The sequence below is a fragment of the Trichomycterus rosablanca genome, chromosome 12 (genome assembly GCF_030014385.1).
Source record: "Trichomycterus rosablanca isolate fTriRos1 chromosome 12, fTriRos1.hap1, whole genome shotgun sequence".
NCBI lineage: Eukaryota > Metazoa > Chordata > Actinopteri > Siluriformes > Trichomycteridae > Trichomycterus > Trichomycterus rosablanca.
In genome coordinates this window covers 36,688,810-36,809,023 of record NC_085999.1, presented here as the reverse complement: position 1 = coordinate 36,809,023, position 120,214 = coordinate 36,688,810, and the positions used below count along the sequence as shown (strand labels likewise).

General features: G+C 39.9%; 8 protein-coding genes and 1 pseudogene across 10 annotated transcripts; 6 read left to right on the top strand and 3 right to left on the bottom strand.

Moving 5' to 3' along the window:
- Positions 1 to 4,546: 4,546 nt before the first annotated feature.
- Positions 4,547 to 52,106, top strand: itgav (integrin, alpha V). The gene is made up of 30 exons (XM_063006250.1): positions 4,547 to 4,867; positions 7,206 to 7,336; positions 9,095 to 9,183; positions 10,318 to 10,432; positions 12,681 to 12,742; positions 15,314 to 15,359; positions 19,305 to 19,427; positions 19,566 to 19,610; positions 20,502 to 20,545; positions 20,970 to 21,026; positions 22,028 to 22,080; positions 23,860 to 24,065; positions 24,253 to 24,444; positions 31,005 to 31,050; positions 32,549 to 32,656; positions 32,911 to 32,966; positions 34,484 to 34,638; positions 34,858 to 34,995; positions 35,351 to 35,418; positions 38,777 to 38,924; positions 39,755 to 39,844; positions 40,823 to 40,902; positions 41,657 to 41,737; positions 42,455 to 42,560; positions 43,003 to 43,161; positions 43,655 to 43,780; positions 48,067 to 48,180; positions 48,820 to 48,927; positions 49,458 to 49,580; positions 49,754 to 52,106. The coding sequence occupies exons 1-30, from the start codon at positions 4,635 to 4,637 to the stop codon at positions 49,847 to 49,849; spliced, it is 3,198 nt and encodes a 1,065-aa protein (XP_062862320.1). The 5' UTR covers positions 4,547 to 4,634; the 3' UTR covers positions 49,850 to 52,106.
- LOC134324761 (U7 small nuclear RNA) lies at positions 7,463 to 7,522 on the top strand (annotated as a pseudogene).
- Positions 52,107 to 53,311: 1,205 nt separating the features above from the next.
- Positions 53,312 to 58,252, bottom strand: si:dkey-69o16.5 (Alpha-aspartyl dipeptidase-like). Its single transcript, XM_063006186.1, has 9 exons — positions 58,189 to 58,252; positions 57,022 to 57,247; positions 56,128 to 56,216; positions 55,960 to 56,034; positions 55,793 to 55,872; positions 55,525 to 55,698; positions 54,640 to 54,699; positions 54,483 to 54,565; positions 53,312 to 53,408 (listed from the first exon to the last, which is right to left on the bottom strand). Exons 2-9 carry the CDS (start codon positions 57,114 to 57,116, stop codon positions 53,342 to 53,344), a joined length of 723 nt encoding a protein of 240 aa, XP_062862256.1. The 5' UTR covers positions 57,117 to 57,247; positions 58,189 to 58,252; the 3' UTR covers positions 53,312 to 53,341.
- Positions 58,253 to 58,973: 721 nt separating this feature from the next.
- On the top strand, positions 58,974 to 60,902 carry LOC134324556 (uncharacterized). Its single transcript, XM_063006438.1, has 2 exons — positions 58,974 to 59,789; positions 60,442 to 60,902. The coding sequence occupies exons 1-2, from the start codon at positions 59,238 to 59,240 to the stop codon at positions 60,763 to 60,765; spliced, it is 876 nt and encodes a 291-aa protein (XP_062862508.1). The 5' UTR covers positions 58,974 to 59,237; the 3' UTR covers positions 60,766 to 60,902.
- A 6,460-nt stretch (positions 60,903 to 67,362) lies between these two features.
- On the bottom strand, positions 67,363 to 69,292 carry LOC134324561 (uncharacterized). Its single transcript, XM_063006444.1, has 2 exons — positions 68,477 to 69,292; positions 67,363 to 67,824 (listed from the first exon to the last, which is right to left on the bottom strand). The coding sequence occupies exons 1-2, from the start codon at positions 69,026 to 69,028 to the stop codon at positions 67,501 to 67,503; spliced, it is 876 nt and encodes a 291-aa protein (XP_062862514.1). The 5' UTR covers positions 69,029 to 69,292; the 3' UTR covers positions 67,363 to 67,500.
- Positions 69,293 to 72,074: 2,782 nt separating this feature from the next.
- umps (uridine monophosphate synthetase) lies at positions 72,075 to 78,825 on the top strand. 3 transcript variants are annotated; one of them, XM_063005871.1, is made up of 7 exons: positions 72,179 to 72,254; positions 73,486 to 73,639; positions 74,766 to 74,922; positions 75,492 to 76,154; positions 77,320 to 77,495; positions 78,299 to 78,413; positions 78,621 to 78,825. In XM_063005871.1, the coding sequence occupies exons 2-7, from the start codon at positions 73,517 to 73,519 to the stop codon at positions 78,794 to 78,796; spliced, it is 1,410 nt and encodes a 469-aa protein (XP_062861941.1). In that variant the 5' UTR covers positions 72,179 to 72,254; positions 73,486 to 73,516; the 3' UTR covers positions 78,797 to 78,825. The 3 variants fall into 3 exon arrangements, with proteins under 3 accessions (XP_062861939.1, XP_062861940.1, XP_062861941.1); XM_063005869.1 differs by lacking the exon at positions 73,486 to 73,639 and having other exon boundaries at positions 72,075 to 72,254; XM_063005870.1 differs by lacking the exon at positions 74,766 to 74,922 and having other exon boundaries at positions 72,075 to 72,254.
- Positions 78,826 to 95,005: 16,180 nt separating this feature from the next.
- On the top strand, positions 95,006 to 99,761 carry cryba2b (crystallin, beta A2b). The gene is made up of 4 exons (XM_063005809.1): positions 95,006 to 95,172; positions 96,862 to 97,003; positions 98,578 to 98,720; positions 99,570 to 99,761. Exons 1-4 carry the CDS (start codon positions 95,006 to 95,008, stop codon positions 99,715 to 99,717), a joined length of 600 nt encoding a protein of 199 aa, XP_062861879.1. The 3' UTR covers positions 99,718 to 99,761.
- Positions 99,762 to 106,092: 6,331 nt separating this feature from the next.
- On the top strand, positions 106,093 to 110,020 carry fev (FEV transcription factor, ETS family member). Its single transcript, XM_063006392.1, has 3 exons — positions 106,093 to 106,141; positions 107,279 to 107,350; positions 109,461 to 110,020. The coding sequence occupies exons 1-3, from the start codon at positions 106,093 to 106,095 to the stop codon at positions 110,018 to 110,020; spliced, it is 681 nt and encodes a 226-aa protein (XP_062862462.1).
- Positions 110,021 to 114,604: 4,584 nt separating this feature from the next.
- cdk5r2b (cyclin dependent kinase 5, regulatory subunit 2b (p39)) lies at positions 114,605 to 115,429 on the bottom strand. The gene has a single exon (XM_063005711.1). The coding sequence runs from the start codon at positions 115,427 to 115,429 to the stop codon at positions 114,605 to 114,607; it is 825 nt and encodes a 274-aa protein (XP_062861781.1).
- Positions 115,430 to 120,214: the final 4,785 nt, after the last annotated feature.

Below are 120,214 nucleotides of genomic sequence, written 5' to 3'. Positions count from 1 at the left end.
TACTGACCGATAAGCTTAGAATCGAAAGTCCTGTCAGAATCCAACATGTTAAATTAGTTTGGTTGTTTGTGCAGCGCATCATTAAACATTGTTAAAATGGAACACGCTATCAAATCCAACCAAGATTCTTCTGGCAGGTTTGCTATCTTCTATTACAGTAAAAAACTGCTATTCACTAGAATTGTACTAGTATAGTTTTTACACTGCAGTGTTTTTCATTGTGGTTATTAATCAGAATCAGAATCCAGCAAATATTCCGTTCCAAACTGCCAAACTACAGCTCTGTTACCATTAGCACTAGTGATACTAAATGATAATTAAGGCTCATTACAACAGAATCAATCGATTGTTCAAAGTACAGATAAATCATTAGAAATTGGCATCTGAGTTTTTCTGTACGATACTGAATTGCCACAAGGGCCTCTGGTTTAATACATTTGGAATGGTTATAATGAATGCGCTGTTTGAATCTGGCTGATAGTTTTTAAATATATACAATATTTATAATTAAAGATATTGCAGTAAAACTTTGGTTTATTTAATTTGAGCTGATTGAATTCAGGCTTGTTTTTACTGAAATAAAAAGCATGATCAGATCGCTGTATGATGATGGTTAGATGAGATGGGGTCAGTCTGATCAGTTCGACCTGAAAATGTGAACTCTAAAGCTCTGTAGATGAAGGCGTGAGGTCCAGCACGGGTGATACGGATACAGTGGTGAGTGTGACGTGTCTGATTGTTCTAATCTCACCAACATGCCAAAATTCACCTGTAAATAAAAGCATATCAGACTAAACATGAAACGTGTCTGTGCGTCTGACCATTTTATCAAATTATGAACAGAATGTTTGTTTTATGGATCATTTACCACATGGCCAAAGGTATGTGGACACATGTAAATAAAGGAATATCAAACTAAACCTGAACATGTTTGTGTGTCTGACCATTTTATCAAAGTCTTTTATGATTCATTCAACATATAAGCAAAATGTAAGCTGGTTGGACTTCCCATTCCAAATCCATGCATTTAAACCAGTCCCCACTACTGTAGGGGCTGCTTCCTGCAAGATTTTGGAGTGTGTTTGTGGAAATTTGCTTGCTTATTGTTGGTCAGGCACTCACAGTTGACCTCCCAGTTAATCCCAAGATTTTCAGACGGTTGAGGTCATGGCTCTGTGTAGCCCACTGGAGTTTCTCCACAACAAACTCCGAAGTTGGAAGCATATAATTGTATTTCATTCCATTCCATTCAAGACCTCAATAATAAAGAGAGGTGTCCACAGACTTTAGGTCATGGAGTATACACTGATCAGCCATAACATTAAAACCACCTTGTTTCTACACTGTCCATTTTATCAGCTCCACTTACCACAAGAAGCACTTTGTAGTTCTACAATTACTGACTGTAGTCTATCTGTTTCTCTGCATACTTTGTTACCCCCTTTCATGCTGTTCTTTAATGCACAGGACCACCACAGAGCACTGCAGTGACACTGACATGGTGGTGGTGGTATGAGTGGATCAGACACAGCAGCGCTGCTGGAGTTTTTAAACACCTCACTGTCACTGCTGGGCTGAGAATAGTCCACCAACCAAAAATATCCAGCCAACAGCGCCCCGTGGGCAGCGTCCTGTGACCACTGATGAAGATCTAGAAGATGACCGACTCAAACAGCAGCAATAGATAAGCGATCGTCTCTGACTTTACATCTACAAGGTGGACCAACTAGGTAGGAGTGTCTGATAGAGTGGACAGCGAGTGGACACGGTATTTAAAAACTCCAGCAGCGCTGCTGTGTCTGATCCACTCATAACAGCACAACACACACTAACACACCACCACCATGTCAGTGTCACTGCAGTGCTGAGAATGATCCACCACCTAAATAATACCTGCTCTGTGGGGGTCCTGACCATTGAAGAACAGCATGAAAAGGGGGCCAACAAAGCATGTAGAGAAACAGATGGACTACAGTCAGTAATTGTAGAACTACAAAGTGCTTCTGTATGGCAAGTGGAGCTGATAAAATGGACAGTGAGTGTAGAAACCAGGAGGTGGTTTTAATGTTATGCCTGATCGGTGTATATAGGGTTCTTATTTATTAAAAATTTCAAAAATAAATGACATCACTTTTACCATCCGATGCATTTTCCCAGCGTTGTACCAACTTTTTAATGCCGTCAGCAGCAAATGTTTTTGGTTGAGCACGTAGCTGCTAATGCACCGCTGCTTTCACATCATCACCACATGCAAATCTTCTTCCCCTTGAAGCTTCTTTGAGCATCCAAAAAAGGTGGAAATCAGATGGAGCTCAATCCTGACTAAGTCTTCTCAACCGATTACTCCTCCTCCCACCCTCATCGTTTCCAACCAAAATATAAAAGTGCAGAAACTTTTTGAAGATCCCTCCTATATAGACACACAACAAAGGAGGACACAGCAGTACAATCCATAGATTAGTGACATATGGTAGTGTATAGATCAGGTATTTTGACTGTTTGTAGTTCCGTTATTATGCACAAAAACAGTGCAAAATGTGATGCAATAATATAAAAATAAGGATATGAGTGAGCCAACTAAGTCTGTGGGTGGACAGGTAGGTAGATGGATAAGTAGATAAAGCTGTATTAGTGAAAGTGTAGCATCCCTACTATTAGGTATGTTAGGCAGGCTCAGAATCAGTGCAGTTTGCCCTCATACCAGGCTGTGCTAGGTACACATTCCTGCTCCTCTGGTTCAGTTTAGCTTTTTGGCAGTGAGCTGTGTTTCTGAGCCAAATTCAGCATGCAGCTCATATAGTACTCGCTCTCAAAACATGATTCACTCACCATGCCCAAATAAGTACAAACAATGTTCTCAGAGGGCATTACTGATGATGTCATGCAGTCTGGACCAGAGGATCAGTGAGGGTTTAGCAGATCAGCCACCATTATTACCTCAGAGCTGCTCCTCACCCTGTACAGAGCTTTTCCTCTGTTTACTGTCGGATGGCACAATCAGGAAATGATTAATGTTACAGTTTTCATCCTGATGTTGGTACATTCATGATCTTCAGGATGTTCTGAACCCTGGTAGAATGTATTTGTGAAGAACACAGATTTACAACAAAGTGTTCCAGTTTCATCCACCTTTTCCTTCCCAGTTTTTCATAGTTAGTTCTTGTCTTCAACAGCATTGATCAGATTATGTTCTCCTTCGTTATCCTTGCAGTTAAGCATTTAGACCTTTTCCAGAGTGACCAGATGTGCTGTGTCCACCTCAATAAACATTTCCTCCTTACTTCAGTACAAATAAGCAACAGTCTAGGAACACACATTGGCTGATGTTATTAGAAACTATAAAAGTAATATTAAATGCTAACTTTTTAATAAGAATCTAATAATAATATGACAATTTAAGGCAGATAAAATGCCTTTATTTGCCATACATACGTATATACTAATCAGCCATAACATTAAAACCACCTCACTCACTGTCCATTTTATCAGCTCCACTTACCATATAGAAGCACTTTGTAGTTCTACAATTACTGACTGTAGTCCATCTGTTTCTCTACATACTTTTTTAGCCCCCTTTCACCCTGTTCTTTAATGGTCAGCACCCCCACAGGACCACCACAGAGCAGGTATTATTTGGGTGGTGGATCATTCTCAGCACTGCAGTGACACTGACATGGTGGTGGTGTGTTAGTGTGTGTTGTGCTGGTATGAGTGGATCAGACACAGCAGCGCTGCTGGAGTTTTTAAACACCGTGTCCACTCACTGTCCACTCTATTAGACACTCCTACCTAGTTGGTCCACCTTGTAGATGTAAAGTCAGAGACGATCGTTCATCTGTTGCTGCTGTTTGAGTCGGTCATCTTCTAGACCTTCATCAGTGGTCACAGGACGCTGCCCACGGGGCGCTGTTGGCTGGATATTTTTGGTTGGTGGACTATTCTCAGTCCAGCAGTGACAGTGAGGTGTTTAAAAACTCCATCAGCGCTGCTGTGTCTGATCCACTCATACCAGCACAACACACACTAACACACTACCACCATGTCAGTGTCACTGCAGTGCTCTGTGGTGGTCCTGTGGGGGTCCTGACCATTGAAGAACAGCATGAAAGGGGGCTAACAAAGTATGCAGAGAAACAGATGGACTACAGTCAGTAATTGTAGAACTACAAAGTGCTTCTATATGGTAAGTGAAGCTGGTGTTAATGTTATGGCTGATCGGTGTATATGTGTACAAACAGGATTATTTAAATACAGCTTCAGAGTATTTAGACTCAAATGGTTGGGCAGATCATGAAATGGGTTAAGAACAAAATTAATAAAAAGGGTGAATACTTGTTTCCCTTCACTTTATGAGTGTTTTATTTGTGTTTTATTGTTGTAATTCGGATCGTTGTTGATGTTCTGCCCTCTTGCGGTTGCTCTGCTGTGTGGAGGCTGCGTGTTGTGACGTCACTTCCTGCTGGGATGTTCCCGGTCGGCAGTAATGTAGAGTTTAGTTGTGAGCAGGAGCTTCAGTTCTGCTCTGCTGTTTAAAGCTTTATTTTATAGACTTTTATTATCTATTAAACACGGAACTGAGTGTGAACAGGGTGTAATAGTTCTAAATGTACTGAATCTGAGCTCTGGGATGATTTATGAACGCTGTTTTGAGTGAAACTAGTGATTTGTTTATAAGTACTCTACCATCACCAGGAGCTCAGTGTAGAGTAATAATGGAGTGGAAGAATCATCTGCACTTGATTGTTATTTTGCTCTGTTTTCATCATGTCACCTCGTTTAATCTGGACATGGACAAACCTGCAGTTTTCTCTGGACCTTCTGGAAGTTATTTCGGCTTTTCTGTGGATTTCTTCAGTCCTGATAAACAGTGAGTAAACGTGACGTTATTACAAACTAGTTTTCACCTCGTTTATAATGAAGGTTGTGGATTATACAGATATCACATTTTTAATCTGTTAACTTAGTGACATGTCCATATAAATATGGCTAGTTTATATGCACTTATTATTAAGAACCTTTGTCCAATGCACCATGAAGAAAACCCAAACTTCTCTTAAGGCTGGGAAGAAATTAACCCTTGGAGTTGGGGATGCGATCCAAAAACCACCTATAACAGATCTGCCATGAAGTAGAAGCTGATGGAAGTTGGCTTATATTCCCATAGACAGCTTTAACTTTAGGTTTTCCTTTTGACTGTGGTAAAAACGACCACTGTTCCATGTTCTCCTTATTCCCCTTATTCCCCATTAACTATTAGAATAGGTAATGTACTGGATTCAGAAGGTTGCTGGCTCAAGCCCAATTATGGCAAGCTTGCCACTGTTGGACCCCTGAGCAAGACCCATTACATAAAATTGCTTGGCTTGTACAGTCAAACCTGTAAGTCACTTTGGATAAATGATGTCATTGATAAACTGTAGTGACTTAAGGTTGTCTTTTTGACCGTGGTAAAAAAGACAACTGTTCCATGTGCTCTTAATTCCCGATTAGGGTAGGTAAGGTAGGTAGCTGGCTCAAGACCCATCACTGCCAGGTTGCCACTGTTGGACCTCTGAGCAAGACCCATTGCATAAAATTGTTTGGCTTGTATACTGTCAAACCTGTGAGTCACTTTGGATAAATAATGTCATTGATGGACTGTTGTGACTTCTCTGTGACTGAAGTTGGTTTCTATTCCCATAGACAGCTTTTTAACTTGGAACACACTTTTTTGTAACACACAATTTTATGTAACAAGTATGAGTCAAAACTTAAGGTTGTCTTTTTGACCGTGGTAAAAAAGACAACTGTTCCATGTGCTCTTAATTCCCGATTAGGATAGGTAAGGTAGGTAGCTGGCTGCCAGGTTGCCACTGTTGGACCCTTGAGCAAGACTCATGACATACAATTGCTTGGATTGTAAACTGTCAGAACTGTGAGTCACTTTGGCTACACTCAGCGTCTTGCGCTACTGTCACTGGGAAACATTTTTTCCTGATGGGTAGATGCAATCCAAAGACCATTTAAAACACATTGTCTACAGTCAAGTGAGCTTTGCTTTGACTTAGAGATGGCCGCTCCAGAATCAGCCGCTTCTAACTCTACTGAAGCTGGTTTCTATTCCCATAGACAGCTTTAACATGGAATACATCCGACTACCTGGAAGCCCTTTTTTAGTATAACTCAAAACTTTAGGTTTTCTTTTTGATCATGGAAAAAAAAAGACGACTGTTCCATGTCCTCCTAATTCCTCATGAACTATTAGTATAGGTAAGGTACTGGATTCAGAAGGTTGCTGGCTCAAGACCCGTCACTGTCAGGTTGCCACTGTTGGACCCTTGAGCAAGACCGATTACAGAAAGTTGCTTAGATGTGATTCAGTGTGTGTCGCCTCACAGCAAGAAGGCCCTGAGTTTGATTCAGGTCCTTCTGTGTCCTTCTGTGCGGATTTTGCATGTTCTCCCCGTGTCTGTGTGGGACCATTTAGAACACATTGTCTACAGTCAAGTGAGCTTTACTTTGACTTAGAGGTGGCTGCTCCAGAATCAGCAGCTTACAGCTCAACTGAAGTTGGTTTCTAGTTCCATCGACAACTTCATTCATGAAATGCATCCGACTATCCAGACAGGTTGGGTTTTCTTCTTGACCTTGGCGATGAGCCCACTATTCCATGGTCTTTCTAATAGGTGCAGTCAAACTAGCATTTGTATAGACACCGAGAAGCCATAAGCTTGATCAGCAATGAGGAATTTGGTTGCCATGCCTCAAAGTTAAACAATGATGAAGAAGTTTGTTCTCCACCGTGTGAATCATCTAAGTTAGTGATAAATGCATTTTAATAACGTATGTATATTATGTAATACATATGGCTACAAGTATATGGATATGGACCATTAGTTAGTGGGACATTGTTGGCAGCTATAACAGTCTCCAATCCTCTGAGAAGACTTTCTACAAAAAGTGTGTCACTGGGATTTTTGCCCAACTGATTCATGGACTAACATTAAAGACTGGCTTTATTAAAATGCTGATTAAATGCATGTATATTTCTAAGCATTGACAATATTGCAGATAGAAGCTTTAATGGTTAATCTGTAATAAAAAAGAGTGCAGTTAGACATCATAGTCATAGTCCTTGTAGGAACATCAAACCGTCTCGCTTGGACCTGTACCATCTTGCTGAATGTGTTTAAGGCATCGGGTTTTCTGTAACTATCTCTCGACAGGTTGAACATCCTGGTGGGCGCTCCCAAAGCCAACACCACTGATTCTACGTCTGTAACAGAGCGCGGTGCCGTCTACAGCTGCCCATGGCAATCAGATGGCAAATGCACGCAGATACTGTTCGATAACACTGGTAAGCCCGTCACATGACGATTTTAAAGGACATAAGAGCCAGAGCCTGGATAGCTCAGTCGGTGGTGCGTCAGACTTTTAATCTGTGGGTCCAGTGTTCAAGTCCCTGTTCGGGAGAGTTGTTTCTAGGAAATTTGTCTCTTTTAGTATTTGTCTAGAAGGGTCCTGAAGTTATTAGGACACCACCATTGTGAATTTCCCCACTGTGGGACTAATAAAGGTTTATCTTATCTTATAAAGAATTAATCAGATTGATATAAAGATGTCGTTATTGTTTATTGTTTTCTCGAAGCTTTCAAGTGATGTGTGTATATGAACCTGGGGGGAGGGGGGAGGGGCAGGTTGAGAAAGGGTATGAGTGTATTTTGGGAATTTCCCAGTCCTGCCGGAGAGACAGTGGGCAGCAGATTCTTCATCTACCAGGTCAAGGTCACAGTGCTGATAGATGCTTCTACACAGAAACTGCTAGTGTGCAATAGAAACAGAAACAGAAAGATAAAGATCTTTATAGGTCTCAGCCTGATGTCACAGCTATTGAGGTGTGTACGAACCTGCGGTTGTAGGGAGTGTGTGTGTGTGTGTGTGTGTGTGTGTGTGTGTGTGTGTGTGTGTTAGCATTGGCATGGTCTGTACATGTTTCTACATGCAGACTGATGTTATTCTGGTGTTCCATGCAGACCATGTGATTCATATTCAGATGCAGAGTCCAAAATAACAAAATTCCACTCAGACATCATTCTGATATCTGGAACTAGAACTAGATTTAGAAACAGGAAGGCGGTTATTGTTTTTAGCCACTTTTATTAGCCATTAGCAAGCTGTTGGTAAAACTGGTAGTTCAATGAATATTGTTGATTTTCTTAAACAGATTTGGCTTCTGTTTGCTCAGGTTTTTTGGTAGGGTTGAGGTCAGCGCTGCATTCCAAGAGCTTAACTTTATCCTGATTTATTCCTACCAAAAAAACAGTTCTGTTGTTTGCTTTGGATCATTGTCCTGCCTCCAATCCACTGGTCCTATTGGCAGCAATGCTGCACCAAAGTAAAATGTGCGGTTACTTACATTTACATTTACATTTACATTTTCAGCATTTAGCAGACGCTCTTATCCAGAGCGACTTACAGAAGTGCTTCCATAGTGAACATTTCATTCCTTAAGTTTAGATAGACAACAGTCGAAAAACACAACTCCAAAGTGCCTTTTTGAAATGGAAAAGATTGGAATAAAGTGTTAGTAAATAAGTACAAATCAGCCTAAGTGTTTAGTAAAAAGTTGTTACTTGTTGTTAGATGAGGCGTAGATATTTTTTGAATGCTTTTGAACTCCTGGTGCTTGTTTTTTTCAGACAGAGTTTTGGACATGACCCATCTGGGGTAGCCCATCTGCAAGGCCACAAGGTCACAAAACCAAGCCTGGGGTGCCAGGTCTTTCAGACCAGAAGGCTTTAAGTGATGAGAGGTGGTCAGCATTGTGATGCTTGACTTAACCATTGATGCTTTACCCAGAAATGTTCTGCGATGCCATTTTTTCTACATTACCTGGTGGTTGTTTACCCAAAGCCATGTACTTTAGAGGTACTTTACCCATTTTTAGATACAGTATATGACCATTGCTTTTGGGAGGAACTCACAAGATGTTGACTATTGGAACTGGTCGAGGTGGGCCAATGGCCGTCAGATACTGAATGTTCATTCAACATCTACTGTAGGACTTCTACTGTTCAGGACACATTAAATAGATCTTATTCTGTCTCTGTCTCAGATAACCGGGTGGAGAACGGTGAGCAGATGGAGTTCAAGTCCAGTCAGTGGTTTGGAGCTACAGTCCGATCGGATGGAGAATACATCCTGGTGAATTCTCAGTTCCTTTACTCCTTTACGTTTTCAGTATTGATCCAGATACAGTTTCTAGAAGGCTAGAGGAGATTTCTTTGAGTTCTTTTTGTAGTATGTAGTATGTAGACACACCTTTACATTAGTAAGTTTGGTGTTTTAGACATACCCACTTCTTATGTGTAATTATATATACACCGATCAGCCATAACATTAAAACCACCTCCTTGTTTCTACACACACTGTCCATTTTATCAGCTCCACTCACCATATAGAAGCACTTTGTAGTTCTACAATTACTGACTGTAGTCCATCTGTTTCTCTGCATGCTTTGTTAGCCCCCTTTCACCCTGTTCTTAAATGGTCAGGACCACCACAGAGCAGGTATTATTTAGGTGGTGGATCATTCTCAGCACTGCAGTGACACTGACATGGTGGTGGTGTGTTAGTGTGTGTTGTGCTGGTATGAGTGGATCAGACACAGCAGTGCTGCTGGAGTTTTAAAATACCTTGTAGATGTAAAGTCAGAGACGATCGCTCATCTATTGCTGCTGTTTGAGTCGGTCATCTTCTAGACCTTCCATCAGTGGTCACAGGACGCTGCCCAGCAGCGCTGCTGTGTCTGATCCACTCGTACCAGCACAACACACACTAACACACCACCACCATGTCAGTGTCACTGCAGTGCTGAGAATGATCCACCACCTAAATAATACCTGCTCTGTGGTGGTCCTGTGGGGGTCCTGACCATTGAAGAACAGGGTGAAAGCAGGCTAAAAAGGTATGTAGAGAAACAGATGGACTACAGTCAGTAATTGTAGAACTACAAAGTGCTTCTATATGGTAAGTGGAGCTGATAAAATGGACAGTGAGTGTAGAAACAAGGAGTACAAGTTACAAGGTAACACAGTAAATGAAGTGACATGCAAAACCTGAGTGAGTGGGTATTAGTGGGTTGTGCCAGTCTGCCGCCATAACCATCATACAGCCTTTAGTCTAAACTCCAGCACACAGTAGGACAGGAAGTTCATCTCTTTATCTCACACATGTTCTCACACATGTTCTTCCTGTTCCTGAGAGACTGTGGTTCTGTGGGTTTGTGTGAATACTACATATGATGCATGTTTTGTGTGTGTGTGTGTGTGTGTGTAGGCGTGCGCACCGCTCTACCAGTGGAGTACGTATGGATTTAAGGAGCGTGAACCTGTCGGGACGTGTTTCCTGAAGAAAGGACCTACAGTGGTGGAGTATTCACCCTGTCGCTCAGGTAACGCCGACGCCGCTCTTTTTACCACCTGATTCAGTTCCTGATGTGAACCTGGAGTTTGAGGATCTGTGACCTGTAGGCTGTGGAATGAAGGTTCCTAAACCCTGTGTAGCTCCTCATAGGGAGATGTTTGGCTTTCAGCTCTCGACTCTCTGTGCAAGTTTATACATGAGTTGGGAATCTTCTACATCAGACGTGACCAAACTGTTCACCACTGTACATAGTTCCTCTTTCTCAGCACCCTAACATGCTCACAGTCATTCGATTCTTCTGAGCTTGATAGTCGTATGCAAAAGTTTGTGCACCCCTGCTCATGGCGCATCTTTTGTTGTTGTTGTTGTTGTTTTTCAATGAAAGTAAATAAATACATCTTGCACAGGAAATGAACTTAAAATGTGTAGCACAATCTGCATGTGTATTAATTAGACAGTAATTATACTTTAAAATGAGCAGAATTTAAGCAAATTTGCAACGTTACAGCAGCTTTCAAGAACATAGAGATATAAAGAGTGTCTATACGTATATTAAAAAATAGAATGGCGCCCAGGTGGCGCAGTGGGATATTCCGCTAGCACACCAGCGCCGAGATTCTGAACTCCTCGGTTGCCACTGGTCAGCTGGGCACCATCTAGTGGGCCTAATTGGCAGTGCCTGCAGACGGGATGACCGGACTATGTGAGTGGGGTCTTCAAATTTGTGGGTGCGGTCTTCAAACGTGCAACAGACACGTTTCTGCTAGGGCGGGATGACCGGACTATGTGGGTGGGGCCTTCACACGTGTGGGTGGGGTCTTCAAACGTGCAGCAGACATGTTTCTGCTAGGGCGGGATGACCGGACTATGTGGGTGGGGTCTTCACAGGTGTGGGTGGGGTCTTCAAACGTGCAGCAGACATGTTTCTGCTAGGGCGGGATGACCGGACTATGTGGGTGGGGCCTTCACACGTGTGGGTGGGGTCTTCAAACGTGCAGCAGACACGTATCTGCTAGGGCGAGATGACCGGACTATGTGGGTGGGGCCTTCACACGTGTGGGTGGGGTCTTCAAACGTGCAGCAGACATGTTTCTGCTAGGGCGGGATGACCGGACTATGTGGGTGGGGTCTTCACACGTGTGGGTGTGGTCTTCAAACGTGCAGCAGACATGTATCTGCTAGGGCGAGATGACCGGACCATGTGAGTGGGGCCTTCAAACGTGTGGGTGGGGTCTTCAAACGTGCAGCAGACATGTATCTGCTAGGGCGAGATGACCGGACTATGTGGGTGGGGCCTTCAAACGTGCAACAGACACGTTTCTGCTAGGGTGAGATGACCGGACTACGTGGGTGGGGTCTTCACACGTGTGGGTGGGGTCTTCAAACGTGCAGCAGACATGTATCTGCTAGGGCGAGATGACCGGACTATGTGAGTGGGGTCTTCAAACGCTGTGTAAGGACCCCGATTAGCAGATAGAGAGTCGCCTGTGCTAAGTGCATAGGTGAAAAGGGTTCTGCTTAGGGCTGTGTGCTGGTCGCAGGAGGCGTGAGCAGCAATATACCCACCTCAACTGCAATCAGGGATCCCTCAGCAGCGGAGGGCAAATTGACTAAAATAAATTGGTAGAAAGTGCACAAATAAAATAAAATAAAAATGTGTAGAATATATAAAAAATAAAAACAATTAAAAAAAAGTCTGCAAAGAAGTATAACAAATGTTGCGCTGTTTTTAAATAGGTTTTGTTCCCTGTAGCAAATGTAGACCTTGTAGACCTCACCAGCATTTAAAGCACAAAATTAAAATATGGCTTCCTCTTTGCACAATACAGTGTTAGGTTGGATTTCTTAATGCGGCGGTTGCCTGTGTTAAGTAACAATAATTTTCTTATTATTTAGTCCTGAGTCCATTGCGCTCTGTCCATCAAGGTAGCATGATGATTTCACAAATAATACTGCCTCAGGGTTTGACAGTCATTCACATTCAGTAGCGGTTTCCGTCCTTGGCCTTAATGACTCTGTGAATCTTTTCATTACTTTATGGACAGTAGATGGTGAAAGCACTAAATTCTTTGCAATCTAGTGCTGTCCATTGTTTTTGAACTGACAAAGTCCCCTGAGTGTGTGTTGCGATGTGCATTAGTAATACTGGGTGTAATGACTCAGTCATTCTGTCTGACCTATGTCTGGCTGTTCATTGTGTTTAAATGCTGTGTGTGTGTGTGTGTGTGTGTGTGTGTGTGTGTGTGGGTGTGTGTGTGTGTGTGTGTGTGTTTCAGGTGGGGCAACACCTGAGCATCAGGGTTTTTGCCAGGCTGGCTTCAGTGCAGATATTGTGAAGGTACAGAAGCCTGAACACAAACAACCTCAATTACTCAGCAACAGACACACACACACAATATGTGGTCAAAAGTATGTGGACACCGCTCTTAATTATTGTTTTCAGGTGTTTCAGGCCTTCTCTTCCAAGACGGTGCCTGACTAGTAAACACTCGTTTGACCAAACGGGCAAGAAATCAGGCAGACACACTCCAAAATCTTAACATTTAGGGTTGTTCTAGACGGGATTGAAGTGGGTGTCCACATACGTTTTGTCATAGTGTGCACGCATATTTACACATACTTACACGTGTTTACTGGCCACTTCATTAGGAACACATGTATACTGGTCCTGCTTCAAGCTGCTGGATTGATGCAGCATCCTGAATCACACAGTAACCACATCACACATCTCTAATAGGCTGTAAAACATCCAGTAAGTGGCAGTTCTGATGGCAGAAACGCCTTGTTGAGAGACTGGTTCATGCTGACAGGAAGCCACTGTAACGGAGCTGTACTCCGGTAGCAGTAGATTACTCCCTAAGGCTACAGTGGGCACAGGTTTACCAAAACCAGACACTTTATGTCCGTTGAGTCTCATTCTGATGCAGCCTGCATAGCTTAGGGCAGAGCCGTAGATAGAGAGAGTTGCGACACTCCTTGATCTCGCCGCTACGCGGTCACGTGGTTCATGTAACCCTCAATAGTTCCAAACAAACCCGGCGCTGTCATGTTCTCAAATGGGACAGGCAGCAGTAAATGAAATATTAAACGGCAAATAATAAACATTTGTACAATTTCTGGGTATTTTCAACTGCGTTTACATTTACTGCATCTGCTTTAATGTCAATTTGGTATATAAAGTGGAAGATTGATGTTTATAATGACTTGTTAATAGGTCGTTCTTGTTAACACACAGTACATTATATTAGCATACATTACATAATGCGATATCCTTAAGTAGTAGAGACAATATACAGTATAGACATTAAAGTTTTTTATGTTTTGTTTTTTGCATAAACTAATCTCCCTTCACTTTCCTGAGGATTCATAATAATAATCATTTTTGCTAAACACTAAGTCATGTGCTGGATTCATAAGGTTTACCTGCACTGAATGAACAGATTGATAAACACATTACCGTACCAAAAACATTATAGTGCAGGTACATGAAAAAGCATTCATTCATCTCTTATTTCATGAGTGATTAATAATTGATTCCTACATGTAATACATTAATGAATTCATTATGAATATGCACTAGTTCATTTTGTCTAATGTAAGTGGTGGACAAGGTAGACAAACCATGTAGTTGAGTTAAAGTAGAGATATCCAAGGTAACATATTACTCCAGTAAAAGTAGTAGTAAAAGTAAAAATACTCTTTACCTCCACTAAAGTACTAAACTAAATTTACCTTCAAATGTACTTAAGTATGAAAGTAAAAGTATAATGATTTATTGTGGTTCTAATGTTTTATGATCATTTCTGTAACAAGACTCTTGATTAATCAACTCATTTTAGGTGAAAAGACTCGTGTGTCATTAATTAAGCTTAACTGACTAAGCTAAATTGGGTTATACCTATTAATTAAGATAAACATGTAACATTTAGTGCTGAGCAAATGCTAAACAATAACAGTATTAAGTATATTAATGACATTAAATTCATAATTTTTTTAAAACAAAGCAACATACAGCTAAAAATGTTTGATAAGTAGTGGAAATGAATGGGGCTCTATGGGTTGTTTGGAACTATACAGAGCTCCACAACCCGGAAGCTGGGCAGAAAAAATGTCCCGCCCCCTTTCCAACGGTTCCCTATGGGAGTGTCGCCACTCTGTTCTCTCTACCGCTCTGGCTTAGGGTAAGAATTTAATGTAAACAGTGTGTGTCAGTGTACCCAACCTGCCATGTGTCAGCAGTTTAAGCCAATCAGGATGATTTAATGGTGTGGACTTTTTTTAAATTCACCTTAAGCTGAGCAACCAAGTCTAAGGAATAAGGTTTTTTTTAATAGTAGTGATTTTATTCTTATTGGTTGCTGTATCATGATAGTGGACAGTATTGTGATAGAAATTTGAGATGGTTGGTGCCCAGGTGGCGCAGCGGGCTATTATGCTAGCATACCAGTGCCGAGATTCTGAACTCCTCTGTTCGAAACTCAGCGTTGCCACCGGTCGGCTGGGCGCCATCTAGCGGGCGTAATTGGCAGTGCGTGCAGCAGACACGTCTCTGCTATGACCAGACTATGTGTATGGACCCTGTTTAGCAGACCGAGATGCAGAAGTGGAGAAGTCTCATGTGCGAATCCACTGAGGCACTGGTAAAAAAGAAGGGGCTGAGGGACTGTGTATGCGTTGGGTGGGCGTGGAGCAGACTAATATACCCTCCTCAAACGCATTGGGGATTCCCAGCAGCAGAAGAAAATAAATAGAAACATTCACATTGAGCTCAGCAACCAAGTAATTTTGTTATTTTTGGTTGCTGTATCATGATAGTTAACAGTATTGTGATAGAAATTTAAGACAGTATCATTAAGCCCTGTAGTCGGTGGCATCACATTCATTCAGATTTTTTTCTCTATATTTTTAGAACAAGCGCCTGGTTATCGGAGGCCCGGGCAGCTTCTATTGGCAAGGTAAGTCACGTCATTGTGTTGTTGTCTAGTTGCTTTATCCACACACAGTTCTAACAGGTGAATGAAACCCAATTATTCTGTTAAACACACTATATGATTAGAACTTTGTGCGCAACAGTTTGGTGTTTGCATACTTTTAGACAATGAATACAGTTACACTACAGTTAGTGTGAGTTCAGAGTTCTGTATCTGCTTCCAACGCTTTCATGCACACTACAATTTTAATTTCATGCAAAGTTGAGGCTTCAACCACATCTATTTACATCTGTACTAACCAATCACAGTAACGATGGACCGACATGTGAGGTGATTCTGCTTTTCAAATTGACTGATCTGAACTGAAAAACAGTAATCCTGAATCAGGAAAAGACCAAAAAGTTAAAAGCATAGTACTTATTTTGTATTCTTGATTTGAAACACATTAGCAGTGGTTATGGCTAAATTAGAGGTACACTTAATTAGGTGGGGTGTCTGCATACTTTTGCCATATAGTGTATATGTATGTAAGGGCAAGCCGTAGCCTAGTGGTTAAGGTACTGGACTAGTAACCAAAAGGTCGCTGGTTCAAGCCTCACCACTGCCAGGTTGCTGCTGTTGGGCCCTTGAGCAAGGCCCTTAACCCTCAATTGCTCAGACTGTATACTGTACCTGTACTGCAAGTCGCTTTGGATAAAGGCGTCTGCTAAATGCTGAAAATGTAAAATGTAAATGTATCTAACTGTTGCCAATTCCTCTACTACTCCGCAAAGGAACTTAGACGCCCTCTCTCAGGCACACCCATGTGCCTGTTGGACGTCCAGCCAGGTCCATAGCACCGCCCAGGAGTTAAACTCGAGAGCTTGAGATCTCAGCTGTGACAGGATAGTACATTAGAGCGCTCCATGTGTAAAATTGTTGATTTGGGACACCATTGCAATCAGACAAGATGAAAATCAGTATTTTCTTTTAATATTTGCACTGGACGTGCCTTTTCCACAGTATGCTACCCTATAGTTATTACAGTAAGTGCCATCAAGTGGTTTCAGACTCCTGGTGACCACATATGCTTTGGACAGGTTCCAGTCACATTAACCTGGACACCACTCACAATACTCCATCAAGAGTTTTAGCAGATTTGTGTCTTTGGACTGTTGTTTCCTTAAACTAGAGTAGGGAAATGTTTACTGTGGAAGCTCTTCTGTAAGTCGCTCTGGATAAGAGCGTCTCTTAAATGCTGAAAATGTAAATAAAGGGTTTCAGTTTATTCATAACCATTAAATCTGAATGACAGTTCTGTCCATTCTTTTTTTAACTTGTTCATGCTTGTCTGAGTGGAATTCTGAGACGTCTGCAAAACTTCATAAAACCTGGTTCCTCAGGCTGTGTTTCTTATAAGGAGCTACCCACTGTAACTGCCCAAACATGCTGATGAGCCCAGCAGCTTCCTTCCAAAGGAAAGGCGAAGACAGTAATAATATGGTGAAGTACCCGTGATTAAGAGCTTGTGTGGATGAATATGATTGGTTATTGTGGAACTGAAAATGGGCGCCTGGTGGTTGGCGGATTAGTGCAGGAGTTCTAACAGGTGGATGAAACCCAATTATTCTGTTAAACACATTATATGATTAGAACTTTGTGCGCAACAGTTTGGTGTTTGCATACTTTTAGACAATGAATACAGTTACACTACAGTTAGTGTGAGTTCAGAGTTCTGTATCTGCTTCCAACGCTTTCATGCACACTACAATTTTAATTTCATGCAAAGTTGAGGCTTCAACCACATCTATTTACATCTGTACTAACCAATCACAGTAACGATGGACCGACATGTGAGGTGATTCTGCTTTTCAAATTGACTGATCTGAACTGAAAAACAGTAATCCTGAATCAGGAAAAGACCAAAAAGTTAAAAGCATAGTACTTATTTTGTATTCTTGATTTGAAACACATTAGCAGTGGTTATGGCTAAATTAGAGGTACACTTAATTAGGTGGGGTGTCTGCATACTTTTGCCATATAGTGTATATGTATGTAAGGGCAAGCCGTAGCCTAGTGGTTAAGGTACTGGACTAGTAACCAAAAGGTCGCTGGTTCAAGCCTCACCACTGCCAGGTTGCTGCTGTTGGGCCCTTGAGCAAGGCCCTTAACCCTCAATTGCTCAGACTGTATACTGTACCTGTACTGCAAGTCGCTTTGGATAAAGGCGTCTGCTAAATGCTGAAAATGTAAAATGTAAATGTATCTAACTGTTGCCAATTCCTCTACTACTCCGCAAAGGAACTTAGACGCCCTCTCTCAGGCACACCCATGTGCCTGTTGGACGTCCAGCCAGGTCCATAGCACCGCCCAGGAGTTAAACTCGAGAGCTTGAGATCTCAGCTGTGACAGGATAGTACATTAGAGCGCTCCATGTGTAAAATTGTAATCAGACAAGATTAAAATCAGTATTTTTTTTTTATTTTTATATATTTGCACTGGACGTGCCTTTTCCACAGTATGCTACCCTATAGTTATTACAGTAAGTGCCATCAAGTGGTTTCAGACTCCTGGTGACCACATATGCTTTGGACAGGTTCCAGTCACATTAACCTGGACACCACTCACAATACTCCATCAAGAGTCTTAGCAGATTTGTGTCTTTGGACTGTTGTTTCCTTAAACTAGAGTAGGGAAATGTTTACTGTGGAAGCTCTTCTGTAAGTCGCTCTGGATAAGAGCGTCTCTTAAATGCTGAAAATGTAAATAAAGGGTTTCAGTTTATTCATAACCATTAAATCTGAATGACAGTTCTGTCCATTCTTTTTTTAACTTGTTCATGCTTGTCTGAGTGGAATTCTGAGACGTCTGCAAAACTTCATAAAACCTGGTTCCTCAGGCTGTGTTTCTTATAAGGAGCTACCCACTGTAACTGCCCAAACATGCTGATGAGCCCAGCAGCTTCCTTCCAAAGGAAAGGCGAAGACAGTAATAATATGGTGAAGTACCCGTGATTAAGAGCTTGTGTGGATGAATATGATTGGTTATTGTGGAACTGAAAATGGGCGCCTGGTGGTTGGCGGATTAGTGCAGGAGTTTTTAACCTCAAGGGGGTAGCATGACGATGATATATGTCCACAATTATTTACTTTAGGAATGCTGTGCTATGCATTTTTAATCCTTCTTTTATGCAGTACAATTTAATATTCACTTAAACATTGTGCAGTTAGGGGCAAAAAGTGTATCAAGCCCACCTGGCATGGAGTGGAAGGCTTGGTTATGGAATAATGTCTGTCTGCCTTCCTAAATATGTCCCAAAAAGCGGGCATGCAGACGTGATTGGGATGTCGTTTGCTCTTAACTGAAAGTCACTTGTTGTCACCAGGTTGAAGTTAATTCACTTCAGGTGGAAGTGTTTGTATTCACCATGGTTTGTCCCTCATCAAGTTTTCAACTCATTATTCAGAAAACTTGCTTTTTCTTTTAACCATGATGCCAGGCTTGATCTGTTCCGCTCAGATCATTGAGACTTCACGAGAACTTATGACTTGCCTCTGCCTGGCAAAACCTACAAAGAATCTGAGAGACGGGACCTGACAAGACTTCACAAGAATTGTAAAACTGGCCCTGTCAAGACGTAACGAAAATCAACAAGTCGAGGCCTAGTAGGATTTAGCAAAGACCTGTGAAGATGCAATGAGAGTCTAAGCCTAACAGGACTTGAAAGCTGGATGAGAATCAACCATACTGGGCTTTAATGTGCAAGAGTAGGTGGGATCTGGCATGACTAGACTTAGCTTGACTTGAGGAGAATGAACAAATCTAGACTACACAAGATTTCATAAGAATCCATAAATCAAGACAAATGAACTAATCACTGATGGGACCTGAGAAAATTGGGCTGATCTTCATTCAGTCTTGCAACATTTTGTGAACAAAATACTTTGAATATATAAACAAATAAATATTTATGTTTTTTTTTTTTTTTAGGTCAGCTGATCTCAGACGACATTTCTGAGGTGATCAGTAGGTTCAATAAGCAGTTAACCATCAAGTATGCCAACCAGATGTCCACCAAACCAGCCAGTGCCCAGTATGATGATAGTTATCTGGGTAAGTGCGTCTCAAGTGCTAATTATGAGCAAACGAATGGAAAAAAATGAAAATATAAGAGCAAATTTCTGTGTGTGTGTGTGTGTGTGTGTGTGTGTGTGTGTGTGTGTGTGTGTGTGTGTGTGTGTGTGTGTGTAGGTTACTCTGTTGCGATTGGTGATTTTGATCAGGATGGAGTGGATGGTAAGATCATCAGAATTCTTTCAGAATCATAATAAGGTGCAGCAGTGTTGTTGGGATTTTTAAACACTTCAAAATCAGTGCTAGGAAGAGAACAGAGCTCTGTCCAAAAATATAAAGACACCAGCATCCTGTGGTCAGATAGTGTCCACCTACAACCGGGGTTAAAAGTGTATGTGTTCCTAATAAAGAGGCCAGTATGTGCAAACAGTAGAGAAACACTCTACCCACGATGGAATGCGATTCACGATACTGGGTTCATGATACGATTTTTTTCCCCAATTTATTTTTAAATAAAATTGAAGACAAATTATGACAAAGTTTCATTTTATCATTTCTCTTAAAAAATAAAATAAAATACTGTATTTGTGATGATCTTTTATTTATCTAAATAACGAATGCCCTTTTATTTCTGAGGTAGGTACAAACTATGCAAAACAATTTTGAATCAAGCCCAATTTGGCCGAAAAACGCTGAATCTGGCAACCAGCGTATAGCGCCAGTGACGTCAACCAGGCGAGGTGTATAGCGCCGGCGCCCTCTGATGTTTAAAATGAATATCGATTCATTACACATGTCAAATCGTTTTTAATTGTGGAATTTTTTAATTGGTTATTAACTGTGTTGTGTAGCAAACCGGATTTGAAAAGCCTAACAACACTGTTGCACCTGCTGCACTCATCCCGGAACAACACACCAGTACTACCATAAACAGCATCTGAACCAGATGAACAGCATTTGCTCAGTAGGGGTAATATGGGGACCCCTTTTGATTGATGTATGGTGTACGGGGGGGGAATTTAGCTTATAAACTAAAGACTGTATGTAGCAGATAAGTGTTCCTAATAAAGTGCTCATTGAGAGTGTATATTTATGTTGGTGCTGGTTCTGTAGATTATGTGACTGGTGTGCCGAGAGGAGAGAAAGCTCTGGGATACGTGAGTGCATCATCATTCTTCATCACTCCTCTAAAAAAAAAAAAAAGAAAAGTGTGGCCAAAAAGTATGTGGACACCCCTCCTAATTATCAACTTCATGTGTTTCAGCAACACTCAATTCTGTAAATCAATCCTATTAATCGATTCTATAAATCAGTTCTAAAATTTAAAAAGACTTATTCATGACCTAAACCTTACTAAACACCTTTGGGATGAATTGGAACTTTGTAAGCCAGACCTTACCGATGCTCTTCTGTCTGAAACGTTTGGGGATCACATACATCTTTCGAAATGTGACGTTCACCAAGCTTGTGTTCAGCTGTTCACATACTTTTGACCATCTAAGTGGTTTTTCCACACGTTCAGTCTAAGCTGGTAATATCGGTATGATTAGCCTGCTGACTTTATCACTGTGGTCTCATCAGGTGAACGTCTTCAACGGAAAAAGCATGGCGTCCATGGTGAACTTCACCGGCCAGCAGGTACCAATCGCTCAAAATCTTGTGATAACAATGTAACCAGATCTCAGAGTGATTTCAGAAAGTATTTAGACCCTTTATTTAAAAAGCTCTGCTCCAAAAGCTTTGCACACCTGGATTTGTGCAGTTTATCCCATTCTTCATGGCTCCAAGCTCAGCATTGGCTTTAGCCCTGCCTCTTTGCCATAGGGGCCTAATGTATTGAGTGCTACAGAGATGGTTGTCCATCCAACAGGCTCTTCTATCTGGATACAGAACTTTTGCAGCTCCCTGACCAAAAGCTTTCTTGCTTGGACGCCCAATTTGGCTGGACGGCCAGTCTAGGGAGGTTCAAGGTTGTGCCGAGCTTCATCCTTTTTATGCTGATTGATGCCATTGTGGTTCTGGACACACTCAAAGCCCTTGATATTGATTCATATCCTCGGTACAGTTTGATCATGGAGATTCACAGACAGTTCCTTGGACTTCATGTCCCTTACAGACCCAGATGTGCTATCCCAAACTGTGTCCAGTCACTTCATGGGTTTAAATACTTTCTGAATTGGGTGGGGGGTATTTTGCTCACTGATCGTTTATGAAAGTGATGTATGCTAAACAGGGTGAGAGAGGTAGAGTGGTAGATTGGTGAGTCAGCATGAGAACATCACTACCTACAGGCAGGCCGAGGAGTTGCTAGACAGGCAGATAGACAGACGTGTAAGGTAGGTATAGATACATGGACCAACAGATGGACAAAAGCATGAATGAATGGATGGACAGATGGACTAGTAAACAGATTTTAGTGGGCAGTGGTAGCTCAGTGGTTAAGGTACTGGACTAGTAATCAGAAAGTTGCTTGTTCAAGCCTGAACACCACCAGGTTGCTACTGTTGGGCTCCTGCACAATGGAAAGTCGCTTTGGATAAAAGCATCAGAGAAATGTCCTGAATGTAAATCTACAGACCAGACTGATGAATAGATTGATTGAAACTCTCCCTGTGCTGATTGATGATTTGTTGTTTTAGATGGCGGCTTATTTTGGTAACGCTGTGGCAGCGACTGATATTAACAACGATGGGTGAGTACTGAGTGCTGATTGTTTTTTTTTTTATACACACCCCATATCTAGAAAAGTTTGGACACTTATTAAGGTGCAGTAAAAGAAGAATCTGCGATTTGTTAAGTCTGTTAACAAATCTTTATCTCTGAATCTTTATTTACCTGATAAAAGTAAAAACTAGAGATGCACGAGTACGGATACTGGTGTCGGGTATTGGCCCGATACCGCGCTCATTAACTTGTACTCGTACCTGCAAACGAGGCTCCGATACTAAACATCCGATACCGTGAGCCTAGTGCACGTTGCTGCGTTATGCCCGGTTCACACTACACGATTTTTGCCCTGATTTTCGCTCGGCGACTGGTCGGCGCTAGATTTGCCGGCTCGGGAGCGACTCGGCGTTCGCTCGGCGATCGAAACTCGGCTCTCGATCGCTAAGTGTGAACTATCCAACGACTCGATCCGACCGGCTCGCCGACCGCTCGTCTAGCACGTCAGATATCTGATCTGAGATGTGCGACTGGGAATGAGTGACATGTCGAACAGCCAATGAGAACGCAGGATACGGTGTGAGGGGAAACGCAGGAGAGGAGTGTAAACAGGTGGGACAGGGGGATAATATAGTTTATATCAGAATACATCAGCACACACACACACACACGTTTTACAGTATTTCTGACCTGATCGTTCTCTACAAAACATAACAACAAAACACCAACATTGCAAAAATATTTATTAACCTCCAACTCACTACAGAACAATCCATGCTATTCGTGTTGCCAAATCCACTCAGATTCATTTATTTTTTCTCCTTGATTTCATCACATCAGCACACAAACACTTTGATCGCTCGCTACTTGTTGACGTGCATTTTTGGACGTGGTATCATTAAACTTCTCGTCACTTCTCGCGTGTGTTTTTGTTTAAAAAAAAACGATATTTTAAATAGGTATTGGTATCGGTATCGGCAAGTACAAAAATACATGTACTCGTACTCGGTTGGGAAAAAATGGTATTGATACATCCCTAGTAAAAAGTGTAGGAAATGTTTTCACTAAACAACAAATTTTGTAAATATAGACATTTAGAATTTGATGCATCCAACACATTAAAAAAACAGTTGGAAGAAAGAGAATATAACAGTGAAAAGTTATAAAAAATGAAGCCACATAGGCTCTGGAGTCCTTCAGAAAACCGTTGTTAAGTAACACAGTCTACCACTACATCAAGAAATGCAACCTGAAACGCTACCACACGAGGAGAGAGCCGTATATAAATTCTGTGCCGAAACACTGCCAAGATAATTTCAGCTGGGCTGAAAGACAGTAAAAACAAGTGCTGTGGTCAGCAGTCCATGGTCCAACTTGTTTTTGGAAAGACGGACGGCGAGTTCTCTGTGCCGAAGACAAAAAGGATTATTAAGAACATGTGTCATGGTATGATGGTGCATCATTGCTCACGGTGTGGGTGACTTGCCCAGGTGTGAAGGTACCGTTGATGCAAATGCGTATATGAGATTTTAGAGAGTCACATGCTGCCCTCAAGGTGACGTTTTTTTGTCCTGGGAAGTCAATGGTTATTTCAGCAGGACAGTGCCAGGCCTCATTCTGCACACGCTACAACAGTGTGGCTTCACAGACACAGTGTGCGTGTGCTTGACTGACCTGCCTGCAGTCCAGGTAGTCTTCTATTTAAAATGTACAGCGCGTCATGAAGAGCAGAATGAGACAAATGGGTAATTATTAAGTGCTGATTGACTGAGAGGCTTATGGCTAATACTTCTGTGTGAACATGCAGGTTGGTGGATTTGTTCGTGGGTGCTCCTCTCTTCATGGAGCGTGGATCTGATGGGAAGCTACGTGAGGTGGGTCAGGTGTACGTTTACCTGTCGAAGGGAGGGTTCTCCTTCCATCCTCCTCTCAGACTGACCGGTTCTGAGGCGTACGCTCGATTCGGAAGCTCCATCACCACTCTTGGAGACCTGGACATGGACGGTTTTAAAGGTACCACACCTGACACTCCATCCACCTAGCACTTCTTTATTTTATTCATTTTATAACGAAAATCATGATGTTTCTTCAGTTCTTCAGTTTTGATGATTTATCTCATGTTCCTTGATTTCTTTCTTTCTGTCTGTCTGTCATCCTCTTCATCTCTTTTTCTTCATCCCCTTCTTCGTTCTGGACCCAGACGTGGCCATCTCGGCTCCCTATGGTGGCTCCTCTCGACAGGGCTTGGTGTACATCTATAATGGGCGTGCAACAGGGCCTGATACTCAGCCCTCTCAGGTTTTGGAGGGAAAGTGGGCGTCGACCTCAGTGCCCGCCAGTTTCGGCTATGCCATGAACGGAGAGATGGACATCGACCAGAACGGATATCCGGGTACGAGCCTGGTTTTACATCATTATTTACTAAACGTCATTACCAGTTAAACCTAGTGCACGTCAGATTAGAGAAAAGTAAAGAGCCAAAACAGAGACTTCAGTTTTATAAAGATCAAGCACAGGGCTGTAAAAAAGTTACATACATGTATAAGATTTCTCTTTCTCTCTCTCTGTAGTGTGTGTGTGTGTGTGTGTGTGTGTGTGTGTGTGTGTGTGTGTGTGTGTGTGTGTATATCATTTGTGTATTGTGTCTGTGTACATAATGCGTGTGTAGTGTGTGTGTATGTACACACAGTGTTTGTGTAGTGGGTATGCATACCGTGTGTATATGATGTGTATGTAATGTGTATGTGTGTATATAATGTGTGTCTATGATGTGTATGTGGTGTGCATGTGTGTATACAGTATAATGTTTGTGTGTGTAGTGTGTATGGGTGTATATTATGTGTGTAGTGTGTCTGTGTATATAATGTGTGTGTAGATAATGTGTGTATATATAATGTGTGTGTGTGTACACTTAATGTTTGTGTAGTGGGTATACATAATATGTGTATGATGTGTATGTGTGTATATAAGGGGTGTAGTGTATCTGTGTGTAATGTGTGTGTTTATAATGTGTGTGGTATGTATGGGTGTATATATTTTGTGTAGTGTATCTGTGTTTTTAAGTGTGTGTGTTTATTGTGTGTGTGGGTGTATATAATTTGTGTAGTGTATCTGTGTGTATAATGTGTGTATAAAATGTATGTGTAGTGTGTGTGGGTGTATATAATGTGTATAGTGTATCTATGTGTATAAAGTGTGTGTGTGTATTTCATTTGTTTAGTATATAATGTGTGTGTGTGGGTGTATATAATGTGTATAGTGTCTCTATGTGTATAATGTGTGTGTGTGTATATAATGTGTGTAGTATGTATGGGTGTATATAATTTGTGTAGTGTATCTGTATATAGTGTGTGTGTGTACATAATGTGGCTGATTGATGGCACCTGCACAGAGACGAGGGATAATATGTTGATCAGGGTGTGGCTCTCCGTACAAAGCTGATCCGCATATGAACTCGCCTCGTGAAGGTGAAAAGATGCAGTCGTTACTGCACACGTGTCGAAGGGGGCGTGTGTTAGTCACGGCTCTCTTCAATCAGGGCGGGGATTGGCATCAGTAGAGAGGAAGCGTAACGCAATTGGGTAATTGGACACGCCATAAAATTCGGGAGATAAAGGGGAGGAAATGTAGTGTATCTGTGTGTAATGTGTGTGTTTATAATGTGTGTGGTATGTATGGGTGTATATATTTTGTGTAGTGTGTCTGTGTGTATAATGTGTGTACAAAATGTGTGTAGTGTGTGTGGGTGTATATAATGTGTATAGTGTATCTATGTGTATAAAGTGTGTGTGTGTATTTAATTTGTTTAGTATATAATGTGTGTAGTGTATCTGTGTGTATAATGTGTGTGTGTGTATATAATGTGTGTAGTATATAATGTGTGTGTGTGGGTGTATACATAATGTGTGTAGTGTATCTGTGTGTATAATGTGTGTAGTATATAATGTGTGTGTGTGTGTATATAATGTGTGTAGTATATAATGTGTGTGTGTGGGTGTATACATAATGTGTGTAGTGTATCTGTGTGTATAATGTGTGTAGTATATAATGTGTGTGTGTGGGTGTATACATAATGTGTGTAGTGTATCTGTGTGTATAATGTGTGTGTGTGTATATAATGTGTGTAGTATATAATGTGTGTGTGTGGGTGTATATAATGTGTGTAGTATATAGTGTGTGTGGGTGTATACATAATGTGTGTAGTGTATCTGTGTGTATAATGTGTGTAGTATATAATGTGTGTGTGTGTGTGTGTGTGTGTATATAATGTGTGTAGTATATAATGTGTGTGTGTGGGTGTATACATAATGTGGGTAGTGTATCTGTGTGTATAATGTGTGTGTGTATATAATGTGTGTAGTATATAATGTGTGTGTGGGTGTATACATAATGTGTGTAGTGTATCTGTGTGTATAATGTGTGTGTGTGTGTATATAATGTGTGTGTAGTATGTATGGGTGTATATAATTTGTGTAGTATATAATGTGTGTGTGTGTATATATAATGTGTGTGTAGTATGTATGGGTGTATATAATTTGTGTAGTATATAATGTGTGTGTAGTATATAGTGTGTGTGTGGGTGTATACATAATGTGTGTAGTGTATCTGTGTGTATAATGTGTGTGTGTGTGTATATAATGTGTGTGTAGTATGTATGGGTGTATATAATGTGTGTAGTGTATCTGTGTGTATAATGTGTGTGTGTGTGTATATATAATGTGTGTGTAGTATGTATGGGTGTATATAATGTGTGTAGTGTATCTGTGTGTATAATGTGTGTGTGTGTGTATATAATGTGTGTGTAGTATGTATGGGTGTATATAATTTGTGTAGTGTAACTGTATATAATGTGTGTGTACATAATGTGTGTAGTGTATCTGTGTGTATAATGTGTGTGTGTATATAATGTGTGTGTAGTATGTATGGGTGTATATAATGTGTGTAGTGTATCTGTGTGTATAATGTGTGTGTGTATATAATGTGTGTGTAGTATGTATGGGTGTATATAATGTGTGTAGTGTATCTGTGTGTATAATGTGTGTGTGTATATAATGTGTGTGTAGTATGTATGGGTGTATATAATGTGTGTAGTGTATCTGTGTGTATAATGTGTGTGTGTATATAATGTGTGTGTAGTATGTATGGGTGTATACAGTGTATCACAAAAGTGAGTACACCCCTCACATTTCTGCAGATATTTAAGTATATCTTTTCATGGGACAACACTGACAAAATGACACTTTGACACAATGAAAAGTAGTCTGTGTGCAGCTTATATAACAGTGTAAATTTATTCTTCCCTCAAAATAACTCAATATACAGCCATTAATGTCTAAACCACCGGCAACAAAAGTGAGTACACCCCTAAGAGACTACACCCCTAAATGTCCAAATTGAGCACTGCTTGTCATTTTCCCTCCAAAATGTCATGTGATTTGTTAGTGTTACTAGGTCTCAGGTGTGCATAGGGAGCAGGTGTGTTCAATTTAGTAGTACAGCTCTCACACTCTCTCATTCTGGTCACTGAAAGTTCCAACATGGCACCTCATGGCAAAGAACTCTCTGAGGATCTTAAAAGACGAATTGTTGCGCTACATGAAGATGGCCAAGGCTACAAGAAGATTGCCAACACCCTGAAACTGAGCTGCAGCACAGTGGCCTAGATAATCCAGCGTTTTAAAGGAGCAGGGTCCACTCAGAACAGACCTCGCGTTGGTCGTCCAAAGAAGCTGAGTGCACGTGCTCAGCGTCACATCCAACTGCTGTCTTTAAAAAATAGGCGCAGGAGTGCTGTCAGCATTGCTGCAGAGATTGAAAAGGTGGGGGGTCAGCCTGTCAGTGCTCAGACCATACGCCGCACACTACATCAAATTGGTCTGCATGGCTGTCACCCCAGAAGGAAGCCTCTTCTGAAGTCTCTACACAAGAAAGCCCGCAAACAGTTTGTTGAAGACATGTCAACAAAGGACATGGATTACTGGAACCATGTCCTATGGTCTGATGAGACCAAGATTAATTTGTTTGGTTTAGATGGTCTCAAGCATGTGTGGCGGCAATCAGGTGAGGAGTACAAAGATAAGTGTGTCATGCCTACAGTCAAGCATGGTGGTGGGAATGCCATGGTCTGGGGCTGCATGAGTGCAGCAGGTGTTGGGGAGTTACATTTCATTGAGGGACACATGAACTCCAATATGTACTGTGAAATACTGAAGCAGAGCATGATCCCCTCCCTCCGGAAACTGGGTCGCAGGGCAGTGTTCCAGCATGATAATGACCCCAAACACACCTCTAAGACGACCACTGCTTTATTGAAGAGGCTGAAGGTAAAGGTGATGGACTGGCCAAGCATGTCTCCAGACCTAAACCCAATAGAACATCTTTGGGGCATCCTCAAGCGGAAGGTGGAGGAGCGCAAAGTCTCGAATATCCACCAGCTCCGTGATGTCGTCATGGAGGAGTGGAAAAGCATTCCAGTGGCAACCTGTGAAGCTCTGGTAAACTCCATGCCCAGGAGAGTTAAGGCAGTTCTGGGAAATAATGGTGGCCACACAAAATATTGACACTTCAGGAACTTTCACTAAGGGGTGTACTCACTTTTGTTGCCGGTGGTTTAGACATTAATGGCTGTATATTGAGTTATTTTGAGGGAAGAATAAATTTACACTGTTATATAAGCTGCACACAGACTACTTTTCATTGTGTCAAAGTGTCATTTTGTCAGTGTTGTCCCATGAAAAGATATAATTAAATATCTGCAGAAATGTGAGGGGTGTACTCACTTTTGTGATACACTGTATAATTTGTGTAGTGTAACTGTATATAATGTGTGTGTACATAATGTGTGTAGTGTATCTGTGTGTATAATGTGTGTGTGTGTGTATATAATGTGTGTGTAGTATGTATGGGTGTATATAATGTGTGTAGTGTATCTGTGTGTATAATGTGTGTGTGTGTGTATATAATGTGTGTGTAGTATGTATGGGTGTATATAATGTGTGTAGTGTATCTGTGTGTATAATGTGTGTGTGTGTGTATATAATGTGTGTGTAGTATGTATGGGTGTATATAATTTGTGTAGTGTAACTGTATATAATGTGTGTGTACATAATGTGTGTAGTGTATCTGTGTGTATAATGTGTGTGTGTGTGTATATAATGTGTGTGTAGTATGTATGGGTGTATATAATGTGTGTAGTGTATCTGTGTGTATAATGTGTGTGTGTATATAATGTGTGTGTAGTATGTATGGGTGTATATAATGTGTGTAGTGTATCTGTGTGTATAATGTGTGTGTGTATAATGTGTGTGTGTATATAATGTGTGTGTAGTATGTATGGGTGTATATAATTTGTGTAGTGTAACTGTATATAATGTGTGTGTACATAATGTGTGTAGTGTATCTGTGTGTATAATGTGTGTGTGTGTATATAATGTGTGTGTAGTATGTATGGGTGTATGTAATGTGTGTAGTGTATCTGTGTGTATAATGTGTGTGTGTGTGTATATAATGTGTGTAGTGTATCTGTGTGTATAATGTGTGTGTGTGTGTAGTATGTATGGGTGTATATAATTTGTGTAGTGTAACTATATAATGTGTGTGTACATAATGTGTGTGTAATGTGTCATGTGTAATGTGTGTGGGTATACATAATGTGTGTGTACGATGTGTTTGTAGTGTGGGTGTATATAATTTGTGTAGTATATGTGTGTGTGTGTGTATAATTCAAGTCTAATGTATGTGTGTGCATATAATGTGTGTGTGTATATAATGTGTGTGTAGTATGTATGGGTGTATATAATGTGTGTAGTGTATCTGTGTGTATAATGTGTGTGTGTATATAATGTGTGTGTAGTATGTATGGGTGTATATAATGTGTGTAGTGTATCTGTGTGTATAATGTGTGTGTATATAATGTGTGTGTAGTATGTATGGGTGTATGTAATGTGTGTAGTGTATCTGTGTGTATAATGTGTGTGTGTGTGTATATAATGTGTGTAGTGTATCTGTGTGTATAATGTGTGTGTGTATATAATGTGTGTGTAGTATGTATGGGTGTATATAATTTGTGTAGTGTAACTATATAATGTGTGTGTACATAATGTGTGTGTAATGTGTCATGTGTAATGTGTGTGGGTATACATAATGTGTGTGTATGATGTGTTTGTAGTGTGGGTGTATATAATTTGTGTAGTATATATGTGTGTGTGTGTATAATTCAAGTCTAATGTATGTGTGTGCATATAATGTGTGTGTGTATATAATGTGTGTGTAGTATGTATGGGTGTATATAATGTGTGTAGTGTATCTGTGTGTATAATGTGTGTGTGTATATAATGTGTGTGTAGTATGTATGGGTGTATATAATGTGTGTAGTGTATCTGTGTGTATAATGTGTGTGTGTATATAATGTGTGTGTAGTATGTATGGGTGTATATAATGTGTGTAGTGTATCTGTGTGTATAATGTGTGTGTGTATATAATGTGTGTGTAGTATGTATGGGTGTATATAATTTGTGTAGTGTAACTGTATATAATGTGTGTGTACATAATGTGTGTGTATATAATGTGTGTGTAGTATGTATGGGTGTATGTAATGTGTGTAGTGTATCTGTGTGTATAATGTGTGTGTGTGTATATAATGTGTGTAGTGTATCTGTGTGTATAATGTGTGTGTGTGTGTATATAATGTGTGTGTAGTATGTATGGGTGTATATAATTTGTGTAGTGTAACTATATAATGTGTGTGTACATAATGTGTGTGTAATGTGTAATGTGTGTGGGTATACATAATGTGTGTGTATGATGTGTTTGTAGTGTGGGTGTATATAATTTGTGTAGTATATATGTGTGTGTGTGTATAATTCAAGTCTAATGTATGTGTGTGCATATAATGTGTGTGTGTTGTGTGGGTATAATTTGTGCACTGAATCTGAATATAATGTGTGTGTGCAGATCTGGTGGTGGGCGTGTTTGGAGCTGATAAAGCGGTTCTCTACAGGTACTGTAATAAACACACAGCACTTTTATACACACACACACACACACACACACACACACACACACACACACCCAATGTACTGTGTCTACTGTGTGTGTTTTTATAAGCGGTTGCTGGTGCTGATTATGCAAAAGAAAATGTTTAGACAGGAAGCAGGAACCACCCACAAGTCCCTGCTTTAAAAACTGCTTTATTATTAAAACCTCTATGGGCTGATTCTGACTCCACACACACTTCAAAAAAAAAAGTTGGGACAGGGGCATGTTTGCCACGGTGTCACATCAGGACACCAGTTTTACACCTTTCTTACTTGATAAAACACTCTGGAATCTCTGTTCTTGTAACTGTGCTTCATAAATCATCACACATTATTCATAGGAGCAAGGTCTGGGCTGCAGGCAGGCCAGTCTAGCAACTGTTGGCATTGTCCTACTGACACAAGCAGGGACCCTGAAAAAGACTTTTTGTCTAGACTGAAATACTGTTGCTCCAAAATGTGTGCGAACATGATATTGGCACCAACACACCCCTACCGGGACAAATGCTGGATTTTGAACTTTGTGTGGTAAAATAAGTTAGAATTTTTTCTCTCTTGGCTCTGGAGAGCAAATTAAAAGCTGGTTCTTAAACCACAGCACACATATTCAGAGAAGTCGGCAGTGATTCTTGATGCTTTTGCTTTGTGTAGTCGAGTCTGAACTTGTATTGTAGATGCAGTGATGAACTGTGTTTACGGATGTGAGTTTTCTAAAGGATTCCTGAGATATTGTTGTATTGCCCCGTCCCAACAGTTTTAAAATGTGTTGCGATATTATTTTAGTGAGTTAACATCCTAAATTTGTTAAAAGCCCCGGGTTCTCACATTTTGAACTCATCGGCCGGGCTGGGTGCCTACATGAACAACGATTGGCTGTTGTTCATACAGGGTGGGGGCCGGATAGGGACTCTCTCATAACTGAGGCGATTACGACCTCTGCTGGCTGATTGATGGCACCTGCACAGAGACGAGGGATAATATGTTGATCAGGGTGTGGCTCTCTGTACACAAAGCTGATCCGCATATGAACTCGCCTCGTGCAGGTGAAAAGATGCAGTCGGTACTGCACACGTGTCGGAGGGGGCGTGTGTTAGTCACGGCTCTCTTCAATCAGGGCGGGGATTGGCATCAGTAGAGAGGAAGCGTAACGCAGTTGGGTAATTGGACACACCAAAAAATTTGGGAGATAAAGGGGAGGAAATAGTGCAGACTGCATAATCATAATCAGTGCTAATGACACTATGACTATTGCTCTATTTTTGATGCACTCTTAAGTACAGCCATGTTTAGTTTCAAGCACTCTGGCTGCTTGCTGTGGTTGCATGCTGGCAGCAGAACATAAGGTCCTTTCTGATAAATTCTGGTGCTTCTGTCCTTATAATTTAGCTGCTTTTCATTGATGAACACACTGATTAATCTTTTAATTTATTAATAACATGTTTGCATGTTCCTGGACCACAGGGCTCGACCGGTAATCAGTGTGAACTCTACACTGGACATCACTCCACAGATCCTCAGTCCGGAGGAGAAACGCTGTAAGCTGCCTGGAACCCAGACCGCGGTGTCCTGGTGAGTATCTGCATCTCATTCACCTGTGATTAGCACACCTTCATACTTGGAGCGAGTCTTAGTGCTTCTGTTCGTTTCTGAGGGAGGGAGGGTGGGATAGGGTTTCTCCGGCTGTCTGGTCCAGGCACCGGCACAAGCAGTTAAGGAACATACTAAGCGTAGCAGGACTAGGGATTCACTGCAGCCCTGACCTACATGAAGTACTTAGTTTGAATGAATGGATGAATATTTCTATCATTTCTCTGTGTTGATAGTTTCATGGTGAAGTACTGTCTTAAAGCCAGCGGCAAAGGAGCTCCGCCCAGTCTTCGTAAGTACGCACACACACACACACGCACATTAAATGGGCAGCAGTTTGGGGAAGTCCCTTTCCTGTTCCATCATAACTCAATCTCTCTAAATTCATCTATATTAACGCCCATGACTTTAAAAAGGAACGTCAAAACATGCTAACCAGAAGGTGTCCGCATACTTTTGGCCATATAGGTGTATATATACATCCACCTCAGACACACACATGCACACGTCTGGCTGGTCTGTAAGTGTTTTAGTGTAGTAGGGAGAGGATGCTGTAAACCGTGTCGTGCTGAGCCTGCCTGCAGGGCGTCTACGTCTGCAAAAGTTTACACACCCCCAATCAACACATCCTATACAGAGGACACATCTCTGCACACTTTAATCCAATTACTTTTTCTTTTTTTTTTACTGTATTTACCATATTAAAGCAGTTGTGGCATGTCCAAACATTTATTTATTTATTGTTTAATTTAATATATACATAAGTATTACACTAAGATTAACAAAACAATGTTTATTCAGGTCTGTTCCTTGTAGACAATGTGTTATTAATTTTACATGGAATTTGAGCAGGGGTGTACAAACTTTTGCTTTCGTATGTGTGTGTGAGTGAGTTTGTGAGTGATTGGGGTTTAGTTTACAGCATCTGTTTCATGCTGAGTATAATAGCATCCAGACGTATGACCTGTTATACACACACACATGCACTCATTAGTCGACATTATGACCACCTCTTCAGAATGTGCATGATAACTACTAATCTGTAGCTCTGGTGCACGTGAGGGTGAGGGATCTATTAGATGTTGGGCTGATGTCAGTTTCTTATGGTTCAAGTGTTGAATGCAGCTGATCTGATCATCATAAAGACCTGAGGGACTTAGGATAAGTACCAGATCGTTATGGCCAGATGACTGGGTTGACCCACAGTGGTGCAAGGAGGGATGAACCACAAACTCATTGATGTTAGAGGACATAAAGGTCATTTTAATCCTAGTAATGAGGTGAATGTGTCACAAGACGGTGCATTAAAGTCTTCTGTGCCAGTCATCACTCCTGTTCACCCTTGGAAGCACCTCCAATGTGCATACAGACATTGGAACTGGACATCAGAACAACGCAAGTTTGACTGGTCTGGTGTATGACCATCAAGATCACACAGAGGGTCGGGCACGTGTGCATGGTTTACCCGCTGAAGATCTGGCACCAGGATGCACTCTAGGATGATCCACCTCATAACATACAGAAGCTGACGAAGTCATTGGTACCGTTTTGGTACCAGATACCACAGGACAGCTTCAAATGTCTTGTGGAATCCATATCTCAGTGGATCAGAGCTTTTATAACAGCACATTAAGGTGGTTTAATGTTATGGTACGCACACACACACACACACACACACACACACAGTCCACTAGCAAACACATGAGTAACTGGGTAACAAGTATAAATTAATGAAATATACTGATCCAGAATTAATAACATCCCGAGTTTAATCACGTTTAAAAATAATGTGTTTGTGTGTGTCTATAGAGTTTCAGGTGGATCTGACTCTGGACCGCTTGAAACAGAAGGGGGCGATAAAGCGGGTGTTATTCTTACACAACAGTCTTCCTCAGTACACAAAGTTCTTGACAGTGACTAACGGAGCATCAGCTTCCTGTGAGGAACTACAGGCCTATCTCATAGTGAGTAAACACACACACACATAAATAAACACATACATATATATATATACACAAACAAAAATAAGCGATTGCTATGGTATTTCAGGTGATTGCTAGGGTATTGCTTGTTGGTTGCTATGGTACTTTAGGAGGTTGCTAGGTATTTGCTAAGGTACCTGTTTGGTTGATGAGTGTTAATAGGAAAAAGTAAAAAAAAAAACTGTGTGTGTGTGTGTGCAGGACGACTCAGAGTTCCGGGATAAGATCACGCCCATCTCCATATTCATGGAATATAAACTGGATTATGAGCGCGCAGCAGATAAGACGGGTCTGCAGCCCATTCTGGACCAGAACAACCCAGCTAACATCACTAAACAGGTAAGCCTGACTTCACTGCGGTGAAGTGGGAGTCAATCCCTGCTTTCATGTTATAAAATCTAGTGGAAAGCCTACCAAAAGTGTGGAGGCCGGTATAGCAATCCACTTTCAAACACGTTTATTTTAGATATAATGTTCACGTGTCCACATACTTTTGGTCATGTTGTGTAATCATGCTGAATGTAGTGAAGAGGACAGCAGGTTGTGTTACAAACCACTAATACACACTAAGAATGACAAAACAGCATCAGCATCGTTGTGTGTAACTATGTGTGCAACCGTGTTTACCTGTGTGTGTAACTGTGTATTGTGTGTGTGTGTGTGTGTGTGTGTGTGTGTGTGTGTGTGTGTACAGGCTCACATTCTGCTGGACTGTGGTGATGACAATATCTGTAAACCAGATCTGAAACTGGCAGTGGTCAGGTGTGTACACAAAACACACTCACACACTTAACATATACAAATTAACAAACATATACACACTCTGAACGCACACACACTCAACATAAACACACAAACACTTCATTTAAATACACACAAACACACACACACAACATAAACACACAAACACTTCATTTAAATACACACTAACATACACACACAACATAAACACACAAACACTTCATTTAAATACACACACACACAACATAAACACACAAACACTTCATTTAAATACACACTAACACACACACACAACATAAACACACAGACACTTCATTTAAATACACACTAACATACACACTCAACATAAACACACAAACACTTCATTTAAATACACACTAACATACACACTCAACATAAACACACAAACACTTCATTTAAATACACACAAACATACACACACAACATAAACACACAAACACTTCATTTAAATACACACTAACATACACACTCAACATAAACACACAAACACTTCATTTAAATACACACTAACATACACACTCAACATAAACACACAAACACTTCATTTAAATACACACTAACATACACACTCAACATAAACACACAAACACTTCATTTAAATACACACAAACATACACACACAACATAAACACACAAACACTTCATTTAAATACACACAAACATACACACACAACATAAACACACAAACATACACACACAACATAAACACACAAACACTTCATTTAAATACACACAAACATACACACACAACATAAACACACAAACACTTCATTTAAATACACACTAACATACACACACAACATAAACACACAAACACTTCATTTAAATACACACTAACATACACACTCAACATAAACACACAAACACTTCATTTAAATACACACTAACACACACACACAACATAAACACACAAACACTTCATTTAAATACACACTAACATACACACTCAACATAAACACACAAACACTTCATTTAAATACACACAAACATACACACACAACATAAACACACAAACACTTCATTTAAATACACACTAACACACACACACAACATAAACACACAAACACTTCATTTAAATACACACTAACACACACACACAACATAAACACACAAACACTTCATTTAAATACACACTAACATACACACTCAACATAAACACACAGACACTTCATTTAAATACACACTAACACACACACACAACATAAACACACAAACACTTCATTTAAATACACACTAACATACACACTCAACATAAACACACAAACACTTCATTTAAATACACACAAACATACACACACAACATAAACACACAAACACTTCATTTAAATACACACTAACATACACACACAACATAAACACACAAACACTTCATTTAAATACACACTAACATACACACACAACATAAACACACAAACACTTCATTTAAATAAACACTAACATACACACACAACATAAACACACAAACACTTCATTTAAATACACACAAACATACACACACAACATAAACACACAAACACTTCATTTAAATACACACTAACATACACACACAACATAAACACACAAACACTTCATTTAAATACACACAAACATACACACACAACATAAACACACAAACACTTCATTTAAATACACACTAACATACACACTCAACATAAACACACAAACACTTCATTTAAATACACACAAACATACACACACAACATAAACACACAAACACTTCATTTAAATACACACTAACATACACACACAACATAAACACACAAACACTTCATTTAAATACACACAAACATACACACACAACATAAACACACAAACACTTCATTTAAATAAACACTAACATACACACTCAACATAAACACACAAACACTTCATTTAAATACACACTAACATACACACACAACATAAACACACAAACACTTCATTTAAATACACACTAACACACACACACAACATAAACACACAAACACTTCATTTAAATACACACAAACATACACACACACTACATGTGTACACACATACTGACACTTAACATATACAAATTAATTAACATAAACACACAACATAAACATACAAACACTTCATTTAAATACACACTAACATACACACACAACATAAACACACAAACACTTCATTTAAATACACACAAACATACATACTCAACATAAACACACAAACACTTCATTTAAATACACACAAACATACACACACAACATAAACACACAAACACTTCATTTAAATACACACTAACATACACACACAACATAAACACACAAACACTTCAATACACACTAACATACACACACACTAAATGTGTACACACACACTGACACTTAACATATACAAATTAATTAACATAAACACACACAACATAAACACACAAACACTTCATTTAAATACACACAAACATACACACACACTAAATGTGTACACACACACTGACACTTAACATATACAAATTAATTAACATACACACAACATAAACACACAAACACTTCATTTAAATACACACAAACATACACACACAACATAAACACACAAACACTTCATTTAAATACACACAAACATACACACACAACATAAACACACAAACACTTCATTTAAATACACACAAACATACACACACACTACATGTGTACACACATACTGACACTTAACATATACAAATTAATTAACATAAACACACACAACATAAACACACAAACACTTCATTTAAATACACACAAACATACACACACACTAAATGTGTACACACATACTGACACTTATACAAATTAATTAACATATACACACAACATAAACACACAAACACTTCATTTAAATACACACAAACATACACACACAACATAAACACACAAACACTTCATTTAAATACACACAAACATACACACACACTAAATGTGTACACACATACACAAACACTATGCCTACACATAGTGTTTTGCGTCACACGTCAGTATAAATGTCATAGTCTGCTGTTCATCTTATTATAACTTCACTATAGAGCCAAAAGTATGTGGACGCCTGACCATGACATTTCCAAACTGCTACCACAAGTCATGTCATTTATTTTAAATGCCCGTTAGCAATGGGTGTGGCTGAAACAGCTGGACTCAGTAATCTGCAGGGGTGTTTGCATACTTCTGGATGACTAATGTTGTTAAAAAGAATTGTACGGTCTCAGCTGTGTCCCTGTTTGGAGGCCAAAAGTCTAAGGCCACTGGTAAAATGCTTTTATTTTTCTTACTTTTCATATTATATAACCATCATATCATTTTTAGTAAATAGCTAAACAACTGTGTGTAACTTTAATGTGTGTGTGTTTTAAGTTGTGTGTCTGTTTCTTGTGTGTGTGTTACAGCGATCAGAAGCAGATCTATATCGGAGATGATAATCCTCTGACCCTGGAGGTGACGGCGGAGAACCGTGGCGAGGGAGCGTACGAGGCCGAGCTCAGCGTGATCATTCCTCCTCAGGCTGATTTTATCGGAGTAGTGAGGAACAGTGAGGTACCAGACACACCTACATTAAAGGGAACCTAAATGATATGTTTTGTCTGCACTCTGGTGCCCCCTGTTGCATGCTCCATGCGTACTGAGAACCACGCTGTTTTCTTTTCTGCATTCCTTCACCACTCATGTCAGTACCTCCACCAGACAGTAGGAGTTCCTCTTCCAGCTTACACCACTTACTGCTTCCATCACAGGGCGTGTTAATTCCGCTCTGAAGAATTTAAAGATTTGAACACATGTTTTGATTAATGTGTTCTGGAGGAACTCCAGAGTGGCCTGTACAGAGCCCTGACCTTAATCCTTTTGCATGGCTTAGATTTACAGGGGTATGGGAAGTCTGACCCTCCTATTTAAATGTTGGACCACCAAAAAGAATTAAAAACAACAGTTTTGGGGTGGGGGCTTGTTCATTAGCCAAACTGTCATTTGGAAACTGGCTGATGAACACCCCCACCCCCCCCCATGCCCAATTGTCACTGTGTAATTCACATTCTGCCCTATTGAACACCTATGGAAAGAACTGGAATGTAGCTTGTGAGCCAGGTTGCTGACTTTATGAATGCTCTTTTGACTAAATGGGCACAAATTCCAACAGTCATACTTCAAAATGTTTTGAGAAAAGATCACATGAAGGGTCGCTCTATTTTAATACCATTTGTTTATAAAATGGGATGTCTAACGAGCTCATGGTCAGATGTCCAGATACTTTTGGCCCTAGGGTGTACCTGTTAGCTGTAAATAATTAGGATGGATGTCCACATACTTTTGGCCTTACAGGGATTGTACCTCAGATTTATTTATGTATTTATTGTGTGTGTGTGTATTAGACATTGTCGAGGCTCTCCTGTGCATATAAGAGAGAGAATCAGACCAGAGTGGTGTGTGATCTCGGGAATCCGATGAAAGGGGGAACAAAGGTACGTACCTCATGTGATGTTTACATTTCACTTTGCTGTGAAAAACTATTTGCCCCATTTCTGTTTGCCTCTGCTATTCCATTTGTGCCCCACTGAATTATTAAGCACAGGTAGGACTGGAGTAAGAACTCAGCTCATTGATTTTTTGAGTCCAACACATTGAGTTAAGCCCCACTAAACACCTTTTTTGAATGAACTGGAACATCAGTTGAGGCTTTCTTGACCAACATCAGGGCCCAGCCATACAAATGCTGTTTTGACTGAATGGTCACAAATGCCCACAGACAGTTCAAAGTCTTGTGAGAAAGCTTTTCAAAAGAGTGACTGCTGTTATAGCTGAAAAGATCACACAGAAGTCACTCTGTTTTAATACCATTTGTTTTTTCAAATTGGATGTCTAACATGCTCATGGTCAGGTGTCCACATGCTTTTGACCATATAGTGTAGATGTGCAGATACACATGGTCAAATATATGGTCAAAACCTTACGTAATTAATATGTTTGTTTGTTTCACCTACACTCATTGCTAATAGATGCATAATTTTAGTTATATTAGATAAATTATATGTGTGGCATATATATTGTGGCAACAGTTTGGGGAAGGCTTTTTCCTGTTCCAGTGTGACGGTGCCACTGTGCACAAAGACAGATCCATAAAGACGTGGTTATTCAAGTCTGATGTGAAGTGGCCTATATAGAGCCTTGACCAACCCCACCAAACAGCGTTGGGTTGAGCCGGAATGTTAACTGTCAGCCAGGTTTTTTCTAGCATCACGCCTAACCTCAGAAATGCTGTTTTGACCAAATGGGCACAAATTACCACCTATACTCTCCCAAATCTCTTGGAAAAATCCTTTTGCAGAAGAAAGGAGGCTGTTAGGAAAAATAATAATAATAATAATAATAATGACTTTTGTTTAGAAATGTCCAAGCTCACGGTCAAGTGTTCACGTACTTTCTGACTTGGTGTGTTCCAGATCATGGCGGGGTTACGGTTTAGTGTTCATCAGCTATCAGAACAGGACACTTCAGTCAAATTCGACCTGCAGATACAGAGGTAAGACTCGGTCAGTCGCATCATGAACTGTTTTTACTGTACCTTGATGTTATGAAAAATATTGGCCCAGTTTAGATTTATCCTAAGTAAATACATTTACATGAACAGAACTGTCAGATCAAACTAACAGACTAAGATTACAACTGTCCAGACTATGATCTCGGTTCTTTATGGATTGAAACCTTGATAATTTTAAAAATAATGGAACAGGAAGAATATTGATGCTTCTTTGCTGCTGGAGAGGACATTTAAGAGACCTTTGACAGCAAAGAAGACAAACAAATGGATCAAAGCTAATTACTCACTAAAAGCCCAGATGAGCACAACTAAAGCTGTCTTATTCCGCACACATCATGAGAAGAACCAGTTCATTGCAAATGATAGTTAGGCTTGGATTAAATGACGTATAGAATAGTAGGACACATGAATGAGCCATTAAGAAGAATAAAGACCTAAACAGTGGACACAGCAGTCTGGAGAAACACTTCATAAAGTTGCAAGGGGTCAGAATCGACTGGACGACACTTTATAATAATTAGGGTAAATGTAATCTGGTGTCCACTTTCTTGTAGTCATTTATTTTTCTTACATTTAAAAATATTATCAATGTGCTCACTGAATGTGGAATGTGTAGAATGTTACACACACACACACACACACACACACACATCAGGTTGAGGGTTGCAGTGTGTTTAGAAATCTTAAAGTGCTGTTTCTGGTGTTTACTGTCGGTCTGGTTCTTCCTCTCTTACAGCTCGAATCAGTACGACAACACCAGTAATCTGGTTTCCATCAACATTCAGCTCGCCGTGCTGGCCAAAGTGGAGATACGAGGGTATGGTTCTGCTTCCACACACACTTTAGGCTGGGTAAACCCAACCGTACCATTGACTTTCATAAGATTGTAGCATTGATGGATCACACTCACCAGCTCATGGTCTCGCTCGCAAACGCACTGTGACGTAATCATGCACAAGCCAATCAGACCCTGAGATTTAATCAGTCAGGTCAGTGAAGGAAATGAAGTAGAAGTTAAAGATAGCACTGGATAAGATCATTTGGATATAATCAATTTTCCTGCGCACTTTGGCGACCCCTGGTGGCTTGCACGCGCCTTCTTTGCCACGTTTGAAGGATTCCAACAAAGAAACAGTAACAGCGTTTTTTAACATGTACAGAGGACCTCGCTTTTCTCCCAGTATTCCTCCACCACTTGTGCCGTCACATTGACCAGACAGTACGAGGTGCTGTGAAATTCTGTCTGACCCTCCTTTTTAAGACACGGATGGTTGCTTTGTAAAGCGCCTGGGCAGTAGATATGCATTAGAAAAGAAGATACAACTAGGGGTTTGGGGGAAAACAAGAGCTTTGACTCGCATTCAACATTCCTATTCATCCCAAAGCTGTTCAGTGAGGTTGGTGTCAGTAGGTGCTCCATGTAGGCCACTGAGATTCCTCCACAGAAAACCTGTCAAAAAACAGATTGAATTTAAGACTAACACTGATTTATCTTTGTGTGTGTGTGTGTGTGTGTGTGTGTGTGTGTGTACAGAGCTTCTGCTCCGGAGCAGATTTTCTTGCCCATTGCTAACTGGCAACCGAAAGACAATCCAGTGGTGGAGGACGACATTGGTCCACCAGTGCAGCACATCTATGAGGTACCACACTATATACTACTTTGACCCCAGGCTTCCAAACAAGCTGGAACATCCAGAGAAAATGAGTCAATTGTACTGCTTGCAAGCAGACTAGCACCTGCACCCTGTGACACCCTGGTACTCCATGTGGAGAGTCACAGTTTAATCTATGTATTTCTGCATCACTCATGCTCCCCTGAGTGGACATCAGGGGTCGCTGTTGCAGCATTAGGGAGAAACCTCTTCCGACCCTCACTCCCTCAGACACGCCAATCAGTGTCTGTTGCGTACACAGCCTGGTCAGTAGCACCAGCGTCGGTAAACTATACAAACTGTACATTTGGTCATATAATGATGTGGGCGGCAACCTCGTGCATTTCACAAATTGTGATGTGTACAAATTGTCTTTGTGTGTGTGTTTTGTGTGTGTGTTTTGTGTGTGTGTGTGTGTGTGTGTGTGTAGTTGAGGAATAGAGGACCGAGTGCATTCTCAAAAGCCATGCTGGATGTGGACTGGCCCTATCGCTACAATAACGGCTCTCTGCTCTACATCACCAAGTACGAGGTGGACGGAGCCATGAACTGCACCACCGACGTCCAGATCAACCCACTCAACGTCTCCGTACGTTCATACACACTTCTGATTCAGTTAGAAATGATCAGACTTACTTTGCGTACAACGTAGCACTGAGTCTTCACCTGTAATGCTTCAGGAGGTATCTGAGAGCTGCTACTTAATCTAGAAGCTCTCCATGTTCTCCAGGCTCCATTTTTTGCTTTTTAGCAGAGGCCGCCAGATTTTCATTTATCATCTCCTGGTACTTTTATGGAATTCATGAAAAGCCTTAAATCCTAACAAGGTTCTAAAACATTACATATCCTTTACAGTATTGAACAGTGAGTTTTAGGTTCTTTTTCGGTAGAACCATCAGAAATGTTCCTCAGATTAGTTAAGTAGTTTGGATCCAGTGCTCAGAAGATCTCACTAGCTTGACATTATTGTTATAATTATTTTATTTTTCTAATATTTGTATAAAATCCAGTAACGGTGTAAACGTTAAATAAACCTGATCTAGGGACAGTAGGAAATGATCAGTGGGCTGTTTGTGTTGTAGAACCCCATGTACTGGAACAAGAACACAAGCGTTTCCGGGGGCGACCGGCCTGAGGGACGAACTAGAAGCCACGTTCACCGCAGAGACCTGCAGGAGCAGAAAGCCGAGGAGGCCATGCTCACACTGGTACATCATCACCTCTGATGAGATCATTACTGTACTACTATAACATCATCACCTGATGAGATCATTACTGTACTACTATAACATCATCACCTCTGAATTAGATCATTACTGTACTACTATAACATCATCACCTGATGAGATCATTACTGTACTACTATAACATCATCACCTCTGATGAGATCATTACTGTACTACTATAACATCATCACCTCTGATGAGATCATCATTACTGTACTACTATAACATCATCACCTCTGAATTAGATCATTACTGTACTACTATAACATCATCACCTCTGATGAGATCATCATTATTGTACTACTATAACATCATCACCTCTGATGAGATCATTACTGTACTACTATAACATCATCACCTCTGATGAGATCATTACTGTACTACTATAACATCATCACCTGATGAGATCATTATTGTACTACTATAACATCATCACCTCTGATGAGATCATTACTGTACTACTATAACATCATCACCTCTGATGAGATCATTACTGTACTACTTTAACATCATCACCTCTGATGAGATCATTACTGTACTACTATGACATCATCACCTCTGATGAGATCATTACTGTACTACTATAACATCATCACCTCTGATGAGATCATTACTGTACTACTATAACATCATCACCTCTGATGAGATCATCATTACTGTACTACTATAACATCATCACCTCTGATGAGATCATTACTGTACAACTATAACATCATCACCTCTGATGAGATCATTACTGTACTACTATAACATCATCACCTCTGATGAGATCATTACTGTACTACTATAACATCATCACCTCTGATGAGATCATTACTGTACTACTATAACATCATCACCTCTGATTAGATCATTACTGTACTACTATAACATCATCACCTCTGATTAGATCATTACTGTACTACTATAACATCATCACCTCTGATGAGATCATTACTGTACTACTATGACATCATCACCTCTGATGAGATCATTACTGTACTACTATAACATCACCACCTCTGATGAGATCATTACTGTACTACTATAACATCATCACCTCTGATTAGATCATTACTGTACTACTATAACATCATCACCTCTGATGAGATCATTACTGTACTACTTTAACATCATCACCTCTGATGAGATCATTACTGTACTACTATGACATCATCACCTCTGATGAGATCATTACTGTACTACTATAACATCATCACCTCTGATGAGATCATTACTGTACTACTATAACATCATCACCTCTGATGAGATCATCATTACTGTACTACTATAACATCATCACCTCTGATGAGATCATCATTACTGTACTACTATAACATCATCACCTCTGATGAGATCATTACTGTACTACTATAACATCATCACCTCTGATGAGATCATTACTGTACTACTATAACATCATCACCTCTGATGAGATCATTACTGTACTACTATAACATCATCACCTCTGATGAGATCATTACTGTACTACTATAACATCATCACCTCTGATTAGATCATTACTGTACTACTATAACATCACCTCTGATTAGATCATTACTGTACTACTATAACATCATCACCTCTGATGAGATCATTACTGTACTACTATGACATCATCACCTCTGATTAGATCATTACTGTACTACTATAACATCACCTCTGATGAGATCATTACTGTACTACTTTAACATCATCACCTCTGATGAGATCATTACTGTACTACTATGACATCATCACCTCTGATGAGATCATTACTGTACTACTATAACATCACCTCTGATGAGATCATTACTGTACTACTATGACATCATCACCTCTGATGAGATCATTACTGTACTACTATAACATCACCACCTCTGATGAGATCATTACTGTACTACTATAACATCATCACCTCTGATTAGATCATTACTGTACTACTATAACATCATCACCTCTGATGAGATCATTACTGTACTACTATAACATCATCACCTCTGATGAGATCATTACTGTACTACTATAACATCACCTCTGATGAGATCATTACTGTACTACTATAACATCACCTCTGATGAGATCATTACTGTACTACTATAACATCATCACCTCTGATGAAATTATTACTGTACTACTATAACATCATCACCTCTGATGAGATCATTACTGTACTACTATAACATCATCACCTCTGATGAAATTATTACTGTACTACTATAACATCATCACCTCTGATGAGATCATTACTGTACTACTATAACATCATCACCTCTGATGAGATCATCATTACTGTACTACTATAACATCATCACCTCTGATGAGATCATTACTGTACTACTATAACATCATCACCTCTGATGAGATCATTACTGTACTACTATAACATCACCTCTGATGAGATCATTACTGTACTACTATAACATCATCACCTCTGATGAGATCATTACTGTACTACTATAACATCATCACCTCTGATGAGATCATTACTGTACTACTATAACATCACCTCTGATGAGATCATTACTGTACTACTATAACATCATCACCTCTGATGAGATCATCATTACTGTACTACTATAACATCATCACCTCTGATGAGATCATTACTGTACTACTATAACATCATCACCTCTGATGAGATCATTACTGTACTACTATAACATCACCTCTGATGAGATCATTACTGTACTACTATAACATCATCACCTCTGATGAGATCATTACTGTACTACTATAACATCATCACCTCTGATGAGATCATTACTGTACTACTATAACATCACCTCTGATGAGATCATTACTGTACTACTATGACATCATCACCTCTGATGAGATCATTACTGTACTACTATAACATCACCACCTCTGATGAGATCATTACTGTACTACTATAACATCATCACCTCTGATTAGATCATTACTGTACTACTATAACATCATCACCTCTGATGAGATCATTACTGTACTACTATAACATCATCACCTCTGATTAGATCATTACTGTACTACTATAACATCATCACCTCTGATGAGATCATTACTGTACTACTATAACATCATCACCTCTGATGAGATCATTACTGTACTACTATAACATCACCTCTGATGAGATCATTACTGTACTACTATAACATCACCTCTGATGAGATCATTACTGTACTACTATAACATCATCACCTCTGATGAGATCATTACTGTACTACTATAACATCATCACCTCTGATGAAATTATTACTGTACTACTATAACATCACCTCTGATGAGATCATTACTGTACTACTATAACATCATCACCTCTGATGAAATTATTACTGTACTACTATAACATCATCACCTCTGATGAGATCATTACTGTACTACTATAACATCATCACCTCTGATGAGATCATCATTACTGTACTACTATAACATCATCACCTCTGATGAGATCATTACTGTACTACTATAACATCATCACCTCTGATGAGATCATTACTGTACTACTATAACATCACCTCTGATGAGATCATTACTGTACTACTATAACATCATCACCTCTGATGAGATCATTACTGTACTACTATAACATCATCACCTCTGATGAGATCATTACTGTACTACTATAACATCACCTCTGATGAGATCATTACTGTACTACTATAACATCATCACCTCTGATGAGATCATCATTACTGTACTACTATAACATCATCACCTCTGATGAGATCATTACTGTACTACTATAACATCATCACCTCTGATGAGATCATTACTGTACTACTATAACATCACCTCTGATGAGATCATTACTGTACTACTATAACATCATCACCTCTGATGAGATCATTACTGTACTACTATAACATCATCACCTCTGATGAGATCATTACTGTACTACTATAACATCACCTCTGATGAGATCATTACTGTACTACTATAACATCATCACCTCTGATGAGATCATTACTGTACTACTATAACATCACCTCTGATGAGATCATTACTGTACTACTATAACATCATCACCTCTGATGAGATCATTACTGTACTACTGTAACATCACCTCTGATGAGATCATTACTGTACTACTATAACATCACCTCTGATGAGATCATTACTGTACTACTATAACATCATCACCTCTGATGAGATCATTACTGTACTACTATAACATCACCTCTGATGAGATCATTACTGTACTACTATAACATCATCACCTCTGACAGGATCAGTACATGTGACATGCAAAAAAAGCAAATAAATTTTTGACTAAATCAGAAGCAGCAGAAAACACAGTCATGTAATATGTGTATGATGTGTGTGTGTAGGACTGCGAGAAGGCTCAGTGTTTGAAGATTAGGTGCCAGGTTGGGCGTTTGGAGAGAGGACAGAGCGCCATCCTGTTCATCTACTCAAGACTGGCTGTGTCCACCTTCCTCCAGGTCAGAACATCTCGTCACATTACACTGATCAGTGTGGGCTCAGCAGTGCATCACCTATGTATTCATTCATTTATTCATTCATTCATTAATCTTCAGTGTACGGCTCATCTCGAGTAGGGTTGGGGTGGATCTGGCATCTGGATATATTGGGCACAGGATGGGAATACACTCTGTACCGGGAAGCAGTCCATCACAGGGCACCCACACTGACCACACATCACTCACTCACATCTAGTGGGCATTTGAGTAGCGGTGTCTCTATGTTCAGCACCCACTTTACCAGCTACACTATTATCACAGTCAAATAGAAATAAAATGTAGGAGTGCCACAGACTAGCACCTGCACCCTCTGACATGTGCAGTCACCTGTACTCCATATGAAGAGTCACACTTTAATCTATGTATTCCTGCACTACACATTATCCCCTGAGCAGACAGCAGGAGTCGCTGTTGCTGCAGCATTAGGGAGAAACCCTTATCTGGCCTTCCTCCCTCAGACACACCCGTCAGTGTCCGTTGAGGACCTAGCATTTGTACATTTTTACTACATCGTCTATGTTGTGTATGTAAGCTTTTGAAGGTGGACACCACTGTCAATGACCATCAGTCAATGGGGGTTGTGTGTGTGTGTTTTTCCAGTCGGAGGTTCAGAACCGATCATACGTGGTGAAATCATCAGCTTCATTCAGCGTGATTGAGATGCCCTATAAGAACCTGGTGTTTGAACTGCCTGCCAACAGCACATCTGTAAGTACCTGCACGTGGGTGTGATGTCTACAGTAACTTAGACAAGCAGACAGGGGGCATTTACTTTTTCACACCCCGTGTGTGTTACTTTTATTTACTGCACCACTTTCCTCTTCTGTCTGATCTTTGTAACTATTGTTAAATAAATCAGAAGGTTTGCCAGTGCCAAAACATTTGGGACAGGTGCAAATTAATACCAGGAACAGTGTGAAATCTTAAAATGGGTTGATTGGGTATAAAATGAGCATTAATAAAAGGATTGGTTGTTTACATTGATTCTTCTTAAACACTTGCAAGGGATTTAGGAATGTCACCATTTACAGCCCATAATATTATTGAAAGATTCAGAGACTTTGCGCTCATGTAGAAATGACCAGTGGACACAGTTTTAGGAGGCGAACTTTGTCCTAATTCTGTGCTGTCTGTTTGTGTGTGTGTGTGTCTGTGTGTGTGTGTGTGTGTGTGTCTGTGTGTGTGTGTGTGTGTGTGTGTGTGTGTGTGTGTGTGTGTGTGTGTGTGTGTGTGTGAAGGCGAGTCTAAATGTGGTGTGGGTGAATTCGGAGCTGACCCAGCCGGCTCCTGTCTGGGTGGTGGTGGTAGCCGTGTTAGCGGGTCTGCTACTGCTCGCTCTGCTAATCTTCATCATGTACAAGGTAAGCAGCATGTAGGGCGTGGTCAGACTAAAACTGAAAGATTTTAGCATTTGGTAATGGTTTGCCATTTTTGTCCATTTAGCATTAGTTAGTGAGTGATTGAGTGGACGTTACTGACTGTGTTTGTTTGTGTGTGTGTGTGTGTGTGTGTGTGTTGTTGTTTTTTTCTACAGCTGGGGTTCTTTAAGCGTGTGCGCCCCCCTCAGGACAAATCAGAGAAGGAACAGCTTCAACCACAGGAGAACGGAGACCGAGCGGCTGAAAACTGATTCACACTCCTGCACTCTAAACTCCAGAGCTAACACACATCCACATGTAGTGGTCTGTGTGTGTGTGTGTGTGTGTATAGAGAGATAGAGAAAGTATGTGTGCATGTGAGTGTGTGTGTGTGTTCATATAGAGAGAGACAAAGTGTGTGTGTATGTAAAGAGAGACAGAGAAACTATGTGTGCATGTGAGTGTGTGTGTGTTTATATAGAGAGAGACAAAGTGTGTGTGTAGAGATAGAGAAAGTATGTCTGCATGTGAGTGTGTGTGTGTTTATAGAGCAAGAGGGAGTGTGTGTGTGTGTGCATGCGTGTATGTAAAGAGAGATGGAGAAAGTGTGTGTGTGTGTGTTTATAGAGCAAGAGGGAGTGTGTGTGTGTTACTGGGCACTATCTGCCTCTTTCCTTCACTTTAGTGCACTGACCTGTGTAGGATTAAGACATTTCAGATCCAGTTTAGGATGCGGTGGGTGAAATCTTTGACTCTAGTGTTTAGAATGCGTACTACAACATCGGTAACATAAGATGCTAGGAGTATAGCACAGGAGTCTGCCATGTTTACATTTGTGAGCAGATTATGGTAGCGCTCTTGGGGACGTGCCTGACTGTGTTCTTTTAGACTGGCTTTGATCGAATTGGTTCAAATTAATGCAGTTTAGTTTGATTTCATTTCTTTTCATTATAAATAATAAGGATGAAACGTTGATTAATAACAGTTACGTTTGACAGATTCATGGATTAAATTAAATGTAAATGAATCAGTCTAAAACACTGAAAGATCAAGGTGCAAAAGTGATGTTTTGCAGATGATTTGCTCTGGTGTCAGTTCAGCGTTTTCAGTATTTTTCTGTTTGCTGCGTTTGGGGCGTGTGCCGACATAAGATCACTATAATCATGATTATTTATTTAAAAATGTTGGTAATAATTAGAGCATAAATTTTCTGGCTGATTCCCAGTCTAATGATATTATCGTCAGATTAGTAACATCTATTTTTGCTGATAATGTAAACACATGATACTAGCAAAGTTTTTAACGTACACTTGGCGTCTTTAAGAACTCATTTCTTTCCCTGGCATCTTGCCGTGACCGTTAAGTATCACGATTAATCATGCAGCTAGTTATTGGCACTGCTGTTTCTGAGGTACTAGATGATCTGATTATTTACACAATGGTCCTAATCTAAACTCAGCATATTTAATAATGATAATGGATCGTCAGTGTCATTTTATTACTGTTTACTAACTTCTTACACAATGTTTTTGTTTTAGGTTTTTTTGTTTTTAGTTTTCTACAGAATGAACTGTTTGATTTTTATTTCGTTCTCTTTGTTTTGATCAAGATCATGTTTTTGTAACAATTAATAACAGATTTAATGCTCTGTGATGGATATTTGCATTGCAAATGTAACATATTCGAATGAATCTCACAGTCTTTTAATCAATCTCACACTCTGCAGCGCCGGTGAAACATCAACGGCAAATACTGTTAATTATTGTTAAAAATAAATAACCGGATGTGTTATTTAAATAATTATGCTTTTTTATTAATATGTGGAAACATTAAGAAATGTGATTGTTTATGTTGACGACGTGTTCACCAGTGTATACATTAATAATAATCACATAAATACAGAGTTTAAGTTGGGATGTCTATGGGTGCTCGGGTGGCACAGCATTAAACTATGCTTGCCCACTACTGCTGAGATTCGGGGGATCCAGGGTTCAAATCTCAGTGCTACATGATTAGCTAATGCTCAAAGGGAAGGGGGGTAGGCATCCTAGCCATTGGGAGGTGCACTTGTCAGTGTGATCTCAGTGCAGGTCCCAAGCCAAAACCATATCTGCTGTGATGAGCACGGGTGTCTAAAACTTTGCATAAGACGTTATAATGAATTTCCACCCTTAAAATGTAATATTTGTAATGATGCATTAAATCCTGGCCCGATTCATTTATCCATACTGGGTCAGAGCAGACGTGAGCGGTTCACTTTGATGTTTCTCCTGGTCTGCACATCACACACACCACTATCAGACTGGTTCTGCTCTTCTGATGTGCTGCATCGATCAGAAAGTGCATTATTGATGACATTATTAATGACGATTCAGACCTATTTTGGGAAAACTGATTGAACAAAGCTGCTGGGTATTGTCATTCTCTTCCACATTCTGCAGTTCATTCTTCTGGAGCAGGTTTCCTCTCTCTGCTAACTTTGTACCTATTTCTGCATTACGGTTAATAAATAACTGATTTTTAACTCAAGATTTGTGTTTGCTCATCTGTGGTGCACGGTATAATGGAAACAACAAATAGTAAAAGATCTTGATGTTGAATTGACTAAATTACAACGCTAATCACAGCTGGACACATAATTCTGTTGGATTAACAGCATGTATCGGACATAAATGAGGTCTTAAGTAACATCTTAACATGGAACTTGTTTAGTTGCCTCATGTTTGAAATCTTGCAATAAAACCAGATCACTGAGGCTCGAATTGCATGTGCATCAATTGCAAAAACTGGAAAATAATTTCATGTGTGAAGTTCCAACAGTCATGGTGGTGAATATCAAATGAACAGCATCACCAAAGTGGAAGACAGGGAATATGATCTTCATGCAGCATCAGTATTTATGACCTTTTTTAGTGTAAAGAGCACAAACCTGGACCCCTGGATCGGTTTATCATATTTTGTACATCTGGGTGAATGTATGGATTCATGTTTGGAGGAGGCCAAAGAATGTTTTCAACCCCCACAGTGTTCAGTAACTGTTCAGTCCAGTGAAGGTTTGATTATAGTATATGTAACCATAAATAAAGTATATAATTCATACTGATGAGCCAGAACTTGAGGACCACCCCCAAAATGTGCATGGCACTGTTAGATGGGCTGACGGTGGTCCGAGGAGGGACAGGTTGATGGGCGGCCAAGGCTCACTTACGCCAGAAAACATGAAGGCTACGGTGTCTGGTAGGGACCAACACTAGGTGTACTATGGATCAAACTGCACATGATTTTAATCCTGGTGATGATTAGGTGAATGTGTGGCAACACACAGTGCATCAAGCCCTTCTGTCAAGAAGAAATCAAAGTGCCCGTACTAACTCCTCTCATATGGGCAAACAGGCTTCGAACTTGCTGTCGAAATGATGGAAAAAGGTCAACAGATCTGAAGACTCCTGTCTTTTCCAAAATCATGTGGACGATCAGGCACGTGCATTGTTAACTACAGGAAGAGATGGAACCAGTGGATGGAACCACTGTAGGATGATCTAACTCACAACGTACAGTTAAATGACTGCTGGAAACGTCCTGGTACTAGATACCACAGGTACCACATGGTAATCTTACTGTTTTGGCTCATCACACAGATAGCACTTTTATTCCAGAAGTGCTGGAATACAAGAGTGAACAGATTTGTTTATTTTAGATCTTTATTATGAATATACTGAGTTAGGCACGATGTCTTGGATGTTGAACTGATTTCTTTATTCTGTTTATTGTTCATCTGTAAACAAAAAGCTCAGATCACTCCCAGGTTCATATTCAGTCGTCTGCTTCCCCCTGCACAAAGAGGAAAAATAACATTAGGGCAGTTGTAGCCTAGTGGTTAAGGTGCTGGACTAGTAATCAAAAGGTTGCTGGTTCAATCCCCACCGCTGCCAGGTTGTCAGTGTTGGACCCTCGAGCAAGGCCCTTAACCCTCAATTGCTCAGACAGTATACTGTCACAGTACTGTAAGTCGCTTTGGGTAAAAGCGTCTCCTAAATGCTTAAAATGTAAATGTAACATTCAAAACACATCTAAGCAATTGTACGATGAAGGTACACTTGTCTGACCACTGGGTGGCGCTGTACTCCACTGGCGGACAAACTGCGTCCCAATCTATGGTGTAATGCAGCAGTACTCAGTCCACAAAGATCTAATAAAGCTGTGGATTTTCATTACACCCAACCACCAGTTGATCACGGCCTTCAAAAACCTGCAACCATCGATACGTAAGCTGGCCAACAGTATGTGGTCACTTTACCTTGTGCAGCTCATCAAACCGTGTCTTAATCAGCCTTGCTTTGTGCACAGCTGAACAGTCAGTCATACCTGAACCTCAATATTAGGAAGGGTGTCCACATACTTTTGGCCAAACAGTGTATGGTGCATAGTGACTGTAAACACAGTTTGCACCAACAGCAAGGTCACTTTATGCTGAGAGGAAATTCATCTGGCTGCTCAGATGTACCCCAAAAACCATCATATAAAAAAACAAATCTGGTGACTCTGTCCACAGCCAAGTAAGCTTGACATCAGTACAGGTTTAGAGGCTGCTGTGTAAATGTAGATTAATGTACTTTTCCCCCCACAAAGATTAGAAGAGTGTTTGGTGGACAGGTAAATTCAAACCCAACAACCAGACAGCATTGTTCCTACAGTACTGTAAAGCATGGTGGTGGTAGTATTCTACTCTGGTACTGTTGTGCTGCCAGTGGAAAGAGATCAAATAAAGCTATTGATGGCCTTCCTACAGTCCTGAGCCCAACGTTATTAAAACTATGTCATATTTTCTGACAACACACAATAAGGGTATAAAGGTCCTTGAGCTAATGAGCTCAGTGAAGCCTGGTACATGTTCTCAGTCGTTACCTCTGGAAGAGTCGAGCCTTGGTGGAACCGAGTAACGTGGCAGTGTTTCCTTCCACCAGAAGCATGGACCCTTCTCTCAATCCCTAAAAATACACCATTACTATTTCAGATGATCATTAGTGTGTTATAACAGGTGTGTGATCTTCACGTTCCTCACCAGTACACACGGCGTGTTCGGTTCCTCATGATACTGAACGATCCTCTGCTCACGAGTCTCCTACACAACAGCAGACTGAGATCAGTCAGATACCTTCATGACATCCAGATGTTCTTCATTAACAATACAGGAGACATTCAAAAAATGGTCAAAAGTATGTGGACACCCCTCCTAATGACTGACTAAGTGTTTCACCCAATGTCTATAGGTGTTTAAAATCAAAGAGAGGTCTTTAGAGCCCTGACCTCAATTTCACTTACAGTCTTTGGGATGAATTGGAACACCCATTGTGAGCCAGGCCTTCTTGTCCAACATTAGTGCTTATTTTAAGCAAATGGAGACCCTCAAACATCTTAGATAGCTACCCCAGAGGAGTAGAGGCTGCTATAGTCACAAAGGGACTCCATATTTCTGCCCATGGTTTTGGAATAGATTGTCCAAGCTAATGTTCAGGTGTCCACATACTTTTGGGCATGTAGTTATAGAGGTGCCTAATTCTGAGTCTGTTCTTCTCAACACTGATGAGTTTATGATCTAGAACTTCACCCTGAGTATTTCTAGACTTGTGTGTTCATCAATCCACAATAAGACAAACTGTCTTCAAATGAAGAAACTTTGGTACTGTTGCTGTTTATCCAGGGAGTGGGAATTTGGTAAAGATCACACCAAAAGCACAATATGCATTGCTAAAGGGAGGGGAAAAGAACCCAAGAGGAACAAATAGATCTGCTGAGAAGAATTTCAGGTAATCCCAGAATCATCTACCAACAAATCTACAAGCAGCTACAGAAATGATACAGCTGATATTTAGGAGGTTCACAAACTTCTTCTCACACCTGTCCACAGCTCAGGTGTGTTAATAAGAAGGAACGTGAGCGTACTGACCCCCATGTGCTTGTTGTGAGGATCGGTATCGAGGTAGTGAGGGTTGATGTTGAATGAGACGAGGCCGATGGAGGAGAAGCTGGGCGGGTAAACGATGGGCATGTCGTTGGTGGTGTTAATGCTGACGGTGGCGACGTTCGTGCCCGCGCTCGAACCCATGTACGGAACTCCGTCCTAAAAAAATACACACAACAATGAACACTGTAAACATAAACATGTACAATTGGCACATATTTGTAAACTCAGAGGCCTGGTGGAGAAGACTCACCTGTAGCACCCTCTTCCTAATCTCCATCACCAGCTGGTTATCATAGAGGGCTTTCAGCAACCGAAATGTGTTTCCTCCACCTGACACACAAATACACAATTAAACACTAACGGTTCAGAATACAACAGAATGGAGATGAACTAGAAACCACATCTGAGTCTCTGTACCAATAAAAATGGCCTCGGCTTTGCGTACGGCCTCGACGGGATCGGCAGCCTCGTGAACACTGTCCACTTCATAACCTGCAGGGTGATAAAGAACACATACAGTACTGATCAGCTCTGTGTGAACGAGTAACAACTAATACCAGTTAAAAATCACAAAGAGGTTCGAACCCAGACTCGTCAGCTTGTCTCTGGCAGTCTTGGTGTAGGCATCTCGATCATGGAGGGCATAGGGGACAAACAGGATCCTCTTCACCTTCCTGAGACACACATCATTGTCAGCATAGGACTTTACTGTTTAACATAAGCGCATGAAATTTAGAACCAGTGGAACTCTGTAAGTATACGATCCTGTGATTATAGAACACATGGAACAAATTAACCTGAAAACCTGTTTTGCATCTGATGCCGTGCTGAGTGGCAGCCGATTGCAGCATCTCCGTTCTTAGAGATGTTTATTAACCTATATTAGGTTAATACGCTTATTTACTATGCTTACTTTTCCCCTTAACTTTTATCCTTTTATTCATTCAGACGCGCAGTTTATTAGTTATTGGTAATTTCTGAGCGGGATGAAGAACAATACTCACTTTTCCTATTCACACAAGCAGCTTATGGAGCTTCGTAAATCTGCTTTACATTCTGTTGGTGTTACCATTTAATGTACTGACTGTGAGCATAGAAACCTGAGAGTATAGAACTGAAAGTGTGCAGTAGGTCTCTGGGAACAAAGGACTGAGGGAACACAGAGCCCTAAAAATATTAAACCACTGGAAATATAAAACCCATAAAAACATAGAATCCTGGAAATAAAGAATTCTAGATTCTTGGAAAATAAGTCCCTGGGAATAGATACATGGATTTTCTTTATCTGTGACAACATAGGAATATTAAGCTCTGTTAATACAGGAACCCTCTAGGCTAAACACTTTGCATGGATGGTTAGTTATTGATGCTGCTCAGATCATAATAAATTATTTATTTTACTATCGTTCTTCTTTACCCCTCATCCTATGAAATACATTACACTCTACACATCTACAGGTAGATGTTTTGTGGACTTACTCTCCAAAGAAGTCCCGTATCTGCTGCTGACAGTGCTGGAGATATCCCCCACCGTGCAGAGTCGAATTAGATACCAGCAGCAGTCGTCTGTTCATTTTCAAACCTGCTGATGTCCTTCAGTCGGAAACACACGACCAGACGAGTTTCTATATGTAATGCTGATGGAGAACGTTTGTTCTCAGTCAGTCTGTGATCTTTGTCCTAATCCTGCAGTTCAGTGAATGATCTAAAGGAGAGTGTAGATTAGATTACATGACTTTACTGCACAGCTTCTATCACACCTACCATCAGAGGGTCAAAGATTACAAAACTCCTGCTTTAAAATCTGCAGCTTAAAGCTGAATCAAAGTTTGTTGCAGATACAAAGAAAAAGAAATGTCTTTCTTTTATAAACATGACTGAGAGAAACAGGCAGAGTGCAAAAAGCAAACAGAACATTAAAGCTGTAGTATGTGTGTTTGGTGATTTGGGGATTTAGAGACCTCTCTGGCATAAATATGTTACTGCAGGTCATTTGTCAAGATTCTTCAGTCAGAGGTTAATAAACATTACAAGCTTATTTGAGGAGGATTAAGCTTGAAATGAGCGACTGCTCTTTTGATTCATAAATTAAGCTCTGGCACGAATAACAAGCCAGGTATGATAATTGTTAAGAGGGTTTTAAATGCTGGACAGGCTGATAAACCAGTAAGACAAACTGAACACCAGCTAAACTAAACAAATCAAACCAAACAAACTAAGACCAGTAAAGTAAACTGTACCAGTAAACTAAACTGTACCAGTAAATTAAACAAGACCAGTAAAGTAAACTGTACCAGTAAAGTAAACTAAACAAATCAAACTAAACACACTAAGACTAGTAAACTAAACTGTACCAGTAAATTAAACTGTACCAGTAAACTAAACAAATCAGACCAAACACACTAAGACCAGTAAACTGGACTTTAAAAATAAAACACAAACGTTATAAACTGAATAACCAAATCAAATAAAACAAAACCCACACAGATAAAATTAAATTGGACCATAATGTTATACAAGTTTTTCTTTTTTGGGTACTGAATCACTATATTTTAAAGTAAAACAAAATTTTACAAACTGAATATTTAATTAATGAATAGAAGAAAATAAAAACATATAAATAAAAAACATAAATAAACGTGTTACCGAGCATTGCTGCTCCTGTGTTCATGTGATGGTCATATGATCTGCACCTTCACCATACTGAACCTTCAAATTTAGTCATTTTAATGACTTACAACTATAAACACCACACTAAACTGTTTTTGAGTTTTAAATACTTAATAAACTTGTGCTTTACACTTTTATTTAGTTAGTAAAAATGTTTCATGTTACTTTTAGTTTGAAGCAAGAAATTGCCGGTTGTGTCCTGAATCACACATAACACCCTATTCTTAGTGCACTAAAGGCTTGACAAATTCTCATTATCTGATTTTATATATACCAGTACACTGTATTTCTTTGAAGTGTGTTATTATTTGTTATTTTATAGATTTTGTTTTGATTTTTTTTTTTTCATTTATTGTAAGTTATAAAACGGAAATAAATAAATAGTGCACTATGTAGTAAACAAAGTGTGATTTGAAACACGTGATTTGCGTTAACGCTGTATTCAGAATTAAGGACTTTTTACTGTAGCTCTTGTAATTACCTGAATAAAATCCTAAAATGTCAGGTGATATAGTGTAGTATAAGTAATTACGACGGCGTATTAGGGCCACTAAAGAAAAAATTTTTTTTTATTTGTTCTGAGATTAAAGTCGATATTATTCTGAGATTAAAGTCGATATTATTCTGAGATTAAAGTCGACATTATTCTGAGATTAAAGTCGACATTATTCTGAGATTAAAGTCGATATTATTCTGAGATTAAAGTCGAAATAATATGGCCATAGCAGCCGCCTCGTGTTAAAATGAGTGATGTTCATGATTTGGTGAAGTTATACTTTCGCATCGGTTTTACGAATAAAGAAATCCTCAATCTCTTGGCACAACAGCACCGGATTGTTATTAGCATAAGGACGCTGAAACGGATTTGCAGTAAACTGCATTTATTTAGAAGAAAGAACCAGACGGACTTAGAGGAAATCTTCTCTTTTGTTGAAGCGGAACTTGCGGGCAGTGGCAGGCTACAAGGCTATCGGTGGTTACATCTCCGTGCTGTTCGAAGAGGGTTTGTAGTTTCACAGGAGACGATGAGAATGATCATCAAAATGATCGATCCCGAAGGAGTGCAACTCCGGCGCGCTCGGCGTCTGCGCCGTCGCCAGTACTGCAACCGAGGCCCCAACGCTTTATGGCATATGGACTCGTACGATAAACTAAAGCCTTATGGCATTGCTATAAATGGTTGCATTGACGGATTTAGTCGCCATGTCATGTGGATGGAGGCGTACAACACGAATAACGACCCAAAAGTAATTGCGGGTTATTGGATAAGCACAGTAACGCGCATTGGAGGCTGCCCTCAGCGCCTGCGTGCCGATCCAGGTACTGAGAATGGGCATGTGAGGGAAATGCAGATGTTTTTACGCAGAAATCACTCGGACCCTTACGCAGGAGAGAGAAGTTTCATTTATGGATGCAGCACGGCAAACCAACGCATAGAATCGTGGTGGGGCATTCTGCGTAAACAAAGTGGACAGTTCTGGATGGACATTTTCCAGACGCTCAGAGATGATGGACATTTTTCCGGTGACTTCTTGGACAGAAATCTGATACAGTTCTGCTTCCTTAACCTAATTCAGGTAGGCTCTATAGCCACAGGCTACACCTTCTGTATTTATATTCATCAGTTATGTATTGCCAGATTGTTTTCATTAAGCTACCTTCACTACATTTGATCAGAAACAGCTATAGTCTGTAATTAATCTGTCTATTAATCTAAACCATTTATTAATGTAATAGCACCACCAAAAGGTATTATTTTGTTGGCAGACAATTCCAGGCACAAGTCACACTTACAAAAAAGTCCAGCAACATTGCTGTCACATTCAGTTGTACCAGCAAAACACACTACTATGTTAGTGCCACTGCTGTGATGATAATATTCTACCACCAAAATAGCTTTACCAACAAATCAGCTGCGATCTCATCGTACCAGCAGTCTTTTACCACTAATGGTCAAGTTAGGGGTTGGCTGATAAATTGTGGAGCAAGAGACGAGGCACGGTGACTAATTGTAGGTGTGCTTGGTAAACTGGTCATTGAAGCCAGGTATAAGATGTTGACAATATAAAGTTTTGATAATATTTTAATGACGTATATGTTTAACTAAATTTATGACTCAACACAGGCTTTGTAAGCATAAGTGTCCCATATATTGATGGTAAATGTTCTGTGCATATTTTTTGTTGGGACAGTAGTTGAACTAAGTTTTACATATTTATGTTCATGCAGGAGGAACTAGACGAAGTTGTGAGGACATGGAACTCCCATCAAATAAGGTCAAGGCCAGGAATTCCAGGAGGACGCCCAATTTTAATGTACTGTATGCCACAGATTTATGGTGCAGGGGAGGACAAACTCAAATATGTGCTTCCAGAAGAGGTCACTGTTTGCAAAGAGGAATGCACCCCAAAATCCCAGTTCCCCTGTGATGAAACAGTCTTTGAGCTCTGTGCTCTTCTTATTGATGAAAATGGCTGGGATGCTCCTGTTGATGCATACCATGCAGCTGAACTGTACATTCTCTTAAGAAATCAAATACTAGATAATATCTAGAACTGAGCTTCTCAACACCAGCTATGGGGACCCACTGATGAGTGGGTTCTCGGAACTGAAGTTACTTTCTAATAGATTGTGTCTGTAGTTATATTAAAATAAATGATGTGTTTATATGCATGCATCTGACAAAATAAAAATTCAATAATTTCACATATATGGTGTCACGGCGTATTAGGGCCACTAAGGAAATTTTTTTTTTTAAATTTGTTCTGAGATTAAAGTCGATATTATTCTGAGATTAAAGTCGATATTATTCTGAGATTAAAGTCGAAATAATATGGCCAAAGAGTAGGTCGTAGTACGTCGTAGGCTTGTCAGTTCAGAATAGCGAGAATGCAAGCACGCATCCTAGGTTTCACCTACGAGTTGTGACGAGGACTGCTGTAATTACCATCAGTCAAGAGGTACGTTCTTAAACTGGTACTTTTTAATGCTCTATTAATGTTATAGCCGGTTAATGCAATGCATTAACAATGGTTAGCGTACTATTAGCGTCATATTTTGGACCTAATGCATAACAGGCAAAATCGTAAGTTTATAATCGGAGTTGGTCTACTGTAATGAATTTAATGCGAGGCTGTAATTAAGCCACACACGTTTATCTGAGTGAAACGTCACCCTATACGCCGTAGCTATTGTCCGCTTAAATTGTCATGACATTAAAGTCGTAATGATTGCGAGATTAAAGTCGTAATGATTGCGAGATTAAAGTCGTAATAATTACGACATTAAAGTCATAATGATTGCGAGATTAAAGTCGTAATGATTGCGAGATTAAAGTCGTAATAATTACGACATTAAAGTCATAATGATTGCGAGATTAAAGTCGTAATAACTGCGAGATTAAAGTCGAAATAATATGGCCAAAGAATGTGCAGCCGTCTAGGCTTGTCAGTTCATAGAAGCGCGAATGCAAGCACGCATCCTAGGTTTCACCTACGAGTTGTGACGAGGACTGCTGTAATTACCATGTCAAGAGGTACGTTCTTAAACTGGTACTTTTTAATGCTCTATTAATGTTATAGCCGGTTAATGCAATGCCCAGGTAGCCTGATCATTCTTACATGGTTAGCGTACTATTAGCGTCATATTTTGGACCTAATGCATAACACAGGCAAAATCGTAAGTTTATAATGGGAGTTGGTCTACTGTAATGAACTTAATGCGAGGCTGTAATTAAGCCACACACGTTTATCTGAGAGAAACGTCACCCTATACGCCGTAACTATTGTCCGCTTAAATTGTCACGGAGATAGAGAGAGAGAGAGAGAGAGAGAGAGAAAGAGAGAAAGTAACGTAAACGTAAACAAAGCTTAACGTCGCTCGTACTAAAACAACGACCCAACTAAACTTTTTTAAACTATGTTGTTTTAGTATTTTAGGCTACACTAAAAACCTTGTTCGTGCTGATTTATAGTCCCCTTTAAAAACGCTCGTCAGTGGTTTTATTAATCCGAGATTTTGTGAGGTTTCTTGTAGCCTTTGTCATCATGTATTTGTATTTTATTCTGCAGTTACCAATGGCAGAGAAACTATCAGATTTATTAACCTTCCTGAGGGATAGAGGTGTCTCGGAAGATGCAATTCATTTGATGGAAGAGCAAAAGGTAGTGCTTTGTTTATAATATTAAGGGTTATAATTATCTTGGTCTGATCTACTTGGTTTGTATACTTTTTATATCCACTGTATATGTGTTGGAAATTACATTCAGACTCCATTCTGTGTCATTACTCTCTTGCACTGTCATTGCAATATATGGTTATTTAATTTCTATCTGAATATCTATGGGTTGCTTTGGATAACAGGATTTACGTCATATGTAACCTAGAAGCATCCTAAATGATTAAATGATTGGCTATGTTAGGTCTGACAGAAATATGCACCCTAACAGGGTCCTTGTATGGAGTTTATATGTTCTCCCTGAAGTCCATGTAGGGTTTTTTTCGGGAGTCCAAAGACATGCAATCAGGCCTAATGAAGCTGCTAAAATTGCCTGAGTGTGTGTTTGTGTGTCAGAAAAATATTAATTTACACTAGAAGTATTAATACACAATCAATTACTACTAAATTGTACGAATGCTTAGGACATTTTTGCCAGTAGTCATATTCCAAGAATACTGCTACAATACAATATTACTGGATGTGTACATGGTGTACATGTATGATAACAAGTGCGTCAACTGCATTATATGATGTCCAAAAACATCAGTATCAAAAGACATCTATTTTATCAGTTGTTATCGCATTCACAGAGCCTCTGTGTGAGACTCTGTCTATGTGATCCTTCTTTGCAGACAATATTAAAACTCTTTACACTCACAATCCAGTCTTTAAGGTATTTTTTAAAGGTCTGCCCTGATATGGACTGGATACCTGTCTGGGGTGAATAAAGTGGTGGTGAAACAGACAATGAATTAATGAATAATTCTTATTAGTCACAATTTTTAACACACATTTTTCTTAACTTTTTTACAGATTGACAGAGATGTCATCATGCTAATGGAAGATGCAGAACTGGCCAATTACCTCCCGTCATATGGAGACAGGATTGCTCTGTTTAATTTTTGTAGGCACCAGACGCCCTCTGCAAAACGAAAGTTAGGTCTTTTTGAAAAGCTAAGGGAGAAACTTAAACTCAGAAAGGAAAAAGATAAAGGTGAAGAGGAACCACAAACCTCAAAAAAGACAAGGGGTCGAGCAAGACAATCAACACGCATTATTGAAATTGGATGGGTTCACAATGACAATGAAGTCACAAAACAGGTCAGAGCAAAACAAGGTGGGGGGACAAGAAAAGTTTCAATTAACATTCAAGCAGGCTATTATGAGATACTAAAAGAAGGAAAGGCCTTATTTTTTCCAGATGGCACATCTAGCAAAGGTCCCGAATCCAACTTTGACTTTGAAGTTTGGGACTTCAAGCAAAATCCTCTTCTGAAAGACATCTCTGTTGAAATGATTTTAAACACTGTCAAACTCTCTGTGTTGCGCTTCTACATAGCAACTCGACCAAAACCAGCGCTGACTGAAGAATCTGGTAACAACCCTGATCAAGTTGCCTTCCAAGAGCCTGATTTTTTGGCACATAGTAACAGGCTAAGATCTATGTCCACACCAGACAGAGATCTGCAAGATCAGATAGGTGAATCTGAAGACTCCTTGCCAGACATGTTCATTTTTTCTGAACAAACAGGGGAAACACAATCCATAAGGAATACACAACTCCCTGCTAGGACTGATCATGTTGCAAGCACAATTGTTGGTGTCATCAGTGATTCCATCACTTTGTCTGTAGAACCAGAGTATGCTTCTGAAGAGGTCAGTTCACATGCCATAGTTGCAGATTTATCTGATCCTGAGATCTCTTTTGGTGCACAACAAACAGGAGACAATGACTCTCTCAGTGACACTTTAATCTACGTGCCTGATGAGTTACCTCTAAGCCACCCTTCTGCTTTGTCTACTAGGATTTTGGTCTTACACTATTCAAACAGTTTCAACGAGATGATAGAGGCTTTTTCTGACCCTGAGATTATGGAAACATCAATGACGGTAAGACGCCTTCTTCCTGACAGCTCAGTGGAAGCCGGTACTGGGTCCGGTGTTCTAAGGGATGTCTACAGTTGCTTTTGGGTGGAATTCTATGAACGGTGTACCCTTGGAACAACCTTAAAAGTACCTTTCCTTAGGCATGATTTCAATGCTGCAAAATGGACAGCAGCTGGGCGAATTCTTGTCAAAGGATTTCAAGATTGCAAATATTTACCAATCAAGCTGGCGCCACCATTTATTGAAGAGGTCTTATTTGGTACTGTGTTCAGTGATCTGAATGCACACTTTCTACAGTTTGTGAGCTGCCAAGATCGAGATATGCTAAGTCAAGCTCTAGATGACTTTACCTCTGTTGATTTTGATGACCTATTGGAAATTCTTAACAGTTATGAATGCAGGAGGAGAGTTACTGCCACCACTCTGCCAGAAATTCTTAAAGAGCTATCTCATAAGGAGCTTGTGCAAAAACCAAAGTTTGTCATTGACTGCTGGAATGAGATAACACGGGTAGAGATGACTCTCAGTTATGAGGAACTGACCAAAATGTACAGTGACCTGAAGCCGACACCAAAAAAAGTGGCAAAAATGTTAAAGTTTCCGAAAGAAATGACAACAAAGCAAGCAGAAGTTGCCACACACTTAAAACGATACATCAGAGAACTTGATGAAAACAAGCTTGGAAAATTTTTGAGGTTCTGCACAGGCTCTGATTTAGTGGTGTCGGATGTTATTGAGGTGGAGTTCATTGTCCAGAGCAATTTCACAAGGAGGCCTATTGGACGTACATGTGGGATGCTCATACATCTCTCTGAGAGCTATGATCATTTTCCTGACTTCCGCTCTGAATTTAATGCTGTTCTGGAGAGCAACATCTGGGTGATGGACATTGTGTAGTAATAACATGTCAAAAGCTTTTTCTTTGGACCGGGATGTCCTAATTTTAAACATAGATTGTATTGACGCATATACACATAAGTGATATTCTGTGCAGCAAGTATGCATGTTTGCATTCTTGCTGCACATAATATTGCTTGTGTGTATATGCGTCAATACAAACTATGTTTAAAATTAAGACATCCCGGTCCAAAGAAAAAGCTTTTGACATGTCCTACAAACAGAAAATGTAATTTTATGCAAACATTTTATGTTGGATGATGTTGTTATTGCATAATTACATACATACAGTGTATCACAAAAGTGAGTACACCCCTCACATTTCTGCAAATATTTGATTATATCTTTTCATGGGACAACACTATAGAAATAAAACTTGGATATAACTTAGAGTAGTCAGTGTACAACTTGTATAGCAGTGTAGATTTACTGTCTTCTGAAAATAACTCAACACACAGCCATTAATGTCTAAATAGCTGGCAACATAAGTGAGTACACCCCACAGTGAACATGTCCAAATTGTGCCCAAAGTCTCAATATTTTGTGTGACCACCATTATTATCCAGCACTGCCTTAACCCTCCTGGGCATGGAATTCACCAGAGCTGCACAGGTTGCTACTGGAATCCTCTTCCACTCCTCCATGATGACATCACGGAGCTGGTGGATGTTAGACACCTTGAACTCCTCCACCTTCCACTTGAGGATGCTCCACAGGTGCTCAATTGGGTTTAGTCCATCACCTTTACCTTCAGCTTCCTCAGCAAGGCAGTTGTCATCTTGGAGGTTGTGTTTGGGGTCGTTATCCTTTTGGAAAACTGCCATGAGGCCCAGTTTTCGAAGGGAGGGGATCATGCTCTGTTTCAGAATGTCACAGTACATGTTGGAATTCATGTTTCCCTCAATGAACTGCAGCTCCCCAGTGCCAGCAACACTCATGCAGCCCAAGACCATGATGCTACCACCACCATGCTTGACTGTAGGCAAGATACAGTTGTCTTGGTACTTCTCACCAGGGCGCCGCCACACATGCTGGACACCATCTGAGCCAAACAAGTTTATCTTGGTCTCGTCAGACCACAGGGCATTCCAGTAATCCATGTTCTTGGACTGCTTGTCTTCAGCAAACTGTTTGCGGGCTTTCTTGTGCGTCAGCTTCCTTCTGGGATGACGACCATGCAGACCGAGTTGATGCAGTGTGCGGCGTATGGTCTGAGCACTGACAGGCTGACCTCCCACGTCTTCAACCTCTGCAGCAATGCTGGCAGCACTCATGTGTCTATTTTTTAAAGCCAACCTCTGGATATGACGCCGAACACGTGGACTCAACTTCTTTGGTCGACCCTGGCGAAGCCTGTTCCGAGTAGAACCTGTCCTGGAAAACCGCTGTATGACCTTGGCCACCATGCTGTAGCTCAGTTTCAGGGTGTTAGCAATCTTCTTATAGCCCAGGCCATCTTTGTGGAGAGCAACAATTCTATTTCTCACATCCTCAGAGAGTTCTTTGCCATGAGGTGCCATGTTGAATATCCAGTGGTCAGTATGAGAGAATTGTACCCAAAACACCAAATTTAACAGCCCTGCTCCCCATTTACACCTGGGACCTTGACACATTACACCAGGGAGGGACAACGACACATTTGGGCACAATTTGGACATGTTCACTGTGGGGTGTACTCACTTATGTTGCCAGCTATTTAGACATTAATGGCTGTGTGTTGAGTTATTTTCAGAAGACAGTAAATCTACACTGCTATACAAGCTGTACACTGACTACTCTAAGTTATATCCAAGTTTCATGTCTATAGTGTTGTCCCATGAAAAGATATAATAAAATATTTGCAGAAATGTGAGGGGTGTACTCACTTTTGTGATACACTGTACATGTTGTTTGAAAAGTATAGTATGTTCAGTTTGATACAGTATTAAGTTGCAAAATTAATAATAACTACTATAAAAAAACAAAGGACTTGAAAAAGGCAAAAGTTTCTAGGGCATTAGTATATTACTTTTGTATGGAGATTTTTGTTGTTCTCATTTACCCTGTTTTTGCCTTGAATTTTAGTATTAAAAAGTTTGTGTATGTAATACTTGTCTAGCCTGTTCCTTGTCTATAGATAGACACCATATATGTGAAATTATTGAATTTTTATTTTGTCAGATGCATGCATATAAACACATCATTTATTTTAATATAACTACAGACACAATCTATTAGAAAGTAACTTCAGTTCCGAGAACCCACTCATCAGTGGGTCCCCATAGCTGGTGTTGAGAAGCTCAGTTCTAGATATTATCTAGTATTTGATTTCTTAAGAGAATGTACAGTTCAGCTGCATGGTATGCATCAACAGGAGCATCCCAGCCATTTTCATCAATAAGAAGAGCACAGAGCTCAAAGACTGTGTCATCACAGGGGAACTGGGATTTTGGGGTGCATTCCTCTTTGCAAACAGTGACCTCTTCTGGAAGCACATATTTGAGTTTGTCCTCCCCTGCACCATAAATCTGTGGCATACAGTACATTAAAATTGGGCGTCCTCCTGGAATTCCTGGCCTTGACCTTATTTGATGGGAGTTCCATGTCCTCACAACTTCGTCTAGTTCCTCCTGCATGAACATAAATATGTAAAACTTAGTTCAACTACTGTCCCAACAAAAAATATGCACAGAACATTTACCATCAATATATGGGACACTTATGCTTACAAAGCCTGTGTTGAGTCATAAATTTAGTTAAACATATACGTCATTAAAATATTATCAAAACTTTATATTGTCAACATCTTATACCTGGCTTCAATGACCAGTTTACCAAGCACACCTACAATTAGTCACCGTGCCTCGTCTCTTGCTCCACAATTTATCAGCCAACCCCTAACTTGACCATTAGTGGTAAAAGACTGCTGGTACGATGAGATCGCAGCTGATTTGTTGGTAAAGCTATTTTGGTGGTAGAATATTATCATCACAGCAGTGGCACTAACATAGTAGTGTGTTTTGCTGGTACAACTGAATGTGACAGCAATGTTGCTGGACTTTTTTGTAAGTGTGACTTGTGCCTGGAATTGTCTGCCAACAAAATAATACCTTTTGGTGGTGCTATTACATTAATAAATGGTTTAGATTAATAGACAGATTAATTACAGACTATAGCTGTTTCTGATCAAATGTAGTGAAGGTAGCTTAATGAAAACAATCTGGCAATACATAACTGATGAATATAAATACAGAAGGTGTAGCCTGTGGCTATAGAGCCTACCTGAATTAGGTTAAGGAAGCAGAACTGTATCAGATTTCTGTCCAAGAAGTCACCGGAAAAATGTCCATCATCTCTGAGCGTCTGGAAAATGTCCATCCAGAACTGTCCACTTTGTTTACGCAGAATGCCCCACCACGATTCTATGCGTTGGTTTGCCGTGCTGCATCCATAAATGAAACTTCTCTCTCCTGCGTAAGGGTCCGAGTGATTTCTGCGTAAAAACATCTGCATTTCCCTCACATGCCCATTCTCAGTACCTGGATCGGCACGCAGGCGCTGAGGGCAGCCTCCAATGCGCGTTACTGTGCTTATCCAATAACCCGCAATTACTTTTGGGTCGTTATTCGTGTTGTACGCCTCCATCCACATGACATGGCGACTAAATCCGTCAATGCAACCATTTATAGCAATGCCATAAGGCTTTAGTTTATCGTACGAGTCCATATGCCATAAAGCGTTGGGGCCTCGGTTGCAGTACTGGCGACGGCGCAGACGCCGAGCGCGCCGGAGTTGCACTCCTTCGGGATCGATCATTTTGATGATCATTCTCATCGTCTCCTGTGAAACTACAAACCCTCTTCGAACAGCACGGAGATGTAACCACCGATAGCCTTGTAGCCTGCCACTGCCCGCAAGTTCCGCTTCAACAAAAGAGAAGATTTCCTCTAAGTCCGTCTGGTTCTTTCTTCTAAATAAATGCAGTTTACTGCAAATCCGTTTCAGCGTCCTTATGCTAATAACAATCCGGTGCTGTTGTGCCAAGAGATTGAGGATTTCTTTATTCGTAAAACCGATGCGAAAGTATAACTTCACCAAATCATGAACATCACTCATTTTAACACGAGGCGGCTGCTATGGCCATATTATTTCGACTTTAATCTCAGAATAATATCGACTTTAATCTCAGAATAATATCGACTTTAATCTCAGAATAATGTCGACTTTAATCTCAGAATAATGTCGACTTTAATCTCAGAATAATATCGACTTTAATCTCAGAATAATATCGACTTTAATCTCAGAACAAATAAAAAATTTTTTTTTCTTTAGTGGCCCTAATACGCCGTCGTAAGTAATAGATCATTTATTAAGTTTTAATTTAATTTCCATAATAATATTATTTGCGTTAAATTAGTTAAATGAACGCGTAAATGTGAGTCAAATTGGTACAGAATAGCGTAAACAGCTATTTAAGCATTATAAATGTTTATATAACTAACTAATAAAACATGTTATTGCTTACATTTTTATTTATTTGTAAATTAATGCGCTTAATGTAAAAATCGTTCACCGGAGGGGTGCAGGATTGTGAAGGGTGTAAGATTTAGCGTCACACCGGAAGTGAGGTATACACTTGTTAGCAGTATGAGTGTGAGGTGGGACCAGTGTTGCCAACTTAGCGACTTTGTCGCTATATTTAGCGACTTTTCAGACCCCTCTAGCGACTTTTTTTTTTTTTTTTTTTCAAAAAAGCGACTAGCGACAAATCTAGCGACTTTTTCTGGTGTTATTAGAGACTTTTGGAGACTCGAACGTGAAAACACATATTGTTCTTCTGCAGTTACTGTCCTCAGTGAGCAGCCGGTGCTGCCGTGATCCCCTCCGCCCTCCCAAAGCACTCACAGGCCATCAGTATCACAGTCAGTGTTGCCAGATTGGGCGATTTTCCACCTAAATGAGCGGATGTTGGCAGGGGAAAACACAATTTGGCAGGTGGACAAAATTTGGGCTGGTTTGTAATCATTTTGGCAGCTTAAAATATAAATAAAAAAAGCTATTGCTAAAGCAGTTGGAATATAAATAGGTCTCCCTTCTCCCTACCTTCTCCCACCACATCCAAAGGTTATTCTTTCCAGTCCAAGACACTGTTGCCACGCCCATCAATACACTGATTCATGTTGAATATGTGTGATTTGAGTTGAATATGAAGGTAAGCAAGTCTCGTAAATACAACCTCTCATATGTACGAGAGGGTAAACTTCAATTGCTTATAAGTTTATTTTTATTTACTTGCAGGGTTGTGTGTCCTATCATAAATAATGCATTTTACAAACTTGGCAGGCTACTTCAAAGACATGCAAGCAAAAATAATTTGTCCTTTATAATGTACTGTAATTACTGATCTGTACATGTTCAGATATTAATTTGTAGGTCATGATGGTTTAACTGGTTTATTATTTGTGAAATGCCAAACATCATCTGCTCATCCTGTGTTTTGGGCGTTTTTTCATGCATTTTGGCTGAAAATTACTGTCGCAATCTGGCAACCCCGCCCAGAGTAGCTCAGTGTTCATATTTAGGGTGTTTTTACCCACTTGTTGTCTCTCCCACGATGTTATTTCTCTCTTCTACAGCGTCAACAAAAGGACCTTATGCAAATTAGGCGATGACGTCATTTAGCGACTTCTAGCGAATTTTAGGACAGCCAATAGCTACTTTCCTTACTGAGGAGTTGGCAACACTGGGTGGGACCTTAAGTAAATGTGACTGATAGTGATGAGCTCCTTTTAGAGAGCCGGTTCTTTTAGCTCGGCTCACTAAAAAGAGCCGGCTCTTTCGGCTCCAAAGTGGCTCCTTAGATTTTTTTTGTTGCTTAAATTAATTTATTACCAAATTACATGTAAAATGAATTACTAATGTAAAAAAACATTGTATCAAATGTTTATTATTTAAATTGCTTTATCTATATACTCAACATGGAACAGAGCGCTCCAACAATAAATTATAAAATACAAAAACAAAGACCCATCTCAATTAGACAAAAAGATCTGATTGTGTATATTATTTATACGTTTGCATCTAAAGTGGGATCCCCAGGTGAAGAGCCCGGGTCCTTTCTGTGTGGAGTTTGCATGTCTTTCCCGTGTCCGCGTGGGTTTCCTCCGGGTGCTCCGGTTTCCTCCCACAGTCCAAAGACATGCAAGTGAGGTGAACGTTCCTGTCATGAATGTAACCAAAGTGTAAAACGTGACGTTAAAATCCTAATAAACAAAAACAAAATAAACAAGCATCTAGAGTGAAACAACACAACATCAACGAAGCATCACTCAACAAAATATAAATGAAAATGTGCAAAACAAAAAATAAACGCAGCATCCAGGTGACAGTATTTGTAAGTATTTAGTGAAGATTGGCATTCAGAAAAACCAAGGAGCTCATCTTTGAGGGTTTGATCCTGTTTCTCATTTCTGTTATGATCTGCCCTGTTAAAAAAGATTCTCTGTAAGGGGACAGATACACAGTCTGTGTGCCATCACATGTATAAGGTGTGGGTAGACTGAACACTTGGTCTCCCAGTGAACACTTGGTTCAGTGGATCTGCACTTCTCTGCGAAAGGGGCTTCACGTGTCCAAACTTTACTATGTTTCCTCTCACTCATTTTCCTGTGTGTGTGTGTGTGTATGTATGTGTGTGTGTGTGTGTGTGTGTGTGTGTGTGTGTGATTACACAAACGCCACCACTTATCTTTGACCAATCACGTGCGATTTTGACAGAAAAACCCCCCGGAAAAAAACGAATCGGCTCCCAGTCAGGAACCGGATCCCGTCGTTCACTTTAAAGAGCCGACTCTTAGAACCGAATCGTTCGCGACCGACCCATCACTAGTGACTGACTGAAGACGTGAACATGGATCAGATCAGTGTGGAAACTTTAATACTGAAGCTGCACGATGTGGAAGCGGTGAAATTCGGCACGTTTAAACTGAAGAGCGGAATCAGTTCACCGATATATTTTGACCTGCGTGTAATCGTGTCGTACCCGGAATTAATGAACCAGGTGAGAACACATGGCTGCAGCATGTGGCTTCATAACACACACACACACACACACACACACACACACACACACACACACACACACACACACACACACACACACACACACACACACACACACACACACACACACAGTAGAAGCTGTGATTTCAATAATTCCTGCAACTGTATCTATTCTGTGACTGAATGATTAGAACACAAACTATTTGGGCAGAAAACTGTTATAAGGTTCTTTTATAAGTTTGTTGTGACAGAAATGGGGCACATTTTGCTGGGTCAAAAATATGCAGACACTACCTAATATTTACTGTTACCATTTAGCAGGTGCTTTTATCCAAAGCAACTTACAGTTATGACTGAACACAATTTTGAGCAATTGAGGGTTAAGGGCTTTGCTCAGGGGCCCAACAGTGGCAACTTGGCGGTGGTGGGGCTTGAACCGACAACCTTTAGATTACTAGTCCAGTACCTTAACCACTGAGCTATCATTTTCGGACACAACAACACATTCCAATCTTTTTATTATTCTGTCCAGCTGCACTAGCAACAATTCATTTCTACCTTTAACATACGTTACAATAAATACATTGTTGTTGGGTTTGGATACCATGTTGCAAAATAACTTGCTGTGGAACTTCCTCCAGAAGGTTGTTTTGATGTTCATGTAATCAGGACCAAAATTCCAAAAGGCTTTTGCGTTGGACTTTGTTACAGACAGTTCCTAAATGGTGCTGATTGACATTTATTATAGGGACAAGATTTTGCCCCTATAAACATAATTTAGTCTTTTAGGGAACTCTGTTAGTTGCCTTACATTTTGTTGTAATGTTTCGTGTCAGTGTTTATTATTAATGCTTTTTATAGCTGATACGTGAACGTAACCAAAGTGTGTAAAACATGACAATAAAATCCTAATAAATAAATATTTAATTCCAAAACCATGCACGTTATTATGGATTTTTTTGGGGTCAGGTTCTGATATTTGACAAGAAGTCCTGGCTCACAATCAGAGTTTCAATTCACCTTACAGTTCAAGAGGTTGAGTTTAGGGATCTTTGCAGGCCACAAGACTTCCTTCACACCAAACAAGTCGAATCAAGTCTTTATGAATCTCGGTTTGTACACAGCGGTAGAGTAATACTCCTGCTAGCAATGGGTGTGGCTGAAACTCCTGAGCTCAGCGTGGGATCAGAACGTTTCTGATGTTTTGATTGGAACTGGTTGTGTTTCAGGTATCTCAGATGCTCCATCAGCGCTGTAAGGATGCTGGAGTTCAGTTTGACTGCGTGTGTGGAGTTCCTTATACGGCTCTACCGTTCGCTACCATCATCTGCTCCACCCACCAGTACCCCATGCTCATCCGGCGAAAAGAGGCCAAGGACTACGGTACTCAGAACTCCTGTTATCATCGATGTATTGATCAGCAGGTCAAACAACTGTCATGTTTTTATATAACGACATATCTGGACAACCATCAAAGCTATGAGCTAATTGTTTGTATTATTATTATATTGGATTATTAGTACTAACAAATGGATTCCAACTCCAGGTGACCATATAAGCAGTGTTTCTCCAAACCTTTACAGGTAGTTGGTAGGTTAGTGGTTAAGATACTGGACTAGTAATTGGGAGGGTGTTGGTTCAAGTGTCTGTGTATCTGATTCAGAACCTTGACGTCATCTTGATGTTCATCAAACCAATTTTTTCTATAATATTTTCACACTATATGTCGGGGTGTTATCCTCCTAAAAACATCATTAAGAAAAGAAAGTTTGCACCATAGGGTGCACCTACTATTATCAAATGCCTCTTACTTGTTGACAAAGCAATCACTGGACAGAATAGTTTTCAAAAATTGCTCCTCGTATCATCACCGATCCTGCACAGATCCTGCACTTTTTCATTGCTCAGGGGTCCAGGTTTTGTGCTTTTTAGACCAAGTTATATACAGTATCTTCTGTATTGCACTTTGTTACCAAAGGTTCCTGAATGGTGCTGATTGTCCATGTTTGACATTTGCTGCCGCCTCGTTTGAGACTGTTTACCTCTTTGGAACTCTGTTAGTTGCTTCATGCAGCTTTAAAATGTTGCACATCAGAGTGATAATTAATTATCAGAGCGTCTTTTATAGCTGATACACTACACAGCTAAAAGTATGTGGAAGTTTAAAATTGAGACCCCTTGTATTGCAGCTGTAAGAGTCTCCACTCTTATGTAGTAGTGTGTCTGTGGGAATTTGTGCCCTTTCTGTCTAAGAGAGCATTTTGGAGATCAGGCTCTGATGTTTGATTAAAAGGCCTGGAACTGTGTATGCTTGCGACCCACCGGCTTGACCCAGGGTTTAAAAAACCCTGTCCTAGAGGGTAGAACTTTGGACTATCGATTGAAAGGTTGAGAGTTCGAATCCCAGCTCTGCCATGCAGCCACTGTTGGGCCCTTGAGCAAGACCCTTAACCCTGTCTGCTCTATCATTTTGGAGATCAGGCACTGATGTTTGATTAAACTGTCTTAGGCGCTGCAGAGAGTGGTAAAGTCTGCACAGAGGACCATCGGATGCAGCTTACCACCCATCGGGGACATATACACTACCAGGTGTAAGGAAAGAGCCGCCTGCATCTTCCGTGACCCCACCCACCCTGCACATGGACTTTTCACCCCCCTTCCCTCTGGTAGGAGGCTGCGCTGCATCCGAGCAAAAACAACAAGACTGAAAAACAGCTTCTTTCCGGATGCAGTCAGACTGCTAAATTGCTCCACCCCTCATGTACTGTCTATGCACCAGTTACTTTAAACACCTGTGACCTGGTGCTGCCCTTTTTCTGCTGCTATACTTTGAATCGTGCACTTTAGATCCGCATAAAGCTGCTGTAGTTCCTGTGCAATACTTGAATGTAAATGTAAATATTTAAAATTCCTATCTTAGTTATTTCTTCTAGTTTTTAAGTCTTAAGTTTTATTTTTACTAAACATAGTTTCTCTTGTTATTTATATTTGATATTTTATTATGTTTACACACACCGAGACCTAAGTAACTGCATTTCGTTCTAATCATGTACATGGTTTTGAATGACAATAAAGCTGAGTCTGAGTTTGAAACAGTTGATGTTTATGTTCATTTTAATGTGTTTAATATGGTTAAAGTGAATAACAGCATGGCCAAAAGTATGTAGACACCTGTCCTATTTAATGTACAGCTGTGATTGCTTGGGGTGAATCCTAAACTTTTTGTTTCCTCCAGGTACGAAGCGTCTGATTGAGGGCTCCTTCCGTCCCGGTGACGTCTGTTTGATCGTGGAGGACGTGGTGACGAGCGGTGGTAGCGTCATGGAAACGTCGCAGGAGCTTCAGGCCCAGGGGTTAAAGGTTAAGGACGCGGTGGTGTTGCTGGACCGTGCACAGGGGGGTACAGAGCGCCTGCGAGGCGAGGGAATCTCCCTCCACCCCGTCATCTCCGTATCTAAACTCCTGGACGTTCTGGTGGGGTCGGGTCGCATCGACAGAGAGACGTTCAGCAGCGTGGAGAAGTTCATCAGAGAGAACCAGACCTTCAGCGCAGGACAGAAGGACGAGGAGAAGAACGGTGCTGCAGATCTGAGTTACAGTTCCCGCGCCGCTCTCCCCTCCACCCACCCGCTGGCTAAACGTCTCTTCAGTCTGATGGAGGAGAAGCGCACGAACCTCTGCGTGTCGGCGGACGTGACCACCACGCCGGAGCTCCTGGAGATAGCCGATGCGCTCGGACCCTTGATGTGCGTGTTGAAAACCCACGTGGACGTGCTGCAGGACTTCAGCATGGACACCGTCGACAAACTCGAACAGCTCAGCGACAAACACAACTTCCTCATCTTCGAGGATCGGAAGTTCGCCGACATCGGGAACACCGTCAAACACCAGTACCAAGGTGGGTGTTGCCATGGAGATGGGTCTGTCTGATGGTATTTATGTCGTCAGAGTCATTTACTCATTTCCTGCCCACTTTATTCAGCAAGGTTTCAAGCGACCCACATTTTGCCCATGATTTTTTACGCCACCCAGGCAACACAAAGCATCTTACTCTCTCTAAGATGTAACATAAAGCCTCCACAAGGGGGCGTTAGAATAGAATAGAATAGAATGCCTTTATTTGTCATATATACATACAGTATATCACAGCTTGCTTTGGAACCTGGGGTCAGAGCGCAGGGTCAGCCATCGTACGGCGCCCCTGGAGCAGACAGGTTTAAGGGCCGTTCTCAAGGGCCCAACAGTTGCTGCATGGCAGAGATGGGATTCGAACTCTCAACCTTTCAGTTGATAGCCCAAAGCTCTACCCACTAGGCTGTCTTATAGTCAAAAGTATGTGGACAGCCTATTCAAAAACAATGGAAGTTTAAAACGGAGACCCGTAGCCTAGTGGTTAAGGCGCTGGACTAGTAATCAGAAGGTTGCTGGTTCAAGCCTCACCACTGCCAGGTTGCTGCTGTTGGGCCCTTGAGCAAGACCCTCAGCCCTCAATTGCTCAGACAATATACTGTAACTGTACTGTAAGTCGCTTTGGATAAAGGCGTCTGCTAAATGCTGAAAATGTAAATGTAAATGTAAATGTAGACCCCTCGTATTGCACCTGTAACAGTCTCCACTCGTTTTGTAGTGTGTCTGTTGGAATTTGTGCCCGTTCAGTCTAAGAGAGCATTTTGGAGATCAGGCATGGATGTTTGATTAAAAGGCCTGGAACAGTTGATCAGTTTCTCTGCAACCCACTTTTTTTTGCTTGTGACCCTTCTAAACTCTGGCCTAGTGGATAGAGCTTTGGACTGTCAGCTCTACCATGCAGCCACTGTTGGGCCCTTGAGCAAGGCCCTTAACCCTCTCAACTCCAGGGGTGCTGTACATTGGCTGACCCCAGCTTCCAAACAATTTTGTTGTACTGTACACGAGTGTATATGTATATATGACAAATAAAGGGATTCTATTCTATCTATTAATCCCACTAAAGCAAAACCAACTAGTGGAAGGTTGTGGGTTTAGGTACCACTATCACCATGCTGCTATAATTTAGTGATTGTGTGTGTGTGTGTGTGTTACAGGTGGTGTGTATCAGATCTCATCGTGGGCGCACATCATCAATGCCCACGCCGTGCCCGGCCCGAGCGTGGTGGAGGGGTTGAAGGCGGTGGGTCAGAGTTTGGGTCGAGGATGTTTACTCATCGCTCAGATGAGCTCCAAGGGGGCGCTGGCTACCGATCAGTACACTCACGCTACGGTACTCATCCTGTCATCAATCCCACTCTCGCTGCTGTGAAAAAGTATTTGCCCCCATTCTGACGTCCTAACACTGAACACTTGTAGCTCATCCTGTTGCATCTACTGACTTCTCTGTGCCCATATAAATAGTGCTAGTTTTACTGTGTACCTTTTCATTCTGAGCTTGGAAAGATGCCACCTATTTTTTTTTAGTAAGTCCAGGCAATTTATCCCTATTTATCTGGGCACAGAGAAGTCAGCAGCTGGGCTGGGTGTATGTAAACTTTTGACCACAACTGTAACAGGTGATATATTTAAGTACATACTGTATAATGAACATGGTCAAGGTGGGTCCTGAGCGCACTATCTAGGCCATTTAATTAATTAACAATTTAAGTTCTCCCCGTTTGCAGCTGTAAACAGCATCTTCTAATCTAACAGGACATTTTGGAGCGTGTCTGTGGGAATCTGTGCACATTTTGTTGAATAGAGCAATACTGAAGTCAGGCAATGACAGGCTTGGCTTGCAATCGACATTCTAATTCATCCCATATGTGATGGAAACATATTTTTTGTATATAATTCATTTTATAAATGTATTATCAACTGGTGTGCCTGAACTGGTGTCCATCTAGATGTGAAACTATTTTTGTTCTAGTGCTCAGGGGTCCAGGTTTTGTGCTTTGTAAATAGAAATGCTTTCTAAATGGGGGTTGTTTGCAGCTTTGTGAAGATCATGATGTACTGTGTGGTTGAGACTGTGGGTACCTCTTGAAACGGTGTCTCTTTTACACCTGTTCATTCTGTGTCCCTCATGTGCAGGTGAAGATGGCAGAGGATCACCCAGATTTTGTTTTTGGGTTCATCAGTGGATCTAAGGTCAGCAGTAAAGCCGAGCATGTCCACATGACCCCGGGGGTTCAGATGCAGTCTGGAGGTAGGAATCATCACCCCTATCCAGTTACCCATCAATGATCTCTCTCCCTTTTACCTGATCTGCTCCCTGCTGCTCTGTTAAACACCAACAGGTGGCGCTGAAGCTCCAGAAAACACACTCATACGTATACATACCGTACACACACACACACACGCACATCAGTGTCGATGTTTAATCACAACAACATTAATGTTCTTCTGTCTGTAGGAGACGAGCTCGGGCAGCAGTACACCACCCCGGACCAGGTCATTCGCTCTAAAAGATCTGATATTATCATCGTGGGACGAGGGATTCTGTCGGCCCCGGACAGACGGCGAGCGGCGGAGGAATACAGGAAGGCTGGATGGGACGCCTACCTCAGCCGGATCTCACCATCACAATAACCATAAATAAACTAAAAACTAAACCTGAACCTGTGCTGTGTTGTGTTGTTCTTCCATCTTCGGCCTCATCCCCTCACCCCTCTGCAGTGTTTATCCTCTAGCTCAGTACCAAAGGAACCCTGCACAACTAAACTGTTTATTCCATTTTTAACTACTTGAAGTAATAATTTGCAACCTAACAATGACCAAAAGTATGTGACCACCTGACCACGAGCTTGTTGGACATCTCATTTCAAACCCATGTGCATTAATATGCTTCTAGAACAGCCGCCACTTCTCTGTGTGTTTGTAGGAATTTGGGCTCATTTTAGTCTTTTTAAGGTCAGGTGATGTTGAACAAGAAGGCCTGGCTCACAGTCATCTTTCCAATTTATCCAAAATCCACTTATTATGTCTCGTATTAATTTAATGATGTAGAAAGTTCTAGAATGTTGTTGAGTTTTGTGGCCTGGCTTGGGACTTTGTGCAAATACAAAAAGGACTAGTTTACCCACTCTTACCAAGAACATGGAACAATGGTCTCTAGCAAAGTCGGTAGAGAAAACCCAAACTGTCTCTTCATAATTAGGGGAAATTTGTCCAGCTGGACAGATGTCATAAGCTGCTGGAACACAGATGACCCTGTCCACAGTCAGGCAAGCTTTACATCATCATGGCTTTATATGTTGCTTTGTTCCTCCAAGGAGGAATCTGTACAGGCAATTATGTACCTGTTTACTTACTCACACTAAGGGGTGATATAGTGCAGCCATTACACCATCTGGCATGTTAGGGCAAGTAGGAGAAAGCTGGAGTACCCAGAGGGAAACTACGATATCAAATGATGAAGAATATGCCAAATTTCTCACAGACAGTGATGGTGCTGATTAAATCCAGATCCAAACATTATTCTGATCCAGTATTATAAGGAATTAGTTTATTAAATATTTAAAATTAATTAATACATTACAGTATTCTGACCATCATTCAAATGAATGAATGAATAAATAATACATATACAGTATGTGGACACCTGATTATGAGCTTTTGGGGCGTCCAATTTAAAAACCAAGAGCATTAATATGAAGTAACACCCCCCATTTAGTCACATATTTATTAAGAAGAGCATTTGTGAGGTCAGGCACTGATTCTAAACAAGAAGACTCACAGCCAGCATTCCAATTCAATCTAAAGGTGCTGGTTAAATTGGAGGTTGAGGTTTGGGCTCTGTGCAGCCTGCTGGATTACATTTTAACTAATTAGAAGAGGTATACATTTGTCAGTATAATGTATTTGTCAGTGAAGGTGTAACAATCACCCCTCCGCCCCCGGCTGACAGGTGTGTGTGTACAGGTGTGAGGGTTATTACAGGATGACACAGTGAATGTTCCCCTGATCACATTTTGGATTCAGTTTTAAATCTACATTTTTATGATCAGATCTTTCATGTTGGATCTAAATCACCTCTATAACAAATAAACACACACAGATATAAACATATACATCCTATTATAGGCCAGGTGTACAGGTAAGAAGTAGCCCCGCCCCTCTGCTGCATTATGACTGGATGAGGGGTAGGACAGGTGTGCCATTCAGGAGCGACTGCATTTAAACACCATGCAAAAGACAGGAGGGTTCAGAGACACCAAAATCATCACCCTGATAGGACCTTTGTCCTGTTCCAGGTCCTGAAGAGATGGAGGTACGGTCCCACACACACACACACACACACACACACACACACACACACACACACACTGCCTGCTTTTCATAAGCTTTTTTAGTGTCAACCTCAACTTGTAGTGACTTGCTGTTCGCATCACTTGATTTACCCACATTTCTCCATATTTTCTACACTTTGGTGTTGTGCTCTTATTTACACATTTTTGTCTTTATTCTTTATTTTATGCACTTTTCTTTGCTTTTGTTCACTTAAATCTACTTCATAATGCCCCTCTCTTTTTTTCCTTTTTGTTTCTGTTTATATTATAACGTGTGCTTCCTTTTTATTGTTTTTATGCATTTATTTACACTGTTAACAACGTTTATTTTACTTTATGCATATTTTGGGACCAGACTGATTTGCTTTTCTGTCTTTGTAATTTTCTTATGTTAAACACCTTCATAAACTCTGTGAACCTTGTGAACACTTTTGTACACTCTCCTTAATTCTCCATCATTTTCCTTTTATTCACTTTTATTTATTAGTTTTTACTCTCACATTTACTTCGTCTGATTGAGTTGATTTCTGGTTCTTTTTGGCTTAGTTTGCCCTTCGTACACACAGCACATTTCAGCAGCTTTTAATCCAGTTATTTCTGCTGTTTATGTTCCTTCTCACACTTCACACCTTCCTCTCCATTTTCGTTCACCTGTCATACACGTTCATGCACTTTTGTCTAATTTATGAGAACATTTTGTTTATCTGTACTTTACCTGTAAAGAAGCTCATTTGGGTGAAAGTACGTGGTTTAGTCACTTTTCGTAACGATTTCATAATTGTTTTGCATCTTTCTTTCTATCATTTTTGTTTAGTGTTTGTTCTTGTTTTAATTTTGCACACATTTGTATGAATTTTATCCATTTATGTTTTTTCTTTCACCTACATTGAATCAGTCAGTCCCATTCAGTCAGTCAGTAAATTAATTCATTTCTGTCCTCATTTTGAGTGTTTTTGTGCTTCGTTCAGCCTTTGCTTATTTGTACAACTATCTAAATAGTTATAGACAATTTTATATATAGATATTTGTGCACTAGCACTGTACTCTCTGTTTCATTCAACAACTTGTGTGATTATTGATCACTTTAAACAAACTTTTATTACATTATAATACATTTTCCTTTTTGTGTGTTTTTGTCTTTATTTTAATGATATGTTTTTGTTACATGCACAAAAATCTTTTTTGGTCCCTTTTCGAACTTCATTTCTTCACGTTTGTGCTTCATCCAATATCAGACACATTTGTGTAATCTTAACATTTCATCTTCCCTTCTCTTTATTCACCCTTAATAAGTTTAGTTAATAAGTTTTTTTTTTTAGATTTCGTTTTGTAGATTCAAACATATTAGTTCATTTCTGCTTATTTTGTCCCCCTTTACTCACACACATTTAATTTTGGATGCTTTTTGTGTGTCTCATTTATATTTCTGTTGTATTATTTTACGCAGCCTTCTTCTCTTTTCTTCTCTTTATTCATCTTATCATTTTGGCTCACTTTTTACATTCGAGCCCATTCATTAAAAGCTGTCATTTTAGTTCAGTTTTTGCATTTCTGCTCCTTTTGGTCCCGTTTATTTTACCAATGGACTACTTTCACCATTTTAATCACTCGAATGTTTTATCACTCTGTTTAATTTAAAGCAAGTTTATTTTCGGTCTATCTTCTGTAGGTTTGATTAATTTCTTTAGTCTAATTTCGTCCTAATTTGTATTCATTCCTGTCATTGTTTGTCCAGCTGTAAACGTTTCTTAATTCCATGGAGCTTTTATACACATTTACGTGATTCAGTTACAATTCTGAACATCATCTGTCCATTTTATTTAAACTATTTTCTGTGACTTTCATCACCATTAGAATTATTCATGTAGTTTTTTTTTTTTTTTACTTTTCTTCTTAGTTTAGTTTTTGTTATATTTGTAGTGCCCGTTGTCCAGTGGTGTGTCCTTTCAGTGTGTGCTTCTGTTCTCCAGCTTTATTTCCCTTTTGTATTTTCTAATGTTTAATTAAACAAGTAATGTCTGTGATGTTTGTCAACTTTATACGAATTTTATTTAGGTTAAGGTAAATGTTGTTGCTTTTTATTAACAAAAAACGTTCCAATACTGGCTTGTTTTTGAGAATTGTATGATCTCTTTGCTCAGCATGAACTTTTACTACCAGTGTTTACATGCTGTTCATGCTGCTCCTCATTAAACCAGTTTTATTTACACATGCTAACCTTTGTGTACGTTTTAATTAGTTCACTCTTGTCTGGTATCATCAGGTGGTTTTCTGAAGAAGAGCCAGTGACTCCAGGCTGATCCTGCACGCTGTGTTTGCTTTACGCTGAGCCACACGTACAATACGTGTAGCTGCAGTTTTGTTCGTTCGGCTCGCGTTACGCAGGTACAGGTGAACTTCTGCTGTGTCTGAGGGGAGGGACTCAAACGACCTGGACTTTCTTTCACTCCATTTGTTTCTCCTCTGGGTTGTTATTTAACACGTTGTTTAGCTTAACGATGAAAAAGCTTTTATTTGACTGGAAGGAATAACATAGGGAGTTGATGCACATCTGGATGGAGATGGACAGAAGATGTGGTAAATGTGAAGCACACCAGTTAGAAGATATGCAAAACTTATACAGGATATGCAAATCTCCCAAACCGACATACTGGTTCTCCTGTAGAACATCCGTACCAGTAGTTTCTTTCATCTCCCTGACATTTCTACACTGTTTATGTTCTACAGAGTGAAAAAAAGTGAAAGAGGATTAGATGAATATCCTACCCAATTAAACATATGTAAGCTGTATTTAAAACATTGGAGGTTATCACAAGAATGCAGTTTAGTCAGGCTTTTATTACTTGTTTAAATGCTATTAAGCACTGAAAGAAAGTTTAGTGCTTCCAAGGTATCCCAAATTGTTTTGCATTGGCTCTGGGTTCACAGGGGTGTAATGCCTGTTCCATACCTAACACATGTGTGCTGTCTGCTTCTTTTTCATCATCATTCATTGATATTTATTTGTTGGTGAGGTCCCTGCTAAGTTCTGACCAGCTGAATGTCACCAAATAGATCACTAGAACTTGTGGAAAGTGTCATTGACTAACATTAAATCTACTGTATTAAACATTAATCGCATTTAGCAGACGCCTTTATCCAAAGCGACTTACATTACAGGTACAGTATACAGTCTGAGCAATTGAGCGTTAAGGGCCTTGCTCAAGGGCCCAACAGCAGCAACCTGGCAGTAGTGGGGCTTGAAGCAGCATCCTTTTGATTACTAGCCCAATACCTTAACCACCTGGCTACAGCTTAAACTCGTTTAGATCTTCATTAAAGATGCAACAATATCATAATTTTGTAGTAGCAACAGGTAATAAGTGGCAGTGGGTGAACAGGGAAGGTCGACTGGGATTCATTGCCACTGTACAACTGTGACCTCTGCTGTCTGGTTTAGGTGCCTGCTAGTGCTGAGATATTTGCAAAAAGGTGGACAGATAGGCTATAGCTCTCCTCGGCAAGAGAACTGTACTAGGTTGACTGTCACCGATTAGACTGGAAAGAAAAAGAGTACAGTAGTAGTTATTAAGTAATGAAGTTACTGGACTATTATTTGGAAGGTCACTGGTTTAAGACCCATCAGCCACCAATTTGCCACTGTTGGGTCCCTCAGTAAGACCTTTAACCCTCAATTTCATTTTTTGTATTTTGATTTAGTGTTTTGGCTAAAAGTATGTGCTAAATGCCATAAATGTAAATGCAGCATAACTGAACCACATTGAACTGGCATCATCCAATCATCAGCACCACTATTTACTTCATGAAGTGAGATTTGAATAAGCAATTAGTTTAATTATTTGTTGAATCAATGATATTATTTACAGCTTGTTTCTGTAAAATCTGTTAACACTTACAATCCATTTATAATCCAAATAAATCCAAGTTAAAACAATGTTTTTGGCCAGTGTAGTGTCTGCAGTGCATGCACAGTAATTAATGTACAAATCTTTATTTATGAAATAAACATTGTAAGTACTGTAAACCATAATTACTCACATTTCTGATTTGAATGCATTTATTTGAAACATAAATGGCCAAATTGTATGGTCCTCTTTGTTAATCTTCTGAGTAAAAGTAAATGAACACGTCTGCACGTGTTAAAGTACAATAACTCTTAATTTACTGAATTTAACACAGTGAAACTAAACACAAATGAGCAAAACATGTGATTTATTTGATAATGTTAGAACTGACATTGATGTTGATTGTGCAGATAGTAAATACTGATACAGATTTGAGAAATTTAACACAATCTGAAAGCTGCATTTATTAAGCTGTTAATGTGTAACCCTAGCAACCATAAAGTTTCTGTGTACTATTATATTATTATTTCTTTTATACCATTCAATTATGAGAAAGCAAAACCTACAAACGCCTCCATGTTTATATTTTCATGTGTAAATGTTTATAAGGAAAATACAATACTGACGTATCTATTCCTGTATTGTTACTGTCATGCCTGAATGTTAAATAATTTTGTTTCAAATCATTTAACATTCATATATTATCATTTCCAATTCCCTATTAAAATTAATCTGGCGCTTACACCACCACACACTGGCACCCGCTCCCTCTGACATGTGTGAAGTGATCAACCACTTCTTTACATCAGCCAGCGGTGGATCCTCATACAGAGTGTCATGCTCTGCTCTAACTGTTCCTTCAATGCTCGTATCGGCAATAAGGTGACATTTTATCCGACCTTCCCTTCCTCAGACAAGTTTGATTGTGTCGAGTCCCCAACTAGGTCAGTGAAACACTGAGACTCAAGGTCCAGATCTTGACAACTCTCCACTAGCATTTTAGACTGCTTTAATATACAGTAGGGCTTATAAGGAAATAATAAATAAATATGTTTAGTCCTATAAATAAATGCATATTTTACAGAATATCTGCTGGGAGACACTAAGAGGAGCTCCATATCCCATTAATAAGCTAACTTAATAAATGGTGGCATGCTAAAATAATAAACATTCTATTTAGAACTCCTCAGTAATGGTTCATTTAATTAGACCCTCATGTCAGATGACAAAACAAGGACCAGGGGTGTACAAACCTTTGCCTGCAATGCATTTTATTTTGATGTCTATATATTTTAGGATTAAACATTTCATTTTTTTTTAAATGTAGCCTTAAATTGTTTAAACGATCTTATTTCATATAATACCACAATAAATCTAATCATTAACAATAAACCAACAACAATAAATCTAATAATCATAACAATAAACAAAAAAATAAAAACACTAACAATAATATTAATAACAAACATACATATACACACAAATATACATATCCATAAACACACACACACACACACACACACACACACACACACACACACATACACACACATTCATACACACAAAGACACATATATGCACACACATTATATACTCATACACACAGTGTGTATAGAAGCTCTGCTATAGGCGGATCGGACTTCCTGATATGCAGATCTGCTCATTTACAAGTCAAACACGTCTGACTGTTATCAAACCTTCAGTGAATGATTGTGCATCTGAAAAAGGTTTCTCACACCTCCACTCAGCCAAACTGCTTACACACATTCAAGGGGCGTGTCTCTTATAACACACCTTCTGCAGCTTTTCTTCTCCTGTGACTTCACTGTTGGATGGAAAATCTGCTGGCTGGGCCAAAAATGAACAGACAGCAATACAGTCAAATTATGGTCACTTAATTCATCCTTGAACTGATTCTGATTGACTATAGGTGGCGATATCTATGTGCCCATTTAAATAGGGCTAGTACGACTTCACTCATTAGCAAGTACATGGAATAGTAGTCTTCCTTTAAGCTCGGGAAGAAAAGTAAAACTGTCTCCTGGCACCTCAGGGACATTCGTCTTGTTGGTCAGATAAAGCTGCTGAAACAGGCAAGACATCCTTCACAGTCAAGCAAGCTTTACACGGACCTGGGCTTAGAGGCTGCAGTTTGAGAAAAAAAGCTGCTGCTTTAAAACTGTCATCTTAAAGCTGAAGTAAAATGTATTGCCTATCACGTGGATGAAGAAAAAGCAGGAACAGGAGCTTCTTGATTAAACAGCAGCCTCTAAACACACGTCTATGTAAAGCTTGCCTGGCTGTGGACAGTGTCATTTATATTGCAGCAGCTTCTAGTTAATGAAAGCTCTTGGATAACATCCAACAATTTGTTTATAAATTGTGCTCCTACTGAGGAGGATACAGAAACAAATAGACAGCTAGACAGACAGACAGACAGATAGATTCAACTGTATTGTTATTGCTCAGGTCTGTATACATAGTAATATACACCGATCAGCCATAACATTAAAACCACCTCCTTGTTTCTACACTCACTGTCCATTTTATCAGCTCCACTCACCATATAGGAGCACTTTGTAGTTCTACAATTACTGACTGTAGTCCATCTGTTTTTCTACATACCTTTTTAACCTGCTTTCACCCTGTTCTTCAATGGTCAGAACCCCCACAGGACCACTACAGAGCAGGTATTATTTAGGTGGTGGATCATTCTCAGCACTGCAGTGACACTGACATGGTGGTGGTGTGTTAGTGTGTGTTGTGCTGGTATGAGTGGATCAGACACAGCAGCGCTGCTGGAGTATTTAAATACCGTGTCCACTCACTGTCCACTCTGTTAGACACTCCTACCTAGTTGGTCCACCTTGTAGATGTAAAGTCAGAGACGATCGCTCATCTATTGATGCTGTTTGAGTCGGTCATCTTCTAGACCTTCATCAGTGGTCACAGGACGCTGCCCACGGGGCGCTGTTGGCTGGATATATTTGGTTGGTGGACTATTCTCAGTCCAGCAGTGACAGTAAGGTGTTTAAAAACTCCAGCAGCGCTGCTGTGTCTTATCCACTCATACCAGCACAACACACACTAACACACCACCACCATGTCAGTGTCACTGCAGTGCTGAGAATGATCCACCACCTAAATAATACCTGCTCTGTGGTGGTCCTGTGGGGGTCCTGACCATTGAAGAACAGCATGAAAGGGGGCTAACAAAGCATGCAGAGAAACAGATGGACTACAGTCAGTAATTGTAGAACTACAAAGTGTTTCTGTATGGTAAGTGGAGCTGATAAAATGGACAGTGAATGTAGAAACAAGGAGATGGTTTTAATGTTATGGCTGATTGGTGTATACATAGTAGTAGTAATAATAATAATAATAATATGTAAAATCAGAATCAGCTTTATTCGTCAACTATGTTTGCATGTACAAGGAATTTGGTTCTGGCTGTTGGTATATACAGACAATACAGTAAACAAAACGCTAAGCAGACAATGTACAAATTATAACGTGCTGGTAAAATGTGCAAATACACATAGAATAGAAAAATAGCCTAAGATAAATAATAATAGCAAATCATCCAACTATTTGTGAATAAATAACTATACAGGGTCTTAAAAAGTATTCAACACCCTCATAGTTGCAACCTGATGTTTGGATCAACTTGATCAGGTACTTTCATTTCTGAATCCACAACTTGTTTTAGGAGGGAAGTAAAATGTTCTCCGTTCATAGGTTTTCAACCCCCTCATCATAACTGTGCACAATGTGAACGGCCCGGTTCCTCTTTACAGAGTTCCTCTTCATGAGTTCTGTGAGGTAGGGTGTGGGGTAGTGAGATGGTGAACAGCAAATTTGGCTCTGTTCCTCTTGACAAAATTCTCTTTGTGAGGAGCGGTGCAGTGAAGAACTACAATTGTGATCAATGTGCTTTTCTGGCTGACTGTTTGGTACACTATATGGCCAAAAGTATTTGGACACCTGACCATGAGCTGGATGGACATCCCATTTCAAAAACAAATGGGGTTTAAATAGAGTGATGTCTTTGTGATCTTTTCAGCTAGAACAACAGCCAATCTTTGGAGAAGGCTTCTCACAAGACTTTTGAATTATGTCTGTGGGAATTTGTGCCAATTCAGTCTGTCATCACCATTATTCATGTCTGTATTATTTATGTCATGTCTGTATTATTCATGTCTGTATAGAGTTTGCTGGCTGAAACACATGAATTCAAACAATTAGAAGGGGCGTCCCAATACTTTCATCCATACAGTTGAAGATTGGACTCCTCTGATGTACATGGAGCTTCTACACTACACAGGGTGTGAATACTTTTTGAGTCATAATATTTAATTTGACATCAATCTTTAGAGAAGGCTTCTCACAAGACTTTGAAGTATGTCTGTGGGAATTTGTGCCCATTCAGTTTGCCATCACCATTATTCATATCTGTGTTATTCATGTCTGTATAGAGTTTGCTGGCTGAAACACATGAATTCAAACAATTAGAAGGGGCGTCCCAATACTTTCGTCTATATAGAGGAAGATTGGACTCTGATGTACACAACATGGGGTGTGAATACTTTTTAAGTCATAATATTTAATTTGGCATGATGTTTGAGAACATAGAATAATGAATAAACATCTGGTTTATGGGGCTGAATACTTTCCCCAGGCATTGTGGGTCCATGTACAGGGTGCTGAGTGTGGGAGAGGAGTGAGCATGAAGTGCTAATTTGAGACGTGCCCAGGCGAGTGAGATGCAAATTGAGGTCATTTTCTAGTAAAATGAGGGTTTAGATCAGATCTGACCTGATCTGTCGGAGCTAAAGCCCAGCTGTAGCTCCTCCATCCTCAACCCGTAACACACCCGCTCTTAAACAAACACACACACACACTCACACACACACACACACACACACACACACACACACACACACTCACTGTGTATTTGTTTGCTTTGTGTGTGTGGATGTAAGGAGGAGCAGCTGGAACCATCAAACAGGATCTGAATATCAGTCTCATTTTAACGGCACAAAATTTGCGTGACCACACCGGACTCCTACTCACCTGCTCGGCTATTTTCCCAGTGCAGAACTGCACACACTCTAAATGGCCAAAAGTATGTGGACACCCTGACTAATCTTTAAGTTAACATGTTATTAAGTTTACATTACATACAACTAAGACTGTATACATTGCAAGCAACTGAGAGTTAAGGGCCTCGCTCAAGGGCCCAACAGTGGCAAGCTGGTAGATGTGGGACTTGAACCAGCCACCTTCCGATTACTAGTCCTGCAGGAATGATCTTAACCGCTGAGCTACCCCTGTCCCGAAAGTTCAGGCCTCTCAGCCAATCTAAAACTAATAATGAATTAAACAAAATGAAACATCTGTTCTATTAAATAAATCATATGCTTTTAACTAATAACAGTCTGGGGAAGGCTCTTTCCTGTCCTTGTCCCAGTAGGACTGTGAGTTTTTTCACAATTTAAGTCCATTAAAACATTGGTTAATGAGTTTGCACAATCTCATGATGTTGTTTTCTTTCACTGCAAAATCATCGACCCTGGTCCTTCCCTAATATGTTTACCTGATGTTAATGTTGTTGTTTTGTCTCTATGCCTCAGTGTTTTTTTTTTTTTTTTTAGTTTAATTATTCAGTTATGCTTAACATAAATGTAAGGACAATACTTTTCTTCATCATTGAAACCATTTAATGGTCTGTTCAACTATTTCTAACTTATATGCCAACTTGAATCTAGCAGCTGAAAATCATCCATAAAAGTTAAATCATTTTTGTGATCATATCCACTGTTTGGTGGAGGCTCATTAAAAAATACTGTGTGCAATATTAAAAAATAACTAAACTTCACTAAACTGTTGCTACAAGGCTGGAAACATTTGATTTATTTTATGTGATCGATTTTTACTCCTGTTTTACGTCTGAAATTGATCAAAAGAAATGTCTTCATACTTTGGACCATATAATGCACTTCTGCTTTGTCCAGAAGCTGCAGCTAAATGATGCAATACAGCTTCGAATGAACAGGTGGCGCCCCAGCTCGGGAACCCAGAATTACACGAACCAGAATGAATGTTCCTGAAAATTTAATATTACACAGTCATGAAACAAGACAAGCAGGGCAAAGGCGTGGTTCAAACTGGCAATCGAACACTGTCTGATACTGTAAACGACTGGTTCTTAAAATGCAGTACTTCAGGCTTCACCAGGTGGTGCTCCAGACATCCTTAAATAGTTCGATTCCAGAAAGCATCACTCTTAATAAAATCAGTGTGTTTAGCATTGAACACAAATATTCTGTTGACCATGCAGCCACGGTACTACACATAAAGGTTTGGTCAATTCCCTATTTCAATTAGCCCACGCTGGCCAAGAAGGACTTCAGACTAGCACCTGCCCCACTTACTGACATATGAAACCACCTCCGCACCCCTGACTCTTTAAATAAAACAGTATTATGGACTGTATAACTGTCTTACTTGCTTGGGAACAACTGAGTCTTTTGTTAATGTTGTTATACCCAAACATGACTACATTGCCTGTTTTAACTTTACAAACAATCCTGGTCTTTATTTGCCCTCGTCCCATCTTTTCTGGGAACAAGGTTGTACATTTTTATTTGTTATATAAATGATCTATTACAGAAATGATTTCAAATTATTTGTTCTTTATTTAAATGGACATGTTTAGTGATAAATAAGTCATGCAGCCAACATACATCTTGCACTGTTTCTCTATCTTACTTATTTCATGGCTGAAAGAAACCGATGCCATGAGCATTTACATTTACATTTTCAGCATTTAGCAGACGCTTTTATCCAAAGCGACTTACAGTACTGTGACACTATACAATCTAAGCAATTGAGAGTTAAGGGCCTTGCTCAAGGGCCCAACAGCAACCTGGCAGTGGTGAGGTGTAAACCGGCAACCTTCTGATTACTGGACCAGCACCTTAACCACTAGGCTACAGCTGCCCTAAACGACTTACAGTACTGTACTGTGAAAGTGTAATGTCTAAGCAATTGAAGTTTAAGGGCCATGCTCAAGGGCCCAACAGTGGCAACCTGGCAGTGGTGGGGCTTGAACCAGCGAACTTCTGATTACTAGCCCAGTATCTTAACCACTAGGCTACAACTGCGCTGAGCACTAATGCCAACTCTGATTAATCAGACTCAGCAGTTTGAATGAGTCGTGTGGCTGATGTGTGATATCTGTGCCACGGCTGCACGATTGTCTGGTTCCTCTCGAGGTTTCTTCCTTGTAATATTTGGGGAGTTTTTACCTGCCATTGTCCCCCTCGGCTGCTGTTTTTTCATCCTGAAATCTGTAAAGTTGCTTTATGTTAATGTCAGCTGTAAACTGTGCCATACAAATAAATTATGATTGATTGATTGATGGTGGAACCCATTACAATTTACATTTTTGGATTCTTCTGTACTGGCACAAAGAAAGAACCACATATTAATGTCCAAGCTACTAACAAGCTCATGATCAGTTGTCCACATACAGTGTATCACAAAAGTGAGTACACCCCTCACATTTCTGCAGATATTTAAGTATATCTTTTCATGGGACAACACTGACAAAATGACACTTTGACACAATGAAAAGTAGTCTGTGTGCAGCTTATATAACAGTGTAAATTTATTCTTCCCTCAAAATAACTCAATATACAGCCATTAATGTCTAAACCACCGGCAACAAAAGTGAGTACACCCCTTAGTGAAAGTTCCTGAAGTGTCAATATTTTGTGTGGCCACCATTATTTCCCAGAACTGCCTTAACTCTCCTGGGCATGGAGTTTACCAGAGCTTCACAGGTTGCCACTGGAATGCTTTTCCACTCCTCCATGACGACATCACGAAGCTGGCGGATATTCGAGACTTTGCGCTCCTCCACCTTCCGCTTGAGGATGCCCCAAAGATGTTCTATTGGGTTTAGGTCTGGAGACATGCTTGGCCAGTCCATCACCTTTACCCTCAGCCTCTTCAATAAAGCAGTGGTCGTCTTAGAGGTGTGTTTGGGGTCATTATCATGCTGGAACACTGCCCTGCGACTCAGTTTCCGGAGGGAGGGGATCATGCTCTGCTTCAGTATTTCACAGTACATATTTTAAGTTCATGTGTCCCTCAATGAAATGTAACTCCCCAACACCTGCTGCACTCATGCAGCCCCAGACCATGGCATTCCCACCACCATGCTTGACTGTAGGCATGACACACTTATCTTTGTACTCCTCACCTGATTGCCGCCACACATGCTTGAGACCATCTGAACCAAACAAATTAATCTTGGTCTCATCAGACCATAGGACATGGTTCCAGTAATCCATGTCCTTTGTTGACATGTCTTCAGCAAACTGTTTGTGGGCTTTCTTGTGTAGAGACTTCAGAAGAGGCTTCCTTCTGGGGTGACAGCCATGCAGACCAATTTGATGTAGTGTGCGGCGTATGGTCTGAGCACTGACAGGCTGACCCCCCACCTTTTCAATCTCTGCAGCAATGCTGACAGCACTCCTGCGCCTATCTTTCAAAGACAGCAGTTGGATGTGACGCTGAGCACGTGCACTCAGCTTCTTTGGACGACCAACTTTGGTCTGTTCTGAGTGGACCCTGCTCTTTTAAAACGCTGGATGATCTTGGCCACTGTGCTGCAGCTCAGTTTCAGGGTGTTGGCAATCTTCTTGTAGCCTTGGCCATCTTCATGTAGCGCAACAATTCGTCTTTTAAGATCCTCAGAGAGTTCTTTGCCACGAGGTGCCATGTTGGAACTTTCAGTGACCAGTATGAGAGAGTGTGAGAGCTGTACTACTAAATTGAACACACCTGCTCCCTATGCACACCTGAGACCTAGTAACACTAACAAATCACATGACATTTTGGAGGGAAAATGACAAGCAGTGCTCAATTTGGACATTTAGGGGTGTAGTCTCTTAGGGGTGTACTCACTTTTGTTGCCGGTGTTTTAGACATTAATGGCTGTATATTGAGTTATTTTGAGGGAAGAATAAATTTACACTGTTATATAAGCTGCACACAGACTACTTTTCATTGTGTCAAAGTGTCATTTTGTCAGTGTTGTCCCATGAAAAGATATACTTAAATATCTGCAGAAATGTGAGGGGTGTACTCACTTTTGTGATACACTGTAGTTTTGGTCGAAAATTTGACGTAAGTTTCACATACTTATAAAGGGCGTGTATGTCTTGGGATGTCAGTTATGTCTGCAACTGTTTGTTTGCTGTAGCTGAATGATTTGAACACACATTGTGGGTTTTCTGAAAAGCAGTTTGGTTAAAAGCATACAGACAGCACCTTGGATCATTTATTTGTGGCTGTAGAATGTACATGTGGTCTCTTTGGGAACACTCCCATGATATTGAAGCTGTTAAAACATTGAATTGTCCACAGTCAATCAAGCTTTACCTTGCAACGTCCTGAAACAAACTTCTGTTGCGGTTTGAGGTGCACATTTTGATACACTTGTTGTATGCTTATGTACAGCTTACTTGACTGTGAACAGTGTCACCCATGTTGCAGTGGCTTTGAATTAATGGACTGATTTCCTCTCAAAATAATGTGACAACAGACCACTGTTCCATGTACTGTTATGGAACAGGGTGCAGTCAAACTAGCCCTATTTACATGGGCACAAATGTCAACAGTAATCACTAATGAGGAATCACAAGGCCATGCTTCATGTTGTTAAGTTTCACTGATCTTGTTATGATTTTGAAGGGGGTGATATGGTGACTCGGTGGGTAGCACTGTCAACTCACAATGAGAAGGTCCTGGGTTTGATTTTCAGGTGGAGCGGTCTGGGTCCTTTCTATGTGAAGTTTGTATGTTCTCCACGTGTCTGTGTGGGTTCCCTCCGGCGACCTGTTTAGGGTGTTTCCTACCTTTAGCCCAGTGAATCAAACCCACTGTCACCCTAAATAGGATAAATCGTGGTAAATCAGACAGTAAATGAATAATGTTAAAGTTTTTTTTTTTTTTTTTTTGCAAGAGCGAATATACTTATATTTCATTCACAGAAAAAGAGCAGCTGCAGAAATTGAGAAATACACGTCCCTTACAAGCATCTGTAAAGCTTTGCCTATATTACACAGATTATTGAGACAAATTTGCTTAGAAGCAGCAGAGAGGAGCACAAAACCAGAATTCCCTTTCAGTCCGATAAGCTAGTGTCAGTGTGTGGAGTTTTGATGAGTCAGACGGTCTGATTAGAAGACAAAAGGATCTTCTGAAGCCCTCAATGATGGACACTAATGCGGCCTTTCTGTTGAAGCATGTGCTGAGTGTGCAGAGCTGATGTTCAAACCAGAACGTTCGAGCTATAAAAACACCCACACCGACCGCCGCTGCACTGATTATACCCGACTCTGTGGTATCGCCTTACCGAGTGAGTACCAGCACACACCATCACCTCATCACGACCACCTCAACAAAGAACATGCAGAGGAACAATGATCAAACATTATCATCATCGGGCAGATTCAGAATCAGAAACGACTTAAACCATGAAGCTCACGTAGATGTTTCTCATTCTGACACGAATAGTAGAAAAATAAAGTCTCTTCATCTCTCTCTTGTTTTTCTTTATAGATACTCAGTGCGACTCGGAACCATCAGCCATGAACCCACAGCAGCAGATGGACCACAGAGGCCAAGGCCAGTGGACGATCACTGTATTCGAGGAGGAGTACTTCCAGGGGAAGAGCTGTGAGTTCAACTTGGAGTGCCAGAACATCCTGGACCGAAGCTTCAGGAAAATTCGCTCCATCAAAGTGGAGGACGGACCGTAAGTCTGACCTCTGAGCCTCAGCTGAACTAATACAACATATTACTGAAAGTACACTGATCAGCCATAAAATTAAAACCACCTCCTGGTTTCTACACTCACTGTCCGTTTTATCAGCTCCACTTACCTTTTAGAAGCACTTTGTAGTTCTACAATTACTGACTGTAGTCTATCTGTTTCTCTACATGCTTTGTTAGCCCCCTTTCACCCTGTTCTTCAGTGGTCAGGACCCCCACAGGACCACCACAGAGCAGGTATTATTTAGGTTGTGGATCATTCTCAGCACTGCAGTGACACTGACATGGTGGTGGTGTGTTGTTGTGTGTTGATGAATTGGAATGTCGGGTACGAGCCAGGTCTTATCACCCAACATGAATTAATTATGAGAGAATAAATAAGTAAAAATGTGTGAATGAATGAATTCAATAATGAATTACTGAATGAATGAATGTAGGAGCAAATAAGTAAATGAATAAACAAATAATAATATGAGTACATGAATGGATGAGTATAATATGCGTGGGTTTTCTCCGGGAACTCCAGTTTCCTCCCACAGTCCAAAAACATGCAGTTAGGTTAAATGGAGACACTGAATTACCCTATAGGTGAATGTGTGTCTGCCCTGCGATGGACTGGCGCCCCATCCAGGGTGTTACTGTGTGCCTTGTGCCCATTGAAAAGCTGGGATAGGCTCCAGCACCCCCCGCGACACTAATTGGATAAGCGGTTAAGAAAGTGAGTGAGTAAATGAGTACATGAATAAACAGGTGAATTAATAAATTAATGAATAATTGAGTGAGTACAAAATTAAATGAATGATAGAGTGAATTAATTCATAGTGGATAAATTAGTACTGAGATCTGCACAGAGCCCTGGCACTGGTTGGCACAGCTAGGGCACAGCTGGCAAAGTGGAATGAACGTGCGAGTGTATTACACCCTGACATGGATCCAGGGTGGATTTTGGCACCCTGTGTTTGGAAGTGGTGTTAGGATCAGGCACACACACACACACACACACACACACACACACACACACACACACACACACACACACACACACACACACAGCTGATAAGCTGACAAAGACACATCCCTTGATGTTTGCTTTGCGTGTGTGTGCAATCACAAAACAAACACCCACTGTAAGATTTCTTTCTTTCTTTCTTTCTTTCTAAAATTTTCTTTCTTTTACTTTATTTTTCTTGACTCGGGAGTATTTTGGGAAACTGTCGTTACTTAACACATTTCGCCGCTACATCAAGAAATGCAATCTGAAATTTTATTATGCAGTTAAATAAAGATTAAATTAATTAAATAAATAAAAAAATGATTTTTTTCTTCTTAAAATGGGGTTTGTAGTTTTTAATTCAATGTATTTTTTTTTATTGATTTTATTTATTTATTTATGTTTATTATGTTGATAAATGTGTATGTATGAATTTTCCCTATATATTTATTTGTTCCTTATTTAACTTATTATTTCTGGGATTTATTTATGTTATTTATGTTATTTATATAATTTTTAAAACAATTGCTGTTATTGTTGTATTTATTAATTTTTATTGTTATTGATTGATTTGTTTATTTATTTATTTTCATATTATTTCTTTTTCTGATATAATTTTTTTAAATTTATCAGTGTATTTATTTAATTTGTAATGATGATTTTGTTAATGTTTGTGTTTAGGTGGGTGGGGTATGAGTACCCAGAGTTCCAGGGGCAGCAGTTTGTGTTGGAGAAGGGAGATTATCCATGCTATCAGGCCTGGAGCGGCAACAGCAGCTACCGTACCGAACATCTTCTCTCCTTCAGACCCGTGAAGTGTGCTGTATGTCCACCAACATCACCATCACTGTTAAACAATCATCACCATTAACTAACCATTCACTACCATCAACCAATCATAGATCACCATTAAATTATTATTCACCACAAATAACTAACCATACATAACAATTAACCAATCTTACATCACCATCACTATTAAATAATCTTACACCACCATTAACCAATAACATGTCACCATCACTATTAAATAATCACGATTAACTAATCATACACCACTATAAACCAATCATACATAACAGTTAACAAATCATACGTCACCATTAACTAATCCTACACCACCATTAACCAATCATACATAACAGTTAACCAATCATACGTCAGCATTAACTAATCTTACATCACCATTAACCAATTATGCATCACAATCACCATTAACTAATCATACACCACTATAAACCAATCATGCATAACAGTTAACCAATCATACGTCACCATTAACTAATCATTCACCACCATCAATCAATCATACATAACAGTTAAACTATCTTACATCAACATTAACCATTCATCACTATCACCGCTGACCAGTCTTTCATCACCATTAACCAATTATCACTATCACCATTAACCACTCTTACATCACCATTAACCAATTATCACTATCACCACTAACCAAACAAACATCACCAATAACCACTTGCACATCACTATTAACCAATCATCACTATCACTAATAACCAATTACTATCACAATTAACTAATCATTCACCACTATAAACCAATCATACATAATAATTAACCAATTTTACATTACCATTAACCGAACATGCATCACCATTAATCTATTATCACTGTCACCACTAACCAAACATACATCACCATTAACCAATCATCACTATCACTATTAACCAATCATTACTCAGCTACAATGCTATGATTGATTTAGGTATCTGTTTAAATGTTATATTATCAAACATAATACAAAATAATTAATGTAACACTTATATCACACTTGTGAAAAGTAATTACCCTCTTTTGTTAACTAAATCAACTAAATCATTAAGAGACCACTAAAAATGTCCAGTACCAAAATCATCATTGTTTTTATTCTACAAACTACTGACAGTTACTGACAGTTACTTACAGAAAATGAAAACTACTCAAAATAACATTAGGTGTTGTTTATGTTAATACATGAAATGTCATAGTCGGTGAGGGACATTGTGACTTGTAGTTCTCTTCACGTCTCCATCTAACCATCAGACAACCGAAGTATTAAGGCCACTGGATTGATCAGAGTAGATGACCCCACTCCATCATGTTTGGTTTAATTCTATCATCAGCTTGGTTCTTCTTTTCATCTCATTAATAAAGAGCTTACTTCAAACACTGCATGATTTCAGCCGTGCGCCTCGACGCCTGTTTCGGTCTGTCCTCAAACTGCTGTTTTTAGGCACTGGGGCTCCATCAAGCTGTTTTAGTTTTAGCTATGTTAGCCAGTGTTAGCTGTTTTAGCATTTAGCATTGTTAGACAGTTTAGCTGTTAGTATTTAGCACTGTTAGCCAGTTTTGTTGTGTGTAACAGCTTCTATTGTATTTAACTTCCCGCTACAGAATCACAGTGACAGTAAGGTGACGTTGTACGAGTGTGAAGATTTCCAGGGCCGGAAGTTCGAGGTGTGTGATGATTACCCCTCTCTGCAGGCCATGGGCTGGTGCAGCAAAGAAGTTCCTTCCATCAAAGTGAACTCTGGAGCGTAAGAACTCACCTTCATCAACATAAATACTGAGATTATATCAACTGTCCAAATAATTATGATCAACAGCTCAAAAGTTTACATACACCTGTAAGGAGTCAGTCCTTTAATTTTAAGCGTTACTATAATGTTTTAATCATTTAGTCAGAACAAAACTGCTGATGAGATATATAATGTGGCAAAAGTATGTGGACACCACTCACACTCACTCACTCACTGTCTTAACCGCTTATCCAATTAAGGTCACGGGGGTGCTGGAGCCTATCCCAGCTTTTCAATGGGCACAAGGTACACAGTAACACCCTGAACAAGGCGCCAGTCCATCACAGGGCAGATACACACACACATACACACACACATACACACACCCATTCACCTACAGGGCAATTCAGTGTCTCCAATTAACTTGACTGCACGTTTTTGGGCTGTGGGAGGAAACCGGAGCTCCCGGAGGAAACCCACGCAGACACGGGGAGAACATGCAAACTCCACACAGAAAGGACCCGGACCGCCCCGTCTGGGGATCGAACCCAGGACCTGTTTGCTGTGAAGTGACACTGAGCCACCGTGTCGTCCCCCACAGGTGAATAAAATCTATTATATGGAAGAAATGCTTTTAAATATGTGGCAGCAGTTTGGGGAAGAGTTCTATTTGGGATGAATTGGAATGTCAGTTGTGAGGCTATTTGGTCAAATTAGTGCCTGGCCTTACAAAAGCTCTTTTACCATAATGGGCACAAGTTCCTACAGACAAAGAGTGTGTAGTCTGTTGTCCACATACTTTTAGTCCAAAAACAAGTGCAACCTAATGGGACGTCTCTGTATCTTTTGATCTCTGTCTGTCTGTAGGTGGGTAGCGTATCAGTTCCCCGGGTATCGTGGGTATCAGTACATCCTGGAGAGAGACCGGCGCCAAGGCGAGTTCAGAAAGTATAATGAGTTTGGCACTCAGGCTCACACCAACCAGATCCAGTCCATCCGCCGGATTCAGCACTAGATCCCTCAACGTACCCACGCCCACCCCTCGAACCACAATGATCAATAAAGACTTTACATGAACTGTGGAAGTGTGGCCTGTCACTTATTGCTTTTTTAAATAAAGAAGATCCTTGATTAATATACGGACGCTGTAACCGTCTCAAAAACTGACGGTTCACAAAACAAATATTTCCATAAAACCAACAGAGCTGAACATACAGCGAACATCAAACATCAAACATCCAACATCCAACATCAAACATCAAACAGGATCTTCACAAATAGAGGGTGTGAAAACTTTTAAACAAGGTGACACTGTTAAAATACCTCATTACTATAACTGGGGGCCTGTTAAACACACACACACACACACACACACACAGTCATTTCCATTAATTTAACTATTCATTCATCTATTTATTTACTTTACTCACTCATTCAGCAGTTCATTAATTAATTAATCAATTTATTCATTCAGCCATTCATTCTTCCAATCATTTATCAATTCATCCAATAATGTATTTACTTGTTCATTTATTCATTCACTCAATCACTCATTCATTCATTAATTCATTTAACTGTTCATCCAGTCACTCAGCTATTCATTCACCCATTCATTTATTAACTCACTCATTCAGCTGTTTATTCATTCATTCCTTCATTCATTCATTATTTCATTCACTCACTCATTCATCCAATCATTCATTCATTCATTTATTCAAGTATTCATTCTTCCATTTATTCACTCAGCCATTCATTCATCTATTCATTTATTTACTCGGTCATTCAGCTGTTCATTTATTTATTTATTCTTCCATTTACTCACTCATTCATCCAATCATTCACCCATTAATTTTTTTATTCACTTACTTAATCATTCATTCATCCATCCATTAATTAATTAATTAGATAAGTCATTCATTCAACTATTCATTTATCCATTCATTTATTCACTCATTCATCCATCCATTCATTTATTCAACTATTCATTTATCCATGCATTTATTTACTCACTTATTCAGCTATTCTGTCAGCCTATCATTTATGTATTCATTCATTCATTCTTTCATCCAATCATTCATCTTCTTATTCATTTGTTTAACATTTATTTACAACATATATTCATTTACTCATTCACCCAGGGGCAATTTAGAGCAGCCAATCCACCTTCTGCATATTTTTCAGAGACAGAAGAAAACCACAGTATCTTAAGCGCTGCATAATGACAGTTCTTACATTTCAGTTTCTGTTGGATTCCAACACAGGACAGATAATAACAAATGATAATAATTAAATAATTTAGTAACAATTTAATTATTTGAGGGTTTATATTTGAATGTTTGATGGTTTATGATCTGGAATTACTTTCCTGACTGCATGAACTCGGTCTGATTTGCTCATACTATAAATCTCTGCGTTTGTGAGATGCTCAGAGACAATCCAGGGTTTAACTGGCTCTTAAAACATTTGCTGGCTGATTCTGTGGTTTATAGAGTAAAAGAAAAAGTCGTTCAGGTTCGAGTGTTACAGCATCCTGCTCTGATTCCGTCTCTCGGTTTGTTTGTCCAGGAAACTGCCCACACACACACACACACACACACACACACACACACACACACACACACACACACACACACACACAAAACGTTACAATCAGGCCTGTAGTGAAAAACAGGCACCCACACCCAGACCAGGATCTCCTATTAAATGTTGAAGCCTCCACACCTTTCTCAAACACACACCTGAGGAATGTGCTATTAAAGGTGCTGTGTGCACCAGGCTGCCTTCCACTGGGATACACACTGCACTGTAAGTGTGTGTGGCTGCACGGGCACGGCACACTCACACAGGATGGGGTAAGTCACAGTTTGGGATGCTTGATGTGGTTAGAATCTTGGTTAGGATAATTTTCTTTGCAGAAATAGATTTTATTGTCTATAGATTTGAGTTTCAGGTGAGTAAGTGTAGTTGTAAATATGGATGTGTGGTCTTGTGGTGTATGATAATTGCACTTAAATGAATGATGAATTGCTGGTATTAGCACTGATCTACATGGTATATATGCCAGCAAATAAGTGGCCACATGTAGGGCAGTAAAGAATTTGATGAATTATGTTAATGGCTTACAGATCAGTGGTAAAACAGATAAATGAATGAATTAATATATATGTATATATTTTTTATTTTCATCACTCGCTTCATCCTGGTCAGGGTCACAGTTAATATGGTTCAACAGGGAAACACTGTGACGGCAATCCATCGCAGGACTTTGGCCACAATCAATCATGCTGCTATAGATGTCTGGCCCACATATATTAAATTTCACTCATTTTTATTCATTTTAATGAAACTAAAAGAAAGAAAAACAATTATTTTATTTATTTATTTGTACTTTTACAGCATCTTTTTTTTTTGGTATATGTGTTTGAGACATCAGACACTGATGTTGGCCGAGATGGCCTGGCTTGTGATCAACCTTTCAGATCATCCCAAAGGTGTTCAGTGGGGTTGAGGTCAGGGATCTGTGCAGGCCACTGAAGTTCCTCCAGACCAAGTAAACATTCATGAACATGAAAGGCCTGTGATTAATTTTACGCCCCTATTTCAAATTGGTGTGGCTGAAACACCCAAACCCAGTTACTGGAGGGTTGTCCACATACTTGTGATCATACAGTGTGTGTATATAAAGCAGCTTGTTTGTTTACAATTATCTATTTTAAAATTTTTCTGCATTTGATAGATGTAGAGATCTGATATGCTGTTGGAAAGCTTAGAGCTTCTGTTTGACAGTTATTGTGGATTAATGAAAATGAATAAAGAGACAAAAATATGTGGACATGGTTTGTTTTAAGGAAACATCATGAGGTAGGCAGCAGTATAAGGGGTAGTCGGGTGCTTGATTGGAATTAATGTGGAGCTTTACGTGTTTTGGCAGAATTAAATCTAGCTACATGTCTTGAATGTATTTTTATTAGCTAAATTATGAAGAATTACATGCTTCTAACTTTGGGCAACATTTTGGGGAAGGCCCTTTCTTGTTTCAGCATGATCCCAAACCTTCGTGTGGCGTGCAAAGTCTACAAAGACCAGGTTCGGTTTGATACGTCTGTAGTGGAGGAACTCCATTGATCTGCACAGAGAACTGACCTCAATGTCACTAAACATCTATGGGATGAATTGGAACATTGATTGTAATTGTAAGCCAGGCCTTTTTGTCTTAAATTGTTCGTTCAGCTGAATTCCCACAGACTCCAAAATCTTCCCACAGACTCCAAAGCCTTCTCAGAACAGTGGATAATAATATAGCCATAAATCAGGAAGGCAACTTTATATTAAAGCCTATGGTTTTGGCTTATGGTCTGGTGTCCACATATTTTAAGATTTTTGGCACACAGATATTCTTTATTTAGAGTTCTTTTCATGTTGTGCTATTTTTTTTTTGTATTTTTTCCTCTTTTTGCACAGTCCCAATCTGGATATACTCAATTTAAGTGTGCGCTCTGGCGACCTCTGCTGGTTGCCTACATCCTTGCAGTTTGTATAGGGGCAGCAGCTAGAATACGTCTCCTCTTACAGATTCTTACAGAACAGAACAGACAGCAGGAATCAGGTTGCAGGTTCAAGAGGGTGAATCCCAACCCAAGACAGATTGTGGTGAGCTTGCACAATCCATGGTGAGCGCTCCATACCACTACCTCTTATCCAGCATAACATCTATGCTGGATAATCGTATGCCCCCTCAGACAGTGATGGATTCCTAAATACAGGAACATGCTATACTAAAGTACTCCTTCACCACTCGTGCAGGCTCCTTGACCAGACAGTAGGAGTCACTGTTGCAGCAACAGTGAAGCGATGTTGTGTCTGTACAGCTCCTGAGATTCGAACCCAGGTGGGCAAGTGTAGTAAACTGCAGGAGTATCACATGCACCACATGTCCTCTCATTACCATTGTGCATACAGAGAAGTCATGCTAATAATGTTGTAACCTCTCGTTTCAGAGACACCGAGAGCTACGAGAACTTATCTAGCATTCAAGGCTTGTTTTAAGTTGCCTGCGATCGATATTAAAGACTCAGGCAGCTAAAGCAAGTCTGGGACGCCAGAGGCACCCAGCACGCCTACACGAGGATGAGAGACGGAGACTATTTTGTGTATTTGATTGCAGTGTGACTTCTGTACAGCTGATCTGTTTACACTGGCATGATGCAATAAAAAAATCAATCTGTGGTGCTGAGTGATCTGATATTGAACAATGGAAAAGGTGTAAGGGGATGGGGGCGGTTGGGTGGTGGTGGTGGTGGGGGGAACCTGGTCACCCAAGGCAGATGCATTATCAGACTGAAATGAATCTCAAACAACTATCAGTAAAATGTTTAGAATGGGGGCAAATACTTTTTCCACATCAGCCTTTCGAATGTATGTGTTTTATATACAATTACTTACATGTGTAATAAATTCATTATATGACAGTGATTGAGTTTCCATTAGCATACATATAAACAATGTCATGTTTTCCTGACTACACAGGGCAGTTGTAGCCTAGTGGTTAAGATCCTGGACTACTAATCGAAAGGTCACTGGTTCAAGCCTCACCACTGCCAGATTGCCACTGTTGGGCCCTTGAGCAAGGCCCTTAGCCCTCAATTGCTTAGACAATATACTGTCACAGTACTGTAAGTCGCTTTGGATAAAAGCGTGTGCTAAATGCTGAAAATGTAAATGTAATTATATAAAGGAAATTATATGCTTTGTAGCAACAGTTTACAGAAGGTCATTTCCTGTTCCAGCATGACAGTACCCCTGTGCACAAGCAAGCTCGATAAAGACATGATGAAAAGCTCAGTTTAAAGAAACTCCTGAAAAAGAGTCCTGACCTCAGCCCCATCATCAGTTGAACATCAGTTGAGTCTTTCTTGACCCACATCAGTGCCCAGGCGTACGATGCTTTTTTTCACTGAATGGGCACAAATCCCACAGACATAATTCAAAGTCTTGTGAGAAGCCTTCTCAGACTAGTGGCTATTATAGCTTTTTGAAATGAGATGTCCAGCCTTAGAAACCTTAAGTTATAAAGTGGTTCAACAAATTATTGACTCTGGTTAAGGTGGGGAGGGGGTGAATACTTATTCAGCCAACAAATGTCTGCCCTCACATTGTGCACATTAAAATCAGACATTAAATCATTTACATAAGAAAAACTTAATCAAATTCGTTTTATTTAAAGCAATGTAAGACAATGGGACAAAGCTTGTGTGTGTACGTTTTGGGGAGGGGGGGCAGGTAGGGGGTGTGAATAGTTGTGAATGTAAGTCTCTGTATGTAAGTCTTTCTTCTGCACTCATGGATTCAATAAATAAAGTTTATATCCATAAATCATTCTATATGGCCAAAACTATGGACACCAGATCATGGAATCCTATTCCAAACCCTTTCTATACAGCTCTACTTTCCTTCGAAGGCTTTCCACAATCATCTGGAGCATTACTATGAGATTTCCTGTCCAGTTACTTGAAAGATAATTTCTGATGTTAGGCATTGATGTTTAAAGAGACTAGCTAAAAATCCATGTTCCAATTCATCCCAAAGGTGCTGAAGGTGGGTTAAAACCAGGGATTGGTGCAGGCCAGCGGGGTTCCTCAATTCACCTGTTAGCATTAGGTGTGGCTGAAACACCTGAGCTGAATAATTAGGAGGAGTGTCCACATACTTTTGTCAATATAGTGCGTATAGACACATATACAGAGCCTTATGTCATAAAACCCAGGCTGTGTTTGTCTTAGGCTCATCAGCATGACTATAAATGAAGAACTGTTTAAATTTATGAGCCCTGTTTTAGATTTTGGGATTGCACACGCCAGATGTCGGGGGGTAAGATGTTTGCAGAGGTGCAGTGAAGCGTGTGATGTAAAGCTGGTTAAAATGTGGAGTAAACACGGAGTAAAAATGGTACATTGTGGCTTTGTGTGTTTACAAAGCGAGCAGAAGATCTACAGCTCGGTTTGTTCTTCTCAAACACTTCAGTGCTCCATAGAAACTGCAGCAGCAACTTTATTAAAGCCTGATGGTGCATTGATAAGGCTGACGGGTGCAATCTGCCCCCCTTTCTTTGATCTTTTATTATTCTGAGGTTGGTAGATGGCATGACAGAGCTAAATTGCTCCTTTAATTAAAGCAATGCAGCAGAGGAAATTGGGCCGGCTGCAGAGATGGAGCTGCAGACAGTTGCCTGGAAACTCCAATCTGACTCACATTTATTCCAGATCAGAGTTTTCAGATAAAGTTTAATAAAAAATATTCATCCCCCCCACCCCCACAAATCCTTCCCTCCTTCCCCTCGTCCTTTCTTTCTGTCTCTGCCTGAATGAAAGCGTGGTGCCCATCTTCACTGGCTATGCCACAGAGCTTCACGCCGAACCTTCTGTTTAACATGTACCTCCCAGGTATTCTGCCTTTTCTGGTGTAAAATGGAAACTCTTTTAGAGGAAAAGGGTGTCAGAGAGGGGCAGATGTAGGTGGTGAGCTTGTGGATTGGGATGGGTGTGTTAGTGGTGCTGATGCTGCGCGGCTCCGGTTCTTTTGTCGGATGTCGGAAATCCTTTTTCCTGAACGCGCTTCCTGACCGCAGCAGCAAAAAGTTCCTCCCAGAAGGGGCACTTACTTATTCCACATCTCAGTCTTTCAGAGTGGATTCTGACATTTTAACCTAATATAAAACATTTTATTTTTTTCAAATGGACGTTTAGCCAAACGTTGTTGGTTCTTTTTGGACGCAAGTCTGTGTTTTAATAATGTCGGGACGTTTTTCTTACATTTTCTTTCTTAAATGTATAGACAATTTTACTTGTGCTTCATTTACTATTATTATTATTATTATTATTATTATTTGCTTAATCGGAATAATTTGCATTTTAAAGCATTTTAATTCGTATTTTTATATTTTGCCTCTTTTGCTTTTCTGTCTCCGTTTTCATTTTATTTATTGCTTACATTGCTGCACTCAATAGCATTATTAATGCTGTATTTATTATTTCTTTATTTCACATCTTTTTTTTTACATCAGAAAGATGTTTTCTTTTGTTATTTTATCCAGATTAATTTCATTTTAATCAGTATTTTTTGGATTTCTTTCATTCTGCACATCATCTCAGAATATTTCTTCTTGCTTTTGACCAGGACGTTTGAAACAAATAATTAGATAATAAATTATAACATTTATGATGTATTTATAATGTTCTACTTTTGATAGTTGTATTTTTAAAACCCGTTATCTCTGTTAATTTATTTGTAATGCTTTAGTCTGGTTATGGATTATTAAGACTGTCCACTTAAGATGGTATGAGTATTTTCAAATGGTTTTATTTCCCATAGTCGGGTTTCTTTTTGTGATATTTTAGTGCTTTTTTTGTTCTTCCACTTGACTGACACAAAGGTTTTGCATTATTCTTATTATTATTATTCTTGTTCCTTTATTCCCTATATTTTATTCATGAACATAATCTTATATTTAATGTTATTGTACTTTGTAATTATTTGTAATGTTGAGCGTTTTGCTTCATCACAATAATCTGTGTTTTTAGATCCAACAGAAAATGTGTTAAAGGAAAGTAAAAATTCCTCCTGGACCCCCATCAATGCAGGAGTACAAAAAGGTAAGAGAGCATTAAATATACATATAGAAATATTACTTTTGTACATATAAATTCTACAGATTTTTTTCATTATAAAGAAAAAGATCGATCTTTCACACAATTCTGTTTATTATATTTAAAGCTTCTGTTTCTTTATCTAAATCACATCGAACATTTGTCATGCGCACAGAATTTGTAGCGTTTCTACAGATTTACATTTTAGAAACTATTTCAACTAAAATAAATTAAATTGCACGTTTTTTATATCAGCGCTGAATCCACTTAGAAAAAAATATTAACATTTCGTATAATCGAAAACAAGCATTTTGATAATTATAAAAAGATAAAAAGATACATATAAAATCTAAATGTTTCAGTTAATAAAAGCCTAATTATTATTATTATTATTATTATTATTATTATTATATTTATGTATGAATATTAATCTAATAAACTGAGCAAAAACGAGATGCGACTTTTCACATATTATAAATACGAACAAATGCATTACGGTGATTTATTAAAAGTGTAAATAATAAAAAAATGATTACAATAAAAAACTGTCAACCAGAATAACACGTCTGAGTAAACGCAACATTAAAATATAATTAGAAATAAACATAACATAATTATTCCGTTTTTAATAAACACTTTTCAATAGAATGTTTAAACATTAATATTCATGGTGTAAAGAGATTTGGTACTGATATTGTCCTATTAAAAATATTTTTAATCACATTGAAAAAATGCATTAACAACAACAACAACAACAACAGTAATAATAATAATAATTTTAACGTTTAATCAATAAAATCTGAACAAATCTGAATAATTTTTATGCTATAGTTATTTAATAATTCTTCATTATTTTAAAGGTTTATGCCTCTAAAAAGATTCAACTCAGAAATAATAACATTAAGAATTAAAAACTAAATATACTAAATATTTTCAGAAATCATAAACTCTTTCATTTCTTTTTCCCACCAATGAAATAATAATAATTATATATTCGTAATTACTGATACTAAATTAAATTAAAAGTAACACAGTGTAATTTTATTATAATTCCCAAATACTTAAAAAGCGAATTTATTTTTTAAGATTAAAAATGGATTATTTTTATTACTGATTATTTTTGCTTCTATTGATTTATACAGTTTAATTAAACGTTTATTGAAAACACTTTTCTGTTCATATTTTTTATTCAAAGCAGCATCAAATAATCGTTTTTTTTTATTTGTGGATTTTCTTATGCACTATAAAACAAACACCGGGAACGACGGCTTTATTATGTATTTATGAAATTAAATAATAACACATTTGATGCTCTTCGTTTATATTGATTGATTTATTTAATTATTTACAAAAGAAATACTTTTTTTTAGTAAATAACATCATTTGAAAATTCCTACGAATTATTTAATATTTTTACTAATTAAGAATAATTCATGGATTATTTGTTCACTCACTTTATTTGCATGAAATGACCAAATGTATGTGGACACGTGTCTGTGAGAATCTGGGCTTATTTTTAAGGTTAGGCTTTAATGCTAAACAATAAGGTTTGGCTCGCAATTAAAGTTTCAGTTCATCCCAAATGTGTTCGGTGGGATTGTGGTCAGGGCTCTGACCACTGGTGTTCCTCCACACCAGAATTATAAACCCAGGTCATAGTTTATGGAGCTTATTTGGCACTCCAGCAGTGGCTGTGGCTGAAACACGTAAAGTCAGCCATAAGAAGGGATGTCCACATACTTTTGGTATCTATATATTTATTTATTAGGATTTTAACGTCATGTTTTACACTTTTTGGTTACATTCATGACTGTACAGGTAGTTACTGGTTACACAAGATTCATCAGCTCACAAGGTTATATCAAACACAGTCATGGACAATTTTGTATCTCCAGTTCTCCTCACTTGCACGTGTTTGGACTGTGGGAGGAAACCGGAGCTCCCGGAGGAAACCCACACAGACACGGGGAGAACATGCAAACTCCACACAGAAAGGAGCCGGACCTCCCCACCTGGGAATCAAACCCAGGACCTTCATGTTGTGAAGTGACAGTGCTACCCTCTGAGCCATCGTGCCACCCGGTACTCACTGTATTGTCTGTGTGCTTTTGTACAGGAAGTGGACAGATCCAGCTGTGGCAGTTTCTGCTGGAGCTTCTCTCGGACAGTTCCAACGTCTCGTGCATCGCGTGGGAGGGCGCGAGTGGCGAGTTTAAACTGACCGACCCGGACGAGGTGGCCCGGCGCTGGGGGGCACGCAAGAGCAAACCCAACATGAACTACGACAAGCTGAGCCGGGCCCTGCGGTACTACTATGATAAAAACATCATGAGCAAAGTTCACGGCAAACGCTACGCCTACAGATTTGACTTCCGGGGCCTGGCGCAGGCCTGCCAACCATCGTCTTCATCCACTGCTTCTTCCTCAACCTCGTCATCCTCTGAGGCGCTGTATACTCTCCACACCAACTTCGCCTCGATTCCATTTTCAGGAATCTCCAAGCTGAACCTGGTGGCTCCCGGGGTGAGTCCTGCTGGGTTCCCGTACTGGACCGGGTCTGGTCCGGCTCTGTACCCGAGCCACAGCCTGCAGCCACCCGGGCATTTCAGTGCCGCCCATCTCAGCTGTGTGAACAACATCAACCACCTGAACAACCTCAACAATCACTATAATTGAGAGGGGCTGCTGGACTTAAATTCAATCTACTACAGCTGTGGTGTGAATAAGTAATTGCCCCCTCAGTTACTGCAGTTTTGTCATTGAGTGATTCAAGATCTTTGTGGACTGATACAGAATATTTGAATAGCTTTATTTAACACAGCTTCTCTGGTATTTTCTTAGCTCGTTGCCTGGTGTTATGGTAGAAACTTAAAGATGATGGAACCAGTTTGAGATCATTATCAGTGGTCAGTCATGGCCAAAAAGGGAAGCACATGTGTTCACCAGGCTTCGTTTTCAACTATGCTTACTTGGTGTTAGGCTGTTCCATCACACCACCAGAAGCAGGCTAAACTGTTAACATGAGGCAGGTCGAGTCTATAAATGAATGCGGTTGCTGGTTCGACTCCACAGTTATAAAGAGTGGTTGGTTCTAGTAACTTACTAAAGCGACTTACAGTACAGTTACAGTATACAATCTGAGCAATTAAGGGTTAAGGGCCTTGCCCAACAGCTGCAACCTGGCAGTGGTGAGGCTTGAACCAGCAACCTTTTGATTACTAGTCCAGTACCCTAACCACTAGGCTAACCACTAGGCCACTAGGCACTTGCCCATCTGGTAATTCTCCTTTCACCTCTGTCATCCACATGTATGCAGAACTGCAACTCACTGGATGTTTTTTTTCGTGTATAGTCCAAGGAGATCAGCAAACTCAAATTCAAACAGCCCATCTGGTACCAGTAATCATGTCATGCTCATATAGTGACTCATTGTTTTCCTTCAGTCTGATGTAAAGCTGAATTAAAGATCTTGATCTGTGTCTGTGGGCGCTCAGGTAGTGCAGTGGTAAAATACGTTACCTGCTACCACACTACTGCTGAGATCCGGGGTGTGAATGTAACAGTGCTATTGAATGGCTACACAGACACGATTGGCTGTGTCTGGGGGAGGAATGAAAAGCCGAAAAGCCTAGTTATTGGGAAGTGCACTTTTCAGTACGCTCGTAGTGCCAGTCCCAAGTCTGAATAAAATGCAGAGGGTTGTGTCAGGTGCCAGATATGCCAGGTATGTGGACTGTGGTGATTCCTACATTGTGCCACTGTCACATGACTGGCTGATTGGAGAATGCTGATTGGATTACAGGCATGGCTGTGTGCATTGAGCTAAATTGGCTTACCAAATTATTTTGGTTTACTGGTTGATTAAGTAACCAAGGGGGCATTTACTTTTGTTTTTACAGGAGTGATATGTGTGTTGGACAACTTTGTTCTTTAAATAAATTAAGCTGTTTTTAATCAAGTTTTTGATGTAGTGAAATTATTTTCGGAGGTAATCACACACACCCTTGTTTCCTTTACTTGATTTCTAGCTCTATTCTTTCAGGATGTGAGGGTAGGAAACGAGGCTGATCATATTTGAGGGGTCCTCGTCCTCGTTAGCAAATCTTGACTTCAAAGTGACGTCACATAAACAAATTATTAATAAATTAACATGAATTGAAGTGTTACATCTACTAATAAATCTGAAAGGACCTCGTTTGGACCCAACAGCTCCAGACGTGAGGCTGAAGAATTTCCTGCATTGAGCGCTAGAACATTAAAAGTTCTACATAAGTTACACTGGTGTAGAAGACTGTACCTCCTGGTTCCTTTCGCTCACTTGAACTGGACACATACACTATTTGGCCAAAAGTATTTGGACACCTTACGATGAGCTTGTTGGGAACCCCATGTCAAAAGCAAATGGTAGTAAAATAGTGACATCTATGTGATCTTTTCAGATACAGTATAACAGCAACCATTCTTCTGAGAAGGCTTCTCACAAGATTTTGAAGTATGTCTGTGGGAATTTGTGCCCATTCAGTCAAAAGAGCATTTGTATGGCTGGGCACTGATGTTGATCAAGAAAGCTTCAATTGATGTTCCAGTTTATTCCAAAGCTGTTCAGTGGGGTTGAGGTCTGGACTCTGGAGTTTCTTTAAACTGAGCTTTTCTTCATGTCTTTATAGAGCTTGCTTTGTGTACAGGGGCACAGTCATGCTGAAACAGGAAAGGGCCTTCCCTAAACTGTTGCTGCAAAGTTGGAAGCATAGCATTTGATTTATTACACCTGTTAGAAGTTGTTATGACTGAAACACATTAATTAAATAAAGCTAGAGAACTAATTTATTTTACATAGATTTATGACCAACAATGGCATCATCCAGCACTTCATCATGAACTTTTTGTACATGTGCTGAAATTTTGGTGCACGTTTTCTGTAGAACCTATTAGATTAAGATAGGCATCATCCATAGTGAAATCATGGTGTAGATCTTTTCTTTCTGTACATTTCTCTGATTCCTGCATAATCTCTGGCAGTAGTTAACCCGGCTTCTCCCGAGTAAGAGCACTCATGTTTCTCTCTGTTCTGATCTGAAGCTTAGCTGAATCTTAGCTGAAGAAGCTTAGATAAGGAGGGTTTGCATGAGTGTTAGAGTTAATCTTTACTAATCCAAGTTTAGCTGCTGTTACGTAACTGACTACATGGAAGAAAGGGTTCAGTGAATCTTCTCAGATTCCTCCAAAAACATAAAGTGGAAAAAAACTGCAGGTTCTTGTGACATACTGGAAAAAATCTGGAGGTTCTGGCCTACATGTCCCAAGAGTTAATACTTTTTTAAGTAAATGTGCATTTTATCTCTAATAAAAATAGATCTGACATGCACTTAATAATAAACAGGTCCATGAAGTCAGTTACAGACCAGAAAATAAGAAATGATAAACATACAAATTGTAATACAACTTTTTAGATTAGATTAGATTCAACTTTGTCATTGTGCAGAGTAAACAAGTAAAAAGCCAACGAAATGCAGTAGCATCTAATCAGAAGTGCAAGATAGAGATTATTTACATATATTACAGTTAAAGTGCAGAAGTGACCAGATAAGTGAAATGAGAACACATAAGAATATTAAACAGATGATGTTGGTATTAAACAGATAATGATGATTGTACAGTGTATAGACTAATATGTATTTACAGAGTAATGGAAGGTGACTAAAGTGGATACATGAATGGGTAATGAATTAGAATATAGTATATAAGTATAGCAGATATATACAGTATATACATTATTGTTGTGCTGGTGTAAACAGTGCAATAATGCCATGTGCAAAATACTGATGGTATATACAGGTGAGATGATACATGTGTAAAAAGTACAGAGTTCAATGTGGTACAAAGTGCCGTGATATTTTTACACTGGTGTGCTAGAGTTTAGCAGGGTAACAGTCTCAGGAAAAAAGCTCTTCCTGAGTCTGCTGGTACGAGAGCGGAGGCTCCTGTAACGTCTGCTTTTGGTACCACTTCTACAACAGAAACTTGTGATTTGGCTCATTAACATGGTTCTTTCTATTTACAATTTTAAGGATTTATTACCATATAGAAGAACTTTGTAGTTCTACAATTACTGACTGTAGTCCATCTGTTTCTCTACATGTTTTGTTAGCCCCCCTTTCATGCTGTTCTTCCATGGTCAGGACCCCCACATGACCACTACAGAGTAGGTATTATTTAAGTGGTGGTGGATCATTCTCAGCACTGCAGTGACACTGACATGGTGGTGGTGTGTTAGTGTGTGTTGTGCTGGTATGAGTGGATCAGACAGCAGCGCTGAAGAAGTTTTAGAACACCTCACTGTCACTGCTGGACTGAGAATAGTCCACCAACCAAAAATATCCAGCCAGAGGCGCCCCGTGGGCAGCGCCCTGTGACCACTGATGAAGGTCTAAAAGATGACCGACTCAAACAGCAGCAATAGATGAGCGATCGTTTCTGACTTTACATCTACAAGGTGGATCAACTAGGTAGGAGTGTCTAATAGAGCGGACAGTGAGTGGACACAGTATTTAAAAACTCCAGCAGTGCTGCTGTGTCTGATCCACTCATACCAGCACAACACACACTAACACACCACCACCATGTCAGTGTCACTTCAGTGCTGAGAATCATCCACCACCTAAATAATACCTGCTCTGTGGTGGTCCTGTGGGGGTCCTGACCATTAAAGAACAGGGTGAAAGCAGGTTAAAAAGGTATGTAGAGAAACAGATGGACTACAGTCAGTAATTGTAGAACTACAAAGTGCTTCTATATGGTAAGTGGAGCTGATAAAATGGACAGTGAGTGTAGAAACAATGATTACAGAGAACAGACCTAAAACATTTCTACAAAAATGAAGTACAGTACACCGATCAACCATAACAGCGTGTCTGTTCAGTGGAACTAGAACATAAAGAGATTAGGACCAATTGTACTAAAAATACCAGTCTTTATTTACCACCTGAAGTTCAGACGTCAGATGTTATTTGTAGTAAGAGTTCAAAGCTTGATGTCTTTACACTAATTACCGACTTACTAGTTTGTTTTAAACTCAGATTTGAATAACTGTGTGAGACTGTAAGACTGTCACGATGACATGGAGTTTTAATGCAAAGCATCTGAAATATACGTGACAAAATAAATCTCTGCTCTGTGTTTCCATCCACCAACAACAATCTATAAAAATATAGAACATTATAAATAAAGAATACTTCAGAGTAAATGACATTTTGTACAATTTCAGTGGTTCTTATCACCACCTTTCTTTACCTCCCCTTCGCTTTTGAGTTCTTGGAAAACCTCTACAAAGAAACGCTGGTCCATATGAATCCTGAGCATTTTGGAACTGAGCTTATCGATGATATTCAGGGCCTGCTGCCAGAACACGTCCTTATTACCTTCTGCAATGAAGGGTGTGAGCGGGTAGGAAATTTCATTCCCCAGGTAAGAGTAGGTGAGGTACAGGCAGGTCAGAAACACACCGTGGAGCTCGACTGGACTCTCGATGTCTTTGCTGACAGTTTCCCTGCAAAGCAAGTAGACGAAGACCAGGCTAGGTGCGGTGATGAAACCTTGTTCCTGCCAGCCTTGCAACAAAAGAGATCGGTCTACATTTCTGAACCAAGCGATCACCTCGTTCGCGGTTAGATCCGTGATTTTAAGGCACCGAGACCGAATGAATCGACCCAAACAGAGCAGAAGTTCGCAGGAGGATGCTTGGACGATGACGTGAACCGGAGACGTGATGACCTGCTGGCTTTGTTGCTTCTCCGTCTGGTTGATCTGCTTTTCGACTGGAGGTTCCCGTTGTTCCAGCCTTTGAGATGGAACCACATCCAGGTTCTCAGTTTTATTCTTAGTTTTATCTGTGCATTTCTTTACATCCGTCTGAGCTTGTACAGGATGTGGGTTCACCTTTATGCCATTTTTATGCTTGACCAGCTTTAACGCAAAAGTCGAAATGATTACCCTTGGTTTGCTTAGGCTTCTAATCCTGGTTTCTTCTTCTTCAATCAGTCTGTGTTCCCTCCCTAATGAGGGGGAGATGGACAGCACCGTGCCCATTAATTCCACAGCATACAACCAAAAACTAGAGAAAAAAATCAAACTAGAATCCAGTCAGACTGAAACTCTGAGAGAATGGTGTCCACGCAAACACAAGCCCTCTACAGCAATGCAGGTCGACTCCTCTATTAATCCCACCAGGACTGAGCCGTAAGGAAGATCGACAATGGCACTGAACCAATTGTACACCAGCGATTACACAAACACTTGAGCAAGTCCTGTTTTAGCCTGAAAGAGCTTAATTTAGCTTGTGTTCCACTAAGGTGAGCCACTAATCCTTAACCAAAGCAGCTTCAGGTAAACACTCCGTCTTTGGTTCATCATTGTTTATTACATAATAACAAGAGTCAAGAGGACAAATGTATGTAATTAGTCAAAACACAGACTTATGATATATACACTATATGGCTAAAAAAATTGGATACCTCACCATAAGCTTGTTGGACATCCTTTTTAAAACACAAATTGTGTTAGTAGAGCTATACCAACAGCCGCTCTCATGAGAAGGCTTCCTACAAGACTTTGGAGTAGGTCAGTGGGAATTTGTGCCCATTCAGTCAAAAAGCATTTAAATAGCTAGGCACAGATGTTGGTCAAAAAAAAAAATATATACACCGATTAGGCATAACATTATGACCACCTCCATGTTTCTACACTCACTGTCTATGTTATCAGCTCCACTTACCATATAGGAGCACTTTGTAGTTCTACAATTACTGACTGTAGTTCATCTGTTTCTCTACATACTTTTTTAGCCTGCTTTCATCCTGTTCTTCAGTGGTCAGGACCCTCACAGGACCACTACAGAGAAGGTATTATTTAGGTGGTGGATGATTCTCAGCACTGCAGTGACTCTGACATGGTGGTGGTGTGTTAGTGTGTGTTGTGCTGGTATGAGTGGATCAGACACAGCAGCGCTGCTGGAGCTTTTAAACACCTCACTGTCACTGCTGGACTAAGAATAGTCCACCAACCAAGAACATCCAGCCAACAGCGCCCTGTGGGCAGCGTCCTGTGACCACTGATGAAGGTCTAAAAGATGACCAACTCAAACAGCAGCAATAGATGAGCGATCGTCTCTGCATTTACATCTACAAGGTGGACCAACTAGGTAGGAGTGTCTAATAGAGTGGACAGTGTGTGGACATGGTATTTAAAAACTCCAGCAGCGCTGCTGTGTCTGATCCACTCATACCAGCACAACACACACTAACACACCACCACCATGTCAGTGTCACTTCAGTGCTGAGAATGATCCACCACCTAAATAATACCTGCTCTGTGGTGGTCCTGTGGGGGTCCTGACCATTGAAGAACAGGGTAAAAGCAGGCTAAAAAACTATGTAGAGAAACAGATGGACTACAGTCAGTAATTGTAGAACTACAAAGTGCTCCTATATGGTAAGGGGAGCTGATAAAATGGACAGTGAGTGTAGAAACAAGGAGGAGGTTTTAATGGTATGGCTGATCGGTGTATATATATATATATATACAGAACAGTACTGTATTTCACTTATTCATATTCATTTTACAATCTAACACTGAAACTCTTGTAGAACAAGTGTTGATCTTCTTATCCTGGTTCCTTTAAAGGTTCCTTCCTTTAGCATTTCAGGGTTTTTGTTCCTTCCACTGCTGACAGGGTTTTGACTGGGATCTCTGTAATGCTGATGTGACAGATTATATAGAAACTGAAATAAATATGTTTAGAAACACAACGTGTAGTTTCATTCAGGATAGAGATTTTATCTCTTTTCCAGAAGATGGCGCTGTTGTCTATGTTACCAGATTGGAACAAACTGCGTAAAGATTTAAATGCTTATTATGCTTAAACTAAATAAAGCTGAGTAAACTTAAAGATTTCTGTTTTACCAGAGCTTTCATAAATATTAAATTTTTGTAAATATTTATTTCATTTTGTTACCATTATCAGAATTGCTTTGTTGTGTCAGTATGGAAAGAGATGCTGTACGTTTAAACACAGTTGCTAACAACAGTAGCGTGCTAGCTAATCTTTAATACAACGTCTTCGACACCAACCATAAATTAATTAATAAAAACAAAGAAATTCCTCTTAATTATTCAACCACACCCCGAACATGACACGATTCCTTCATAAGGCATTTTGAAGTCATCATTTATTCACACATACCTAGGAGTCATTTTACCTACTGGCATGTTTTTGGTAAGTGTAGTCCACACAGACAGTGACTGCTGGCCAGTATTAAACCTGGGGTGGCATCTCCAGTGCCACCATGCCACTCGATACCCCAGGTTTACTTTATAAAATAGTTGCTAAGTGTAAATATGGGGCAGATAAATATTATAAAATCTAATGACCTTGGGGTAAGACCAGAACCAGAACCAGAACCTGGCTGAGGGGTGCGTACTCCAGAGGGGAAAATATTTTACTACTGCCAGGATCAACAGATTAAGAAACACCGCCAACCAAAATCCCGACTCTGCAGATACATCAATTTCCCACAATACATCACTTTCTCCCAAAACAAACCCCAGAACTCACTGGGATGTCCGAAGTTTGGACGGAAAGGTTCAGATAATCAGTGCTTCGTTCTGGTGGTAACCTGTACAGTCTGGTTTATGTGATCATCACGTCAAGTCCTGTGGTTTTACATGACATTAATAAATGAGTGAGTGAGGTCAGAGCTACCATTAGGTAGATTCCTGCACTCTGGGTGATTTATTCTGCACCTTTGAAGTCTTCAGATTTATTTAAATAGCTGCCAAGATGTGAATAAAAGAACATCGGTGATGGAGAGCAGACCATTTACCACCCACTGCACCACTAATCCATTATACTACCATTATTCAATAAATCAACTTTATTTATCTGATGAAGACCAGGAGGAGGTTGAGGAGGTCGGTCGCCAGATAGAGTATACTGGCCATCATAGTCAACCCAGTAGATGGTGTCTACACAAGACAGTCCAGGGATTTCATTGGTTTCTGTATATGTTCTATGCTTTGAACAAAAAATGATTAGTGTCATTTAACTATGATGGCCTGATTTTACATAGCTGAAAATGATCAAGTACAGTTGGTGGTGATGGTCAACTTTGAAAAATAAGTCAATTAGCATCACCACCAAGCTACAATGGATGAAAGCCTTTATTTGGCCAGAAGCTACATATGGATGTAAAGCCTGGACACTGAAGAAAGAGGAAGAAAGATGCATTCTGGCTTTTGAGAACAAGTGCATCAGAAAACTGCTAAAAATCAGATGTGAGACAGAGGTGATGATGAATGAGCAAGTTTACAAGATAGCCAGAACAGAAAAGGAGCGACTAAACCACAATAAGCCCCGCAAATTATGTGAATTTGGGTGTGTGATGACACACTCACATGACAAAAATACAGGCAGTGTTATGACAGGACTTGTGGGAGGACAAGACGAGGAAGACCAACACTCACTCACTCACTCACTGTCTTAACCGCTTTTCAATGGGCGCAAGGCACACAGTAACACCCTGGACGGGTGTTACACACACACACCTATTCACCTACAGGGCAATTCAGTGTCTCCAATTAACCTGACTTCATGTTTTTGGACTGTGAGTGGACACTGGAACTCCCGTAGGAAACCCACGCAGACACGGGGAGAACATACAAACTCCACACAGAAAGGAACCGGTCCGCCCCGCCTGGGGATCGAACAAAGGACCTTCTTGCTGTGAGGCGACAGTGCTACCCACCGAGCCACAGTGCCACCCGGAAGACCAACAATAAGATAGATTAACAATCACAATACAGATTGAATCATCGGGGTCAGAACTGGCAAGTGACAGAGGGCACTAGACAAAGCTGACCCATATGTGCGGCCAACCATTGCAAAGCGATGATGACGAAGTGATGTGACGTGACAGTTCAGCTTCACCAAAAGCAGTCTACTGTATATTGATAAGACTGCTTCTGGTGAAAATCAGTCCTTAAATTATTTTAAGGAAATGTTGCAAGACCAGGTGCACCCTATGGTGCAAGCACTCCTTCCTAATTTCCATATTCGAGAACAAAAAACCCTGTACATCCTGCAAAAATTATTCTAGTGGTTTGATAAACGTCAGGATAAATTTGAGCTGTTTCTGTGTACCAACTTTACTTGAAGTGACACTGAGATCCTTACAAGGAGAAGTGGATGGAAGATGGGATGTATACAAAACTAACAGCATCAGCAGCAGCATTAACAGCACACACAGTTTGTTTTAATGCACAGCCTGTTCACCAGTTGCCAATACTTGATCCTTAAGTATAGTGCAGATGACTCCACTGACCACCAGAGGGCGACTCTGATTCCAGTTGACTGTACTGGCCGGACAGCTTCTAGTCTATCTGCTACAGTATGAGGTCTCTGTTTTCAAAGCACCAACAATAAATTTCATAAAATTCAAATACCCGGCATAATCCAAGGATTTAGGTCCTACTGCACTGACGATGTGATCAAATGTAAGATTCAGATCTACTAGATTTGTCCAGTCTTAAATGAATTGGAAACTGCTAAAGCTATATAGATAATTCTGTCCCCAGTCAAGCAAGCTTTACATTTCCATGGGCTTAAAGATTGCACTTCTAGAAAGAAGCTTGTGCTCCCATTCTTCCATTTCTTTATGATCAGGGACAACCTTCAATCAAGCTTTAAGGTGCTAACTTTTAAACAGGAGCTGCTTTCAATGCATGACAGCCTCTGAGCCAATGTCATCGTTAAGCACACTTGACTGTGGACACTGACAAGTGTCCGGTGTTCCAGCGACTCCAGTGTTTCAGCAACTT

Coding starts and splice junctions, on each gene's coding strand:
- cdk5r2b (XM_063005711.1), bottom strand. CDS start 115,429: ATGGGCACGGTGCTGTCCATCTCCCCCTCATTAGGGAGGGAACACAGA.
- LOC134324561 (XM_063006444.1), bottom strand. CDS start 69,028: ATGAGAATGATCATCAAAATGATCGATCCCGAAGGAGTGCAACTCCGG. Junction 67,825..68,476: donor GCTTCCTTAACCTAATTCAG/GTAGGCTCTATA, acceptor ATGTTCATGCAG/GAGGAACTAGACGAAGTTGT.
- LOC134324556 (XM_063006438.1), top strand. CDS start 59,238: ATGAGAATGATCATCAAAATGATCGATCCCGAAGGAGTGCAACTCCGG. Junction 59,790..60,441: donor GCTTCCTTAACCTAATTCAG/GTAGGCTCTATA, acceptor ATGTTCATGCAG/GAGGAACTAGACGAAGTTGT.
- cryba2b (XM_063005809.1), top strand. CDS start 95,006: ATGAACCCACAGCAGCAGATGGACCACAGAGGCCAAGGCCAGTGGACG. Junction 97,004..98,577: donor TCAGACCCGTGAAGTGTGCT/GTATGTCCACCA, acceptor TTCCCGCTACAG/AATCACAGTGACAGTAAGGT. Junction 98,721..99,569: donor ATCAAAGTGAACTCTGGAGC/GTAAGAACTCAC, acceptor GTCTGTCTGTAG/GTGGGTAGCGTATCAGTTCC.
- si:dkey-69o16.5 (XM_063006186.1), bottom strand. CDS start 57,116: ATGAACAGACGACTGCTGCTGGTATCTAATTCGACTCTGCACGGTGGG. Junction 56,035..56,127: donor AGACAAGCTGACGAGTCTGG/GTTCGAACCTCT, acceptor ATCACCCTGCAG/GTTATGAAGTGGACAGTGTT. Junction 53,409..54,482: donor AAGGCTCGACTCTTCCAGAG/GTAACGACTGAG, acceptor CTCTTTGTGCAG/GGGGAAGCAGACGACTGAAT.
- umps (XM_063005869.1), top strand. CDS start 72,105: ATGGATCAGATCAGTGTGGAAACTTTAATACTGAAGCTGCACGATGTG. Junction 74,923..75,491: donor TTTCACCCCCCTTCCCTCTG/GTAGGAGGCTGC, acceptor TGTTTCCTCCAG/GTACGAAGCGTCTGATTGAG. Junction 78,414..78,620: donor GGTTCAGATGCAGTCTGGAG/GTAGGAATCATC, acceptor TTCTGTCTGTAG/GAGACGAGCTCGGGCAGCAG.
- fev (XM_063006392.1), top strand. CDS start 106,093: ATGCCACAGAGCTTCACGCCGAACCTTCTGTTTAACATGTACCTCCCA. Junction 106,142..107,278: donor GTTTAACATGTACCTCCCAG/GTATTCTGCCTT, acceptor CTGTGTTTTTAG/ATCCAACAGAAAATGTGTTA. Junction 107,351..109,460: donor CAATGCAGGAGTACAAAAAG/GTAAGAGAGCAT, acceptor GCTTTTGTACAG/GAAGTGGACAGATCCAGCTG.
- itgav (XM_063006250.1), top strand. CDS start 4,635: ATGAACGCTGTTTTGAGTGAAACTAGTGATTTGTTTATAAGTACTCTA. Junction 19,611..20,501: donor TGATCAGGATGGAGTGGATG/GTAAGATCATCA, acceptor CTGGTTCTGTAG/ATTATGTGACTGGTGTGCCG. Junction 41,738..42,454: donor GCCAAAGTGGAGATACGAGG/GTATGGTTCTGC, acceptor GTGTGTGTACAG/AGCTTCTGCTCCGGAGCAGA.